Below are 120,152 nucleotides of genomic sequence, written 5' to 3' on the forward strand. Positions count from 1 at the left end.
TTTTACTGTGACTTGTGTGTTTCCTTTCTTAACCAAGGGACATTGTCAAATTTAATTTATGAAGGGTTGGAGATTAACTAACAGGAAACAGAACAATAGATAACCAACAGCTTTGGACTCAAGCCTCCCCAGAAAAAGAGAAATACATTAAAACAAGCAAGCAAGCAAACAGACAAACAAAATGGGATGGAAGGGAGAGGAAAGAGATGAAGAATGATAGAGAAACACATATGGCATTGCATTAATTAAAATTTAGAGCAGTAGAAAGAGTACAGGGGAAAAGAAACATGGTAGAGCCCAAGGAAGAAGACCATTTTCATTTCTATTTTCATTTCCAGGCAATCAGGGAGTCAAGAGGTTGCCTTCAATTCACACAATACTTGTGAACTTTTAAACAAGTGACTATGGGAGATTGCTGGTGACTCATGGTGGTGGAGAAAATAGAAAAACAGGGTTGGCAAGGGTGCAAGGAGAGGCCCTTAATGGCAGCCCCAGTAACCTTGCTGCACCCTACATTTGACCTCAGTTGGAGTTGGGATTGTGGAACAACATTGCTCAGCTTTGTACTTAGAATAATCCACACCCCTGTTTGCTTGAGACAGTGTTAAGTATGCATCTGATTTAACATTCTAGCACTCTTAAAAGTATATTGATTATGGCCAGGCATGGTGGCTCATGGCTGAGATCCCAGCATTTTGGAGGACCTTGGTGGGAGGATCTCTCTAGCCCAGGAGTTCAAGACTAGCCTGGGCAACATAGGGCGACCTGTCTCTACAAAAATTAAAAACTTAGCTGGGCATGGTGGCACACACCTGTGGTCTCAGCTATGTGGGAGGCTGAGGTGGGAGGATTGCTTGAGCCTGTGAGTTCAAACCTGCAGTGAACTGTGGTCATGCCACTCCATTCCAGCGAGTAAGAACCTGTCTCAAAAAATGATAATAATAATAAGTGTATTGATTATGGTCCCCTTGTATATTCCAATTCTGTAACACTTTTTTTTTTCTTTTTTGAGATGGAGTCTCGCTCTGTTGCCAGGCTGGAGTGCAGTAGCACCATCTCGGCTCACTGCAGCCTCCACCTCCTGGAATCAAGTGATTCTCCTGTCTCAGCCTCCCAAGTGGCTGGGACTATAGGCGCATGCCACCATACCCAGCTAATTTTTGTATTTTTAGTAGACACAGGGTTTCACCATGTAGGCCAGGATGGAACACTATTCTTAATCTTATAATTTTATGGATTGTGTCATGATTTTAAAACAATCACTCAATTAATAAATATTAACTTCAAATCATGTGTCAAGCGGTGGGTTTGAAAATGGAATCTAAAGTTAAAATGATACATTCTGTGCTTTGGGCGAACTTTCAATCTAGAGTGGAAATACACAAATGAACCTCTTGTGAGAATGTTTTACATACTGTTCAGGTTTCTGGGGTCATCTTTTTATTTTATTCTATTTTATTTTCGTGTTTTTTTTTTTTTTTTTTTTTTTTTTTTTTTTTTTTTTTTTTTTTTTTTTTTGAGACAGTTTTGCTCTTGTTACCCAGGCTGGAGTGCAATGGCGCGATCTTGGCTCACCGCAACCTCCGCCTCCTGGGTTCAGGCAATTCTCCTGCCTCAGCCTCCTGAGTAGTTGGGATTACAGGCACGTGCCACCACGCCCAGCTAATTTTTTGTATTTTTAGTAGAGACGGGGTTTCACTATGTTGACCGGGATGGTCTCGATCCATCTTTTTGATTTATACGGTTAGACTATATCCCTGTAATAGGATGTATACGGAAGAAAGTTGAAGAGCAAGAGAATGGGTGGATATTTCTCAGTATAAAGCATCTCCTGGTGACTTAGTAGATTTTCCAGTAGAAGTAAAACTTAGAAAGTTGATCAAAGAGCTAGGAAATCTTGCTTCTTTTTTGACTCTGAACTTTAAGAATTAAGACAGTTCCTGAGAGTGAGAACAGATGGTCTCTGCCAACTGTAGGCAGGCAATGGAGGAACCAAACGCTAAAGATGAGCAACATAAATCTCATAAGAAGAATGTTAGGAAAACACTCTTTTCAATAAAAGCCTCCCTTCCATTGCCAACCCCAAAGGCCAGCGATTTTGTTTTATTAGGGGAAATGACTAGTTTCCTTAATAACATATATATGAAAAACAACTAATATGAAAAAGACTAACATAATGACAAGTCAACTGGGACAGTGCCAAGATAGAGGAGAAATTCCTTTGGCCAGTGAGAGACAACTTCTCAGAAGAGATAACAGTTGATCTTAGACTTACATGTAAGCAGATTTTAATCAGACTAATAGGGGAGTGGGATTGGAAGGGTGGTGAGCTGAGTGCTTAATAGGCAGAAAGACTAGTCTGTGAAAAAGCACTGAATTTTGAGACCACATTAATTAATTCATTCATAAATTAATGAATTGCGCCCAGGAGTTCAATATGCATTGAGCACCTGCTATGTGCCAAGCATATTCCAAGGTGCTGGGTTCTAGGAGGAAAGTCTGCATTTCCAGTTGGTCCCACATGATCCTGATGCTTCTAGATAATGAATAAGTAGCAAAGCTACAAATCACTGAACTCTATTACCTCAGTCAGATATAAAGCTGGCTCAGTGGCTGATGAAAGACCTTCCGATTCTTTATTTTTCCTGTGTCAATGAAAAAAGTCAAACTCTATAAAATATTTAAAGAGGTTTACTATGAGCCAAATATGAGTGATCAAGGTCCGAGGCACAGTCTCATGAGCTCCTGAAAACATGTCCCCAAGGTGGTTGGGTTACAGCTTGATCTTATACGTTTTAGGGGAACAGAAGTTACAGGCTGATATCAATCAACACATATATGATATACATTGGTTCAGTCCAGAAAAGTGGGATAACTTGAAGGAGTGGGGCTTTTAAGTCATAGTTGGACTCAAAGACTTTCTGATTGGCAATTGGTTGAAAGAGTTGAGATATTATCTGAAGACCTGGAATCAGTAGAAACTAATGTCTGGGTTAAGATAAGTGTTGTGGAGACCAAGGGTCTTATTATGTTGATGAAGCCTCTAGATAGCAGCTTCAGAGATAATAAATGGGAAATGTCTCTTATTAGACCTTAAAAGATGCTAGCCTCTTAGTTAAATCTCTCTGGGATCAGTAAAAGTCTTGGAAAATGGAGGAGATTCTCTACAGAATGTCAGTTTTCCCAAGAGACAGCTTTGCAGGGCCATTTCAAAATATATCAAAGAAACATATTTTGGGATAATATGCCTTGGTTTCTTCCAGGGCCCTGCTATCTGTGCATTGGTATCTTACTGCTACAGAGTCTGGCTTGTCAGTCTTAAGATCTGTGTTTTAATGTCAATGCTGACATTTAGTTGTGCCTGAATTCCAAAGGGATAAGAGTATAATGAATGAGGCATGTCCGGATTCCCCAACCCATCCCCCATCCTGACTTAAACTAGGTTTTCAGGTTTACTTTGGTATTACTTTGGCTGAGAGAAGGGGTCCATTCAGTTGGTTAAGGAGCTTATAATTTTATTTTTGATTTATACCTGTTAAAATTTGCCATCAAAAATTTCACCTTACCACTCTAAATTATGTGTTTTACAGACCCTTGTAAAAACTGGCATTCTTTTAAAACAGACTGTCACAGTTTAGTTTATATGTTATTGAGAAAGAATTTTTTTTTTTAAGTTTAGCCTTTGAAAATGTGCATACACCCTTGGATGAAGGAAAATACTGCTCTTCCTGCCAGTTAAGCCCACCTCTGAGCATAAACCCTTAGATTTCACTTATCACACATAATGATCAATCTATAAAGTGTTTGTTTCTTGTAAGCAAGTGACTCTGATGTATTTGAGGTGGAATTTAGGCTCATATTAGTCTATCAGATTAAGGGGCTGGTAAATTTACAAAACTCTCAGAGAAACTAATGAGAACCTTACAGGCTTGAATATTCTCGTGGTCTTCTTCACTCTAGAATGTTGTGACTTTCTGTTGTTTCTTCATCACTAAGCACATCTCAGAAACAGCAATACAAAGCAAAGATGGGTATCCAAGAAAAGGAGAGGTACTGTCATGCTGTGAAAGGCCACTGGAACAGAAGTCAAATGGACCCAAGTCCTAGACCTGACTCTTGCCCTTCAGAACTGTGCACATGTCTTCATCAAGTTGTCAGAGGCATAAGAACCAGAACAACTCCATCTTGAATAGGAGCTGGGCAAAATGAGGCTGAAATCGAGTGGGCTGTATAAGTAAAATTTCGGTGCCACAAAAGAAATAGCACTTGAAGATAAGTCCTCTTAGCAAGGTAGTTTACTTCTACAGAAGGGTGCAGCATATGGATGGAGCAATGGTGGCCTCATGCTTGGACAAGTGGGGAAGGGGTACTTATGACTGATGGTGGTCATCCCTACCGCTGTGTCATTCCCCTATTGGCTAGAGTTAGACCGCACAAGCTAGACTAATCCCGACTGACTATTTTAAAGAGAGCAGGGGTCTGAGCTGGAGTGGCAGGGTGGGTGTTTTAGGGGGAAGGACGGTTACGGGTGGGTTAGAGCAGGTAGCCAGGGGTGACCTAGGTCAAAGAAAGTGACCAGAGCAGGTGACTGGAGCAGGTGACTGGGATGAGTCAGGTTGGAGCCGGGGCTGGACGAACAGATGTGAACTACTGATTAGAACCGGTAGAGAAGGTTGTTTATGGTAATTACAAGGAAGTTAAACTTTAAAATAGAGAATTAAAGAATAAGAGAACTGAATACACTGACATACTGATTTTTTGAAGTGAAACTTGGGGTTCACTAAAACGGATGCATTCCCAGACAGGTAAGGCATTCTAAGACACAGGATGAGATAGGAGGTTGGCACAAGATACAGGTCATAAAGGCCTTGCTGATACAAGCTGCAGTAAAGAAGGTGGCTAAATCCTACCAAAACCAAGATGGCCACAAGAGGGATCTCTGATTGTCCTTACTGCTACACTCCCACCAGAGCCATGACAGTTTATAAATGCCATGGCAACATCAGGAAGTTACCCTGTGTGGCCTAAAAAGAGGAGGCATGAATAATCCACGTGTTGTTTAGCATATCATCAAGAAATAACCACAGAAATGGGCAATCAGCAACCCTCAGGGCTGCTTTCTCTATGCAGTAGCCATTCTTTTATTCCTTTACTTTCTTAATAAACTGCTTTCACTTTGCACTGCCGACTCAATTCTTTCTTGTGCGAAATCCAAAAACCCTCTCTTGAGCTCTGGATTGGGACTCTTTCCTGTAACATATTTCTCTGTTCTCTGTCCTGTAACAAAGATCTCTTCAATAAAATGGTGGATAATACTTCTGTTTACAGCATTAAGTTATAAGTTTCAAATGTAATATTGTACATTAAAGTTTCATATAAAGCTAGGACATTGGTCTTATTTAAAACCACCTTTTTTTTTTTTTTAATTTTTTTTTTATTTTTAGACAAGTCTCGCTGTGTCACCCAGGCTGGAGTGCAATGGGGCAATCTCGGCCCACTGCAACCTCCACCTCCCAGGTTCAAGCAATTCTCTTGCCTCAGCCTCCCGAGTAGCTGGGACTACAGGCGCATGCCACAATGTCCAGCTAATTTTTGTATTTTTAGTAGAGACGGGGTTTCACCATGTTGGCTAGGTGGGTCTCAAAGTCCTGAACTAAGGTGATCCATCCCCCTTAGCCTCCAAAAGTACTGGGATTACAAGCATGAGCCACTGTGTGCCCAGCCAAAATCACCATTCTTGTTTCATATTTCCTTTTAGTTTCCATGTTTGACTAACACAAACTATTCTAATGCTAACACTGCTAATATTTAATTAACTGCTTCCTTTGTTTATCGCTCACTAATAGAGGACTGCCCCAAGTCATCCTGCCTAATGCTAATCCATTCAATCCCTGTCACCAGATGACATTATTCACAGCACATCGATTTCAGCCCTGTCTTCCTGGTTAAAATCTCTAACAGCTCCCCATTTTCAAAGGTGGTGGTCTTCAAAGAAAGAATACAAGACATCTCATTGTAATGCAGAAAGAATACTAGATCATATATTTATATTCGTTTTTAAATTAAAAAATAAGAAGATCTTGATTTATTTTCCATGATATAAGACACACCATGGAGTTAGTACAATCTCCTAATACTCTGCCAACATAACTGCCTCTGTCTTTATTTCTTTGCCTCAGGACCATAAGGACCATGTCCATAGGGAAGAGGGCTCTTGATGTCTTTATTTAAAAGTGGGAAAAGTAGGGTCATCATGGAAGGCTTTCCAAGAGAAATATTGAGATGGGCTTATGACCACACTGATTACTCCATGGGCAGCCTGCCCCCAATTTCTGGAAAAAGGCCCAAGTACCTGATAAAAGGGTGAGTATTTTAAAACATTTCTTCTTTACCCACAAAATTTTCACTGGCTCTCCATTATCTCAAGGATAAAATTCAAATCATTTAGCATTCCAAATGTCTCTTAAACTAGCCAAAGTTACCATTCCCATCCTATTTCCAGACACTGCCACAACTATTCCTCCTAAAACAATCTCTGTCTTCATCATCAAAGGTATCCCCGAAGGAACCCCATTTTACCTCCTTGGGCTTCCATTTCCTCTTGGTTTTTACCATTTCTCCTTTTTATTTTAAGCCTATCTTAAGCCCTACATCTGTGAAGTCTATTCTAACCATCTAATCTACTCTGGATACTTTTTCCTTTGAACTTTTCTATAATGTATCTGTATTTTACTACCTAATAAAAAGTTTTACAGCCAGTATGACTGTACAATTTATCATCCAAACTGGGAAGTTTCTGAGAGTAAAATGAAGCAGTTTTAATAATTTTGCCTGGACAACAGGTGTAAACTGAACTGCTCTGGATGAATAGGTTAGGTATTCCTGATTGCAATTCTTGCTACCCTCCCCAGGAAATTCTAAAGTCAGAAACATGTATCTTAATCTCTTTGAGTAGCTGGTGCTTTATATATAATAAAAGTTTAGTAAACATTAATGGATGGTTTAATTGGTGTGCGGAAATATTCAGAACCACCAGATTCGGTAACATTTATATCATCATTAACATTTATTTGCATGCAAGAAATAGATTGAAAAAAAGTAATAATAAAGCCTCTTATAAAGAAAGAACAAAACATTGAACCAAAGCATAGAAATAGCCCTTAGATGGCCGTTCGAGTCTCAAATCTTACTCCAAAGTTAGTGAAAGGATAAAAGTTGTAAAAAGCTGATCAGTGGAAACTTGAGTTTATTTTCTTTGATTACATTTTATATGGGGCTCTCTTGAACTGCCTGTATTTCCAGGAGACTATGGGGCAGCTACAGAGAACCTCATATCAGTCCAGCAGAAACAAACACATGATGCAGGGGTTCTGCACCCCTTTTCCCCTCCCACCCTCGATTAGTCAGTTTTGCCTGCAGTGAACCATCCAAGCGTGTTTTTTACTACCATTTTTCAGGCGACATTTCCCACATTCTAAACAAAGGAAGTCTGGCCTTTTCTCCATGACGTTCCTTTATTGTTATTTTATGCTGAATCACAGTGCAATGCCTTACTGTGAACCAGTGCTTCCCTTAAGGCCCCACACTCCTTGTTGGGTATTGGCAGTGCTTCCAGTGGGTACCACTAGTCCTGGCGTCTCTTATCAGGCACCACCATTTCCCACAGGGCGCAGCTCCAAGATGCCAAGGTTGTTCTGATGTAAAATGCAAACAGAAACATCTCCTGCTTCCTTTTTTAGATCACATTCTATTAGTATGAAAACTCTTTCAGATGTTTTACATATTTTTCTTTTTTTCTGCAAAGAACCCACCTTCATCCCCTCTGGTCTCTGTTATGTGTTAATTGCAGATCTGGACCAGGACAAAAAAGTGGGAAAAAGACATGTACTCTAATTACAAAAATACCTCTGTTTCATCACTGAAGTACTTATGTCAGAGTCAAGATCTTTCAAGAGGATGGATTAGTTCTGTACCAGGTAGAATGGTCAGATAAGATACAAACATATCAGTAGACATACTACAAAAGTATTTGTTGTTTATCTGAAATTCAAATTTGCTTATGTATCCTGAATTTATATTTACTAATTCTGATAAGCCTATTCCTAGGCTTCTTAGTCTCTCACAGAGATTATTTTTGCTCCATCTCTCACAAAAATTATTTTTGGAGGGAGGATCCAAGATGGCCGAACAGGAACAGCTCTGGAGTGCAGTTCCCAGAGAGAACAGCACAGAGGGTGAGTGCTCACTGCATTTCCAAACAAGTTTTCATTGCCCACAGACCAGGAGATTCCTGGGCCGAAGAGCACCATGAGTTTTCAGTGAGGTTTCAGCCAGTGCCTGGTCAGTGCACAGAAACTCACACAAGCTTGGGCGGCCATTTCGACTGGTGCCTGAAATGCCTGGGAGACAGAGCTGGCCATTCAACTGAAAGGGAGGGGGCTGAGATAGGGAGCCAGGTGATCTGGCTCAGCGGGTACCACCCCCACAAAACAAGCAATCTGAAACGCTTTGGATTGAGAATTTCACAGCAAGCCAGCTGGACCCAGTATGGTTCAGCTCACTGAGGGGAAGGGTGTCCCCACCATTACTGAGGCAGTTCACACAGCAGCAAGGCAGAACCTGTGGCAGCTCAGCAACACCTCTGCTGGCAGACTGTGACTACACTACTCCATACGGGGAAGGACATCTATGAAAAAAGGCAGCAGCATAACAGGAACTTATAAATAAAGCTGACCTTTCTAGGACAGAGCACCTGGGAAAAGAGGCAGTTATGAGTTTAGCTGCAGCAGACTTAAAAGTACCGGCTCAGCAGCTCTGCATGGAACAATGGAGTTCCCAGCACAGCACTTGAGCTCCTAAGAGGGACAGACTGTCTCCTCAATCACCTTCCCCGACACCCATATCCGCAAAGAGACACCTCATAAAGGAGAGCTCAGGCCGATATCTGGTGGGTAACCTTCTGGGATGAGGACAGCAGAGGAAGAAACCAGCGGCAATCCTTGCTGTTCTGCAGCCCCCGTGGGCAATCCACAGGTGAGTGGGATCTGGAGTGGACTTCCAGCGGTCCTGTAGCAGAGAGGCCTGACTCTTAGAAGGAAAACTAACAAGAAGAAAGAAATAGCTTTAACATCAACAAAAAGGAAATCCACTCAGAGACTTTCAACTACGAAGTTGGTGACTTTCAACTACAAAGACCACAGGTAGATAAAGTTGCTAAGATGGGAAAAAACCATCACAAAAAGGATGAAAACACCAAAAACCAGAATACCTCTCCTCTTTCCAGGGATCACAACACCTCACCAGCTAGGGATCAAAGACGGATGGAGAATGAATCTGATAAATTGACAGAAACAGGCTTCAGAAGGTGGGTAACAACAAACTTCTCAGAGCTAAAAGAACACGGGCTAACACAATGCAAAGAAACTAAGAACCTTGAAAAAAGGTTAGATGAGTTGCTAACTAGAATAAACAGATTAGAGAAGAATATAAACAACTTGATGGAGCTGAAAAACACAGCATGAGAACTTCGTGAAGCATACACAAATTTCAATAGATGAATCAACCAAGCAGAAGAAAGGATATCAGAGATTGAAGATCAACTCAATGAGATAAAATCAGAAGGCAAGAATAGAGAAAAAAAGTAAAAAAAAAAAAAAACAAAAAAAAAAAAAACAAAACAAAGCCTCCAAGAAATATGGGATTATGTGAAAAGACCTAATCTACGCTTGATAGGTGTACCTGAATGTGAAAGGGAGAATGAATCCAAGCTGGAAAACACTCTTCAGGATATTATCCAGGAGAACTTCCCCAACCTAGCAACACCATTCAAGTTCAGGAAATACAGAGAGCACCAAAAAGATACTCCTCAAGAAGAGCAACCCCAAGGCACGTAATTGTCAGATTCATCAGGGTTAAAATGAAAGAAAAAATGCTAAGGGCAGCCAGAGAGAAAGGTCAGGTTACCCACAAAGGGAAGCCCATCAGACTCACAGTGGATCTCTCCACAGAAACCCTATAAGCCAGAAGAGAGTTCTTCAACATCCTTAAAGAAAAAAACTTTCAACCTAGAATTTCATATCCAGCCAAACTAAACTTTATAAGCAAAGGAGAAATAAAATCCTTTACAAACAAGCAATTGCTGAGAGATTTCATCACCATCAGGCCTGCCTTACAAGAGCACCTGAAAGAAGCACTAAACAAGGAAAGGAACAACCAGTACCAGCCACTCCAAAAAGGTACCAAATGGTAAAGACCATTGATACAATGAAGAAACTGCGTCAACTAATGTGCAAAACATCCAGCTAGCATCAAAATGGCAGGATCAAATTCACACATAACAATATTAACCTTAAATGTAAATGGACTAAATGCCCCAATCAAAAGACACAGAGTGGTAAATTGGATAAAAAGTGAAAACCCATCAGTGTACTGTATTTAGGAAACTCATCTCACATGCAAGGATACACATAGGCTCAAAATAGAGGGATGGAGGAAGATTTATCAAGCAAATGGAGAGCAAAAAAAAAAAAAAAAAAAAAAAGCAGGAGTTGCAATCCTAGTCTCTGATAAAATGGATCTTAAACCAATAAAGATCAAAAGAGACAAGGAAGGGCATTACATAATGGTAAAAGGATCAATGCATCAAGAAGAACTAACAATCCTAAATGTATATGCACCCAGTACAGGAGCACCCAAGTACGTAAAGCAAGTTTTTAATAACCTACAAAGAGACTTAAACTCCCACACAATAATAGTGGGAGACTTTAACACTCCACTGTCAACATTACACAGATCAATGAGACACAAAATTAACAAGGATATCCAGGACTTGAACTCAGATCTGGACCAAGCAGACCTAATAGACATCTACAGAAATCTCCACCCCAAATCCACAGAATATACATTCTTCTCAGCACCATATAACACCTACTCTAAAATTGACCACATAATTGGAAGTAAATCACTCCTCAGCAAATGCAAAAGAATGGAAATTATAACAAATAGCCTCTCAGACCACAGTGTAATCAAATTAGAGCTCAGAATTAACAAAGTAACTCAGAACTGCCCAGCTTCATGGAAACTGAACAACTGGCTCCTGAATGTCGACTGGATAAACAACGAAATGAAGGCAGAAATAAAGATGTTCTTTGAAACCAACAAGAAGGAACACACAACGTACCAGAAACTCTGAGACATATTTAAAGCAGAGTCTAGAATGACATTTATAGCAATAAATGTCTACATGAGAAAAAAGAAAAGATTGAAAATTGACACCCTATCATCAAAATTGAAAGAGCTAGAGGAGAAAGATAAAAAAAACCTCAAAAGCTAGCAGAAGACAAGAAATAACTAAGATCAGAGCACAACTGAAGGAGATGGAGACACAAAAAATCCTTCAAAATATCAAAAAATCTAGGAGCTGGTTTTTTGAAAAGATCAACAAAATAGACAGACTGCTAGCCAGATTAATAAAAAAAGACAAGAGAGAAGAATCACATAGATGCAATAAAAAAATGATAAAGGGGATATCACCACTGACTCCACAGAAACACAAACTACAATCAGAGATTACTACAAACAACTCTATACATATCCAGTAAACCTGGAAGAAATGAATAAATTCCTGGATACTTGTACCCTACCAAGCCTAAACCAGGAAGAAGTTGAAACCTTGAACAGACCAATAACAAGGGCTGAAGTTGAGGCAGCAATGAATAGCCCACCAATCAAAAAAAGCCCAAGTCCAGGTGGGTTCACAGCTGAATTCTATCAGATATACAAAGCTGGTACCACTCCTGAAACTATTCCAAACAATACAAAAAGAGGGAATCCTTCCCAAATCATGTTATGAGACCAACATCATCCTGATATCAAAACCCAGCAGAGACTCAACAAAAAAAGAAAACTTTAGGCTAATATCCATGATGAACATAGATACAAAAATCTTCAATAAACTACTGGCAAATTGATTGCAACAGCACATCAAAAAGCTTACCCATCAAGATCAAGTAGGCTTCATTCCAGGGATGCAAGGTTGGTTCAACATACAAGTCTATAAATGTAATCCACCACATAAACAGAACCAAAGACAAAAAACATATGATTATCTCAATAGATGCAGAGAAGGCCTTCAACAAAATTCAACAGCCCTTTATGCTAAAAGCTCTCAATAAACTAGGTATCGAAGGAACATATCTCAAAATAATAAAAGCTATTTACGACAAACCTACAGCCAATATCATGCTGAGTGGGCAAAACTTGGAAGCATTCCCTTTGAAATCCAGCACTAGACAAAGATGCCCTCTCCCACCACTCCTATTTAACATAGTATTGGAAGTTCTAGCCAGAGCAATTACACAAGAAAAAAATGAAGAGTATTCAATTAGGAAAAGAGAAAGTCAAATTGTCTCTATTTGCAGATGACATGGTTGTATATTTAGAAGACCCTATCATCTCAGCCCAAAATCTCCTTAATCTGATAAGCAACTTCAGCGGTCTCAGGATACAAAATCAATGTGCAGAAATCACAAGCATTTCTATACACCAATAACAGGCAAACAGAAAGCCAAATCAAGAGCAAACTCATATTCACAATTGCTACAAAGAGAATAAAATACCTAGGAATACAACAAACAACAGATGTAAAGGACCTCTTCAAGGAGAACTACAAACCACTGCTCAAGGAAATAAGAGAGGACACAAACAAATGGAGAAACATTCCATGCTCATAGTTAGGAAAAATCAGTATCATGAAAATGGCCATACTGCCCAAAGTAATTTATAGATTCAACGCTATCCCCATCAAGCTACCAATGACCTTATTCACAGAACTGGAAAAAAACACCTTAAACTTCATGTGGAACCAAAAGAGAGCCCGCATAGCCAAGACAATCCTAACCAAAGAGAACAAAGCTGGAGGCATCACGCTACATGATTCAAATCACACTACAATGCTACAGTAATCAAAACAGCATGGTACTGGTACCAAAACAGAGATAATAGACCAATGGAACAGAAAAGAGGCCTTGGAGGCAATGCCACGCATCTACAAACATCTGATCTTTGACAAACCTGACAACAACAAGTAATGGAAATAGGATTCCCTGTTTAATAAACAATGTTGGGAAAACTGGCTAGCCATGTGCAGAAAACAGAAACTGGACCCCTTCCTGACACCATACACTAAAATTAACTCCATATGGATTAAAGACTAAAACATAAGACCTAACACCATAAAAACCCTAAAAGAAAACCTAGGCAAAACCATTCAGGACATAGGCATAGGCAAGGACTTCATGACTAAAACACCAAAAGCTTTGGCAACCAAAGCTAAAATAGCCAAATGGGACCTAATTAAACTTCAGAGCTTCTGTACAGCAAAAGAAACAGTCGTTAGAGTGATCCAGCAACCAACAGAATGAGAAAAAATTTTTGCAATCTATCCATCTGACAAAGGGCTAATAGCCAGAATCTACAAAGAACTAAAGCAGATTTACAACAAAAAAATAAAGAAACCCATCCAAAGGTGGGAAAAGGATATGAACAGACACTTTTCAAAAGAAGACATATATGAGGTCAACAAACATGAAAAAATGCTCATCATCACTGATTATTAGAGAAATACAAATCAAAACCACATTGAGATACCACCTCATGCTAGTCAGAATGGCGATCATTAAAAAATCTGGAGACAACAGATGCTGGAGAGGATGTGGAGAAATAGGAACACTTTTATACTGTTGGTGGGAGTGTAAATTAGTTCAACCATTGTGGAAGACAGTGTGGCGATTTCTCAAGGACCTAGAAATAGAAATACCATTTGACCCAGCAATCCCATTACTGGGTATAAACCCAAAGGATTATAAATCATTCTATATAAAGGCACATGCACAAGTATGTTCATAGCGGCACTGTTTACAATAGCAAAGACCTGGAACCAACCCAAATGCCCATTGACAAAAGACTGAACAAGGAAAATGTGGCACATATACACCCTGGAATACCATGCAGCCATAACAAACGATGAGTTCATGTCCTTTGTAGGGATATGGATGAATCTGGAAACCATCATTCTCAGCAAACTGACACAAGAACAGAAAATCAAATACTGCATGTTCTCATTCATCGGCGGGTGTTGAACAGTGAGAACACATGGACACAGGGAGGGGAGCATCACACACTGGGATCTGTTGTGGGGGTCCAAGGGAGGGACAGTGGGAGGGTGGGGTGGTTGGGGAGGGATAACATGGGGAGAAATGCCAGATGTAGGTGACAGTGGGATGGACGCAGCAAATCACATTGCCATGTGTGTGCCTATGCAACAATCCTACATGATCTGCACATGTACCCCAGAATCTAAAGTACAATTTAAAAAAAATTATTTTTGGTGGGTTCAGCTAGGAGTCAAGCCAAAAGTTCAACTATATTTGGTTATACCAGTGCAAATGTTTGTCCAGTTTCCTGGACAATAGATCAACTGAGATAAAGGGGGCAGCCAAGAAGTACAAAGAATTACACAGAACAGTCAGATTGGAAATGGAATATGCCCCATGTTGGGAACAAAATCATTTTTATCCTAGTAAAAGAACTGACCACTTAATGTCTTAAGTGATCATTTCCTGCCATTATTCATTGAATAGGAAAATGCAATATACGTTCAAACCCCTAAGGGAACCTGAGATTGGGAGAGCATATAAAAGAAGTAAACAGAAAGCCAGGCCGGTGCCCTGGAAACAGACAGAGGAACAGAAGGAGAGATTGACAGTATCAGATGCTGTAGGTTGGCTGAGTAAGATGAATGTCAGTGTATTTGACAATGTGCAGGTCAAGGGTCATATTAATACAGGGCAGTTTTATGGCCAGGCGTGGTGGCTCATCCCTGTAATCCCAGCACTTTGAGGGCCCAAGGTGGGTGGATCACTTGAGGTCAGGAGTTTAAGACCAGCCTGGACAACATGGTGAAACCTCACCTTTACTAAAAACACAAAACAGCCTGGGAGCAGTGGCTCACGCCTGTAATCCCAGCACTTTGGGAGGCCGAGGCAGGCAGATCATTTGAGGTCAGGAGTTCCAGACTAGCCTGACCAACATGGTGAAGTCCAGTCTCTATTAAAAATACAAATAAAATTATCCTGGCATGGCAGCACATGCCTGTAGTTTCAGCTACTTGGGAGGCTGAGGCAGGAGAATTGCTTGAACCCAGGAGGCAGAGGTTGCAGCGAGCCAACATTGTGCCACTGCACTCTAGCCTGGACTTGCTGTTAGAACTGCCTCAGTAATGGTGGTCTGTCTCAGTAATGGCAGACTGCCTTGGTAATGGTGGTCTGTCTCAGTAATGGCAGACTGCCTCGGTAATGGTGGTCTGTCTCAGTAATGGCAGACTGCCTCAGTAATGGCAGACCTCCTCAGTAGTGGTGGACTGCCTTGGTAATGGTGGACACCCTTCTCCCCACCGAGCTGGACTGTCCCGGGTCTAGCTGCACTTGCTGTGAAACTCTCAATCCAGAGCATTTCAGATTCTGGTCTTTGTAGGGGGTGGGACCCATTGAGTCAGATCACCTGGCTCCCTATTTCAGCCTCCTTTTTTTTTAGTTGAATGGGTGGCTCTGTATCCCAGGTGTTCTGAGCACCTGTTGAAATGGCTGCCTGGATTTGTGCGAGTTTTTTTGTGGAGACTAAAACAGCCATGCAGGAAACTAGTGGCACTTTTCAGCCTGGGAATCTCCTGGACTGTGGGCAGTAAAAACTCATTTGGAAATGCTGTGATCATTCACCCTCTGTGTTCTTCTTGCTGCAAACTGCACTCCAGAGCTGTTCCTATTTGGCCATCTTCCTGAATTGTTGATTTGTCCAGCGCCTACAAATATTTTTAAAGCTTTTGATCTATATAAATTACATGACTAACATTGATGTATAAATTTTTCTTTTCCTGAAACATTCACAGTTTAGTATTCTTACAGATTTTGGTTATTTGTGGAAAAAGGCTATTTCCTTATTTGATATTTATTTCTTTGAGAGTTTACGTCTTTGATAATGTTAAACTTTTTCACATCTATATATGAATAGTTTATTTTTTTGTTTGTTTTGAATTGCTTTTAGCAGTTTATTTTTCCTTTGGGAATATTCATTGTTTTCTTACTGTTTTGTAAAGGCTCTTTTTGTATTTATATATAAACATATGTTTGCCATAAATGCTACAATTTTTTTGTGTTTGCTTTTTAACTTTGTTCATAAAAATTCTTGATATATCAATTTTGAAAATCATTATTTCACAAACTTTTCATTTATGGTTACATGGCACATTTATGGTAAAATGTCCCATCAGCCCAGCACTTTGGGAGGCTGAGGTGCTTGAAGGCAGGGGTTCAAAATAAGCCTGGGCAACAAAGCAAGATCCCTGTCTTTACAAAAAACAAGTTGGATGTGGTGGAGCATGCCTGTAGTCCCTGCTACTAGGGGGCTGAGCTGGGAGGATCACTTAGACTCAGGAGTTTGAGGCTGCAGTGAACCATGATCATGCCATTGTACTCTAGGATAGGTGATAGAGCAAGACCCTGTCTCTGAAAAAAAAAAAAATCCCATCAAAAGACTATATAACAAACAATTTATATTTTCTTCAAGTATTTTGAGGTTTCTCTTTTTAAAAAAATTTAAATGTAATTCATCTGGAATTTAATTTAATATAAGATGAAGGCAAGAACCTAATTTTATCTTCCTCCTTTCCTTCCTCCCCTCCAGTGATTAGCTATTTGTCTTAATGCTATCTATACCAATTTCTGCTGATTTGAATTGTGTCATGTTTATCATAACTTAAATCTTCATCATAATTAAGTATAGCTCTGGTCTTTCTATGCTGTTTCATTGCTTTGCTGCCTATTGCTACACTAGTATTAAGTTATTTTCATCAATATACCTTTATAATATAATTTTGTATTTGGCAGGCAAGACTCTTCTTGATCTCTATCCTTTTCAGACCTTTTATTTGGGAGTGGTGGGATGCCATTCACTATTGATACATGCTTATTTTCCCCAGGTAAACTTTATAATTATCTGACAATTTGTAAACAACTTTTAAGGTATTTCATTTGACATTGTATTAAATATATACGTTAATTTGGTGAGAATTGGGACACTCAGAATATTAAATATTATAATCCAGTAATATGGTCTATCTCCCCATACATGTAAGTTTTTTTTTCCTTAATGCCATTATTAACATCATCTTCTAGTTTCTTCACATAGCCTACAAAATCATTAAGTTTATCCCTATGTTTCTTCTATTTTTGTTTTTACGTTGTTAAAGTGAATAGGATTTTTCCCATTATATTTTTAAACTAGTGGTTTCTAGTAAATAGAAAGCTGTTTATTCAGGACATTTCCCTTTTTTTCCTAACCATATCTTCCCTTGGTTTTATGACCCTTCCCTTTCCTGGAATGCCTCAGATCTCACCTAGGGAAGCAGTGCAGAGTAATATGAAAAGCTTTAGTTTAAAATCATGCCTTTGACTCTTGGTTCTGTATCTTAGTAATTGCATGACCTTGAACCAGTTAGTTAACTGGTTCTGAATATCAATGTTTTCTTCTGAAAAATGGAGAACATAAAACCAACCTCATGGGTTTGTTGGGAGGATTAAATGAAATAATATGTGGTACACTTACTAGGTTCTAGTCCCTAGCATGATGCGCATATAAATGCTCAATAAATGTTTGTTGAATAAATACTGTTAATAGAGAGCCACAATCTCCTAAAAGTATACCATGAGTATTTTCCCCTTGTACTTTTTAAGAGAAGAAGGTAACACATTATTAGATAAAAGGTAACTGAGCAAATTTGAATCTGCAACCTGGTGTCATGAATGAACAAACTGGGAAGTAAGAATAAGGAGGCTTCCTATGATGGAGGGGGCTACATAAGTGGAATAATTCCAGGGGACTCAGAAAACTACTAAGCATACCTGTTTCCCAGCCCTTGGCCACAGTGTCTGAAATGCAGTCGAGAGTCTGCTGTTGGGCCAGACAGCATTCTCCCCTTGGGCTCTCTTTGAAAATACAATCACATTTGGACACTAACATAAATCAGTTTATAAAATCACTTTTTTTTTTTCTGGAGAGTTGAGATCCAGGGACTATGATATCTCTGGTGCCTATGGAAAGGGAAGATACAAAAATGGAAAAGGAGGATTCCAAAGATTAATTTTGCTTTCATGACATTTTCCCCTGTGGTTGCCCTGGGCAAGGGAATTCATTTGCAGATGATGAGCTCTCATTTTCAGTTCAGGGTATTTCCTATTAGTCAGTTATCATTATGGCTTATAAATATGTCCATTGTAAGTTTGCTAATTATACATCAATTCCCCAGAGGCTAGTTAGTCCTTGGTAATTTTATGAGTTTAACAATTTCAGGAACAAGGGGTCTAGAGGTAAGGTACAACAGCCATGAGGTTGAAAGGAAAGAGCTAACACCCTGTGTCTTACCATGTTAGTCACTGAAAGCTATTGTCTGATTCCTACGGAAAGTGTCTTCTTAAGTCAAATCTCTGAGAATTGTCTTTCCACCATTGTCTAGACCAGTTAAGTATACTGGCCATTTTCTTGTTATCGACAAGAGTTTTGGAAACAGTAAATCCTAAGAACCCCAGAGAACCTTAAACTTTCTAATAGGAGCTTCAAGTTTTCTGTTTTTCTGTCCTGAATGGAAAGCAATTTTACAAGGTTATTAACTTAAACCAGTGAAGCACCAAAAATGCTTCACTAGAAACATGTCCAATAACAGTGAGCACATTTGAAAATTCTAAGTGAACAATTACATCCAATTATCTAGGGACTCTTCTAGTGTCTTACTTTCCTGTGTCACTGACATCATAGAACAAAAATCTAAACTCTTCTTTTTCCAGTGTTGTTTTATTTCTGCTACCAGCATCCTCTTCTTGGCAAATCAGAAGTCTTCCATCCATCCATTCCTTTACCCATCCATCCATTCATCCCTCTACCCATCCATCCATTCATCTATCCATCCATCCACATCCATCCATCCCTCTACTCATCCATCCATCCATTCATTTATCCATCCATCCACCCATCCATCCATCCATTCATCCATCCATCCATCCATCCATCCATCCACCCATCCATCCATCCATCCATTTATCCATTTATCCAGTCGTTCAGGTGATAAGAATTGAGAACATACATAAGAGCATACTTAAGTGCACCTTACACAGCTGTGTGCTATATTACCTTAGATCTATGCTAAGGTAATATAGTAGTACAAAAAGGAGAATAAGATACAATCCCTGATCTCAGACTATTTACATTTCCCATATAAAGACAAGACATGCTAAGACTCTGTGTCTGTTTCTTTTCACAGAAGTCTCTCAAGAATTGTCTGTATTTGAAGTTTACATGTTCTCATTCTTCATTATCTCCTCTATCTACTCTAATTGTTCTTCTGTCTCACCACCCCACTCAAAGTGCTCATCAAAAAAATCCTCAATATTTCCAAATCCAATGGTCACTCTTTTGTCCTTTTATTGTTTGCCCAGAAGTTAATTGACTGCCTCTTTGCCATCCTTCTTCTCTTGCCTTCTACGATGCTGCATCTCCTGGCTTTCCTCTCCGCCTCATTGGCTGCTCAGTGTTACCTACCTTGCCAGTTTCTATTCCTCTAATAACTATCTAAATGTACACTGGAGTCCTAGATCTTCATTCCCTTTTTACCTTCACTTACTTTGAGTATCTCATCTACTCCCTTGGCTTAAATACTGTGCATATGTCAATGATAAGATTAATTTCCTTGTCCCTACCTTTCTTATTTATTTATTGAGAAAGGGTCTCACTCTGTCACCTAAGCTGTTTTGCAGGCATGAGATCTTGGCTCACTGCAACCTTCATGTCCCATGCTCAAGTGATCCTCCCATCTTAGTCCCCCAAGTTGGACCACAGGCGTGCGCCACCATGCCCAGCTAATATTTTGCATTTTTTGTAGAGACAGGGTTTTGCTATGTTGCCAAGGCTGGTCTCGAATTCCTAAGCTCAACTGATCTGCCTGCCTTGGCCTCCCAAAGTGCTGGGATCACAGGCCTGATGTACCACACCCGACCCTGTCCCTTAACCTTTCAATGAGCTCCACTCACCTGAAATCTCCACTGGGATGTATAATAAGCCTCTCAAAATTAATTTGCAAAATGCAGGCTGTGATTCTGAATCTTCTTTATCTCAATTCACAGCACCCATTCATTCAGTTGCTCAGGTCCAAACCTAGGAACCATTATTAATATACCTCTTTTTTGTACTCATATATGATACATAAACCAATCCTATTATAGACTCTACCCTCAAAGTTGATCTTAAATATGTGCCACTTTTTATTTCCACAGCTACCATCCTAGTCTAAGCTACCATTATGTCTTGTCTTAGTTACCAAAATAACCCCTAACTTAGTTTATTGCTACCTCATTATCATTAATTCTCCAGAATTATCTTTTCTAACCATGCAAAGGTAAGTGGGCTTCCTTCCGATAGCTTTTCACTGCCCATTGCCTTGTTTCATTTTCTTCACAGTAGGTACCATTGTGTGAAATCATCTTGTTAAATGATTTGTTTATATATTTATTATCTACCTCTCCCTCTCTGGAATGTCAGTTCTATGGGATCTGGGATTTTCTGTGTCCTATTCACTGCTGTATCTTTACAGCTTAGAATGGTGTTCTGCACAGAAAGGCTCAAAATATTTGTTCAATGAGTGAATAAATGAAAGATTCTTTAGCAGCTCCTCATTACATTTAAGATAAGGTCCAAGATACTTTACAGGTTTTAGAAGTTGATCCTTGTTGCTTTCTCTGGACTTACTTTCCACCACCAGATTCCTTCTCAACTCTGCTTGGCTTTGAGTATGTACTATTACTTTTTATCATTTCGGGACTTTTGCATGTATTGTTCTTTTCCCCTGGATGAACTTCCTTCTCTGTATCCATCTTTGCCTGGATAAGTCCACCCTCTGTGGTGGTGGTGAAATCTTGCCAAGCTACTTCCCATCAGACCAGGAAGATTGGAGTCCTCATTTAGAAAGTTCAGAGGTCTTCTTGTCTTCTTGGAATTGGATATTTCCATAAATGTCAATACCAATAAAAATGTTGGTGGTTTTGACTGAGACAATGCTGTGACAATTCATAACAAAGGCTTGTTTTAAACCAGCTATCACCATAGCAATCAGAAAATAGTTGTAGTGACTAATATAGTAATAAAAATAAAAAGATTAGTTTAAACAAGGTGTTTCCTATGCAAATTAATGGCTTTTTGTTTCTCGCCCTTCTGCTCCTGGGCCTCTCACATCTTTACTGTGTTTCCTAAGAAATACTCATGTCAGCCGTGTGCAGTGGCTCAAGCCTGTAATCCCAGCACTTTGGGAGGCTGAGGCGGGTGTATCACAAGGTCAAGAGATCGAGACCATCCTGGTGAACTTGGTGAAACCCTGTCTCTACTAAAAATAAAAAAAAATTAGCTGGGCATGATGGCTCGTGCCTGTAATCCTAGCTACTCAGGAGGCTGAGGCAGGAGAATTGTCTGAACCCAGGAAGTGGAGGTTGTGGTGAGCTGAGATCGCGCCATTGCACTCCAGCCTGGGTAACAAGAGCGAAACTCCGTCTCAAAAAATAAAAGTAAAAAAGAAATACTCATGTTTGGGAAGTGGTCTCTAATCACCAAGTTTTGTGACTGTGTTTCTAGGTGAAAGCCAGACATCTGATTAAATTAAATTGGCCAAAATCCTGGCACTTGAGAATGGGGGGGGGCTTGTCATCTATGAAAGACATTCCTTTGTTCAGTTGCTTCAGAAGCCCACTTACCTTTGCATGGTTAGAAAAGATAGTTCTGGAGAGTTAATGATAATGAGGTAGCAATAAACTAAGTTAGGGGTTATTTCAGTAACTAAGACAAGACATAATGGTAGCTTAGACTAGGATGGTAGCTGTGGAAATAAAAAGTGGCACATATTTAAGATCCACTTTGAGGGTAGAGTCTGTAATAGAATTGGTTTATGTATCACATATGAGTACAAAAAAGAGGTATATTAATAATGGTTCCTAGGTTTGAACCTGAGCAACAGAATGAAAACACCGAGGAAGAAAACACCAAGCAAATATGATCATATTTATAAGTTCACTTTGATCTTCCATGCATCTCTCCTGAACTTTCAGACTCAATTACATTCCCCATGGTCTCTGCACTAATACTTCTATCACAAATTAATCACATTATAATTATTTTTCTACTTGCAGATGACCAAATAAAATTTCAAACATATCTATAATCTACATAAAATCAATAATCCTTTTCTAACTAGGCATTTAATAAATATTTGTTGAGTTTGTTGAATGAATAGATTATTGAAGAAAATTTTAAAAAAAACACACAAGATCATATGTAAGACTTATACAGTCAGAAGAACGTCCTGAATGCAGAGGAGGTAAATATCTCTGTGTACTGGAGTAGCCAGGGGAGGCTTTGTAGGAGCATGGCCTTAGAGTCAGAGCCTTTTTCCTACAGGCAAGGAGGAAACATTAAAAAAATTTTTTTTTTGAGACAGAGTCTCACTCTGTCTCCCAGCCTAGACTGCAGTGGTGCGATCTTGGTTCATTGCAACCTCCACCTCCCAGGTTCAAGCGATTTTCCTGCCTCCTGAGTAGCCTCCTGAGTAGCTGGGATTACAGGCATCTGCCACTACAACCAACTTTTTCTATTTTTAGTGGAGACGGAGTTTTACCACATTGGCCAGGCTGGTATTGAACTCCTGAACTCAGGTGATCCACCTGCCTCGGCCTTTGGGATTATAGCCACCATGCCCAGCCAAAAATGTTTAATTGTACAAATAATATGCTGTACATTCTATTTAAGGAACACTTATTTTGTCATGGAATGCAGGATGTGTTGGAAGGAGGAAGGAAGGAGCTTACGTTTAAGCAAGGGGCTTTGGAAGGAGTATTGGGATGAGAAGGACAGCAGGCAATAATTCACTAATCCTTCACTTAAAAGCATAAACATACCTGACTTCCTGGTGATTTTCATGGACTCCTCACCCTATTATTTATCATATGCCTAGAGTCTCAAACATCCTTTATCATTTTAAAGCCTAAACTTCAGAATCCTTCACATTAGGGCATTCCCTTCCTTGTTTCCTTTTTTCTTCCTTCCCCACTTTCTTCCTTCCTTTCTATTGAAGTATAATAGATATACAATCAACTGATCATTTTGTAAGTGTACAACGTGACGTTTTGACGTATGTATACACCTATGAAGCCATGCCACAGACAAGATAATGGACATATCCATCACACTTGAAGGTTTGCTGTATCCCCTTTATAATCCAGTTGTCTTTACTCATATACGCTACAATATCTGCCCCCAAATCAGTAGGCAAAGTTGTTTTGCTTTTTGTTACTATAGGTTAGTCCTTGTTTTCTAGAATTTCAATATAACTGGGATTATTCAGTACGCATTACTTTAGTCTGACTTTTTTCATTCACTCTGATTTTTTTGAGGTTCATCCTTGTTATGCATTTATTCCTTATTTATTTCTTTTTATCACTGTGTAGTATTTCACTTTTGGATACTGTACAATTTGTTTATGTATTCACTTATTGAAGGACATTTAGGTTGTTTTCAGTTTGTGGCTATTACAAATAAGGCTGCTATAACCATTCACTGTATCAATATATACATTTGCTGTATTGATATATATAAAAAGAGGTTTATTTTATTATATTAGGTCATGTCACTATAAGGCCTGGCAAATCTTTAGGCAGGCTGGCTGACTGGAAACTCAGGCAGGAGTTGAGACTGTAGTCTTGAGGCAGAATTTCCGTCTGTCTGGGAAACCTTACTTTTTGCTCTTAAGGCCTTCAACTGATTGGATGAAGCTTACCTGCACTATCAAGAGCAATCTCCTTTACTTTAAGTCAACAGATTGTAGCTGTTAACCACATCTACAAAGTACCTTCACAGAAGCACCTAGATTGGTGTTTGATTCAGTAACTGGGTATAATAGCCTAACCAAGTTGACCTACAAGACTAACCATCACCTTTAGATACAACTGTGTATGGGACACGTTCTCATTTCTCTTGTGTAAAGACTTAGGAAGAAAGTGGCTGGGCTGCATGGTGGGTCCATGTTTAACTTTCTACAAACTGGTAAAATGGTTTTCTAAGGTAGATGCTTCATTTTACATTCCTGCTAGCAGTGTATTAGAGTTCTAGTTCCTCTAAATCCTCTTTATACCTTGGCTTTGAGAAAACAGCAAGTGTGCCTGACGAAGAATGGGAAAAGAGTGGAGAGTGATTTATCAGGCAGGGGCTGGAGTGGGGATTGGTGCTAAAGCTCACTCAAGCTCCTTTAGCAATAATACATGTTAAATAATATATTTTGTTTGGAATTTGGGTTGAGTTTTAAATGAGCCTGGCTTTGGTATATCACAATGTTTTCCAACCCTCACTATAGCCTTTGTTTATCTGCTTGTTGTAGTTATGAACTAGGATTGTTTTCTGCCCACTTCTGTCTGTTGATTGGTGAAAAAATATCTGATGACTTTTGTAATAGTTCAGGTTAGGGCAAAGGCCATGTTTGCCAGCAGCCTCAGCTTATTCCAGTAAAAAGAGGGGAGTGGGGATTCTTGGTCCGGTTTGTTTGTTTCTTCTCTGCTCTCAGCTCTGTTCTTAACTCTTCCCCTAGGTTGGAGTATAATAGCACAATCGATCATAGGTCATTGCAGCCTTGAAATCCTGGGCTCAAGTAAGCCTCTCACCTCAGTTTCGTGGGTAGCTGGGATTAAAGGTGCAAGCCACAGCATGAAGTTGGTGAGTTTCTTTTTTCTCAAAAATTAATTTATCCATTTTTCTCTTTGAGAATGAACACACATTGTTATCCAAAGTTTCCTCTTAGCTAGTCCAAGAGGCTGTGTTTCTGGAAGAACAGATCTTAAAGTTGCTGATACCATGATATAGGGAAGAACCCTTCCCTGTTTTCAGTGCTGCTTGCCTTTCCTATTTGATTTCTTTTTCTCATTTCAATTAGGAAGGGGGAGGGAATTTCTCTGAGCTTATACTTACACGATTACAATTTTCAGTAGTCTTATGGCAGATATTAATAAAGCTATCCATTAAGTAAACTCATCAACTTTATGACATTAACTTTTTGATATGTAGTATATCTATTATTTTTCAAACTTTTTATTTTTAAATAATTACAGATTCACAGGAAATTTCAAAATACATACCAAATATTCTGTGTTCCCTTCACCCAGTTTCCCTCTATGGTAATATTTTGTATAACTGCAGTCTGATGGTGAAACTAGGGTATGGATGTTAGCACAATGGGCAGAGGTTCTTGACATGCCACATTTTATATGCTCTTGTGTATATGTGTGTGTAGACCCAAGCAATTTTATCACATGTAGTTTCCTGTAATCACAACCACAACCAAGATATAGAATCCTTCAACCACAAGGCACTTTTGTGCTACCCCTTTCTATTTACACCTTACCCTTTCCTTACTCCCCATCCCAAAGCACAGCACCCACTGATCTGTTCTCCATCCCTACGATTTTGCTATTTTTAAAATATTAAGTAAATAAAATTGTACAGTATTTACTATTTTGAGATGGGCTCTTTTTTTCCCCACTCATCATTAATTCCTTTGAAATTCACTTGTGTTATTGCGTGTATCAATAGTTCTTTTCTCTTTATTGGTAAGTAGCTTTCCACTGTATGGATACACCACAGCTTGCCTAAGCATTCACTCAATGAAGACGTTTTAGTTGTTTCCGGACTTTTATGAATAATGCTTCTATGAACGTTCATGTATAGGTTTTTGTGTAAAAAGATGCTTTTTTTTTTTTTTTCATTTATCTGGGACAAATGCTCAAGGGCACAATTGCTGGATTGTAAGTACATGTTTAGTTTTCTAAGAAACTGCCAAACAGTTTTCCAGAATGCCCATACCTTTTCACAGTCCCAACAGCTTTTGGTCATGCCTCTCTCCTAAGCTCTGGAATATTTGCTTCCAACTGCCTATTGGGTAAATGTACATGGATGTCTCACATCCGGGAACTCAGGTTGTTAAAACTTGAGCTCATTATTTTCCCCTAGACACCACTTATTTCTCCTTTATTTTCTGTCTTTATTAATGAAAGTGCTTACTACCTAAGCTGGACACTGAGTCCCACCATGTATTCCTCTCTCTCTCACCTATTCCCACGTTTAATTCATCATTTGGATTGGTCCATTTGATCTCCCTTTTTCTCAAATAGAGGAGAAGACAGATCATCAACCAGCAGTTGTGACTATTTACATATTCACATAAGGATTTCCCTACTTGGGGTATTTTTGTCAAATTGAGACCAGGCATTTTGGAGTTATTAAGTGTAGCAATTGCTTAAAGCATAGAGAAGTGAAACAGAATAGCTTGTCACATATAAGCAGCCCTAAATTGCCAAGTAAACTCAAATCTCTCTATGGAGTAGCAGATTGCAAAACACAGACCTATTCCAGGGAAAGTTCTGGCCTTGGGTCTGTGTAGAAAGTGCAAATGAATTCTAATGTATTTATAAAACAACCTATTTTACCAGAGCGGACACTCAATCAATCTTATATAGCAGAGTCTGCTGGCTTGGAGCCACTGTTAGTTGTACTATTTTATAGAGTAGTCCCTAAAAGTCATCTAAGGGTCAAGTTAACAATAATCGTGCCTTAGTGTCTTCATCACTAAGAAATCTTAGCTACTAGGATTTTTGAAGAAAATTTTCAAGTTCTTTGTGAGATAAGCTAGAGCATGCTTGTTCCTGGTCAGAACTTTGGTCATTCAATAGAATTTGGGGGCCATTACCCACTATTGTTACTAACTACACTTAACTAGGTATGCCAGCTTAATGACTCCAGACCCCAAACTAGGTTTTTCTGGTCAGAAGAACAAATTATCTATGAATAAAATTCTCAGAGACATGACATAATACTCATGAAATTATATTCTGAAGTAAAGGTCCTGCCAGTACTGAGAAGTAATATAAGGAAATGGGCAATCCAGAGGCAGGTGCCAATCCTTTTATTGGCTCCCTGGAGACCACTTCTTCCTGTCTTTCCTTCCAATTGGATAGCCAATTCTACTTCAAGTGGAATATCAGCCACTGGCCATTTTGCTATTAGTATAAATGTTTATTAAGTTGTTTGTGTTTAAAGAATCACTAATACCATGTCCCTAGGGACTTAGTGGTGTGACTGCTTGGCATAACTGTAGGTGAGGAAGCCAACCCAGCTTCCTAACAATAGGGAATATGTTCAGGAAATTCCCCATTTAAGCTCCTTTCCAACTGGCTTTCTTTAGCTAGTGCTGTAGGAAGTTAGAGTCCTTGGAAGTCAAAGCAATGGACACTTATTTCCTTCACTATGATCCAGGTTCCATCAGGTTACTGTGACTGTCATTGATAGCCTCCAAGAGAAAAAAACTCACAAGAATCACCTGAGACACACGGGAAAGAGATGTCGATCTCCTACCGCTTGTTTCCTCACTTGAAGCGCAACCCATTTTCAACCATCTTTTCTTTCGATCTTTGACTTTTCTATGCACACAGCTGACATATGCTGGGCCTAAGAAAGGGAAGCTGCAGTACTGGACATGCTAGTTTGCTAGAGATCCAGCTAATCTTCTGTGAAGTTTGTCCAGTGGAGACCAAATATCTGCAAAATGGTCAGGAAAGAACTCATTCTCTTTCTCTCTGTATATTCTGTCTGATTGGCTTTCCGTTGCATAAGTAATAAACTACTGCAAATTTAACGGCAAACAATAAAAATTTATTATCTTATATTTCCATAGGTCAGAAGTCTGAAACAGGTCTCACCTGGCTAAAATCAAGGCATCACAGAGCTGTGTTCCTTTCTGGAGGTTCTAGGGGAGAATCTATTACTTTGCTCATTTGAGTGGTTGGCAGAATCCAATTCCTTGTGGTTGTAGGATTGCTTTCTAGCTGGCTGTCAGACAAGGGCTTTTTTCTATTTCTTAAAGCCACCCATATTCCTTGTTTTGTGGCCTAGTTCTTCTATTTCTGAAGCCAGCAACAGTGGGCAGAGTCATTTTCATACTTTGTGTCTCTTTTCTTTTTACTCTGTTGAATCTCTCTGTAACCCAGCTGGGAAAGGTTTTCAGTTTTCAAGGTCTCATGTGATTAGACTGGCCCATGTGGTTAATTCAGGATAAATCTTACAATCTAAACATCTGAATTCTTAATCACATTAGCAAAGTCCCTTTTGATGTGAAATGTAACATATTCACAAGTTCTGGGGATCAGCATTTGAGCATCTTTGGGTATCCATGATCTGTCTACCATATTATGTATAGAAATAGTATTCATGTATGCATGTATTCAACAAGCATTTATTGAGTGCCTACTATAAACAAGACAATTTGTAAGACATTGGATGGACGTTCTGTTCTATCTCACTTGAAAACAGTGAGAGGTGATAAAGAGTTTGTGCATTGAATAAATCTACTGATTGAATTTTCTCTTGAGCCACCCAATGTCCATATGGAGAAAAGGCCTGGGAGGGAAATGACAACATAGGATTCATTTCATTTTTCACAGCTAGGGGCTGGGCACAAAATGCAAAATTAATGGTATGGAAGTGCTGCTGTAGTGGTCCTCTTAACTGAGAAAGAATCAATTCATATAACAATATATAAGGGCTTTTGACATGTGTCATGGTATTATGCTAATATATATGGTTAACATAAATATGATTATTGCTCTATAAAAGCTTGCAAATTAGCTCACGAGGTGTGGTATTTCAAATAGGTAACAATCAGAGCAACATTTTATTCCAGCACTTTGGAAGGCCGAGGCGGGTGGATCACTCAAGGTCAGGAGTGAGACCAGCCTGACCAACATGGTAAAACTGCATCTCTACTAAAAATCCAAAAAGTAGCTAGGCATGGTGGCAGGAACCTGTAATTCCAGCAACTTGGGAGGATGAGGTGGGATAATTGCTTGAACTTGAAAGGTGGAGGTTGCAGTGAGCCAAGATTGTACCACTGCACCAGCCTGGGTGACAGAGTGACAGACTCCATCTAAAAAAAAAAAAAGTCATGCTTCATACCACAGGGAGCCTGATAAGGCACAGCCAGTGTGAGCTGGGCCTTAAATGTACCAGCAGCAGGGATTTGGGAGATTGTCAGAGTTCATGTGGCAGGAAGATCAGAGTTAAAAACATCAAGTGTGGACAAGGTCCTTCATTAAATGATGGACTACAAATAAAGGACAGAACTGTCCTTGTATATCTTTTCTCCATTATCTGTCATATTATTTCCTTCAAAAAGAATACCTAGGAAAAGTTAGATCAAAATGCTATTGCTGAAAACATTGACAACACCAAATGCTGGTGAATACATGGAGCAACGGGAACTCTTTCACTGCTGGTGAGAATGCAAAACAGTACATCCACTTAGGAAGAGTGGAGCACTTTCTTACAACACTAAACATACTCTTAACATAAAATCCGGCAATTGTACACCTAGGAATGTAGCCAAAGAAGCTGAAAATATTCATTCACACAAAAACATGTACATAGATGTTTATAGCAGCTTTACTTATGATTGCCCACTCTTGGAAGCAACCAAGGTGTTCTTTGATAGGTGAATGAACAAATAAACTGTGGTGTATCTAGACAATGGAATATTATTCAATGCTATAAATATTGAGCTATGAAGCCTTGAAAAGACTTAGAAGAACATTAAATGCATATTACTAAGTGAAAGAAACCAGTTTGAAAATCCTACATACTGTATATTGAAACTGCATGACATTCAGGAAAAGGCAAAACAACAGAGACAGGAAAATTAATACTAGTTGTCAGGGATTAATGGGGAAGGAGTGATGAACAGGCAGAACACCAAGGATTTTTAGGGCAGTGAAACTATTCTTTATGATACTATAATGGTGAATACATACCACTATATATTTGTCAAAAGTCATAGAATGTACAACACTAAGAGACATCCTTAATATAAACTATGGATTTTGGATGATAACGATACATCATTGTAGATTCATCAGTTATAATAAACATACCACTCTGGTGCAGGACGCTAATACTGGGGGAGGCTATCTGTGTGTGGGAGTAGGGAGTGGTAGATGGTAACTCTCTGTACATTCTGTTCAATTTTGATTTGTACATAAAATGGGTCTAAAAAATAAAATACTGTTTCTATAATTTTTAAAATGCTGTTTTAATTTCTGCCTTCATTTCATTGTTTATCCAGTCAACATTCAAGAGCCACTTGTTCAGTTTCCATGAAGTTGTGTGGTTCTGAGTTAGTTTCTTAATCCTGAGTTCTAATTTGATTGCACTGCAGTCTGAGATACTGTTTGTTATGATTTCTGTTCTTTTGTGTTTGCTGAGGAATGATTTATTTCCAATTATGTGATCAATTTTAGAGCAGGTGTGATGTGGTGCTGAGAAGAATGTATATTCTGTGGATTTGGGGTGGAGAGTTCTGTAGATGTCTATTAGGTTTGTTTGGTCCAGATCTGAGTTCAAGTCCTGGATATCCTTGTTAATTTTGTGTCTTGTTGATCTAATTTTGACAGTGGAGTGTTAAAGTCTCTTTGTAAACAACATTTTAAAAATGCAGTTTCTATAATTTTTTGAGTAGCTATTTTGTGCCAGTCACTATGCAAGACTATGTTAGTTATCATTTGTCCTCACAGAAATCCTATAAAAGGGTGTCATTATTTTTGTTGTACAAATGGGAAACCTTTTATATGTGGAGATTAGGTGACTCTCTTAAGGCTACCTAGCTGGTATGGTATGGCTGTGTCCCCACCCAAATCTCATCTTGAATTGTAGTTCACATAATCCCCACCTGTTGGTCAGGATGGACTCGATTTCTTGACCTTGTGATCTGCCCACCTCAGACTCCCAAAGTGTTGGGATTACAGGCATGAGCCACCATGCCTGGCTGAATTTCAGTTTTCATGATCCTCATGTGTTGTGGAGAAACCTGGTAGGAGGTAATTTAAACATGAGGGTACTTAATCTCATGCTGTTCTTGGGATAGAGAGTCAGTTCTCATGAGATCATATGATTTTATAAGGGGCTTTCCCTTCTTTGCTTGGAACTTCTCCTTGCTGCCACCATGCTCGTAAGTTTCCTAAGACCTCCTCAGCCATGCTGAACTGTGATTCAATTAAACCTCTTTTTCTTATACATTACCCCATCTCCCAGTCTTGGTTATGCCTTGATTAGCAGAATGAGAAAGGAGTAATACATCAGTTAATAAGTTAGAATCTGGGATTCTAACCTTGATTATCTGGCTCTAAAGTCCAGCACTATTTACTACAACATTGTTTACTAATAAACAATATTTTCTTTTTATAAATGCAGTTGGGGATATTGTATTTAATAATATGGTGGATACTATATAACATAAGCCAAGTTAATAAAAACATATGCTTATATGAACATTTTAGGTGGTTTATTTCTATGACCTAGATGTACCATAGTTTAGATAGTTTCTGATTTTTAAAATTTTTGCTATGAAAAACAATACCATGGTGAATAACTTTTTGTCTGTATACCTACATGGGCATTTCTGAAGAAAGAAATGGAATTGCTGGGTCAACGGTAAAATTCTCATAGCTATTGACAAAAGTTCTTTCATTGTAAATAATCTTTACTCATACTAATATTTCACAACTTATCTCTTCATTTGAACAATTCACCCGTTATCACAAAACTTGCAAGATCTCCATTTTGATTTCCTCATTCACCTATGTGTTAGTACTGTTAGTGGCCAACACATGCCTAGGAAAATTCTGTCACACATGCAGTATTTGATGAAAAATGTGTATTCTTCCAACCCTCAATAAGTTTCTTCAATTTAGATGTACACGAAAAGAATATAAGTAGTTTTTGAATATATAATTTAAGCATGTGGATGTCATAGACTATACAAAGCTTACGTTTAACTATGTAAAATTTGTCATTTCCTGAGAGTTTGTTGGTGGAGGAAAGTGATGAGAAAAATAGGATTTAAGTCATATTTGAAGATAAAGCCTTTTAATTTCACACTCTCTAAACCTGGGAGTTAGATGAAACAGTTCTGTTATCATATCTCAGAATAACTTTACCAACATAATGATACTAGCAACTCACGCATGTTTAGTTTATAAAGTATACAAAAGACTTGCGACCCAAGCGGAATATAGATTAGTCTTCTCATTCTACAAATGAAGAATGTTGTCTGAGCTTCAGAGAACACAAGTGTTTTGTCCAGGGTCACTTTATAAGTGACAGAACAGGGACTTAAATTTAGGTCTACATTCTAGTTTGAACTGATAAGAAAGACAGAAGGCAGATTAAACAGCATCATGAATGACTAAGAGCAAACTTGGTTCTCTTTCTTCTGCCTCCATCCATGTAAGGATAAGCAGAGTACAGCAGAACAGGGAAACGTGGGTGGAAAGGTGTTAGCAAGAAGCTGCTTCTTACTTCGCTGCTCTTGAATTCTCAGCTCACTCTCTGCTCAGTAATTATCTCCCCCAAGATCTTCTCCCCTAGGTATTGGTGCTGCCACCTTTACGGTGGACCTCTAGGGGAGCACTGATCCCTCCCTATTTAGGGGTGAGAGAAAAAGTCCCTAATGATTTATTAATTATGTTCCATGTGCCAATTACTAGGCTAGATTCTTTAATTTTATATTGCCTCATTGAGACTGAATTTTTTTTTTTTTTTTTTTTTTTTTGAGACGGAGTTTCGCTCTTGTTACCCAGGCTGGAGTGCAATGGCGCGATCTCGGCTCACCGCAACCTCCGCCTCCTGGGTTCAAGCAATTCTCCTGCCTCAGCCTCCCTAGTAGCTGGGATTACAGGCACACACCACCATGCCCAGCTAATTTTTTGTATCTTTAGTAGAGACGGGGTTTCACCTTGTTGACCAGGATGGTCTCGATCTCTTGACCTCGTGATCCACCCGCCTCGGCCTCCCAAAGTGCTGGGATTACAGGCTTGAGCCACCGGCCTGAGACTGAAATTATTAATAGCATTCCCTTTTTACACATGAGGAAATTGCCAAAACTATACTAAGAACAGAATAATCAAACACATCTCTTTTTTCCATGAAGTGGCAAAGATGAGTGGCAAGTTCTTTTGAATTATAAAGTTAAAGTTGAAATAATGTATCAAAATGTAAAAGGAAAAAATTAAAACAGCAAAAGGAGCCATAATTCTATCAGTCTAATTTTTCTTGTACCATTTTATCCTTATATGCACATATTTTTTGTTAAGTTGCATTTGGAGTATATGTAAGCTTTGTGTTCAGGTTTTCAAATTTAGTCTCATAACTATCTTCTATATTCTCATAATCTCCACAATGAATATTTCAATGTCTGCTTTGTAAGTGATTCCCCTAATGGACATTTAGGTTGTTTCCAGTGTTCGGTTGCCCAAATCAAATTGCTATGTTTTGTGCTAATAGTGTTTTGTTCTATTAAGTTATTTCCTTAGAATAAACTCTCAAGAGTCATATTGTTAAATAAAAGATTGTAAACATTTTTATAGCCTTGCCACATGATACCACATTACTAGGCAAAAGGGCTATGTGAACCTGAGTGACATACATGAGTAACTTTTGAGTTAGACATTTTCAAAGGAAACCATGCTGTTTTCTATTTATGTCAATATAATGCATTGGAAACTCTGAATGGCCCTCCAACCTAAAGTAATCAAAATATTGAATAAAAGATAAAAATCATCTTAAGTAAATGTCTCAGCTGACAAGAAAGTAAGAAATCTTAAAATCTAAAATAAATTAAAACCAACAATTCTGATTAGTAAGTGAGAAAGCTGCCTTTACCCTGGGTCTGTTGAATGCAAAAGAATACAACATTAATGATGCTGCTTCCTTCCTGGTGCATCATATTAGGAGACAAATGACTCAGTAAGATCCATGATTGGTGATATTAAATTTGATAACCAGATTAAGATGGTTTCTGCCAGATTTCTTCATTGTAAAAGCACCATTTTCCATTTGTAATTGATAAGTTATCTTTAGGGTGACACCTTGAGACCGTATGAATGTCTTGTTCTCCAACCAGTTTCATGTAATAGTAATACCTCCATTAATAATACTTGCCTGAATTGATTATTACAGTGGTGTTCTGCACAGTGATGCTTCTCTAATCCTATCATTTCTTCTATAATTACTCTTTGATGTTCTGAAAATAAGAGTTTCCCCTCTCTTCCCCCTCTGTGGGCTATGGATTATTTCTTGTTTTAAGTTTTAGAGTCTATTATTCTTATCATTTTTTTTTTTGATGCTCAATTGTCCTAAATGTGGCCAGTGAAGATTCAAGTTGCCTTGTGTGTCTTTGTGACATGTTCCCATGTTTTTGAGCATGTTCTTATTTCTGATTCAGCAAGAAATTCCAGGCTAACTTTGTACTTGACCTAACCCAGACCTAGAATCGGTTTTTTTTTTTTCTCCAGGAAGACACTGTTCCTTTTAATGGATAATGGCATTTGGAAACTATGTTCTGAGAAAGAGGTGTCCTCGTGTCTATTAAGATATGATTGAATCTAGGCCTTTTCATGAACAGAGCTAGGACATTCATAATTTTTAAAATAATGAGTTTATCTGGTTATCTCACTGCAGGTCTTTCTTTCATTTGCCAAGTCCATACTTGTATTTCTCTACTTTCAGAATGATAATTTTAGTTCCCAATAACATCAACATATTTATTCATTCACTCAATTCCATAATACATGAAAATTAATTTCAGAATTAATACATTAATATCGCTACCAATAAAATCCTACACGCTAAAGTTCAAGATATTTTTGCAATTTTTCTTGTCCTTAGAATATATCCACTGAATGTATACAGTTAGAATACTGCGTTCCACTGGTATGTTGGATTATGTTTTTTTCTTCTGAGTTTATGTTTTCACTTTGATATATTGTTAGATTGAATTATTTGTTTGTACTAAATTTTAAAGCTTGTGTTTTCTTCTTTTTGGTTATTCCCGTTGATTTATTTATATTTTTGACTATGTCAACATAAACATAATTCAAAAGTCAAAACTATATGTAAATATATACTCAGAGAAGCCTCATTCTCATTCATTCTATTTCTACGAATACCAGGAGATAACTAGTTTTACTAGTTTCTTACTTATCCTTTTTGTACTTATTTTCACAAAAATAAACAAATGCGCACATATCTTATTTCCCATTTTTTATATTGTTTTTGTTTTTGTTTTGAGATGGAGTTTCACTCTTGTTACCCAGGCTGGAGTGCAATGGCGCGATCTCGGCTCACTGCAACCTCCGCCTCCTGGGTTCAGGCAATTCTCCTGCCTCAGCCTCCTGAGTAGCAGGGATTACAGGCACGCGCCACCATGCCCAGCTAATTTTTTGTATTTTTAGTAGAGACGGGGTTTCACCATGTTGACCAGGATGGTCTCGATCTTTTGACCTCATGATCCACCCGCCTCGGCCTCCCAAAGTGCTGGGATTACAGGCTTGAGCCACCGCGCCCGGCCCCATTTTTTATATTAAAGAGAGCATAAACATACTCTTGATTTTCGGAAAATATTAATAACATAAGTGTATCTCACTTTATTGTATAGATATACCATTTATTCAGTAATCTCCTATTTGTTGATGTAGGTTGTTTCCAATATTTCACTATTAAAAATTATACCATAACTAATAACCCTATGTATCGATATTTTTACTGTTGGGGTGTATCTTCACAACTGATTCCTAGAAGTGGGATTAATAGGTCAAAGAATAAATGCATGTGCACTGTTGCTAGATATTGCCAAATTCCCTTCTATAGGGATGGCACTATTTTACATTCGTACCAGCAATCTATAAACTGAGTGTCTTCCCTCAGCCTCATCAAAGAGTCAAGTGTCAAGCTTTCCAGGACACCCTTCCTTTTCAGTCCCCTGTTTCCATAATTTTTATATTTTGTTTTGTTTTGTTTTTTGCCTTGTCAGGACTTTCCTTGGACCTGTTAAGTTTCTAGATAGCACAGACAGGGAGTTTATTATATTTGCCTTGGAATTTTTATATTTATAACAGTTTGAGAGAAGCTGCTTATTTGTAATCAGTGTGCTCTAAGACAAGAGGGCTTTCCTTCACAGTCTTTCTTTTTATAACAACCACTTAAACCAGTGAATGTTCCATATTCTTAAAACATCTAAACCCATAACAACAGTTCTAAAAATAATTAGCCATGAAAAATTCACCCAATATAATGCTGAACTTTGCAAAAGCAAAGCCAAATTTTTTTTAGGGACCCATCATTCAGCAAAACAAATCTCAAAACAAGTTTTTCTTACCTTGAACTTTTACATGGCTATGTACAAAGAGGAAAATGAATGTCTCAGCCAGCACTAAAGATTATAAGACAGATGTAAAAATGATAATACATCTCATATTTTTGCTTATGTAGGTAAGAGACTGAATCTTCTTTCTTGCAAAAAATATTTTTGGTTTGTTTTGTTTTGTTTTTTGTATTTCTACCAATAGGACTATTTTCTTTGTAGAAGAACCAAGGCTTACAGCAACACTTGTATATACAGTGGCCTCTGGGCTTATAAGACTTAATATTTTCAGTTTTGTATATCAGATGGACATGACATTTGATACTTTGCAATTTTGCTGAAACAGGGATTTGTATTCTGCACTCAGCACAAAGAAAGGCAAGTGTATGTTGGTTAGAACATCTTTGAACTAGGGAGTGAACTATTTTCTCTAGGGTTCTGTTGGTCTTTAATATATAAACAGGTATAGCTTGTTTTATTGTACTATGTAGATAAGTGAAATTTTTATTAATTTATGGTTTGTGGCAACTCTGCCTGAAGACAGTCTAGCAGTGCCATTTTTCAAATGACATGTGCTCACTTTGTGTGTCTGTGTCACATTTTGGTAATTCTCACATTATTTCAAATTTTTTCATTATCATTACATCCGTTATGGTGATCTGTGATCAGTGATCTTTGATTTTATTATTGAACTTGTTTTGGAGCCTCATGACCTGTGCCCATGTAAGATGGTGAACTTAATTGATAAATGTTGTATGTGCTCTGACTGTTGACTGGTGGTGTTCTCCCTCCCTCTACTCATGCCTCCTTATTCCCTGAGACACCATAATATTAAAATTAGGCCAATTAATAACCATGCAATGGCCTCTAAGTGTTCAAATGGAAGGAAGAATCACACATCTCCCTTTAAATAAAAAGCGAAAATGATTAAGCTTAGTGAGAAAGGCATGTTGTAAACTGAGATAGGCCATAACACAGGCCTCTTGTATCAAACAGTGAGGCAAAGTGTGAATGGAAAGGAAAAATCCTTGAAGGAAAGGAAAGTGGTATTGCACAAATTCAAACCATCCACAGCGTTCCTTTAACCAAAGTGTAATCCAAGATCCAACATTTTTTCAATTCTGTGAAGGCTGAGAGAGATGAGGAAGCTGTACAAGAAGAATTTGAGGCTAGCAGAGGTTGGTTCATGAGGTTAAAGGAAAGGAGCCATCTCCATAACATCAAAGGGCAAGGTGAAACAGAAGTACTGATGTAGCCGCTGTGGTAAGTTATTCAGAGGATCTAGTTAAGATCACTGATGAAGGTGGCTACACTAAACGACAGATTTTTAGGATATACAAAATGGCTAAGATTTTCATAGCCAGAGAAGAGACTGATGCCTGGCTTCAAAGCTTGAAAGGACAGGAAGACTCTCTTATTAGGTGCTAACACAGCTGGCACCTTCACTTTGAAGCCAGTGCTCAATCTGCCATTCCAAAACTCCTAAGGCCCTTAGGAATTATGCGAAATCTACTCTGCCTGTGCTCTATCAGTGGAAATACAGAGCTCGGATAACAGCACATCTTACAGCACAGTTTACTGACTATTTAAGTTCACTGTGGAGAGCTATTGCCCAGAGAAGAGATTTCTTTCAAGATACTACTGCTCATTTGACAACGTCCCTGCTCACCCAAGAGCTCTGAAGGAGACGTATGAGGAGATGAATACTGTTTTCATGTCTGGTAGCACAGCATCCATTCTGCAGCCCATGGATCAGGGAGTCACTTTGACTTTCAAGTTTCACTAGTTAGGAGATACATTTTGGACTAGACACAGTGGCTAAAGCTTATAATCCCAGTGCTTTGGGAGGCCAAGGTGGGAGAATCACTTGAGCCCAGGAGTTAAGTCTTCAGTGAGTTATGATGGCACCAGTGTATTCCAGGTTGGATGATAGGATGAGACTCTATGCCCCCTCACAATAAAAAATACATTTTATAAATCTATAGCTGCCACAGACAGCAATTCATATGATGAATCTGGGCAAAGTCAATTGAAAACCTTCTGCAAAGCATTCACCATTCTAGATGCCACTAAGAATATCCATGAATCATGGGAGCAGGTCAAAATATCAACATTAACAGGAGTTTGTAAGAAGTTGATTCCAAACCTCATGAGCGAATTTAAGGATTCAAGACTTCAGTGGTGGAAGTAAGTACAAATGAGATAGAAATAGCAAGAGACTAGAATTAGAAGTAGAGCCTGAACATGTAACTGAATTGTTGCAATCTCAGGATAAAACTTTAATGGATGAGGAGTCGCTTCTTGTAGATGAGAAAGAAAGTGGTTTCTTGAGATAGAATAAACTCCTGGGGAAGAATGGTATGAACATTGTTGAAATGACAACAAGAGATTTCCAATATTCTATAAACTTAGTTGATGAAACAGCATCAGAGTTTGAAAGGATTTACTCCAATTTTGAAAGCTCTACTGTGAGTAAAATGCTATCAAACAGCATCGCAAACTGCAGAGAAAATATCTTTCCTGACAGGAAGAGTCAATTGATAAGTCAAACCTGATTGCTGTCTTACTTTATGCTGGTGGAAGGTGAGACCATCCACCACCAAAAAGATTATGATTTGCTGAAGGCTCAGATGATCATTAGCATTGTTAGCAATGAAGCATTTTTAAATTAAGGTGTTTAAATTGTTTTTTAGATAATGCCATTGTATACTTAATAGACTACAGTATAGTATAAATGTAACTTGGATGTGCACTGGGAAACCACAAAATTCATGGGACTAGTTTTATGGCAGTGGTCTAGAACCAAACCCACAATATCTCCAAGGTATGCCTGTATACAGTTTATGCAGAAAAGGTAAATGCTATGCATTTCTATTTAGAGTATTCTCAATATTTTCTATTAAAAGTTATTCCCTGATGAGGAACCTCATGCATATATATTTATTTCAGGTCATTGGAGGCCTATCAGAGAATGGTGTCGTAGGGAAAAAAGTATCCATAATCAAGTATATTGGGAAACCACTGGCTTAGCACATGTGAAGCACATTTCTGCTTTGCAGGACTTCTCAGTGTTTAACATGCTGATGTGCATTAGAGTCTTCAAGAGGTAGCTACCTCCTTGGAGTGTTTCCAAACATTTGACCACGGTACTCTTTTTTCACTGAGCATCTCTGGAAAGCAGTGTTCCATGGAAGATATGGCTATGGTGTCATTTACGATTGGAGATTCCTGAAGATCTTTGAATTCATTTCACGAGGTCAAGTGTCTTCCCTACTTCCTCTTCTAGAATTCAAGTCATCCTTTCCAGCCCCGCTAGAGAGCCTTGCTGCTTTACCATGGGTTTTACTCTTTCTTTTCCTTCACTCAGTCCAGGACCTATTTCTCAAGAAATGGGCTTCTCAATACTAGCCTAGAAATTTCCCACCCATCCAGGTTGATAGGTTTTTCTAGGCTTGGGACATCGTTGACAGTTATTTATTCATATTCTGAAGGACAGGCGCATTCTCAGTCGCCTCTGCATAAGCAGCTTTGGCGGATCATCTCCAAATGGCGAACTGTAAAATTAGTATTACTAATGGGATCTTTACATGCTGCTATATTTTGAGTGACTGTATATCCCAGGCTCTTTATTCTGATTATCTTATCCATTTTATTTTATATTTTTAAAGCTACAGCACTAGGATATGAAAATAATTTGCATTTTACAGATATACTATTTTACAGATGAAGAACCTGAAGTTCAGGGAGTTAATACCTTGCTCAAGGTCACATAGCCCCTTAACAGCAATATTCAGAATTTTTTTGTTTTGCAGATTTGCATGACAACAGCGACCAGCTTTTTTCCCTTCATTCTATGCTGCTTCCCAGAATATAGCAAAGTGGAGACCCTTAGTCTATTAGACTAAAAAACCCAGCAGAATGTACTTTTGATCTGGTTATCTGAATATTCCAGGGAGACAAGTGATTCATTCCTGACTGCTCCACAACCGCCTTATTTCTTCTGAGTATTTAGTAGCAGGGATTACAGCCCACTCATACCGGAGAAAGTGTTTCATTTCCCCAAGCCAGACAAGACTTTTTTAAATGAAGGGAAACATTCCACTTGTTAGAATCATAGAAGACTTTCCCATGCCGATTACCTTCAGCCAGACAGACTGGAGGCATCTTTCTGTGAGATAAAGCGATAAAGCGATAAAGCTGAGCTTCTTAAGAAAGTATTGTTCCTCTCTTCCTCTCTTCCTATCTATTGGAAGCAGAGATGAGGCCTTGCTGCCTTGGTGAAATTATCCTCTGTATTCCGGTAATATTCCCCGGGGAATGACCTGTGGGTTTTTTAAACTCTGTTTTCTCTCCAAAATCAACATTGTTCAACAACATAAAGGCACCACCTCTGAACATCAAAGGCCAAGTAAGCCAACATTCAGAGAGTGAGGAAGTTCTGTTTTAAAATTCAGCCTCAAATCTTCCACAGTTCCCTTTCTGGACAATGCAGGCATGGTACTCATTGTCAGGTTGATCATTTCGTCACCTTTGATGCTTTTCTTCACATTAACATCAGCTTTTCAACCTGTAACACCGGCAAACAGGTGAAAGAGATGCAGCTGACCACCTTGACTCCTTCATCACAGCTAGATGGCTATTGCCTGTGGACAAAACACTCTCATCCACTCACACAGGCCATGCTGGGGTGACTGGCTCAGTTGGGGTTTCCAGGACTCACTGGGCCCAATGCCCAGTCTTCCTTCTAGGTGGCCTCATTGGCTTCCTTCTTTTGTGCGAGCATTGTCCAGTTTGGGTATGAAGGTTATAACCTCCTAGAATTAGTCGAGAAAGCTCAATTTCCTCTTCTCTTAGAATTTTAAAATATTTTAAGCAGGGTTTGTAAATGCTGTAAGCAGAAGTGCTTGGTGGGTGCAGCGGCTAATGCCTGAACCCCAGCACATTGGGAGGCAGAGGCAGGCACATCACTTGAGGTCAGGAGTTAGAGACAAGCCTGGCCAACATGGTGAAACCGCATCTCTGCTGAAAATACAAAAATTAGCCAGGTGTGGTGGCACACACCTGTTATCCCAGATACTTGGGAGGCTACAGCAGGAGAATCACTTGAATCCAGGTGGCAGAGGTTGCAGTGAGCCAAGTTAGCACCACTGCACTCCAAGCTCGGAGATAGAACAAGACTGTCTTAAAAAAAAAAAAAAAAAAAAAAAAGGTGTGTCCTTGTAGAGTAAATCTACTACCTTTACACATAAAAATGGTTGAACTGTGTATATAATATTTAAGTCTCATTATTTCCACTGTGGAAATGTGTCTCTCAAAAGACACTTTCTGTTCTCCTAGGGTCTGACCCTCAGGACTCTTGCTATGGTGAGGATAGAGACACGGCCCACCATCCCTCGTCCTTAGCTTCTCCATATCTGTGCTCAATTTGGTATTGGGAGACACAGGGACTGGCAGCTTTTTCTGGATGCTTTTTTTTTTTATATTGTGACAAATTAATATAGCAAGAACAGTGTGCATGCTTTCCATTTAGGATGTTTACTCTCCTGAAATCCACGATTGGGACACATGAACAAATGTTTTACATGTTTCAGGTCACTCCATTTAGTCATTCAACAAATATTTTTGATCATTTACTAAAAACCAGGCTGTATTGGGGCCTGGAGATACAACAACAAATAAAATATCCTATGAGAAGAAAGCATCATCCTGACTTCCAAAATTATCCTCATTTCTCAGTAAACATTTGGGCACCAGCAACTAATTAATAGTAAAACTGGATTAGCACAAACATCAGGTATTATAATGGCTCCGCATAGTAAATAGGCCCTTCCTTACTTTGCATACGTATGTTTTTTGTGCTATGTGTGCCCTCTTCTAAACAGATTCATGAGAGATGGTAAAGTTAGTAGGGTATGAATATAGCAATAAAATCACAGGTCCCTTATAGGAGAGGCAGTGTGGTAGCCAAGAACATAGACTTTGGAGTTAGATGGACCTGAGTTTGAGTCCTAGTTTTGTCACTTACACGCTATGACATCTTAAGCAAGTTATTTAAGCTGTAACCCTTAGTGCCTTCTTTGTAAAATGGGGATAGCAACCCGTAATTCCTGACCATGTTATGATGATCAAATGACATGGTATTCTTAAGTCCTAAGTGCTGTGTCTAATGTGAAGTAAGTAGTGTCTAATGATATAGCTGATAGATTAATAATCATAATTATTGTTCAAGAAGACTGGCAAAAGAAAGTGTCTATTTCTGGGACATCAGTTCACCAACGTAGGAATAAGTGAGATACAAAAACTAATAGAGTTGGGTTATCCAAGAAAGATAAATGCCAAGGGGTCATGGATGAAGCACCCATAATATCTACTGTACTTTGTATATTTAAGTCCCACTTAAAAGTCTAGACAAACCCTGCATTCATGGATGAGTTTCACATCTAAGCAGAGAAGCTATGACAAGGACCAAGTCAGAAATCACATCACAGTGCTAATTTAGGTTAGCCATTCATGTAGTTTCTGTGTTACATCTCTGTAAGACAGCCTACTATGGTGGGCAGAATTCTAAAGATGCCCCTACTCCTGAAGATGTCTGCCCCCTGGTTATTTAACCAAACACTAATCTAGGTACTTGATATGGTTTGGCTGTGTCCCCACACAAATCTCATCTTGAATTCCTGCATGTTGTGGGAGGGACCTAGTGGGAAGTAATTGAATCATGGAGGCAAGCCTTTCTTGTGCTGTTCTTGTGATAGTTAATAAGTATTACAAGATCTGTTGGTTTTAAAAAGAGGAGTTCCCCTGTACAATCTCTCTCTCTGCCTGCTGCCATCCATGTAAGATATAACTTGCTCCTTCTTGCCTTTCACCATGATTGTGAGGCTTCTCCAGCCATGTGGAACTGTAAATCCAATGAAACCTCTTTCTTTTGTGAAATGCCCAGTCTTGGGTATGTCTATCAGTAGCATGAAAATGGACTAATTCAGTACTATTGGAAGGGGCTTTGTAGAAGGAATTAAGATTACTAATAAACTAGCCTTAAGACAGGGAGATAATCCTGGATTGAGTAAACCCAATGTAATCCCATGAGCCCGTACAAGCAGTAGCAGATGTGGTACATGGAGGAGAAATGAGGTAGAAGGCACAGTTGGAGACATTTGAGGAGAGGGACTTGATTAGCCACTGCTGGTTTGAAAGATAAAGGTGTAAGTAGGGACATGAGTGAGAATACAGGTACTCTCTAGAAGCTAAGAATGACTCCTGGCCAACAGCCAGCAAGGGAACAGACACCTTGGTCCTACAACCACAAGGAACTAGATTCTGCCATAATCTGAATAAGCTTGGAAGTGAATTCATCCCCAGGCCTCCCAAGAAGAGCCCACCTTGATATTGGCAATGTGAAATCCAGAGCAGAGAAACTAGTTAAGCTAACCTGTACTTCTGACCCACAGAAACTATGAAATAATAAATAGATGTTGTTGGTAGCCATCAAGTTTGTAGTATTCTGTTACGGTAGTGACAGAAGACTAATATGCCCACCCTGTCCCAGCAAGCATTCAGATCATGTCTGATCTAAATACAAGCATCTTGAAATTCATTCTAAAGGGCTTTTTCTGACCACAGGAATCCACTTGAAAGTACAGAGGAATTAACCAGGTCCTCCCAGGGTTAGCCCTCAACCAGTGATTAAGTTGGTGGATACTTTGGGCAAGCCTCTTGCCCCCTCCTTGGGGAGACTCTGAGGTTTCCTGTACTAGACAGAGTTCCCTAGTGCGATTGAGCCCCGTGGTTGCCCACAGTAGTAACCTGCTTATTAACACATTTTTTTGTTGAATTTCTTCCTTTCCCCATCTCACTTCCTCACTCCCCTACTAGGCTTTCTTGGGATCACCTTCCCAATAAATGACGTGCACCTACATCCTTATTTCAGGGTCTGCTTCTAAAGTGGCATCCTAAGACACTAAGCTCACGAAACTGGGGTGGGAGTAAAGGAAGCCAAGGAGGTCGCTATAACATTTTCTCATGTAAAAACTAGGGTTTACTTCCCTGCTGAGATTTAAATCTGAGCAGGCATGGAGTCAATGAAAAGGACACGGACTTTAGAATAACACAGATTGAAGCCCAACTCTACCACTTATTAACTGAAAAAACACTAGGAAGTTACAGAACCTTTCCAGGTCTCTGTTTTGTCCTCTGTAAAATGAGGTTAGTATCTACCTTTCACTTTTAAAATCTGTAAGAAGCAATGTATGTGAAGTGCTAGGCCCATCGTAAACACTCTAAATATGGTATCTTCCTATGAATTATTAGTAAAAAACTTCACAGCAGGGAAAAATAATGAAGTCTTTCATTTAAATCAGTGCCTTTTCCCATATCCCATATTTATGCCTTTGTCATATTACGTCATGGTTAGCAGAGATGGTAGTCAAGCACTCTTGGTATAAATAAGTTCTCAGGAAATTGGATGCTTAATGAGGCAAAGAAGCTTACCCCAGTCACACAGCTCATTAGTGTGAAATAGAAATCTCTTGTGTTAAATCACTGTATTTAAATATTCATTGTTATCAGGTTAATCCAATCGTTTTCAAATAGCAAAGACTTACATAATTAACCTTATCGGTTGTTGAGCTCTGAAGAGATCTAGAAAATTCTGTTTTTGATCCTACTTCTCCTAAATCACCTATTTTAGATTTGGGGAAGAAAAAAAAAAGTGAACCACTTTCTTTGCCATTTAGTGCCCTTTTAGAGCTGTCTGTAATTGTTACATTTTCTGATACATTAAAATCCAAGTTATATTTTTTAAAGTGGCCACAGCAGAATTTTTCTGACATGAGCCACCGAGAACAAAGCTAATAATAGTCCTTTAGGAAATTTCTGACTTACAAAACAAGCAGCACAAATGGCTAAGGAAAACAAACGAGGGGGCTCTTCTAAAACCCAGGGATATTTATTCTCCCATGTTAGCAACAGTCGGCAAACAGTCTGGCTATATTCAGGAAAAGTTCTCTTAATTAACCAGCCCATCCTCATTTGTTTCTTCCGCTTTGGGAATTCACCAGAGTTGGCTCATTTTGAAGAAATTCCCATTAGTTAGTTTTTAGGTCCCCAAGAAGAAAGCGGAAGCTGCAAGATAAGGGGCTGCCAAAGAGGAAGCAAAAAGCACATTAAAATTTAAGTCTCAGATCATCCTGGAAGCTCAAGGAGAATTAGTGAAATTACAAACTCCTGTGGAATCAGAAAAGAGACTAAATTAATATATACATATTTGTGTTAATTCTTTAACAGCTATTCTCTCTCTCTTTTTTTTTTTTGGTAAAAATTCTTACACATTCACTTTCATGTTTAAGAATTCAAAGGACTACTCACCTAAATTTTCCTTATATTTTCTCAACACTTTACAAATGGGGTTCTAGCCTTGCAGTTCCAAACAGAGGTGTCATAATTATAGGACAATTTTGATCAAAATTCTGATACCTATAGCTGAGCACCAACCATAGGGTCTTACTAGTGTTTTCTCCAAGTTACTTGGCCCTAGGCCAATATGTCTCAAAGTGTGATGGGATCTGGTCATCTTACATGTTCTGTATTAGAATCACCTGAGATATTCATTTAACGCCCAAATTCCTGGACTCCACCCAGACCTATTGAGTCAGATCCTCTGAGTACTGGAACTAAAGATGTGCATTTTAGGTGAGCTGTCCAGGTGATTCTTCTTCATATTAAAGTTTGAGAACCCTACGCTTCCCCTTGGGTGTGGGAGAGCAGAGTGAGACAGAGCCCGGAGCTCCTACTCAACTCAGATCTTACAAGATATCGATAAATTCCACCTGAGTAATCATGGCTTTCTGGGAAATAAACTTAGAGCCAGACACATTTTCATTAAATATATTTAGGTTTTGATCAAACAAAAAATGCCATTCTCTACTGTGGTGATATACTAATGTTTTCTTTCACAATTTTGGGAATGCAAGAAATACCATGTTTGTATTTTGCAAATAGGGTTGAATCTTTATTGGGATTTCCTCCTTCTACCTAAGACTCTACAAAGGTAACTTAGATGTTAGCAGAGTAGAACTTTTTTTTTTATGGGAGAAGGGGAACCAAGGCTTTCAAAACTAAGCATTCAGAGGTAAAATAAGCCTTCCCAGAGGTAAGGGAACAGCCAGCCTCAGGAAGGCAGGAGGACACCCCTGCCCTGCTTCCCAGTCACATTCAGCCCTGAGGAACCAAATATAAGTTTACTCCTTGACAGATGCTTTTGCCACATGTGGTTATGGCCTGTGCTACTTTCCACTAAAACTAATAACCTTCTGTCCACATGGTGGCCTTGGTTAAAATTCTAACATTTGTCTCAGGGTCCCTAATCTTGGCTTTCTCTCTGTCTCCTACTCCCTTTGCCGTAAAAGTGAAAATGAGTGGGCCTGGGCACAGAGTAAAAGTGGTAAAAAGTCTTTGACGGCTGATTAAAGGGTGTGGAGGAGAGGACAAGGGACTTCCAGGAAAAGAGACAATAAAGACAGGAAGGGTGACACCTCCGAGATGAAATAGCCCTGGTGGCAGACACTAGGGTGTGCCTGTGTTTGCACGGTCTTCTTTCCTCTTTTCATTCTCATCCATGCAGGGGATGCTTCCCCCATGTGGGAAATTGCCTACAGGGTCCCTACGAGGCCAGCCTTGAAAACTGGCAGTCCAGTAGCAGCCAGCTATGTCTTCAGAGCTTGAAAGATTCAGTGGCGATTCGAAGCACCCCTAGCAGCTTGTTTCTTGGGGGGAAATTTTGGATTATTTGAAGAAGGGGATAATATTCAACATGCCCAGTTATTCAGATCTCACCCAATTTCCTCTTCAACTGCCCGATATCCCCCCTACCCCCGCAAAGAAACAAGCAATTGCCTCGCATGAGATCCTGACAGGAAAATGCAGGTGAAGAAGCTATAGTCTGAATGTAACCCCACTCCTACCCTGAGCAGGCCACAGTCTCTCCATGAGAGGAAAGTCGGGTCTGTCTATGGCATCTTCAGCAGCCCAGGCAGCCAGAAAGGAGCCCATCAGCTCCCAGTACCCATGTACCTGATTTGCAGTCCCAACCTCAGGGGCCGGGACATAGAAAATATTGTGGGAGAATGCAGATAATTGTAAGGGTGAGTGGATTTTGAATAACATACCTCTGGTTAAAACACATATATCTATGATATATAAAAATATGTACATATTGTAAACCAGAAAGAAATTGTAGCATATCTCAATAGATTAGAGGTTTATTTTGTCAAGGCTGAATATGTACCCAGGAAAAAGAAACACGAGTCACTGTAAGATCTGTGACCTGTACTTTTTCCAGAGGGTTTTGGGAACTTCCATCTTTAGAGAGGAAAGAGCAAGCAGGAGGGGAAGAAAAAAAAAATGAAAGACGGGTTGGCAATTAGGCAAGTATTTATTGTTGCAAGGCTCTGATGAACACTCAGTGAGTCTACACTTTACATGTAAAAAGAAGGGAGTAGAGCGAAATTATCCATTCATCTCGTGCTCAGTACACAATAAAGTAAGCATGTGAAATTACTGCTTTATACGATAAAGTAATCATGTGAAATTACAGCTATTTGGGAACAAAAGGAAGAAGGGTTTTGCATGACTCACTTCTCAAGCTTAACTTTCCCTTTGGCATAGTGAATTTAGCATCTTGAGATTCTATTTTTCTTTCATAATATTATATATATATATATATATATATATATAATATATATAGTACCTACATATAAGTTACTGTTACTCACTTACCTCTTCCTCTCCTTATTTGTCTTATTCTTCCAATGTTAGATTCTCTCCCTGAAGCTTTCTCAATGTAAATTTAGAATAATCATTTTGCCCTTTTGCGGTAGAGAAAATTTGCTTTTGAATCAGAAACTTGTGGGAAGTGTGGCTTAGGGCTCAGTGTTACCTAGGCATGGCTCTGCTTGCCTTGCTTGTTTTTTCCTTTGTCCACTTTCTCCCTACACACTGGGGAGCCCGAGTCTGTTCTCACTGCATCCTCTCCCTACTGCTCGCTGCCCCTGGGGTCACTTCCAGCCCCCATGTCTCAGAACCCAGGACACAGCCCTCTCAGTGGAGAGCTGTGATGGTCAAGGAGGTCTCAGGAAGAAGGCATAAAGAGTCCAGGGAACTTGGGTAGAACAGGGAATCTCAGGGCATAACAACAGAAGAAATCATGGTTTGGAGTAGCAGTTAAGGGAGTGGGCTCTGGATGTCAACTGCCTGGGTTTCAACCCTTAGCTCTGTGCTTTTGAATGAGATAAAATCCCCAGTTGCTCAATTTCCTCATCTGTAAAATGGGGATACTAGGGGTACCTATTTCATAAGCTGTTGTAAGGATTAAATAATCAATAGATGAACATACAAAATGCTCAAACCTAGCCTGGCACATAGTAAGCACTCAATAAATGTTAGAGATTATAATTGAGGGTCTATGACATATATTTGTAAATAAAATAGAAGCTATATCACCACTGGGGATATTTTTAGATATATTTGAACTAATTTAAAAAAGAGGACGAGATAAACTGTAAGCTTAGTTATGAAAAATTTACAATCGTAAGGGTAGTTATCTAGGGATATTTATGACTAATTTCTATTTGCAAAATAATTATTAGGTACTTGATTGATATTGAAGATAAGTCGTTTTTTTAAGATTTGGCTACACTATACATTTAGCCATGCTTTTTAAAAATGACAGGTTATGTATTCACATTTTATTAAAAATAAAATACATAGGGATAATGTATTCACCCGGCTTGACATTCTTCCCTAAAATCTAAATACACATTGTATGAGTGATTACTCTCCTGAATTTATTGAAGAAACAATCACATTTCGCTAAGTAAAGTTGGATAAAGAATTGGAATAATGTCAGTATCTAGATCATATAAGAGATTAGGAAGGTGGAAGGAATAAATTCTATGCTTTTTGATAGGGGTTGAATTAAATTAGTTAATTAGGTTATTATTTTTTTTAAAATCAGTTGTGTTTTTTGGAATTTTTCTTGTTTGGTTTGGGTCTTGACATCTTTGTGAACACAGAAAGACCAGTGCCAACGAGTAAAGAGAAAAATAAGGCTTTTACCACTACTCCTTCATGTCTGCTGATAGTACATTTTTAGATCGACCTCCTGTTTTAAAAAGCTGTAGATACAGGATTGACTTGAGTTCTGAAAACCTACAGAATATGAAACTAAAATGATCCCATTTACTGTTGCTATCATTTAGATTGAATAGGATGCAGAGTTGGGGAATGTATATACAATCACCCAGAAGAAATGTCAAAATGAAAAGCAGAAATGTAAGACACCACATACATCTCCTTCTGCTGCATTTGGAGACAAGTTTTCCTTCCTTCCTTCCTTCCTTCCCTCCCTCCTTCCTTCTCTCTCTCTCTTTCTCTCTTTCTTTCTGATGGAGTCTTGCTGTCGCCCAAGCTGGAGTGCAATGGTGCAATTTCAGCTCACTGCAACCTCTACCTCCTGGGTTCAAGCGATTCTTCTGCCTCAGCCTCCCCAGTAATTGACATTACAGGCATACACCACTATGCCCTGGCTAATTTTTGTATTTTTAGTAGAGATGGGGTTTTACCATGTTGGCTAGGCTGGTCTTGAACTCCTGACCTCAGGTGATCTGCCCTCCTTGGCCTCCCAAAGTGCTGGGATTACAGGCCTGAGCCACCACACTCGACCTAAAGACAAGTTTCTTTAAATTGTATTCTTGTTACTATAAAGGTGAAAAAAAGGAAAATTGAAAAAATTAAAAAATTCTGAAAATAATAATGAAGGATATAAAAAGTATCCCAAGTCTGGCATCCAGAGATAGTCATTGTTAATATTGTGGAAGAGTTTTTATTCTTTGCACATTTACATTTAAAAAATTTTAAACAAAATTTGGACCAATTACATATGTATACATAGTTTTTTCTTTTTTTACTGAACAAACCATGAACCTTTCTCAGATATAAACATCTCTTTCCCATTTTAATTATTTTTTTTAAAATAGGGCATTATTTTAACTATTTGAGTGGTAGATATTATTTTTAGATAATATTTTAATTTAGGCATAACTGCTATGAAAAATCTGAAGATTAATATCTACCTTCTGATTTGTCCTTCTGTCAGCATGTTAAACTGGCAGGTGTAAAAGAAAGAAAAAATGAGTAGTGATTGGTTATTGACAGCTATGAATGAGAAATTGAAGGTAGTGGACTGTGGGTGACAAACATATTCTTGGTAATTATTACCACAACTACATGAGAGACACTACTAACAAGCAAAGTTTTACAACTTTTTAAAGACATAGACTTTATAAGAATTAAAAAATCATACATTTGTGTCATATTAATGAAATTGCATATGAAATATAAAGGCATGGACAAAGGTGAAGTAGCTTCAAGAGACAGAGTTCTGACATCATTGTAATTTTAAGGATCGTGGATATTCCCGGGAAAGTTTTTGGTTGCCATTGGGAATTTCCTCTTTACTGGATTTGGACAATATCCTCCTATTATTCACAGGAAGCAATCCCTCCTATAAAAGGGCCTCAGCCGTAGTAGTGTTCAGCTGTTCTTGGCTGACTTCTCATCAAAACTACTATACTGACCTGAGGCAGAGGCAGCAGTGATACCCATCTGAGAGATCCTGTGTTTGAACAACTGCTTCACAAAACGGTCAGTGCAGAACGCTTTACAAGGGCAGCCTGGGGCCATGAAACAGAAATACAAAAGGCCTTCTAATAAAAATCACATCTGTATAAGCTCTTATTGTATTGTAGCTAAAACCTGTCTTTTCTCTTTGACCTAAAAGATGAAAATCTTAAATTTTGTATTTATTTATTTAATTAAACTCTGAAACAAAGATTACAGCACTGAAATCCTTTACCCAAAATCTTAGGATGCTGCCTTAAAGATCATGGTAGAATAATGCAACTGGCTGCCCAGGATTTCCTTCTCTAATTCATTTTGCATTTTTTTCTCCCCAGGAAAGTATTTCAAGCCTAAACCTTCAGATGAAAAGAACTCTTGAAGTCATGATCGCTTCACAGTTTCTCTCCGCTCTCACTTTCGGTAAGTCAGTGTCATTAGACAAGGATTTCTCATTCTCCCACTATAGATATTTCAGACTGAAAATATCCTTCCTTGGCTGGGGCTGTCCTGTGCAGGATATAAGGCAGCATCCCTGACCTCTGCCTGCCCAGGGCTCAGGGCCATTTTCATTACCTCTTAGTGTCTCTCTTTCCTTAAGTGTAAAGTGTGGATCATAAATGACTTACTTTCCAGATGCTCTGTGAGGATTCAATAGCATGGTTCTTAGAAAGTACCTCAAACCGTGCTTTGTGGTGTATACTAAGTGCTTGATAAAAAAAATTAGTAGTTGTTTCTTCATAAATACCTCTTCCTTTTGAAAAGGCGAAAAAATTCTGGGCCATGCCACAAACATTTTGGCCCACAGTAGGCCGAAAATAAGACAATAAGAAGTACAGCTATCAGAGTTAAACCACCACGGCACCAAACCCTACCATTTCTTGTCTTTTTCTCCCCCTAGTGCTTCTCATTAAAGAGAGTGGAGCCTGGTCTTACAACACCTCCACGGAAACTATGACTTATGATGAGGCAAGTGCTTATTGTCAGCAAAGGTACACACATCTAGTTGCAATTCAAAACAAAGAAGAGATTGAGTACCTAAACTCCATATTGAGCTATTCACCAAGTTATTACTGGATTGGAATCAGAAAAGTCAACAATGTGTGGGTCTGGGTAGGAACCCAGAAACCTTTGACAGAAGCAGCCAGGAACTGGGCTCCAGGTGAACCCAACAATAAGCAAAACGATGAGGACTGCGTGGAAATCTACATCAAGAGAGACAAAGACGTGGGCATGTGGAATGATGAGAGGTGCAGCAAGAAGAAGCTGGCCCTGTGCTACACAGGTAGGGAGTTTGCAGCAGCAGTGGGAGGGCGTTTCAGTGTGCGCGCGTCTTGGCAAATTTACGGCATGCCAAAGTTGCTCTCTGTTGTGGTAATTTTATGTTCTAAAAGATTCTGTTTAACTGCTAAAGTTTCTCTCTTTCACTGCTTTGTGTGACTGTGAACAAGAATGTATATATATATATAATGTATATAAATACTGTAGGCATATGTACAGTTCTTTGCATGTAAAAATACACAGTACATATTTTAGTTACCGGTTTATTTGTGGTAGGGGACCTGTCTTCAGAGTTTGTGAAGAAGTAAATTTTCTATGGTAGGTGCCAGCCACAACTATACTCCCAACATATGTACATTAGCATCAAGGTTTAAGATCAATGGGCCTGAAACTCCGATTTGGCACTTTGTAAAACACTTCAGTTAAAATTCGTGGTACTCTGTAGCACTGCTGATGTCTCTGTTGCACACTGTTGATTCTAAATTCAAAGGCACTCAGAAAAAGCACAGTAATAGTCCTCATGATGCTTTGTGTTTTGTGCAGCTGCCTGCACCAATACATCCTGCAGTGTCCACGGCGAATGTGTAGAGACCATCAATAATTACACTTGCAAGTGTGCTCCTGGGTTCAGTGGACTCAAGTGTGAGCAAGGTAAGTCTGGTTCTCCCCTGTTCCTTCACTTGAGATGGCAGCACCATCTCACATTCTTGCTGGCTTCAGAGTTACGTCTGCATGCCTTTCTTTCTCTAGTGCAGATGGTGTCATTTGGTGATGGTGAGCTGAAACTATTAAGTCAGACGCTTCTGGGTTTGAGTCCTAGATTCACCAGTTATTTATTATGGCATCCCGACAAGATAATTTATCTCTTTAGGCCACAGTTTTCTCATTGTAAACTGAGGATAATTATAGTGCAAACTTCATAGGCTCATGGTTACATGGTGCCTGGCGCACAGGACACATTCAATGAACTGTAGTTTTGTGTCCCTGCCAGGAGCAGGTACTCACATCATCTAGGTGGTAACAAGATGTTGCAGTGGAAATGAGTGAGCTACAGAGTCCAGGGCATCTTTGATCATGCTCTGGCTCTGTAATGACTAGCTGTGTAGCATGGAGTTAGTCACTTGAATGAAATGAGGTCTCGGTTTCTAAATCTGTAAATTAAGAGAGTTAGATTAGCTTCTCTCCAAGGTCCCTTAGCCTAGTGTTGTGCAGTAGAGCTTTTTGTGATGATGGAAATGTTCCATAGCTGTGCTGTACAGTGTGTAGTGACGAGCCACATGTGGTTATTGAGTACCTGAAATGTAGCTGGTGACGCTGAGGAACTGAATTTTAAATGTCATTTAATTTCAACAAATTCAAGTTTAATTTGAGTAGCCACAAATAGATAGTGGCTAATATATTAGACAGTGCAGCATTAGGGTTTTAAAATTCGTAATGTACTCTAATACTTAAACTTGAAATATAGCTTCGTGGATGGTTCTTACCCTGGGTGGAAGCTTACTGTAGTATTTTTGGCAGTTGTGAGAAAAGTAACCAGGAATTTGTTGCAGCACCTCAATTTGCTGTTTTTGTTTGTTTATATAATTCGACCAGTTTTGAGATAAACACAATTACCCTACTCTCTCCGTATCACTGAATATTTCTTTTTTTTGTGGTTGTGGTTGTGGTTTTTTGTTGTTGTTGTTGTGGATCAATATTTTCTTAACTAAAAGAAAAAGGGTAGAATTACAGTCAATTTTACTTATTCCATTAAAAATTTTTATAAATTTTTAAACTGAAAAAAACCCCTGTCGTTGTAGTTTCCAGTGTTCTTAACTGTGTAAGGTGAGAGATGTGCAGAGCTGATTTGGGTTTCTGTTTCAGTTGTGAACTGTACAGCCCCGGAATCCCCTGAGCATGGAAGCCTGGTTTGCAGTCACCCACTGGGAAACTTCAGCTACAATTCTTCCTGCTCTGTCAGCTGTGATGGAGGCTACCAGCCAAGCAGCGTGGAGGCCACACACTGTATGTCCTCTGGAGAATGGAGTGCTCCTATTCCAGCCTGCAATGGTAAATCCCTCTCAGAATGCACGGAACATTCTCCAAGCCATCCCTTCTTGCTTCTGTTTTTAAATCCAACTTATAACATTTTCAAAACTTCAGGAAAGTTCTTTTTTTTTCTGTCTTTGTTTTTAATACAACTTATTCTCTTAGCCAATGTGTATGGATAACCTAGTACCTGCTTGGGTTGAGAGAAGTTTTTATTCTATGTTTGGAATGGGTGTTTCTGGGGCTCTGGTAATTTGTAAAGGAGACCATAAAACAGTAAAGCTCTAGAACTCTGGATGACTTTCTCATCCTGTTTCCCTGTTTAGCTTTTCCATGCTATGGGACCAACTTAAGACCGTGATCATCAAGCAGTCTCAGTATCTTTTTTTCTCTTTCAATGGTATCTTTCTGAACCAGAGGCCAAAAAAGAAAAAATCAGTTCTTCAGGTTCTGATAGGCTAAAATAAATGAATGGCCAATGTATGTCAGTACTAGTCATAACTCCCAGTCAAGAATCTTTTTTTTTTTAAAATTTTACCTCATGTAAATGATAACATAGGTTAGAGACTACTCAGCATAGACAAAGTAAAAATTAATCGGAGAAGATAGAAATAGCCATAAAAAAGGATAAAAGTTTTTATTCTGGCTGTGCATGTCCCTAAGAATTGACACAGGACTTTGGGATCTACCCTTTGAAGGCAGCTTCCTCACTCTGTTATACACCCAGCTCAAAAGGAAGTGAAAATATCATTCTTCTGTAAAATTCACGGTGCTCTTTCAAATCCCCAGTGGTGGAGTGTGATGCTTTGACAAATCCTGCCAATGGGTTTGTGGACTGTTTCCAAAGTCCTGGAAGCTTCCCATGGAACACAACCTGTACATTTGACTGTGAAGAAGGATTTGAACTAGTGGGAGCCCAGAGCCTTCGGTGCACCTCATCTGGGAATTGGGACATCGAGAAGCCAATGTGTAAAGGTAGAGTTGCTTCACATGGAGACTTAATACTATTAACATTCTTTTTCCCAATACTGGAAATGGGTAAACTAATTCTATGCCCCCTACTAAACTAATTCTATGGGCACATTTGTTACAGCTGTGACATGCAGGGCTATCCCTGAGCCTCAGAATGGCTCTGTGAAGTGCAGCCATTCCCCTGCTGGAGAGTTCACCTTCAACTCTTCCTGCAACTTCACCTGTGAGGAAGGCTTCGTGCTGCAGGGTCCAGCCCAGGTTGAATGTACCACTCAAGGGACATGGACACCGCAAATCCCAGTTTGCGAAGGTAAGCTTGAGATCCTTTGATTTATACTTTCTTAAAGAGCAATCATCTTCAAACTTGGACAGTGAAAAAAACCCAATACCCACTTTAACTATGGAAATCAGATTTGATGAGCAACACTCAAATCTTTGAGATTCATTTAAAATAACTAGTTTGGCCAGGGAAATGATCATATGTATTAAGAATGAATGCTTTGCTGCTTTTTGAACTGTGATGTGCTAATATAACTTTATAGACATTAGCATAGAGTAGACAGAATTCTTAATCTGAAGGAATCATATTAGAAAATTCAGGAAGCAGAATAATGAGAACATGATTTGAATCTAAAACTCATCACACCTTTCTTCTGAAATGGCTCACAATTAGCAGTGATGTGACTGTTTCAAGCATGGTGTCAGTTACAGCAATAGTATTGATATATATATAAGCAGTACACTTTAATTCACTTTAATGTAAGAGCAAGGATATTGAAAACAAGCAGTTTTTACCATCAGGCACTGGTTTTCTCCTAGCCAAAGCCAGCACAGAATGATTTCCAGTAGCAAAACGTTATAACACAAAAACCAAACTGCAAAGCAGATAAATTTTATAGGGGTGCTTTCTTCTCTTTCTTTCTTTTTGGCACCATCTATAAACATCCATGACCCATATGTTGTCCTCAGACTGTGTGAAATCGTTCCCTTGACCACAACTTCTTTTGCATGTTAGGTAACAGTGCCCAGGAACTAATATTCCTGTTAATTAGTCTTTTAATTAGTGCCACGATCAGTGAGGGGGTTGAAATTCAAAAACAACAACAACACCACACCCATCTTCCCATTTGTCCAGGGAATTATAAAGACTCTTCAGTTATCCAAGTGTTGCTTGAATGAACAGGGTTCACTCAACGAATGCCAAATACTCTCTAGTTCCACTGCAATATTTTCTGACCATCATTTTGATGTCTCAGCTTTCCAGTGCACAGTCTTGTCCAGCCCCAAGCGAGGCCACATGAATTGTCTTCCTGGTGCTTCTGGCAGCTTCCAGAATGGGTCCAGCTGTGAGTTCTCCTGTGAGCAGGGATTTGTGTTGAAGGGCTCCAAAAGGCTCCAGTGTGGCCCCACAGGGGAGTGGGACAATGAGAAGCCCACATGTGAAGGTATGGTCTTTGTTTTTGTTTTATTTTAAGATAAAAACTATTGAAGAGCTTAGGAACTTGGTTATCTTGGGAAACCAGAGATGCAAATAAACTTCTAAAGCGCTCTCTCATGTGTTCCAGCTGTGAGATGTGATGCAGTTTACCGGCTCCCAAGGGGCGTGGTGAGGTGTGCTCATTCCCCGCTTGGAGAATTCACCTACAAGTCCTCTTGTGCCTTCAGCTGTGAGGAGGGATTTGAATTACATGGATCAACTGGACTTGAGTGCACATCTCAGGGACAATGGACACAAGAAGTTCCTTCCTGCCAAGGTAGAATTGAGTGCAGACTTTTTTAGGGCACAAGTCAAATATCCCATAAGTTTCTGAACCTAGATTGCCCCAAGGGGTTTGATCTTAATTTCCTACATGCCAAAAACTAAGTAGTGCTTATACATTATGTTTTTTGTTGACTTTTAAGTGAGTTTTAGAAGTTTTCCAGTAGATTTTTCTGAAACTCTACCTGCGTACCTAACATTTGCAGTGGTGAAATGTTCAAGCCTGGCAGTTCCGGGAAAGATCAACATGAGCTGCAGTGGGGAGCCTGTGTTTGGCACTGTGTGCAAGTTCGCATGTTCGGAAGGATGGACGCTCAATGGCTCAGCAGCTCTGATGTGTGGTGCCACAGGACACTGGTCTGGGATGCTGCCTACCTGTGAAGGTGATGCATTGATTGATGGTGGTTGTCTGGGGGATTAAAGAGAAAAAGGGGCAGCTATCCTGTTACAGTAATCAATTATCCATTATATCCAAACCAGAAAGTTTGCCCAGGTTAACAAATTGTGAATATTAAATTTTATGAGGATAGACAGAGAAACAACAGAAGTTGCATGTTGATGGAATGGACAGAATTCTGACGACTGGAAAAAGGAGACATAGAGAGGAAAGGAGAAAGGGGACATGGAAAATAAGAGGGAGTGAGAGCAAGAGCACCAAGTGCAGTGTTTGTTAACCAAGTGCGATGTGGTACTGTGAACACGCTTGGCAAGTTAGAGCTCTGCCTGCCGGTGGTGGAAGCTATGGTGGAAATAACTTGGAAGGTGGCTTGGAGCAAATCTCAAAGGCCTCTAATGCCACATCTCTGCTTCTTGTATTAAACTAGATAGCTCTTCTGCTCCTAGTAATCAGTGTACAGAAAAAGGCCAAATGGACAGGACAGAAAGACTTTAACATCAGTTCCTTCTCATGCCATTTCTTCCTCTCTTGTTTTTTTAGCTCCCACTGAGTCCAACATTCCCTTGACAGCTGGACTTTCTGCTGCTGGAATCTCTTTCCTAACATTAGTACCATTTCTCCTCTGGCTTCGGAAATTCCTTCGGAAAGGTGAGGACATTTATGGATGCACTTCAGAAATGTTTTTTAAAATACATTTCTTTCTCGTTGATAAGTCATGGTCTTGCTTACAAATTTGAACAATAATTAGAATCTGGATAAACACTAATAAATGCAGTGTAATTAAGCAGCAGTCTTAGGAAAAGAGTTAGTAGTACAACTCAATATGAGAAGAGTTTTAGGAAATAGAAATGTTAGTTGTGACTAATATTGTGCAACTGCAGGGGGTGCTATTCATATTGAATTATATGATGCCTCCAGGAGTTGTGCAATGAGACTGCCATCATGAGCGCTTTAAGGAAAATGGATAAAATCCTTCCTAAGGAGATTTATTTGGAGTATAAGCTTAAATTTGGGAGTCTCTCTTAAGGAATATGCAAGCACATCTGACTACACTCATGGTTCGTTTGGCTTACATGTTTAAAAGTACTTAAAACATTTTTGAGTTAAGTTCTGACATTTACAAAATAGGAAATCTCACATTTAAATTCAGATTTTGGACTTCTCATGAATAATTGGGAGCTGAATCAGGCAAGATAACCCCGTAGCTATCTGCTGGCTTTAGGAAGCTGCTATGCCCTTTGGATGGGTGTGCACTTTGCATTTTACCCTAGATGCCACGGAGCCACGCTTGTGCTCTAATTATTGCAGAGGCCCTGAGGCATTGAGTTTGTAACTCTTAATGAATTAAGTCAGATTGTATCTGGACTTAACATATTCTTAAACATCATTTACTTTGAATTAATGATTTTTGTTTGTTTTTTCTTTTGCAGCCAAGAAATTTGTTCCTGCCAGGTAAGTTGCATTCTTATACAAAGCATGCCATTGAACATTCCACACATTTTTCTCTCTTCATGTCGGAAAACAGTGCTTTACCTAGTGTTCTCATGTATTCCACAGCAGCTGCCAAAGCCTTGAATCAGATGGAAGCTACCAAAAGCCTTCTTACATCCTTTAAGTTCAAAAGAATCAGGTAAGACTTGTAAATTACAAATGGTTACAAGAGAGGTGTCTTTTCTACATGCTCTGTTTCTCCTTGAACCTTCCAAACTTGCCAATGTCTCAGGGAGGGAGAGGGGGAGAAATTGTCACCTTCAGGGTATTGTTCTGGAAAGTTGTTTTATTTTTTTGTAGGAGAGGAAAGAAAGTGAGATTTCACTTTACTGTGTAATTTCATTTATGACAGATAATAATAATGAAGATAGCTGACCCTTACATAGCACTTACTATATTCTAGTAACTTTTCTAAGCTAGGAACTCGGTGAGATAGGGCTGTTACTATATTTCTTTTATCTTTTATCTTTTTTTTTTAATATTAAGATGGAATCTCACTCTGTTACCCAGGCTGGAGTGCAGTGGTGCAATCTTGGCTCACAGCAACCTCCGCCTCCTGGGTTTAAGCGATTCTCCTGCCTCAGCTTCCCGAGTAGCTAGGACTACAGGTTCCTGCCACCACATTCAGCTATTTTTTGTAGTTTTGGTAGAGACAGGGTTTTGTCATGTTGACCAGGCCGGTCTTGAACTCCTGACCTCAGTTATCTGCCCACCTTGGCCTTGCAAAGTGCTAAGATTACAGGCATAAGCCACTGGGCCCAGCCTGTTACTTTATTTTCAATCACACAGATAAAGAAAATGAGACAGAGAAAAGTTAGGTAGATTGCCTGAAATCTCAAAGCTAGTAAGTGGTATAGCCAGGATCCAAACCCAGGCAGTTGGGTTCTAGAATTTGTATTCTTAACCACTCTGACCTGCTTTGTAAGAATTTTTAGAAGGGTCAAGTCCTTCTGAATACTTTTTTAAAAATTAAAAGAACTTTGTGTGTGTGTGCAGTTTTAAGTTTACAGAAAAATTGAGCAGAAAATACAGAGCTTCAACATAGCTCCTCACCACCCACTCCAATTTTCCGTTATTAACACCTTCTATTAGTGTTACAGATGAGAGTTCAATATTGATACATTGCTATTCATTAATATCCACAAGCTACATTAGGATTCATTCTGTGTTGTATATTCTGTAGGTTTTGGCAGATGTATAATATGTATCCATCATCACTGTCCTAACTGAATAGAATTTGATGTTCCTACATGCACTATCCTAGTGAGAATGTATTCAGTGGTCTGTGTTAGAAGGTACATTTTGTTGTCAGTATCAGTATGCAGAATATTAAGTGTTCTGATGATATGCATGCTTATATTTGCAGAAACACAGGTGCATCTGGAGAACTAGAGGGATACACTGAAGACAATAGAGACAGAGAACTCTTGTCGGGTCTCTGGCCCTTCTTGCCTGCTATACCACAAGCCTTTATGGCTGAAACCGTGACACCCACCACAACTTCAATGGATCAAAGTCCAGTGGGCAAGGCCAGCCATTGACTGAATGGACTCAGTTTTCTCTTTCCTACTCTCAGGGTCAAGAAAGTGTTGGCTAATGAAAGGAAAGGACATTTTCTTCCAAGCAAAGGTGAAGAGACCACGACTGTGAAATCTCAGAATCCTTTTCTAACTCTCCCTCACTTGCTGTGAAATCTTGACATAGAAACACAACATTTTATGGCTTTGTTTCTTTCTTTTGCCCTTCACAGTTTCAAAAGCTGATTCCACAGTTGCTGTCATAAGAATGAATAATAATTATCAAGAGTTCAGAGGGAAAAAATGGCTAAAAATATTCTATTTCTAACTTGAAAAAATGACAGATTTTGAATGCATGGAGGGATGTTAATGGTGCAAATCCTACTCAACGCTCTGTGTGAGGGTTACTGTGCACAGTGTAATCACTTTCATCCCTATGGGATTCAGTGCTTCTTAAAGAGTTCTTAAAGATTGTGATCTTTTTTACTTGCATTGAATATATTATAATCTTCCATAATTCTTCATTCAATACAAGTGGTGTAGGGACTCAAAAAACTTGTAAATATGTAAATGTTGTAAACTGTTACGGGTAAAAGTTACTTATCCTAGATTACCCCCTCTTTGTTTGTTAACAAATTATGTTACATCTCTTACAAATTTATTTCAAATAGGGAAACGCCTGTTCCCTAGCAAGGCATGATGTTAATCAGTGTAAAGTTCTGAGTGTTTTTACTACAGTTGGTTTTTAAAAACATGGTGATATCTGAGAGTAAAAACTGAATGAAACATTTGTATATTGTCAGGTATATTTTTCAGAAATATGTGGTTTCCACGATGAAACACTTCCATGAGGTCAAATGTTTTGATCTAATAAAGGCATAAATGCAAATGCACGAAGGTACAATTTTATGAATGTCTTTGTTGGAAAAGAATGCAGAGGATGGATGTGCTTTGCATTCCTACAAAGATGTTTGTCAGATGTAATATGTAAACATAATCCTTGTGTATTATGGAAGATTTAAAATTCATGATAGAAACTCACCATATAAAAGAGTCATCTGGTAGACTTTTAAAGAATGAAGATGTCTAATAGTTATTCCCTATTTGTTTTCTTCTGTATGTTAGGGTGCTCTGAAAGAGAGGACAGCCTGTGTGAGCAAGCATTTATGTTTATTTATAAGCAGATTTTAAAATTCCAGAGGAACCTCCAGTTTTCAGTTGATCGCTGGCAATGAGAAATTCTTGGTTAGTAATTGTCAAAGCTGCTCTAGCCTTACGGAGTGTGAGAATCAAAACTCTCCTACACTTCCATTAACTTAGCATGTGTTGAAAAAAAAGTTTCAGAGAAGTTCTGTCTGAACACTGGCAATGACAAAGCCAGCAGTCAAAAGGGCCATGTGATAAGGATCAGATCAGCCCCTTTTTAAGGGGCAGAAAAACTCCGGGAAATAACAGAGAACAACTACTGTGATCAGGCTATGTATGGAATGAATTTTTTTCTTTGAAATTGTTTAAGTGTTGTAAATATTTATGTAAACTGCATTAGACATTAGCTCTGTGAAATACCGATGTGGTTTGTGTTTGAGTTTTATTGAGAATTTTAAATTATAACTTAAAATATTTTATAATTTTTAAAGTATGTATTTATTTAAGCTTATGTCAGACCTATTTGACATGATACTATAACAGTTGACAATAAACGTGTTTATATTTATCTCTGTGTTAAGGCTCTTTCTTAAAAATTGTATTTAGATAAAACTCACATGCCATAAAATCTACCCTTTAAAAATGTATTGTGCAACTATCACCACTGTTTGACTCCAGAAGATTTCTATCACTCTGAAAAAACATTATTTCTCGATTATCTGTGAGGGTATTTCTGAAGAGATTAGAATTTAATTGGTAGACTACAAAGACTGCCTTCACCAACATGGGTGGCCATTATCCATTCCAACCCATTGAGGACCTGTGTAGAGCAAAAAGTTAGAGGCAGAGTGAATTCACTCTCTGTTTAAGCTGGGACCCCCACATCTTCTCCTGCCCTCCAACACTGGCACTCTTGGTTCTAGAACCCTTGGACTTTGAAGTATTGCACTGCCTTTCCTGGTTCTCAGCTTGTAGACAGCAGGGCATGGGACTTCTCAGCTATCATAATTGTGTGACACAATTTCTATAAAAAATACCAGCCCCCAACGCGCGCGCGCACACACACACACACACACACACACACACACACACACTATTGATTCTGTTTCTTTGGAGAACTCCAACTAATACATGTCCCTTCATGAGAATTGGCTACTTAGACTAGGTCTCCTCTTTAACCCATATTTGTCTTCCTTCCTTTAATTGTGATAAATAATTACTTGTGTAATTGTTTGTTTAATGTCTGTCTTCCCCACTAAACTCTAAGTTTCTTAGGGGTAGGGAAAAATTACCTTGTTTGTTGCTGTATTTCCAGAACCTAGCACATTCCTGATGCAGAATGGATATCCAACAAATATTAATTGAATAAGTAAATCAATGCATGGATGAATGAATGAATGCATATTTTGGCTCATCATAAAAAGTAGAATCATTTTTCAACAAACAGAATGAGTTGCCTCAGTAGGCTAGAGTTTAAAACCCAGTTATGTATCAACTGCCCCCCTCTACTGCCAGTTTGCAATTTAATATCTCCATCTCTCAAAAGTCCAGCAATTATTTCAATCCCCAAATATAGAAATGGGACTTGTAGGAATCATTGTAAGGGCTAAAGATTAATAGAAATAGAAGGGAATTTTTTTTTTTTTTAAAAAAGGGAGGTGGAAAAATAGCACAAGAGGAAGTAATAAGAGAGAAAAAGAAAAGATACTAAAAGAAAAAATATTGAGGTACATAGAGTAAACAGTACAGATGCTACAGAAGGGAAAGATCTAGTTTTGTGTTCACTCAACCTGGGAGCTTAAAACATGCACACAAACATACATGCTCATGTGTACACAGATACACACACACAGATACATTCCTAAACCATAACCTACAGGTAAGTTACCTCGATCTTAATGAAAATTAAGCTTCAGGGTCTGCTACTTAGATGAACCTTTACATTACAAGGGCCTTGGTCTTAGAAATGTGTTTACATAGCAATACATCTTTGTAAAATCTATAAAAGCAAGACACTTTTACATTCTTTTTCTCAAAAAAACACCTCAAATTATGTAAACCTTGGGCTCTAAAAAAATCTGGAATCTGTTCCTGAACCAACCCGAAATATTCTGATTCAGTAGGATTGGGAGTGAATGTTGTGTGTATTTTTTTTTAAATGTTACCAAGTGATTTGTATGCACAACGAAGTTTGGAAATTACTGACAAAGGACTATGGATTGATTAGTTTAGTGAGTCCTTGATGTCTAGGTGGTATTTCTGGAGCTTTGCCACCACTGATTGGCTCATATACCATATAACACTGTGTAGTTTGGGAAAAGTGGACAATGTGTAACATTCACTTACACATTGCAATGATGATCACATCCACCTCTGTGTTGAATAATTAGCTATTCATCTGCATGTCCTGGCTGTAGTGATATAGTTCTTTTCAACAAGAAATAAAGGGAATTCAGACACTACATTCACAGTTGTAAATATCAAGAAAATAGAGTAAATTTGTTTAACAAAAATCCAGTTATGGAAGCAAGATGTATCTGCTAACAGGGTAACCGTCCAATGGGTTCCTTTTGCTTGCTGCCCAGATAAAGCTGATTTATCGAGATGGGAACTGCAAGAGAGAAAGAATTTAATTCATGCAGAGCAAGCTGAAGAAGAGACTGGAGTTTCATTATTACTCAAATCAGCCTCCCCCCAAATTCTAAGGCTAGGAATTTTCGGGAGAGTTTGGCAGGCATGGGAATGGGTGCTGTTGATTGGTTGGGGATGCAATCATAGGGGTGTGGAAAATGGTCCTTGTACATGCTAAGTCTTTCTGGGTGGGGCCACAGGAATCTGAAAAGACATCTCAAAAGGCCACTCAGGTTCTATGATAGTGCTGTTATCTGCAGGAGTAATTGGGGATATTGTGAATCTTGTGTCCTCTGCAATAATGGTAGTTGTTTACATCTATACCTTAGCAAAATTCAGGCTCCTCTCATCCTCCTAACCTTTCATTAGTGGTCTTTTATTACCTTTACAAAGGCAGCTTAGTTTAGGAGAAAAGCTAAACTATAAACTAAATTTCTGTCAAAGCTAGCTTGGCCCAAGCCCAGGAACAATTAAGGGCAATCTGGAAGCTAAAGGCAAGATGGGAATTGGTTAGATCAGATCTCTTTCACTATTGTAATTTTCTTTTATAATTTTCATGAAGGCAGTTTTAATGGTGCAGCATAGACTGGGAGTAAATGAGAAACCTGATGGTTAGAGATAAGGAAATGTTTAATGGCTGGGAGGTTCAATGAAGTAGAAGTAAAAAGCATTGCAATGAGATACTTGAGCAGTACACTTGCAAGAATAGGATACAGTGGTTAAAGAGTGAAGTATTTCATTGTGCAACTTTAGAGTTGGTACAGTCTTAGGTGATGTCAAAGTTGAGGCTCTGCTTAGGGAATGAGGTAGCTCAAGTTGAGTGGAGGAAAATGCCATTGGAGACCTGAGGACCTGGGCTGTGCTACGGGTTGTGCCATAGATGGTGAAGTCCCATAGGACTATGAGAAGTGCAGCCCAGCCCAGTGACTCATGCTTGTAATCCAAGCACTTTGGGAGGCCAGGGTGGATAGATCATGAGGTCAGGAGTTCAAGACCAGCCTGGCCAAGACGGTAAAACCATTCTACTAAAAATACAAAAATTAGCTGGGTGTGATGGCAGGTGCCTGTAATCCCAGTTACTTGGGAGGCTGAGGCAGGAGAATTGCTTGAACCCAGGAGGCAGAGGTTGCAGTGAGCTGAGATCACGCCACTGCACTCCAGCCTGGGTGACAGAGTGAGACTCTGTCTCAAAAAAATAAAAAATAAAAAAGACTATGAGAAGTGCTTACAGGGAGAAGATCAGGAGGTTTGAGAGGTCACTACAATGAAGACAGTGAGATGGTTTATCTCAGTGTGATGAGCTTCAAAGAAGTAGAGTTATTTTATTTTTTCTTTTCATTTTTTTACAAGAGGGCAGAGGAATAAAGATCTATAAGAGGCACTCGTTATAAAGAAGAAGACTGCCCCTGCCTTCCAACCCTGAAGTGTGTGCAGTGTGGAGAATAAATATTGTAATCTTGAGAAACCCTGCAAAGGGAAGTGATGTCCTCAGGAGGCAGTCAGGCTGATGACAAAGCAAGGAGCTAGGAGAAACATTTGAACAGGAAACTGGAAGATTGAGGGGAATTTGGTGATGGTGAAGAGAGGAATCCCAGGGATGGCAAGGAAGCATTTGGGATCAAAATCAGGGTTGGGCTAGGAGAGAGCAGTTTAGGTGAACTGTACAGGAGATAGATGACAGACAATAAAAGGGGCTTACATGCCAAAGATAAGGAAAAGAACTCCGTGAGCCATGGCGATTTGTCCTGATAGGACTGTGGAGGTAGGTGTGCAGTAAATTAATTATCTACTGTGCATTCCTTCTACCCATGAAAAACTGATAGCAACTGCAGTGAGCACAGCCTTGGTTGGCAGCAATAAGCAAGTAAACCTTGCGGTCATCTGTGATGGAGGTATAGGCTAGGGAGGGGTTGGGTAGTGGTCCTTTGACCATCCCTTGGACCCAGGGATGAAGCTTTCAATGGCATTCACTGGTACTGTCTCATGGCAGGCAAATGGTTCTTCAGTACTGGCTCCTCTCTCCAGGGTTTTGTGATGGTTTTATAATACTTACCCACCTAATCTAGTTCTACCCTTTGAGGGTCACAAAATAACCTAACAACCACTCTTTTTCTTACCACCCATCAAATGGCTGTTAATATATCTCTGGGACTTCTCCTATTCTAAATCTTGTTTTGGCTGAATGTACATTAATTTTTTTTTTTATTGAGGTGAAGTTTACATAACATAAAACAACCATCTTAAAGTACACAATCCAGTGACATTTATCGCATTGTATAACCACCATCTCTGACATGGTTTGGATCCATGTTCTCACTCAAATCTCATGTCAAATTGTAATCCCCAGTGTTGGAGGTGGCACCTGGTAGGAGGTGATTGGATAATGAGGGTGGTTTCTCATGAATAATTTAGTACCATCCTCTTGGTACTATCCACATGATAGTGAGTTCTCATGAGATCTGGCCACTTAAAAGTGTGTGACACCTCCCCACATCCCTCTCTTGCTCCTACTTTTTCCATGTGATATGGCTGCTCCCCTTTCACCTTCTGCCATGAGTGTAAGCTTCCTGAGGTCTCACCAGAAGCTGAGCAGTGTCAGCACCATGCTTCCTGTAAAGCTTGCAGAAGTGTGAGCCAATTAAACATCTTTTCTTCATAAATTACCAAGTCTCAGGTAATTCTTTATAACAATGCAAGAATGGCCTAACAAAATCTCTATCTAGCTCCAAAATATTTTTATCAGAAGAAAACTCTGTACCCTGTAAGCAGTTAGTTCCCATTCCCTTCTCAGCCCTTGGGAACCTCTAATCTACTTTCTGTCTCTATGAATTTACCTCTTCTATATGTTTCATATAAATGGAATCAGACAACATGTAAACTTTTTTATCTGGCTTCTTTCACTAGCAAAATTTGTTGACACATTGGATATGAGTTGTGAAAAAAAGAGAGGTGTCTCAGTTAATGCTAACAGTTTTGGTCTGAGTAACAAGGATGGAGTTATAATATACTGAGATGGAAAAGGCTGTGGGAAGAGCCCTACAGATTGAAGGAGAAATTCAGAAGTTCAGTTTAGGATATGTAAAATATGAGAGGCTTATTGAGCAACTAAATTTGTTTGGGGATGGAGATGTTGAGTAGGCATTTGGCTACAGGAGAATGGTTCTGGCTGGACATATAAATTTGGAAGTCATTAGCATTTAAATGATATTCGAAGTCAAGAGAGTCAGTTGGATCACCAAGTCAGTGAGTTAGACAAAGAAGAGCAAAGCAGTGATCCCTGGAGTATGGAGTACTCCATGGGTTTGGAAGTTGGAAAGATGAGGGAGAATCAACATGTGATACAGAAGAAATAGCCAGTGAAATAGGGGGAAAACCAGGAGTTGCCTGGTGAAGTAAGATGAGGATGGAGAATAGGCTGTTGGTGTTAGTGAAGTGTAGGACCTTGGTGAGAGCAGTCTCAGGGAACTGGTGTGGCTGAAAGCCTGATTAGACAAGCTTCGAGAGAGAATTACATGCTGAGCAACATGGTGAGATTCTGTCTTTACAAAAAATAAAAATAAAAAAATTAGCTGAGGGTGGGGGCATGCACCTGTAGTCCTAGCTACATGGGAGGCTGAGGCAGAAGGAGCACTAGAGCCCAGGATTACTTGAGTGCAATGATCTATGATCACACCAATGCACTCTAGCCTGACTGACAGAGCAAGATTCCTGTCTCTTAAGAGAGACGGAAAGAGAATTAGAGGAGAAGACTTAGAAAAAAGCCAGTCTAGGCATCTCTTTCAGGGTATAGTAGGAGCACTGGTGCTTTCCCAAGTCTCCCTGGCTCCAGGCTTGTCCCCATTTTACCATGTCTTCCAAGCTCCTGCCAGAAGTTGAGCTTAATGATCAAGAGCAGGGGATTTGGAACCGGTTGACCTTTGTTCAAACTCCCAACTGTGTCTCTTACTAGTTATGTGACTAAGGCAACTTTCTTACACTGTTGAGGCTTTTTAGAATGGGGATAATAATAATATCTATAGCGGAGAGCTGTTGTAAAGATTAAATAAGATAATAAAAATGGGGTGCTGAGTTTCATAGCTATTATTGTTGCTGTTACTATTTTCCTAAAAATGCAAATCTGATTTGCATTCGACTCACTGACTCACATCAGTAAGTCTTCCTTTTTATTGTCCTTCATCATATGGGTCCTAATTTCATATGCAGCCTTATCACCTTTTCATTTTATACTCCAGGAATATTAATGGTACTTGTAGGCTCCTAAACCTCTAAGGTCCAAAAGCTGGAGAGCATCGGCTCTCTTCAGGGGTTAACTTCAGAAAGCGCTGCTAACAAGGACCTCCACTAGGTGGTGAGCAAGGAAAGATGGAGGTGAAGGAACGGAAATGAGTCAAGCCCACTGCTTAGCTCTGCTAAAGTTTTGCAAACATCATAAATGTGTCTGAAATGCAGTTTTGCTTTGTAGTATTTGCTATTTCCAGGGGCCATCTACCACAGGTAGCCAAGAGTTAGCTCAGTGTTTGTGACAAAGACAGGGGAGGGTGGTGGAAGAGGAGGAGGAGGAGGAGAGAGAAAAAGGAGAAAGAGGAGAACGAGGACCAAACAAAAGCAAGAACAAGTAGCAGAGAAAGAGGAGGAAAAAGAAGAGGAAGAAGGGCAACAACAACGAGGGAAGGAGGAGGAGAAAGAGAAAAAGGAAGAAAAGGAGGAGGGGAAGGAAAGAAGGAAAGATACGTAGGAGAATGGAAGAAAGCATAGAAAGACAGGACGGGAGGAAGAGAGAATCTAGTCACACTACTTTTCTGGTCAGCAGTTCTTTTTTTTTGTCAGTGGGAGGCAACAGAGGCCAGTCTGGGAAAGGGGTGGGGAAAGAGGAAAGAGAAGAGAGGGGGAGGGAAAAGGGGAGGAGGAGGGCATGAGACCGGGTTAGAGAATTGAAAGGAAGCAAGGCTTTCTGGTGACATTCAGTGCAGTCTCCCTGCAGCACAGCACACTCCCCTTGGGCAAGAACCTGAGACCCCTTGTGCTAAGTCAAGAGGCTGAATGGGCTGCAGAAGAGCTAGAGAAGGACCAAGCAAAGCCATGGTGAGCCTTTGAGCCTAAAAGACTTCTTGATGCTCAGATAGAAACCCTTGGGGTTGTAGAGACAGGTGGCAAAGATAGCACCCCATTTCAATTCTGGTTTTAAAAAAGATAGAAATTAAAATTTTTCTCAGACCCTCAGAAAAGTGATCCTGAAATCTTTCTTCTCAGATGTGGTAATTTCCTCTTGACTTTGTCTCTGGGGAGACTCTTGAAGAGGTACTATCGAAATCAGATCTTTTGCAATAAATCCTATGTCTACATGAGAAGTGATACACTTTGGAAGATAGAATTTTAAGGTGTGCAGGAAATCTGTGACTTTGTCATTTCAGTTATTCAAAATGTATTTCTTTCTATTTAAAAAAAAAGAAATATTTTTGTTTCCTAGTGTTTGTTTGGCTAATTGTTTTAGGTATTTGAGGCACTGACCCATTATGATCAAGCGTGAGGCTGTAACATTAAATATAAGCATCAATAGTTAATTAAGCACCAACAAGACTTTAAAAATATACATACTAAATATTAAATAGTTTCATCTAATAGCTCAGCAGAAAAGCAGGTACAAAAATTACTGAACCAAAGAAACGATTCAGGGCAGTACTGATTAGCAAGTTGAAAGTAAAGCACAAAAGTAAAATAAAACTATGCATCAGTTCTGATGTAAATTTAAAGTACTTTTTCATCTACGTCTGAGAAACCTGTTACCTCAGACAGGGTTAGTACACATGTGTGTTTAATTTGAATATTAAGAAAGTTGTAAGCACCACCTCAGGGGCTGTAAATGTGTGGTTTAAGAGTATAAATCTAAATGTAATTTTATATTTCATTTGCAGATATTTCCATGGAAATGTCAGAGCATCCAGAGGGACTTATGGAACATTTTCAAGTTATGGGGGTGGACAATGCTGTGTTGTGGTATGTTATGATATTTACATATCACTAAGTCTATTTTACTTACATTTACTTTTCTTAAATATCCACAGGTTATACATAGTCTAAGGGAAAATCATTACACAGAGAGCTGTTAATTCTATTCCTTCTATGAACATCTCTTTTCTTCTTACCTTTAGATCTTCCCAGAAACTCCTGAACACTATTTTTAATCTACCAGGGCCCATGTTATAGGGTCCAAATCCCAACAACCCCACAAAATTCTTCAATTATAAAGGAATAACATTAATTAAGAAATCTCTTTAAGGCACTTACAATCTGTACCAAATATTTAGCACCTCATTTTCTATTTTTTATTAATAGTTCAGTGTACATTAATGTCATTTCTACAATGACAATATGAGCTCATTAAGGGATGGAGCTTTATCATTTTTGGTCCTCCCATTGACGTGACAATTTTTTTTTTTTTTGAGACAGAGTCTCACTCTGTCACCAGCCTGGAGTGCAGTGGTGCAATCTCAGCTCACTGCAACCTCTGCCTCCTGGGTTCAAGCAAATCTGCCTCAGCCTCCCAAGTAGCTGGAACTATAGGCGTGCGCCACCATGCCCAGCTAAGCTTTGTATTTTTAGTAGAGGCAGGGTTTCACCATATTGGCCAGGCTGATCTGGAACTCCAGACTTTGTGATCCGCCCATCTCAGCCTCCCAAAGTGCTGGGAATACAGTGAGCCACCGCTCCCAGCCTGATGTGACAAATTTTATATCTGATTCTTGAAGACTCTCCAGCAATAGCTTTGAACTTAGTTTTTCATTTCCTAGGTAAGCTAATGCCTTCTTACTCCCTAGCTTGCATTTTCAGCCCTAGCAGAGAAAATATGCTAACTCTGCCCTTCATATATTCTTTATGCCATGTCTGCATTGTGTCACATGAAAACTTAGTGCTGTCTTCCTACAACAGGCATTTTCTGAGTCCCTATAATGTGTGAAATCTATGCTAGGCACTGAGGATACAACAGTGGACACAACAGTTTTTTCCCTCTTAGAACTTGCATTCTAGTGGAATGCTCATTCAAAGCTCTGCTCAAAATGTTTATTTTATGATGCTCTTTACCATCAATCATATCTGTTTCTTTACTGTATTAAATAGTGATTCACGTAGATCATACCACGCTTAGAATGCCATAGATTACTATGAAGTTGTTGTGTCTTTATGTGTTTAATTAGGTATCTTCAAAGCCCTCATATTTGAAGAATCCATATGTTTATTAAACATCATTAGTTGAGTCTCTTTGTGTATAGAACATGATCTAATCAATTTCATAATCCTCTATCTTTTGGCTTTGTAAATTGTTCTTTTTTAAAAATTATGCAGTGAGCTATATAAGAGTTGAGTGGTATACTGGGCTTTCCCAGAAGCAGTTCTTCCTATGATAAAATAAAATGTCTTTGATACAGAAGAGATTACTTAAAAGTACAACACTGTTCTTCCTGTCCTTATTACGCTTCTCCCATGGGTACATATGTGTTGGCTTTCAAGAAATTATTCCAGGATTTAAAAGTATAGTATAAATTGTATAGTTATAAGATATTATACTGTAATTAGTTGTAAATCATTAACAGCTACCAAGAAAAAGAAATATGAGTATCTAAAATATATTGGTTAAATTTCACCTGAAATAATTTGGAGAAAAAATTAATAAGAAAATAAACCTAGAAAGCGACTAAATTTTTTAAAATTAAATTTGTTTAAACTAGAACCTTAGATAAAAGCATTTTATAGCCAGAAGGTCTAGGTTCTACTTCAAATCTTCAAACAACTATTCTGTGGTCCTGAGACGCTCACCTACACTCTTAGGTTCTGTTTCTGCATCTCTATTAAGTGTCTCGCTCAGCCTGGAGTAGTGCTAGGTTCATTTTAGCTGTAACATTTTGTAAGTCTGCATAGATCACACTGTTGTCTTGCAGATTTCCTGGCACATCATGGAACCGACTGCTGGACTTACCATTATTCTGAAAAATCCATGAACTGGCAAAGGGCTAGGAGATTCTGCCAAGAAAAGTACACAGATTTAGTTGCCATACAAAACAAGGCAGAAATTGAGTACCTGAATAAGACCCTGCCTTTCAGTCATTCTTACTACTGGATAGGAATCCGGAAGGTAGGAGGAATATGGACGTGGGTGGGAACCAACAAATCTCTCACTGAAGAAGCAGAGAACTGGGGAGCCGGGGAGCCCAACAACAAGAAGAACAAGGAGGACTGCGTGGAGATCTATATCAAAAGGGCCAAAGATGCCGGCAAATGGAATGATGATGCCTGCCACAAACTGAAGGCAGCCCTCTGTTACACAGGTAGGGAGTAACAAGACAGCTACACTACCTCAGACTCAGGAAGGACCGCAGTTAAGAGAATAATGATTAATCACATGGAAAGGTGGGGGTGATGAGAACAGCTGCTGGTTCATTCTAAAATATGTCTAGCCCTCTGCATAATCGTGCGCCTCGTCACTTCTGAGCATTTTTGGTGTGTAAGATTTGTCTCTATGCACAAAAGCTATACCCCTAAGTCAAGCTACATCAAAACGATAGGTGTATGTAGGAAGTACGGAGGAAGAACTAGACAACCAGTGCCTTTGATCATAAGGCAGGGGAGGAGAAGCTGAGAGCTGGGGCCAGTTGGGAACTTAGGCTCACATCACTTTAGTTTTCATATTGTGAAGTAGGGAGCGCGGAACTGCATGCTTCTTTCTTGGTCTAATCTTATATAATTTTAGATAAAAATGGCATCATCTTTGGTGTATAAATATTTCTGTAAATCTTTTACAATTCCAAAATAGCCAGGAATTTTCCAAGTGATGTTTTAATAGTGAACCGTAGTTAATTTGGTCTCTTGTAAATTGGACTCTACACTTTTAGCAAGTTTGGACTTTTTAACCTTTGTGATTTCTATCAAGAAAGGGATTGCCAAGAAATAATTGCCTGCAGAAATGATTGAGTTCAGGTCATCGTTTTACCTTCTTATTACATTATAAACAAGTAATTTCAAGAGTTTTGAGGTATCCCACTAAATTTCATATAAGCATTACAGAATATTAGTATTGGTAATTTCATTCCTAAAGCAAATAAATGTCTATGGCTATATACTTAGTATATTCTATAAGTAAAAATTTTAGCATATGATTTATGTTATGAATATACAAACAAACCTTTCCTGATTATTTAAATCATCTCAGACAAAAGGTTATCTATGTCCAAGTAAATGACTTTGAGTACTGAAATGTATTCACATTAATTTTTTTTTCTGACCTCCTTAAAGCTTCTTGCCAGCCCTGGTCATGCAGTGGCCATGGAGAATGTGTAGAAATCATCAATAATTACACCTGTAACTGTGATGTGGGGTACTATGGGCCCCAGTGTCAGTTTGGTAAGTCTCTTTCCTTTCTTTGCTTCTTCTTAAAATACAGTCACGGGAATCATTATAGCTTATGATGGAAGCTGGTTGAAACAAAATACTAGCCATTCTGAGAAATGGGAAGTTTTGATCAGAATGCTCTGCTTTCGCAATGTTGTTACTTTTCCGTAAAGGTTTCATAAGTCAGCATGAAGTTTCAATTCACTTCTCAACAAGTCTTTTTGAGTGCCACAAGGAGCACAGTGCTGGGATAAAAGCTGTCAGGCTACAATAAGGGATTAGCATGGTAGATTCCTGTTGTCAAGAAGCTCACAATCTAATGAGCTTGTTAGATTAATTAGAACTCTAAGGTCTGGAAGAAACTATGCCATTTATCATTAGGAGGCTGAGTTGCCAAGAAGGTAATCTTGCTTTTTCCTTCTAGTAGTCCCTTACTTCTTGCAGTTCTCCACACTTAATACATGTGCTCTGTATCTCATTGACTTTGCTCCTGGCCTTTTCTCTCATTTTGCACACGGCCAACAAACGCGTCATCTTTAAGACATAGTTCAAAGACAATTTCTTCTAGGAAGCTTTCTTAGTTCTGATAGCTCCACATATTTCTTCCTTACTTCTCCCACATATGTTGAAGTCATCTGTTCACCTGCCCATCTCCTCTGGTACTGTAAGCTTCTTGAGATCAGTAAGTGTCTTCTTTGTCGTCGCATCTTTGGGATTCACAAAATGCCTGGTGTATATCAGGCACTTGCTTGTGAGCCTTAATTGAATTGGACAATTTAATTTTTTAAAAAAGCAATGTTTGTAAAGAATAAATAATTAGGCCGGGCGTGGTGGCTCAAGCCTGTAATCCGAGAATTTTGGGAGGCCGAGGCGGGTGGATCACGAGGTCAAGAGGTCGAGACCATCCTGGTCAACACAGTGAAACCCCGTCTCTACTAAAAATCTAAAAAATTAGCTGGGCATGGTGGCGCGTGCCTGTAATCCCAGCTACTCAGGAGGCTGAGGCAGGAGAATTGCCTGAACCCAGGAGGCAGAGGTTGCGGTGAGCCGAGATCGCGCCATTGCACTCCAGCCTGGGTAACAAGAGCGAAACTCTGTCTCAAAAAAAAAAAAAAGAATAAATAATTAAAACAGAAATAAATTTAAATGTCAACCAACTGAAATGGATCTATAGATCTAACTCATTTCACTTGATCCCTGGGCCATGACTCCTTCCTAATACTCTACCCCTACCCCATTTTTGAACTTTATTTTTTAGCCCTTATATTATTGGTGTGACTATTTCACTCATTTTTAATTATTGATATACCTATTTCACTCATTTTTAATGTTTTACTTTTTTTCCCTCTTGGTTTCTGTCATCTCATTCTTTTCTTATTCTCTTTCTACCTGTGATCATTTCTCCTGGGATCCTTCATGGGCACTTACCCAGGACCATAAATTATTATGATGTCTCAGCTTTTGTCCTTTGTCTATTGCTCTTCTGACTCTAATCTACATGTCTCCTTTGGTCAAACTTACTGACATTTTTGGACTCAGAAACCTATATGATCTTTGGACTGACAAACCTATCTCCAGCTTTGAACTCAAATATGCTAAGGATGTCCTTTGGGATGTTCAATAGACTCTAAAATCAATTGTTCCCAGTCAGCTTTCCTTTCTGTACTTCTATTTCTTATCTCAGTATATGGAATCACCATTTGCATGGGCACCTTGGTATGAGACTCTCCTAACTGCCTCAACACTAATGCAGGTTAACGTTCTACCAATCTTTTCGACTTAGTGTTTTTCTAATTTGTCTTCCACTAAGACTTGTCAACTCTACTACCATTGCCCTCGTTATCTTTCTCCTAGATTCTTGTAATAGTCTACCAGATGAGTTCCACAATTTTAAATTAGCTCCCCTCAGAGATATTATTCATACTACAGGCAGACTGATCAATTAAAAGCAATTAAAACACATCACACATACATGACAATCTACTCATTAATTTCTACCTACTATTTTGCCCTACATGGTGAAATCTAAGCTCTTCAAGCCCCAGAGTAAGGCTTGATATATAATAGATACTCTTTAAATCAATGAAAAAAAGATAACATTTTCTCTTAGCTCCTATCTTTATCCCTAATGTCATCTCATATAATTCCAAATACAAAAATTCTTCTGATTCCTTGAGTCCATTCTTTACTGAAGTCTCGAGAGCAAGGTAGCAATAATGGCTGAAATTTGGGAGATGAGGAATAAGACATGAAATTTGTACTATTTACCAATGGCATGGCAGGGTCTAAAATATGAAGACTTTAATTTCCAAGTCTTAAATTTACCTTTTATACCACCAATCAGAAAAGGAAAATAGGTACAGTTTTTGGAGAGGGTTGTCAAAATCAAGAGTTAAAATTCTGGAACCAAGCTAGAATAGATGAAGACAGAATTGAGGTCAAAATGCTTCCTAAACTTTTATATTATCTCATTGCAAAGAAGACTTATTATGGAGACCTACTCTTTCTCTAAACATCCTACTCTAGTAGACTCAGGGGCTCTGATGTGATAGCTATCTCCCAACTGAGGTGGTCATTCCCAGTTACACCTATTCGAGTTTAAGCATTCTCCCTCCAGATAATGCCAAAGATAATAATATAAAGACTAGCTAATGTTTAATTAGAAACTGAAGTTGGAGAGTATAGCCTTTCTTAAAGGTACATGGTTATCAAGTGGCTGAGCTAGGATTCAAATCCAGACATCAGGTCCTCTTAACTCTTCCCCATACTGTTTCTTTGCCTATTGAAGTGATTCAGTGTGAGCCTTTGGAGGCCCCAGAGCTGGGTACCATGGCCTGTACTCACCCTTTGGGAGACTTCAGCTTCAGCTCACAGTGTGCCTTCAACTGCTCTGAGGGAACAAACTTAACTGGGATTGAAGAAACTACTTGTGGGCCGTTTGGAAACTGGTCATCTCCAGAACCAAGCTGTCAAGGTGAGTAACTTCAGACTAGAGGCTTTGTCATGGCGATCCTGGGCTTACAGTCAGAACATTCAGTAGAAGATTGCTGAGAGGTCAAACTTAGGAGCCTAATTTAACCTAACTTAGTTTAACCTACTGTGATGTTTTTCAAAGGACTCGTTCTTACTAAATTTTTTTGAAAAACCTCCCAAACAAAAAGTAAAAACGAAATACCCCGAAGTCGTCTCACAGTTTGTAGTATGATTCATAGGAATACAGCATGGTTATACTGTTTTTTATTTTTCTCATTGTCATAGCATGAATAGTGTCTTGCTGAACCTCAGTTAAATTTTGGTCCTTCTCCTCTCAATAACACCTACTTTATGTGGTGTCCTACTTAACACCAACCAATTTCCTTCTCAGGGTAGTAGAGGTCTTTCTTGGTTATTTTATTTGGCTTATTCTTAAAATCACCTTTTATTTTTCCTTGTGCATAAATTCTTAGGAGAATAACAACTGAAAAACAAAAACACAATCTCTTGATCTTTTTACGTTTGAAAAATTGTAGAATTTTTTTTTTCTTTTTTAACTGCCAACCCTATCCCCATATGGGAGAAAACCAATGGCATCTGAACTTGTGAAGTTTTGGTTAAATTTTCTACAAGTATGCTCCTGATGCATTAGTTTAAGTAGTTTAATTCTTAGAAGTGCTATCAAAATCCTTTATTGACATCACAGAACTGTCAACCCACCTACTGAATTTTATAGAAGTCGGACTTGCTTCAGTGACTAGGGATGTTTTTCAAAACTGCTTGGGTAGATATTAGAACAGGTGAAAAGGTGGAGGTTTCTGAGAATATTCCATAAGCATCCTTGATGCAGAGGCCATGTGGATTGGTACTTCCAGCAGAAGCGGAGGGTCACCTTAGCTGTGGCAGCAGTCTGGAGTAGCCACTCCTCTCCCCACCAGCTTTCAGTGCTTCCTTACCTTCATCTCTCATTCATTATCCACCATCATTCTCTAAGAAAACAAAGCCTGGAAGCTTTATCAGAAGTAATGCAGTCAGGTAGCTTTGGCTAAAAATCCTTTGCTCAAGGGAGAGTCTCTACTCAGAAATACTGTTTTGTCTTTTTTTCTTTTTAATTGAAGTGATTCAGTGTGAGCCTCTATCAGCACCAGATCTGGGGACCATGAGCTGTAGTCACCCACTGGCCAGCTTCAGCTTTACATCTGCATGTACCTTCAGCTGCTCAGAAGGAACTGAATTAATTGGGGAGAAGAAAACCGTTTGTGAATCATCTGGAATCTGGTCAAATCCTAGTCCAATATGTCAAAGTGAGTAAGTGTGTCCTCAAAAACTGGAGACTTAGACATGGAGGTGATAGATAAGCAGATGTGAGGAAAGACATAAGTAAAGGTTTACATTTTGTTTTGCTAAGTAAATGTGGCTTAAAAATAAATTTGCTTAATTCACTGAAAATCTTTGGCTGCTCTTCCCTCCTCCTTTAATGGCAACCATTTCTTTTTTTCATTCTCACCTCTTGCCATCTTAACTCTTAAGATCTGAACTCACTGATTTACTTTTTATCCATTATTCTATTCCACTACAACCTAACATCTCTTTTGGCCCATTGAAATGCCTCTAAAAGGTCACCAATGACCACCTACTTCCCAAACTAATGGATACTACTGAATTATCGCTAAGCCAATGTCCCCAAATCTGCCTGTACATGAGAAGAATCATGTCTTCTTCATCTTTGTATACCTTCCACCTGACACAGTGCTTGGCAATAGGTGCTAAAGCAAATGCATGTTAAGTTAGCATGTGAAAAGTTACCCATGTCTGCCCCTGAGACTATCTACATGGATGACAAAAGTCTTTATATGGTAGGATCCGCAGAAGCTGTCAGAAACACTGATCTGTGTGTGCTGTGTGTCCAGGGCCAGGGAGTGGAGTGGGTGAGCACAGAAAGGCAGGGAGGCCTTTAGCAGAGGGCTGTGTATTAGGCCTATCAGAGACATTTCCCTCTAAGGCCTAGCTAGTGTTGATTTCCTCCTCCTCTTCATCAAGCCAAAGATGCCCTCTGTCTGGAGCTTCTGGGAACTTGATCCTTCTCTCCATCATATATGGATGTGGGGATCAAAGCACCTTGAAAAGGTTCATCAAAGTAGTGGGGAGAACTAAGGATAGAATCAGTCTCTCTGCCAATATGTAAAAAGTAGTTTCCTTCAAATGTTGGTATCCGGAAACAGATTTTTTTTTTAAACCAGTGTTTTTAAATAGGGGCTCCCAAAATGAACTTAGTTTACACTTACAAGAGTATCTATAAATATGCCGCTTTACTTATTTGTGAAGGTAGAGGGAAGTGGTAGGACTACCTCATTTGAAAGAGATTAGTGCAGGTCCTTGGCAGGTAAACAGGTGCTGATTTTTGCACAACTGCTTTAAAGTAAAAGCATTAATGATTTTCTTTGACTGGTGAATTATCCAGTTCAGATCACTGGCTTTTATTTTTCCTGAAGTTGTGTTAGGCTTTTTAGCTCTTCTCTGTGTTTCAGAGTTCCAACCATTGAACAAGTCCATGGAGCTAAATACAATAATGACCATCATTCTTGCCAACATTTTTAGGTGCATTCCCAGGAACTCTGAACCACAAATCTGGGGATTGAGATTCTGTAGGCATTGGACTAGTGAGGTTGGTCCAGTCTTTGCCTATGCTGTAGACTTATCATAGGCCTTCCCATGCCTGTTTCCTCATCTGTCAAGTGGCATCACATGGGCTACTACCAAAAGATGTAAGAAGGAAAAAAGTCAAATATCATGAGATGGACTAAGGAAATAATGCTTGTGGTCTCATGCTATGTGCCTTACTGATTTCTCTTTCAGAATTGGACAGAAGTTTCTCAATGATTAAGAAGGGAGATTATAACCCCCTCTTCATCCCAGTGGCCGTCATGGTTACTGCGTTCTCTGGGTTGGCATTTATCATTTGGCTGGCAAGGAGATTAAAAAAAGGTATGTGCCTGACCCCAATCATCCTGTCTTTATTTTACCTTGGTCAATGATGGCAGAACTGAGGGCTGAGAACAGGATGGGTTATTACACACTGCTCCCTGGGATAAGGTGGCTATATCTAAATAATTTTAAGGACTTTGAGGCTGTAAATCACCTTAACAAGAAAACTATTTATTTCCAAATTCTGAAATCTTTTAATAAGTGTTTGTAGAATCAAAAGAATAGAATCAAAGTCACCTGTATTTAGTGAGGGGTGAGCTGGCTAAGGCTGTTTTCTAAGCAAGGGTAAAAAAATTAGTGGGTTTGTTTTTAAATTTTTTACCTTGGAGTCATTTCTGTACAAGATCTCAAACTGATAACTTGAAAACTACATACTCCTGCGGTGGGAATCAGTGTGGGGCAAACAGGAAACAGATAACGGGCAATTACGCTAGTTACAGTTATGCCAAGAAAGAAAACAGAAGCCCCCAAAATCACAGGTTTTGTAGGAAGCTCAGGGTATCTTTTTTTTTTTTTTTTTTTTTTTTTTTTTTTTTTTTGAGACAGAGTTTCGCTCTTGTTACCCAGGCTGGAGTGCAATGGCGCGATCTCGGCTCACCGCAACCTCCGCCTCCTGGGTTCAGGCAATTCTCCTGCCTCAGCCTCCTGAGTAGCTGGGATTACAGGCACGTGCCACCATGCCCAGCTAATGTTTTGCATTTTTAGTAGAGACGGGGTTTCACCATGTTGACCAGGATGGTCTCGATCTCTTGACCTCGTGATCCACCCGCCTCGGCCTCCCAAAGTGCTGGGATTACAGGCTTGAGCCACCGTGCCCGGCGCTCAGGGTATCTTTAATGTAAGATTAAATAGTCTTCATCTGTGGGCCTGGCTCCATGGCTCTAACCTGTAATCCTAGCACTTTTGGAGGCTGAGGCAGGAGGATTACTTGAGCTCAGGAGTTCAAGACCAGCCTGGGCAGCAGCATGTGAAACCACATCTCTACAAAAATACCAAAAATTAGTCAGGCATGGTAGCATGCACATCTAGTCCCACGTACCCAGGAGAGTGAGGTGGGAGATCACTTGAACCCAGGAAGTTAAGGCTGCAGTAAGCCATGATAGAAGCACTGCATTCCAGCTGGGCAACAAAGTGAGACCCTGTCTCAAAAAAAAAAAAAAAAAAAAAAAAAGTCTTCATTTGTAAAATATCTTCCAATATCACCAACTTACAAATAATTCTGCTTTCCAAAAATTTTAGTTGTAGGTTGGTCGTTTAAACATGAAGAATATTTTTCCTATAGAGACAATGGTAGAAATAATGGCTACATTCCCAGGCTAAACCTAAGAGTCTTTCTAAGACAAAATATAGTTCATGCAATTACAAGGATAAAAGTAAAAAGTCCTAAATCTGTATGTGTGTGTTTTAGGGTGTGTATGTGTGTGTGTGTGTGTGCGTCTGTGTGTGTCTGTGTGTGTGTGTGTGTGTCTGTGTGTGTGTGTGTGTGTATACACATACGCAGAGAAAGAGAGAGACAAAGAGAATTTATGGGCTTTTTTTGTTCTAATAGCTAGAAAAAGGACACAGGTAATTATTTAGAGCATGGTAGCCAACGAAGTGACCAGAGTCTTTACCCCTATTCTTCTGTCCTCAGATGAATCTTCTGACTCTAGCGCTTTGTCCCCTGCCCTAGTAGTCTTAGTTTGAGACTTTGGCTCCTTTATTTTGCGAAAGGAATAAGAAAGGGCTCCAGAAACATGTGTCCTGATCATGGACTCATCTAGACACATTCTGTGCTCCTGGCATTATCATTCTCTGATTAGTCACTACTATTGGCCTGTTTGGTAAATGAGAAAACCAAGACAATGATGTTTTAGGCCAAATCTCAAAAACCCCATATCGGCAGGCCCCAGAGTCAGAGATTAGACTCCCATCCAGATATGTCTTCAAAAACTACTGGTCTTCAGATTTGTGAACTGTTTTCTTCCTCGGTTGGAAGAATTTCCCACCTAAACCAACACTCAGGGTTAGATGAAGGCATGAAACTGAACACATGCCCCCCTAGTTCCCTTTTCTTCAAAAAGAAACTCTCTCAGTAGAAACAGGTTCTTACTCATCTGTTGCTGTTAGTTTCACTGTCCCTAAAAAAAAAAAAAAATTATGTGAAGTTAAACAAACAGAATCTACCCTGCTCAAGTGCATTTGCTCATCAGCAGGCTGAAATTTAGAAAAGATGTCAAATACTAGTCTTTCATACTGTAAAGGATTAAGACAGTAATGGAGCACTGTCTAAGTGCTAGGACCTGAACGAGATACTTCGAATGTATTTTATTTTATCAATCCAATGAGGATGATATAATTATCATGCCTCTTCAACAGATGAAGAAACTGTAGTTTAGAGAAGATAAGCAGCTGTTCAAAGACACACTACTATACACGTGGCAAGATAGGGCTTGCACCTCGGTGGGATGATTCTAGAATGCCAGTTTACAGCCACTGAAATATATTGCCTCCCAAATAATCCTTTCTGCTCACAGAGTTTTCTTTTTTAAGTTATCTACTTATTTATATTCTGCTTTTTTTCAAAAAGAATGTGAGATAGTACCAAATGCATTCAGTATAGCAAATTAAAGTTAGTTAAAAAGTAAGAAAAAGAAAGCTAAATTTAAACTGAAAATTTAAACTTGGTTCCTTAAAAGAACCAAGGTTGAAGTTATGGCACAAAATGTAAGTCGCGGAGTCCTATATGCTTGGTAGGAGAAGGTCTCAGATTTTGCTCTGAGTTTCCTTGCAGCCAGTCTAAGGAGAAACATGTGATATTCCTTGTGTCTTTAAGATAAAAAAATATTAGTTACTCAGATGAGGCTGTGTAATTCCTACCAACAAGACCAAAGTGCAATTCTCTTGTGGATTCTCATAGAGAAGATGCTGTGAGGTATAAGGGCACATAGTCTTATAGTATTAGCAGCTGTCCCTCAAGGGAAGAATCTGTAGATAGGATGAGATGGCAGATTGGGAAGGGATAAACACTTGAATGAGCATATTGGGTCTCGCAACCAGGCAATGTAGCCTACACTTCTGTCTTTTTGAGTAGCACAGAGAATGGAATAGAACCCCAAGAGGCACCTGCATCAACATGTCTGTCCTGTTTATCTACCACTGTTTATTAGAACACTAAGCCAGTTCCTCAAATCCCCTTTGAAACAGATGGGGTCCACCTAACAAATACCTAATATACTTCAAAAGTCAGTTTTGAGAGTGGGAGTCTTCCTTCTCTCCTACTTTAAAACTTTAAATTATCTGATTTTTGCTAATGTCATTTCTCTATTTTCTATTTTTAGGCAAGAAATCCCAGGAAAGGTAAGTTTTATCAGTGGCAAGGAGTTTCCATGTCTGTTGATCCCTTCTCTACTTCCTTAAGTTACTTCCTGCTCTAGCTAGACATCTTAACCCCATAGTAATTTATTTACCTGGGTTCCTCATCCAAATAACCAGATAAGATGATAAATCTACTAGCTTCCTTTTAAAGCTGTGCTTTTTGGTGCTAGCGGAGCTGAATGAATGAATGAACAAGTAATTCACTATTAGAAAAGGGCAGTTTATGCAAAGGGAGATTTTTCTGGTTGCCTCAGAATTTTCTCTGAGGCTTAAAAACACTGTGCTATGTTCTTTTTGTTCTGGCTGAACATGAGGCCCTAAATATATTATTTAAGGAAGAGTCAACTGAACAACCATTTATTGAGAAATGAATAAATGCTTGTTCAATTGAATATTTGCATTCAATTGCTCTACTGGGCATTGACCTTCAGAAATGTGGGAAAGGTAGGGAGCATGAATTCTTCCTGCAGCTTCCCCAAGGAGGCAATTATGTTTTGGTTTGGTCTTGAAGCTCAAATTTCTTCAACTGGAGAAGTAGCATAGTGGGAGGACACGCAGACACGTCAAGTGCATGGCCCATCTGGCAGAAATGAAGATGGTAAAATATTTCTCAGTTTCTGGGGTTTAGTGACTTGCTCTGGAATTTTAAGAATGAGAGTGTGACTTTGGTGACATATTCAGTATCCAGCTGGACAACTGAGCTCCCTTTAAAATGCTAGAAATGAAGTGAAGTGATTTCTGAAGGGATTAGACTGGTGTGGGCAACCATCCTACCAACCGCAAACTTAGTATGGGCCATTGCATAGAATGCAAAGGAAAAAAGTGGGGAAAGACACCAAAAGTCAGATCATAAAGTAATTTATAAGCCATGTGATATGGGCTTTATCTTGAGGTCTTTTGGGATATCACTAAAGGGGTTTAAACAGTGAGTGGCCTTGCCTCCTGCATCTTGTGAAGGTCACCCTGCAGAGCAGTATAGCGAGTGTGGGAGACAAGTGGCAAACAGACTTGTTTTGGAGGCTTTTGAAGTTATTAGGTTAAAACTGATGGTACCTGTCTAGGGAAATAGTAGTAAGAATGGGCTCATGAAATCAGAGGAGGTGATATTAACTGAATGTGTCTGTTAATTGGCTAAAAGGGAGAGAGAAGAATAAAATTATCATCTTTCTGACCTGAAAACTGGCAGATGGTAGTACTGTTTACTTCTGAGAAGGGAACATATAAGAATGAGAAGTTTTGGAGGTAAAGATTGTGGGTTCAGTTTTATACTGAGCTTTGGGTGTCTGCGCATCATCCACTGTGGTTTGCTGTGTCTATCCACAGCACAGGGCCACGTTGGGGAAGGAGATGTGGGTTTGGGTCCCTCACATTTCAGGAGGTAACTGCCATCTCAGGAATGGGTACAATCATCCAGGAAGGGTGTGAATGCTCCGAGAATGGAAAAGGAGAGAGCAGGAGAGCCAGGGGAACATCATTATCTAACAAGTCAGCCAAGGGAAAGAGAAATGAAGAGATTGCCAGGCAGGGAGAAGGAAGAGGAGGAAGAGTGTGGGGTCATGAATGCCAAAGAAAGAGAGAAAGGGGAATGGTCTCAAACATTGCTAGGAGAAGCAGTAAGTATCCCCTCAATGCAACAAGGGTGTCAGTGGGGAGACCATTTTCAGTGCAGATATCAAAACAGAGGTCATATGGCCAAGTGCTGAGCATCACTGAGGATGAGAAAGTAGAGACAGAACATGCAGTCAGCTCTTTTAAAAAGTTTGGCTGTGAAGAACTGGGGCAGGGGTGACTGGAGGAAGATGCTGGATCAGTGGAGGCTCTTTTTATTCTTTTTAATTACTCTGTCTTCTCTTTAATAGTGTAAATGGAGTCTAGTGAGGAAAAGCTTCTTTCTCTGGCCTGGTCTCCCTATGTCTGTGGCAGGAAACCCACAAACTGTGAAGATTTCTTTCACACTCCGACCTACTGAGTGAAAGTATTTTCTGGCACAATCTACCCAGAGCTGTTTTCTGGCTACAGGAACCACCTCTTTTAATTGTCACTATCAACTAGATTTTTTTTTTAAGATGTCCTTGAGACACAGGAAGAGGTATTGGCTGGAAGAATATTAGTACTAAGCTAGTTACCACGCTAAGAAAATTGCTATACTAAGTTTAATGGTTCATTGATTTTTTATAATCAGTCAATTAATAGTCGGTTATTGAACATTTTTTGTGTTGGAAAATGCTAAATTTGCTTGAGACAAGAGGAGTACAGCTTGCCCCTGATTTCAGGGAGATTATTACCTAGCTGGGGAGTTACGACAGGAATATAGAAAGGAAAAATCAGAAAAATACAAGGCAGAGTGTGGTAATGGCCAATGAGTGCTATATTTAAGAAGGAAAAAAATCACTTGGCTTGGTGATTATAGAAAAGCTTATAAAGAAGGTGGCGCCTGGGTTGCTTTTGAAGAATAGATAGGATTCAGGTTTATGGAGAAAAGCAGGAAAGGAAGGCAGTCTATAGGGAAATGGTGTCAGCAGTGGTACGGTAGTGAGACTATGAAGGCATTTCTCAGGGGCCAGTGGGCAGAACTTTCTAGAGCCCATGGCTTTTTGAGGAGTTATGGAATCAAAGTTGTAAAGGAAGGCTGGCCCCACCAACGTAAGTCTGGAATGCTTCACCAGATAGCCTAGAAGGGCCTAGCAAAGAGCAATTATTTGCCTAGTTCTCATTTATTGACCAAGGCTGTATTAATTCATAAGAATCACAGAATTTTAGGTCTGGATAGGATCTTGGTGGATATCACATTCAAACTTTTCTTTAGGCTTTGAGCAAGTGACAGAGTTAGTTACAATAATCATAAACCTTTATCAAATATTAATTCCATGTTGTACACAATTATGAATGGTTTACATGCTTTAAATCATGAAATATGCCTTGAAGTCTGTGGGAGAGGGTCTATGAACATCTTCATTACAGGTAAAGAAACAGGCACAGAGAAATAAAATAGCTAGCCTGAGGTTACAATAAATGGCAATGGTGAGATCCATACTCATCTGGATCCAGGGATCATGTTCTTAAAGCATATGCTTTTAGAACTCAAGACTCTTGACTACCAGCTTAGAGTGGTAAGTCCCAGATAACTCTCCTTTTCCAGTAATGTGATTTTTTTTTTTTTTTCACACTGAAACCATTGTGTGATGGCATTGAGGAAGGGTGGGGTAGAAGAAGTAGGGTGTGTTTTCTGAACAAGTCAGAGGTAAAATGAATACTATCACACTAAACACTGTGTGTTGTTTTTAAGTTCTTGGGCTAATTTTCATAGTAGTTTGTATTCATTTCCATTAGTTTTTGAATGGCGAATGAATGACTCCTTGGGCATTTGTGGTTTCATTTCTTGCTGGGTTATTTTGACTCTTCTGCAAACTGGCTCTGTTTATCACCTCATTTGGTTTCTACTGTCTAAATTCTGGCAGGGTAGAAGCTACACCCAAGATACACAGGAAGATATGATGCCAACCTCAGAGGAGGGCATATGTGAAATTTTGTTTTCAGAAACATTTCTTGTCTCTATTTTGGCAAGCACTTTTGCAGCTGCTGAACTGTGGTTTACCCTGACAGTTCATCATGAGAACAGCACCTCAGAATCTAGTTCTCCCCTTGAAAGGTGATATTAAGACATACCACATTTTGTTCTCCCGTGTCCTTTCCAAGAATAAGACAGCTGTGTCGCACAAAAAAGTGTCATTTATTTCCTTAAACTAAATGTGTTACCATCTCATTAAATTATATCCCAGGATATAATTTATCAGGAGTTTATAATTACCATCATTTCGTGAGTTTTAATTTTCTCCAATTTCATTTTGCATTTAAGCATGCCTTCTAATTTCTTGACTTTCCACTGCTCAAAATCAATCTGCACTGTCCTTCAAACTCATTAGATCTGGAGACAAAGACCGTACCACAAAAATTTCTCCAAGTGTGGTCTGTGGGCCAGTGGCATAAGCATCACTAGAGAGCTTGTTGCAGAATCTCAGACTCCACTCAGACCTACTGAATCAGAGTCTGCATTTTAACACCATCTCTGAGTGGTAAGCACATGAAAGTCTGAGAAGTGCTGCTACAGGGTTTGCTCACCATTCATTCATGTTCAAATGTTCCTGAAGGCTGGCACCTTGCCTGAGATTTTCAGCTGAAAGCATTTCCTTGCTCCTCTTCTCATCTCGTAAATATTTACCTTTACTACTAACACTCCAAGTTTTGCAAGTGTTAAACTCTTGAGTTTACTATCTTTTGTTTTTCTTTCAGTATGGATGACCCATATTAAATTGTCCTCAGTAAAAGAAAATTCTTGGAATACTAAAAATCACTGGATCCTTTCAATTCTCCCATGGAACCTTTTGCATGGTGGCACCTCCTACAACAAAGATGAAGATGTTTCCTTTACCACATCTGGAAAGATTTCTACCTGACCAACAGCTCCTTCTGCTTCCATTTAGCCCCTCATTTATCCCTCAATCCCCAGCCCACAGATGTTTATACAGCTCAGCTTTTTGTCTTTTCTGAGGAGAAACAAATAAGATCATAGGGGAAAAGATTAAGGTGGAAAATGAAGGTGGCTGACTCTGCTCTTTCTTGACTCTTGTTTCCAGTTTCAATTCACTGCTGTACCTGATGACAGACACTTCTAAATGCAGTGAAAATTTCACACGTCTATGACTAGGGACTTAGTTTTCTTGCTGATCAAATTTCACATCCTGTCTTTTGTATACTGTGGAGCTACACTCTTAGAAAAAGTTCATAAAGTCTACGCTGTCCTTGCTGTCTAACTCCAGTGAAGTGACGGGGTCCTGCTCAAGTTGAAAGAGTCCTGTTGCACTGTGGCCTCACTATCTGTGAATGGAGGCCATCCTATTTAACTTTCTTCAGGCTCCTCACCTTCTTTGGCTGCCTTTCTTTTTCAGTTGGCTGACTTCCATATGTAGTGTCTCATGATTGCCAAGTAAAAGAAGCGAAGAGAGAAACAGCCTGCATCTTTTTTTTTCTTTTTTCTTTTAGTTTGGGGATTTTTTGGTTTCTTTTTATGAGATCCATTCCTATTTCTTATAGTCAATGCTTCTTTTATCACTATAATTAATAAGAAAACATCACTGAAGTGCTAGTTGCAAGTGACATCTCTTTGATGTTATGTAGAAGAATTCAAACAGGTAGAGAAATTCCTTGGAAGAGTTAAAACAGGTAGAGGATGCTCTCCTTTCCTCTGCCCTCCAAACTTCTTATCCACTTACCTAGATTCTACATATTCTTTACATTTCATCTCAGGCCTCCCTCACCCCCACCGCTTCTTTTATAACTAGTCCTTAACTAGTCCAACTCACGAAGATCTCCTCTTCCTGGCTTCTTACTGAAAGTTAGCCTGTAACATGCAATTTTGCATTTGAATACAGCCTGCTTTTTAAGTGTTACCTAGTTTGTCTAGTTTGTTATTTTGAATTATCACATCATATGATAATATGTTTTCTCCCCAGTAAAATTATATGCTCCTTTAGGGCAGAGATTGTGCCAGATCCCTGGAGTGTCAATAAATGAATGTTCAAATAAAGCAGAAAGAGCATACATTTTGTTTTGTTTTTGTTTTTTTAAATGGCGAGAATTTGCACATCACTGATGATATAAGTTTCGGCAAACCCTCTTTCTCTGTGGCATCTGATGACCTGGGAAGATATCACCTAATGTCAAGAGCTGAGTTTTTATGAGAGAACAGGACCCTGTCAGCAGCTAGCTGGAAATACCTCCTTGTCCCATGGCCAGTACAGATTTCATACAAATTTGCACACATTATGAGAATAATTTTTCGGTAATGATTACATTTCTCATTCTCAAAGACATCTCAGATTCTGTATTACAGCAAGAGCTGTTGCGAAAGAGTCTCCCTTTGGATATGCAAGCCACATTCGTGTAGTTTAGGGTACATCCCCTGGAGTTGTGCAGTGCACACCTGCACAGACTCACATGGCAACCCTGATTGAAAATGTTTGTTCAACTAAAACATCAGGGCCAAGGAACCCAAATGGACACTATTCCTTGTAACTACGATGTATATAGATTTAAAAATAAGTTCTATATTCACATTCTAGGATTCCTATATGATCTTAGGAATTACATAATAGTATATCCCATAAATAAAGATTCATAATATAAATTTCTCTGAAAACCTTGGTCATAACCTCCCTGAGACTTACTTCTCATATCCATAAAGTAAGAATGAAATTTGCCTTGCTTACCTCACAGGGTTATTGTGATGTTCATTAAGTATGAAATCGCTTTGTGAACTGAACCTTAAACATGAACTTTTTTTTTTTTCCTCACCCAAATTTCATCTTTCATGCTTTCTTGGTATACGATTCTGGCTCTTATCCTAAGGCTCTAACAGATGGAGCTCTGAGTCCTTATCCTGAGATTAGGAACCAGGAAGTCTTTTATTTGTGTTTCATTAGGAACCCAGCCCTCAGATTTTAACTGCAGAGGGTCAGCTCTGCCACCCGCACTTCTGCTTGAGGGAGGTGGAAGGGCCTGGGACAGGGAGTCAGCGGCATCAGTGGAAACCCTGCCTCCGTCTCTGTGATGTGACCCGGGCCAGTTGTTATTCTCCGAACTTCCAATTTACTTATGAAATGAGGATCCCATGAACTTTCTCACATGGCTGTGTGAACTCCTCTCTCCCTTTATTCAGAGTACCAAGTTCATGAAATCAACAGAGTCCCAGGAACACAGAATTATTCATTCCTTCTGATTTGTTCACCCAAAATCAATGTGCCTAGCCTATATGATTATAGTTTCCTACAGAAATAGTTCACCAAATTAAAATCTGATTTTTGCAAAACCAGCTGGGCATGGGAGCACACACCTGTACTCCTAGTTACTCAGGAAGCTGAGGCAGAAGGATGGCTTGAGCTCTAATGATTTACTGAGAATAGAATGAGGCAAAAGAGAGGTTTCTTGTCCACTTGCACTGTGGAAAATGAATAAATGTACTCATTAGACATCTATGTTCTTTCTCTTAAGCTTCCTCCTAGCTGCCAGCTAACTTCTGTTCTTCCCCTTAAACTTCCTCCTAGCTGCTAGCTGGCTTTTCTCTAGAGTTCTTTTCTCCAGAGTTCAAGTTCTTTTCCAGTTTCCCTCTTTTGACTTCAGCAATTTGACTCTTCCCTTCTGTTCACATGTGCTATTCAGGAAAGAAAATCTGCCATCACCAAAACAGCCTACCCGCCATCTACAACAAGGGACAGGGAAATGAGGGAGCAGCAATGAGATCTTCCCTTCACTTTGGCCTTTGTGGCCTTGTCAGATCCAGTGGGCCCTGACATTTTATGAGATACATACAGCCTTCCCTGTGGGACTCTGAAAGGGTTTTAGTTGGAAGTAACATAATCATATTTACTTGACATCTTGGTATAAAGCTTGATCTGGTAGTGATGTTTTCAATACCAATTGTTTTAGTAGCAGTAGTAACCATAATGATGATACTAGTAAGTAATGCGGTTTCTTTTAAAAGTTTTTAACTCTTGGTGGGGCGCGGAGGCTCATGCCTGTAATTCCAAAAATTAAGGAGGTTAAGGCAGGAGGATTGCTTGAAACCAGAAGTTTGAGACCAGCCTGGGCAATACAACAAGACCACATCCCTATTTTTTTAAAAATTAGCTGGGCATGATAACACATGCCTGTAGTCCTAGCTACTAAGGAGGCTGAGGCAGGAGGATTGCTTGCACTCAGGACTTTGAAGCTCCAGCGAGCTATGATTGCACCACTGCACAGCAGTCTGGGTGATAGAATAAGACCCTGTCTCTAATAACAATAACAATAACAATAATAATAATAATAATAATAATAAAGTTTGTTAGATTAAACTTATCTTGGCATACAGTTATCTTAGTAAGCATCCGAATCCCTTTTCAGGAGAAAGCTACCTTTTCTTGATAAGCCTCTAATGTAGCAGGTGAGACCCTACAGCTGTAGTGTTGACAGGAACTCAAACAATAGTAATATGTAATTAAGGCATTCTGTAGAAGAACACTTAGAGGAGTTAGTTTTCTTTGCTCCTGTGAGCACATGAGAATAAAACAAAAGAGAAGGTAATGCAAGCAGAGAGAGAAGAACTAGAAATGTGAGAAGCTGAAGAACTTTGGGGCAGGGGGTGGGGGCCAGCCTGGCCTCTGGTGACTTGTATGGATTTAAACACTGTGACTCCCCTGCATCACACTAACCTTCCCTTCTGTAACATCCTACAAGGAATGCAACCCAGACCTGTATTTAGGCTGCTTTGAAGGAGTTTAAGGTGGAGGAGTTGGTTCTTTAATTTGGGAAAGTAGATATGAAGTAATAGCCACAAAATGAAAGGTTGGGACAAAATATTTTGTTAGAAACAAAATATTTAGAAGAAAATCAGTGCTCTGACGAGCATGAGAATTCTCTGAGAATTTTGGGAACTCTTAGAAGGTTTGGGACCAATATTTTAAGTTCATTTTATCTGGATTTTAGCGGGTAGAGAGATGGTACCTGACATCTGGTTTACATTCCTCAGAGCATTTAATCCCTGGCCATAGACGGTATTACCCCCATTTTAAATTGTAAGAAACTGAAGCTCAGAGATATTAGTTTGACTAAGTTCATATAGCTAGACAGTGTCTATAGAGTTATTGAGTGTCTGTTTAATAGGTAAGGAAAGGTAGTGTAAAAAGAGCTGTGTGTCTAATGCCATAGAGAAAAGGAAATAAAAAATTATTTAGAATAGATTGAGTTTCAGACACTCTTGCTGAAGTGGGTAGTCCAAAAGTATGCAGCCATTTCTCAATTCACAACAAAATGACTCTTGAAAGCCATTTTGAGACAATAGGCTATGTCTCTTGATCTCAGCATCTTCAGAACTGGCCCCTTTATCAGGAAGAAAATAGTTCAAAATGGGTTGTTCAATGACAAAGGACACAGGCATGTTTAGCAAAAAGAGAGGCTTAAGGCATATGACAGTGGTCTTCAATTACCCGATTAAACATTTACTGAAAACGTACGACTGCAGGAAATATTACCAGGGTCTGTGGGCACGTAAGGGTGGAGTTCCTGTCCCTGGGATACAGCATCTGGAAGGGGAGGGAAGGGAAACATGCTGAACTGCAAGCTGAGGCTGTGTGTGCCATGCCCATGCCAAGTGTGCAAGCTCAGAGATGCTGTGGCTCAGAGGAGGAAGAGACCTCCTGGCAAAGGGCAGCAGAATTCAGAGACAAACTTACATCCTAGATTGGGTTTAGTTAGAAACCAGAGGGAAAGTCTAGGATCTTAGACAAAGGCATTGAAGTTAGAGATGTCAGACAGGTTATACTGTCCTGGCAGAGAACTGGGGATGAAAAACACATAGAGTGATTTTAAACTCTAGGGTACAACTTACAGTTTGTATTCTAGTTTCTGGGAAAACTTGAGCAAGAGTGGGACAGGATCACAGTGGTATTCTGGGAAAATTAAGGTGTCAGAAGGTTTAAGAGTGGAAGTAAATGGAAGCCGGGGAGACCAGTCAGTGAATGTTATTATTCGGGCGTGATGAAGAGGGTGGGGCCAGGAAGGTTCCAGTGTAAAACACTGTGAAGGCTTTGGTCTCTGACTAGCTGGGGTCAGGGTGAGGTGGGCTGACTAGGAGGGGTGTAACAAATATTCAGAAAGGAAAAACATAAAACAACAATTCTGGCTAAATATGGCTTATGCAAATGTTCCATTTTCAAAGATCTTGTAGGAAAGTCCCTCCTTTGTTATATTTCCTCTGCATGAACTTAGCTTTTTAATTCTTAATATAGGAGTGAGTTAAGGATGTGGCCAAATTGCCCGTGGATTCACAAAGACCAATAGAGGGGACTGGGAATAGGAAAAGTCCCACATCTAAGGCTCTTAAAAATGTGGATTTGAATCAGTTCTGACCCCTTCAAAGAAAACAGAGTTTAGTTTTAGAAATGTGGTTTTGACCAAGATCCTAATGCAGACTGGCTGACCCTGTCTCAATGTGCCAGGAAGTCTCCTAAAATGCCTCTTCATTGGGCTTACTTTGACTGTATAATCAGTTTCATGTGGATTTGGAGTAAACAGGCAGAATGTATAGTTGATGATGCACAGACTTGCACAATTGTAGTTACTTCTGGAGCATTATATGAACATTTTAGAGAAATTATTATCTCTTTAGAAAGCATAAACCCATAGCATTGGTATCCAAACTTTTCTATTATGAGGAACACTCATTAAAGTTAAAAAATGTTACAGGAGAAAAGTTATATTTCACTACCCAATAATTGAGAAAAATAGAGATGTGCATATAGATTAAAACCAAAAAAATTCATTGTTCTGAGAAAAGTTAAAGCCCAGAGATTTAAATCCACTCTTTGTTTCTATACCCAGCAGTATCTTTAAAGATCTTTTATCTTCAGTAGAATGTATATTCACTTGCAATTCACATGCAAAAATACCTAGAAGTAACTCAGGGCCTTCTTCTCTTGTACTACAATGGGAGGAGGCAGACTAAATAACATCTAGGACTTTTTCTAGCTCTAATTATTATTAATTTTTTTGAGATGGAATCTTGCTCTGTTGCCCAGGCTGGAGTGCAGTGGTGCGATCTTGGCTCACTACAGCCTCTGCCTCCTGGGTTCAAGCAATTCTCCTGTTTCAGCCTCCCAAGTAGCTGGGATTACAGGTGTATGCCACCATGCTGGGCTAATTTTTGTGCTTTTCTTAGTAGAGATGGGGCTTCACCATGTTGGCCAGGCTGGTCTAGAACTCTTGACCTTGTGATTCACCTGCCTTGGGCTCCCAAAGTGCTGGGATTACAGGTATGAGCCACCACACCGGCCTTCTAGCTCTAATTCTTAATGACTCTATGACTTAAGTGTCCTTCCCATCCCTTTGAAGTTTAAGAGCAAATTGAGTAACACTGTGGCTTCACTATGCTCTGTGACTTGGACAAGTTACTTAAACATTTTGTGCAAGTTTTCTCATCAGTAAAATGGTGACAGTGAGGGTACATTCCTCATATAGCAGTTGTAATGAGCTAAATAGGTTAATCATGTAAAGAATTTAGAACAGTGACTGTCAAATAGTAAGCACTTAATAAATGACAGCTACTGGTATAATAATGGTAATATTATTATTATTAATTTCAGAAGACCTATGCTTGTATTTGGGTTCTGGTACCTAGTAGTAGTGTGATCTAAAGCACATTAGTTGGCTATTCTAGTACCCTTCTTAGATTTGGGCAAGAGTGACCCCTGCTTAAAACCTTATGCTTTAGAAGTCCTCACTCTGACCCTCCTCCAGCACCCTTTCTATAGTGTGAGAAATTCATGGAATTAAGAAAATGTGTCTTCTGAGCCAATATCATATTGAATGGGCAAAAACTGGAAGCATTCCCTTTAAAAATTGGCACAAGACAAGGATGCCTTCTCTCACCACTCCTATTCAACAAAGTATTGGAATTTCTGGCCAGGGCAATCAGGCAAGAAAAATACATAAAGAGTATTCAATAAGGAAAAGAGGAAGTCAAATTGTCTCTATTTGCAAACGACATGATTTTATATTTAGAAGACCCCATTGTCTCAGCCCCAAATCTTTTTAAGCTGATAAGCAACTTCTGCAAAGTCTCAGAAGACAAAATAAATGTGGAAAGATTCACAAGCATTCCTATGCATCAATAACAGACAAGCAAAGAGCCAAATCACAAGTGAACTCCCATTCACAATTGCCACAAAAAGAATCAAATACTTAGGAATACAACTAACAAGGGACGTGAAGGACCTCTTCAAGGAGAACTACAAACCACTGCTCAAGGAAGTAAGAGAGGACATAAACAAATGGAGAAAAGTTCTATGCTCATGGATAGGAAGAATCAATATTGTGAAAATGGCCATACTGCCCGAAGTATTTTATAGATTCAATGCTATTGTCATCAAGCTACCATTGACTTCCTTCACAGAATTGGAAAAAACCACCTTAAACTTCACATGGAACCAAAAGAGAGCCCGCATAGCCAACACAATTCTAAGAAAAAGAACAAAGATGGAGGCATCATACTACCTGACTTCAAACTATGCTACAAGGCAACAGTAACCAAAACAGCATGGTACTGGTACCAAAACAGAGACATTGACCAATGGAACAGAACAGAGGCCTCAGAGGCAATGCCACACATCTACAACCATCTGATCTTTAACAAACCTGACAAAAACAATCAATGGGGAAAGGATTCCCTGTTTAATAAATGGTGTTGGAAAAACTGGCTAGCCATGAGCAGAAGTGGAAACTGGATCCCTTCATTACACCTTGTGCAAAAATTAACTCCAGAAGAATTGAAGATTTAAACATTAAGACCTAATACTATAAAAACCCAAGAAGAAAACCTAGGCAATACCATTTAGGACATAGGCATAGGCAAGGACTTTATGACTAAAACACCAAAAGCAATGGAAACAAAAGCCATAATAGACAAATGGGATCTAATTAAACTTAAATGCTTCCGCACAGCCAAATAAACTATCATTAGAGTGAACTGGCAACCAACAGAATGGGAAAACATTTCTGCAATCTACCCATTTGACAAAAGGCTAATAACCAGAATCTACAAATAACTTAAACAAATTTACAAGAAAAAAACAACCCCATCAAAAAGTGGGCAAAGTATAAGAACAATACTTCTCAAAAGAAGACATTTATGTAGCCAAAAAACACATGAAAAAAAGCTCATCATCACTGGTCATTAGAGAAATGCAAATCAAAACCACAACGAGATAACATCTTATGCCAGTTAGAAAGGCAATCATTAAAAAGTCAGGAAACAACAGATGCGGGAGAGGATGTGGAGAAATAGGAACACTTTTACACTGTTGGTGGGAGTGTAAGTTAGTTCAACCATTGTGGAAGACCGTGTGGTGATTCCTCAAGGATTTAGAACCAGAAATACCATTTGACCCAACAATCCCATTACTGGGCATATATCCAAAGAATTATAAAACATTCAATTATAAAGACACATGCACACATATGTTTATTGTGGCCCTGTTCACAATAGCAAAGACTTGGAACCAACCCAAATGCCCATCAATGATAGACTGGATAAAGAAAATGAGGTACATATACACTGTGGAATACTATGCAGCCATAAAAAGGATGAGTTCATGTCCTTTGCAGGGACATGGAGGAAGCTGGAAACCATCATTCTCAGCAAACTGACACAAGAGCACCACATGTTCTCACTCATAAGTAGGTGTTGAACAATAAGAACACATGGACACAGGGAGCGGAACATCCCACACCGGGGCCTGTCGGGGGGTGGGAGGGCTAAGGGAGGGATAGCAGGGGGTGGGGGGATTAGGGATTAATAACAGGAGAAATACCTAATGTAGATGATAGGGGGATGGATGCAGCAAAAGAACATGGCACATGTATACCTGTGTAACAAACCTGCATGATCTGCACTGCACATGTACCCCAGAACTTAAAGTATAATAAAAAAGAAAAGGCAAATCTGAAGCCTCCCCTATAGACCACATTACTGAAACTGTCCCAAGCTTGCTCCCAGGGACTTCTCCAGGTTTTCCTGAGGATGGGCTGTGTCTCAGTGTATACACAAGTGTGTCCCATTTTGTTTAGGGTTTGGACTTGTAGGCTGGGGTTTCATACATATGTGTGAAAAGTGCTTTGGTAAATAGAAAGTGGGTGAACTGAAGGCTGGGAACCAACTCACCATGTGCCTCCACATTTCAGTGTGGGACTGTGAAGCATGGAAGATTCGTAAATTTAAACCAGTCCTCTCAGCTCCTTATGAAGGTATGTCTGTCAATGTAGACATAGAAGTACATTTTCCTTAGCAGTTTTAAAGCTTGAATTAAAATGCTTAAATGTGTAGTTACAGGATATGTGTGCCTTCATTTGTATTTTTGCTTCATTCTTTACAAATAGTAGATCCAGGTTTGTTTTTAACCCTCAGGTTCCTCACGTGTAAAGTGGCATTAATTATGGCTGCCTCATATGATTGTGGTGAGGATTAAACATGACAACATATAATGGCACCTAGAACAATATATTCAGTAAATTTCTCTTTTTCTCTGAATTACACTTGATTTCATAAACATATGTGCACTTTACTCAAGTATTAGCCAATTCTACCACAGATGTAGAATGAACAAAAGTAGAACATATAATAGACTATAAAGCAAATGTCAGTAAATTTCAATGAACCAGAATCATACAGGTCCATATTTGTTCTACTTGTTATAAGTTAATAATAAGAAGATAAATTGCTTGAAATACCAGTATGCTTAATAATTTAAAAATATTTACATAACTCATAAGTTAAAAAGTCACATAGATCTCACCATGAAAAATGATAAATATGTGAGATAATGCATATGTTAATTAGCTAAATGTAGCCATTCCACAATGTATACATATTTCAAAACCATATGTTGTACACAATAAACATATACAATTTTTATTTGTCATTTAAAAATTAATTTTTCAAAATCAAAAAGAAACTTTAAAGTATTCTAATCGAATAAAAATACTGTACATATCAATAATTTGGGGTGCAGCAAAAGAATGACAAGGAGAATTTATAGTTTTAATGCTTATGCTAGAAAAGCAACGCAGGCTAGAAACTAAACACCCAACTTAAGAAGTTAGAGAACAAGTGAAAGACTAAACCATAAGGAAGTAGAAAAAAAGAAAATGAACTTCAGAACAGAAGTTAATACACAGAAACAAAGAATAAGAGAATATCAAAGAAAATAAAAAACAGATGAACATCTATGAGACTCATCAAGGAAAAAAGAAAAAGGGCATAAATAAAATCTGGAATACATAAAGAATATCTCTAATGATAGGTAATTTTTTAAATGAAGAAAACATTAATAACAACTTAATTAAAATATATTGGGTAATGCTCAAAACAGTCAAAACAAATTTGCCAAGAAAATTGCTTGCCAAGGCTTGTTTGCCAAATATTCCATGAGTCTAAAATATCCTTAGTTAAAAAACCAGATAAAGATTGGCAAGAAAGAAAAATAGTCCAATCTCATTCATAAATATATGTGAACAAATATTAAACATAATATCGTATAGCAACCAAATATAGAAGCAAAAAATATATAATCTAACATTCACTTTAGGTTTATTTCTGGAATATAAGAGTAAAATTTACATTAGAAGATTTCTAACCATAAACCACCATCTTAACAGATTAGAGAAGAGAAACCACATAACAAACTCAATATTGCAAAAAACAAATTCATGATTTTTAAAATGGAAAGAAAAAATTTTAGGAAGCCTTACTAAAAAGGTGCATCTACCAAACATTCCAAGAAACATCATATTTAATGGGGAATTGTTTGCAGCTGTGTCTCTATAATCAGGAGTAATTCAACGATGCTGACTGACAATGGTGGTCATGAAAATGCACCACTGGCATCTCCTGTAAGGGAGCAGAGTTGACTGACAGCCAAGCCCCAGTTGCTACCCCTCTGGATCTACCATGACTTTTAATGCTGAGGCTGCACACCCCCTCATGTTGCTCATAGCCAGTGACTGAGCACGGTTGCAATACTAGTGTATGTTCATTATACTGGTGTGGAACTCCTGCAATGGAGAACTTTGACTCAAAGATTCTCATTGATCTGTTTGAAACTGTCTGGGACTGTGCTGCAGTCTGAAGTGCTTCCTGGTTCCTCTCTTACCCTTTTTCAGTTGACAGGTGTTATGCTTGCATTCCATTCTAAAGGCTGCTCCTGCTTTGTTCCCTTTATCCTTTAGAGGCGTTTCTCCCAACACATCTCTCGAATGCCCACCCAGCTTAGCTCCTGTTTTGTGAAGAACTTGCACGAACACACCATCACTGCTCCTATTCAACGTTGCACTGTGTACGAGAGGAGCTGGCCGGTGCATTACCCACTAGTCTCTGATTCCTGATGGTAAAGTCTAGGCACACTGGAATAGTTGCCTCTCCTTGAGGCTGTCATGTACTTTTTTGTTTCCGAATCTCAACTTGGGCTGCTGTCTCTACTTTCCCCAGTCTCCATTAATCTAAGTCTAGCCCAGCCTAGGAGACCCAGCTTAGGACTCATTTTCCTCACAAAAATCTCCTAAATCCTCCAATTGGGGTAACCCTTTCCTCTATTAAAATTCTACAGCTCTATGTGATTATAACAATGATCACAACCTGTCACATAGATCTTACTATTGTGATGACCCTTCTACTAGATGATTAACTCCTGAAAAATTAGTCACAGCCAGATACTTAACTCCTGAAAACTGCTCACAGCTTGTGCACAATACATGTTAGAATTAAATTAAGATCCAAACCTATTTATGCCTTGCAAATAAGTGTAAAAACATACTAATGTAAGACATTTTACTTATTCCATTAGCTTTCATTACAGGGATAATAGAATGAGTATCAGTGTGCATCTAAAACCCTGCGATTTCAGTGAGCTGCAAGATCATTTTAGCTCTCTATTTTCTTCAGAAAGGACCCCACACAATTCTTCCCTGAGCAAATAGTTCCAACATGTAATCAGCCTAGCATTACAGGCTAAAGGAAGTTCTTCTTTACATCTAGCTTAAATTCAACTTGCTGCAACATCAGTGTATTTTACATCATTTCTTCAGGGGAAATGATGTAAACAAATGTGATTAGCTGACTCTGCCACAGAGCAAGAGCCCAATATTCTAGTTGTAGTTAACCCAAGATCATTTATTTCTGCCAATACTTGAGTGTTATTAAAAAATTTTTAAAAAGCTCGTGGTGGTACTGAACTATTACCACTGGCATAGAGTCTGCTTCTCTGGTTAGGGTTTGCATTTCTCTCATGTGTGGTGCTGTTCTAGGCTGTGCCACTTCCTGAGAGCAGTACAGAGAGTGGGGTGAACCATCTGGCAAAATTCCCCGAGGTTACAGGCCACCACTTCCCCTTCCTGCTCTATTGAAATGGAATGACTGAGTCAAGCTCTAGCCACCCCCCAGGTTGGCCCTTTTGTATACCAACCTGTGACTACTGACCAGACACTTTAAGATGATGTCCATAAGAAAGTTCTGGGAAAACGTTTGTACTTGGGTCCTGATTCATGCATCAGGCATCAACAATAGAAGCAAACACACAGAGTGTTTGCACAACAGGGTATGCTAATGTAAGTCAGGATAAATGTAGCCTTTAGCTTTGTAATGCTGATAAAGAACATGCCAAGAAACTCATTTGTCCTCTAAGGCAACTAGTTATTGCCAAATATCCTGGTCATCTGACTGGACATTGGTTCCTCTATTGTTCATCAATATGTATTTAGTACAACTACTGACAGTAACTTGTTTATTTAGAGGCCTTTATTTCCTTTCTCCCCCTCTCACTGGGTATTTGTTGTGTTTTAGAAAATAGTGAACTTGGCATTTAAAATGTTTGAATCCATGCCCCAAGTTTATACCTATGTACCATGGCTTTAAAATGAGAATATCACTGCAGATGGTTTCTGCAGCTACTGTTAACCCTAAATTGCTCTTATGGACCTCAGATATATCCAAACTTGAGAGACTCTGATAAAGGGATAATCTGTAATTCATGAACTATAAAGTGTACTGTAGGTACCCTTAGAGTTTCCATGCTGCACTGCTCCAGGGGACACCATTTATGTCATATTCCACATGAATGGTGTCCCCTTTGGGTTTTGCAAAGCAGTGGCCTGGATATTATATGTAATACTTATACAAAAATAGCTACTATTTATTGATAAACTTACACAGTTGTCTCAAATCCATACATTGCAAGAATGAATTATTATCTCTATTTTATAGATGGGAAGCTGGAAATTCAGAAAAGTTCAGTAGGTTGTCTCCCACCCACACGCCCCCAAAAAAGTCAATAATTGAGGATGAGGGAATAAGATTTTAAAATCTGTTTGACTCCAAAATTTGAGTTTTTCCCTTTATGCCATCAATATTAAATACACTTGCAGTAAATGGATATTTCTTCATTCATTTAACAGATATTTATTAAATGCCACTAGTAATAATAGTCAACGAGTATTGAACACACACTGTATCTCAGGTTGGGGGTACAATGTGGAACAAAACCAACGTGGTCCCTGTATGCATGCAGATTAGCGGTAGGAAAAACATTAGCCAAATAAGACAGCAGCCAGTATATTTGTGTTCAGTACGTGAAGGCATTGTTGGAACTGTCCCACACACATACCCTCATTTAATGCTCACACCAATCCTATGAGGTGGATATTATATTTATCTCTATTTTACAGTTGAAGAAACTAAGGAACAAGAGCAATTTACCTAGGATTGCATAGCTGGTCAATGACAGATCTGGGATTAAAATCCAGGGAGGCTAGCTCCAGAGTTCAAGCACTTAACTATTAACTTACTAACAATGATCATGTGAATTATTATCTCATGACTGCTGTGATAAGTGTTATAACAAAGGCATGATGTTAAAGCATACACATTGTATTTATTTTCATTCAAAGGGCATTGATCTCCTAGTTTTTATTAAAATATTTATATACATTTATGCAAAGAAGCTTAGGATGATATATATGCATATGTGTGTGTGTTTATACATAAAATCTTTAAGCACTATTATCTCTGGATGGTAGAATTTCAAGTAATATCTGAAAACATATTTTTAATGATTTTTATATCAAAATTCAAAAAAATATTAATTTTATATAAAATGAACATATTGTTTTCATTTGGGAAAAATGTCCCCACTTGCTATAAAAACAAGGTTCTTATTTTAAAAATTACCTTGCCAGTGGGGCTGAGAAAAAGAAAAAGCTGATGTCCAAAGGAGGGAAAAAAAAATCACAATGAATCTTTCCATAAGACTTGCCTTTGCAGTGAAACTACATAAAAATTGAGAACTACATCCATAAGATTTCTTCACTAAGCATTGAATAAGAATTATTTGGCTTCAGAAGATCTCATACTACACTCAAATTTTTGAGTAAAAACAGCAGATCTCAAATATTTAAATAAATATTTGCTTAACTTAAACCAAACAAGACAAACACCAGAAAGGACCAGTTCTTCATGGCAGGCCATGCTGTAATGTGGAAAAAGCAAAGCCTACCGAACTATTCACAACTGAGTTTAAATCCTAACGCTTCCAGTTTCTAGTCAAATGGCATGCCCCATTTATTTATCTCTCCAAGGCTCAATTTCCAAATATGTACATACAACTGAGGGTTGTTAGGAGATTAAAGATGATTGTGAGATTAAACATCATGTGTGTAAGGTACCTGGCTCTTTGCTTCATAAATGTCAATTACTCTTATGAGGTAAATACTTTAATATTAACGCTCAGATTTATACCACAAAGCATCTTAACCCACCCCCCATTAATTTTTAGGTTCAGGGGCACATGCACAGGTTTGCTATACAGGTAAATTGTGTGTCACAGGGTTTTGGTATGCAAATTATTTCATCACCCAAGTAATAAGTATAGTATCCTATAGCTATTTTTGATTCTCACCCTCCTTCCCCGCTCCCATTCTCAAGTAGGCCCCATGTCTATTGTTCCTTTCTTTGTGTCCATGTGTACTCAATGTTTAACTCCCACTTATAAATGAGAACATATGGTATTTGGTTTTCTGTTCCTGTGTTAGTTTGCTTAGGATAATGGCTTCCAGCTACATCCATGTTGCTGCAAAGGACATGATCTTGTTCTTTTTTATGGCTGCATAATATTCTATCATATATATGTACCATATATTTTTAATCCAGTCTACCATTGATGGGCATTTAGATTGAGTCCATGTCTTTGCTATTGTAAATAGTACTGTAATGAACATATGCATGCATGTGCCTTTATGGTTAAACAATTTATATTCCTTTGGGTATACACCCAATAATGGGATTGCTGGGTTGAAAGGTAGTTCTGTTTTACATTCTTTGAGGAATCATCACACTGTCTTCCACAAAGGCTGAACTAGTTTACATTCCCACCAGCAGTGCATAAGCGTTCCCTTTTCTCTAACTTTCTCTCCGAAGGGAAAGTTACAGTATAAAATCCAGAATGAAGGTTTACTGGGTAAGAGACTCTGCGTTTTCCAAAGCATGTTTATTTCTTAATTCCAGCTCTGAAGGAGTCTCAGCACTGTGTCTTTCTCATGTGTCTTAGAAGAAGATAGCATCTGCTTCTAACACCTGATACACTGTATTTACCAGCACTTGGCAAACAGAAAAGCAACACATTTTTCCTATAGGAGAAATTTGGTGCCTGTTTTCTACCAGATACAATAGAAAGTATAAAACTTGCCAGGCGGGCAATAGTTTGAAAATAAATAAATTGATGCATTAGTAAATTTATGTGTTCTCTGGTTTGATTTCTTTCACTCAGCATTTTGTGAGATTCATCCATATCATTGTAGACTTCACCAGCATGTTATTTTTTGACTTTTTAATAGTAGTCATTCCTACTGGTATTAGATGGTATCTTATTATTGTTTTGATTTGCATTCCTCTAATAATTAGTGATGTTGAGCATCTTTTCATATCCTTGTTGGCTTTGTGACTGCCTTATTTTGAAGTGTCTATTCATGTCCTTTGGTCACCTTTCAATGGGTCGTTTTTTGCTTATAAATTTGTTTAAGTTCCTTATAGATTATGGATATTAGACCTTTGTCAGATATATAGTTTGCAAACATTTTTTCCCATTCTGTAGGTTGTCTGTGTACTCTGTTGATCGTTTCTTTGGTTGTACAGAAGCTCTTTAGTTTAATTAGGTACCACTGTCAACTTTTTTTTTATTACAATTGTTTTTCGTGTCTTGTCATGAAGTCTTTGCCAGGTCCTACGTCCAGAATAATATTTCCCAGATTATCTTTTAGGGTTTTTATAGTTTTTGGTTTTAGATTTAAGAATTTAATCCATCTTGAGTTAATTTTTGTATATGATGTAAGGAAGGGGTCCAGGTTAAACCTTCTGCATATAGCTGAGATGACTGTCTCGGCATCATTACGGAATAGGGAGTTATTTCTTCATTGCTTGTCTTTGTGGATTTTTTCAAATATCAGATGGCTGTCAATGTTCAGCATTGTTTCTGGCCTCTGTATTCTCTTCTATTGTTTAACTCCTCTTTTGAGTGAAATGTATTATAAGCAGCAGTCAGTGGTTATTAAGGTGACTTCCCTTTGTACATCTTTGCAAAGCCTTCCCTGGTTTTGATCTGCACTTCTCAGGGCTGGCTCTGCAGATGAGGAATGAAGAAACAGTAGCAGACAGAAAAGTCTTTAGGGGCTCAGGGAGCAGATCTTGGGGGAAAAAGAAAGAATCCTGCAATGTCCATTCTATAGCATCAATTTATTTATTTTCAGACTATTGCCCGCCCCCGGCAAGTTTTAAATACTTTCTCTTGTATCTGGTAGAAAACAGGCACCAAATTTCTCCTATAGGAAAAGTATGTTGCTTTTCTGTTTGCCAAGTGCTGGTAAATACAGTGTATCAGGTGTTAGAAGCAGATGCTATCTTCTTCTAAGATACATGAGAAAGACACAGTGCTGAGACTCCTCCAGAGCTGGAATCAAGAAATAAACATGCTTTGGAAAACGCAGAGTCTCTTACCCAGTAAACCTTCATTATGGATTTTATACTGTAACTTTCCCTTTGAATTTTCCCACTCTTAAAATAACTGATGGCATTTTTTTTCTGGAAAGGTAAAACCACATTAAACCAGAGGCTTGCTGGGGCTAACTGAGCTACACTACTGTGATGTAAGAAATTATGAACTGAAATTCTTTGAAATATTATATACAAAAGGGAAAAGGTACACACACACACACACACACACACACACACACACACACACACACACAGCTTAATGCATTTTTACAAACTGAACATGTCCTGTTGCAGCATCCAGATCATTATCACTCCCCAGAGGCTTCCTTCTTTACCTCTTCTGGGCATTAACTGTCCCCTCCCAACAAAGGTAGCCCCTCCTCTGATTTCTAACAGCACCATAAATTGGCCCAACCTATTTTTGAACTTTATATATAGAGAATCTTTCCATATGTGTTCTCTAGTATGAGTTCTTTCACTCAGCATAAGATTCATCCATGTCATTGCATGTAGACTGTTCACCGTCATTCCTGTGTTTGTGTGTGCATTTATTTACTTATATATCAAATTTATTAATAGGTAAAAAATTTTGATCAGATATGCTTTTTCAACACATAGAAGTTAAAAACAGCTATGCACTAATGTTAAGCTTTTCTTTTTCCAATTTTCTAACCTCCCAAAAAGAAGTTTCCTAAATGAGTTAGGTGAGGAAAATTTTTGTTATGAAAAGGAAGATGTTGGATTCCTGTTAATTCTATTTTGTTTAGATTTTCCACAATGGGAGATGTTAACAGGGGAAGAAGTATAACGCTGCCTGGGAAAGGCTGCTGCTGTTTATCATCCAAGTATGTCAGGTCAGTGTAACTGATTTCCTGTGCTTGAAGACAGGAAAAGACGTTGCTGCTGGACTGCTCCTGTCCTGAGTTCCAAATCAAAGCTGGGGTCAGGCCGAATTGTGAAGTGGTTTAAATTGGTCTCTAGTGCCACCCCATTCTTCTTTCTATACCACAAGCTACCATTTCCTATTGCTCACTAAGGAGCTTGTGATTATAGCCCTCTTCTTCATCAGTAGATACTACCTAAAAGTGATTAAAAAAAAATACTTTACTTTCTGGGATACATGTGCAGAACGTGCAGGTTTGTCACATAGGTATGCATGTGCCATAGTGGTTTGCTCTACCCATCAACCTGTCAACTACTTTAGTTATTTCTCCTGATGCTATCCCTCCCGTAGCACCCCATCCCCCAACAGGCCCCAGGATGTATTGTTCCCCACCCTGTGTCCATGTGTTATCATTGTCCAGCTCCTGCTTATGAGTGAGAACATGTGGTGTTTGGTTTTCTGTTCTTGTGTTAGTTTGCTGAGAATGATGGTTTCCAGCTTCCTCCATGTCCCTGCAAAGGGCATGAACTCATCCTTTTTTATGGCTGCATAGTTTTCCACAGTGTATATGTGACACATTTTCTTTATCCAGTCTATCACTGATGGACATTTGGGTTGGTTCCAAGTCTTTGCTATTGTGAACAGTGCTGCAATAAACATATGTGTACATGTATCTTCATAGTAGAATGATTTATAAGCCTTTGGATATAAACCCAGTAATGGGATTGCTGGGTCAAATGGTATTTCTGGTTCTAGATTCTTGAGGAATCAACACACTGTCTTCCACAATGGTTGAACTAATTTACACTCCCACCAGCAGTGTAGAAGTGTTCCTATTTCTCCACATCCTCTCCAGCATCTGTTGTTTCCTGACTTTTTAATGATTGTCATTCTAACTGGCATGAGATGATTTCTCATTGTGGTTTTGCTTTGCATTTCTCTAATGACCAGTGATGATAAGCTTATTTTCATATGTTTGTTGGCTGCATAAATGTCTTCTTTTGAGAAGTATCTGTTCATATACTTGGCCCACTCTTTGATTTTTTTTTTAATCTTGTAAATTTGTTTAAGTTCCTTATAGATTCTGGATATTAGCCCTTTGTCAGATGGATAGATTGCAAAAATTTTCTTCCATTCTGTAGGTTGCCTGTTCACTCTGATGATAGTTCTTTTGCTCTTTAGGAACTCTTAAGTTTAATTAGATCCCATTTGTCTATTTTGGCTTTTGTTTCCATTGCTTTTGGTATTTTAGTTATGAAGCCCTTGCCCATGCCTATGTCCTGAATGGTATTGCCTAAGTTTTCTTCTAGGGTTCTTATGGTGTTAGGTCTTACATTTAAATCTTTAATCCATCATGAGTTAATTTTTGTATAAGGTGTAAGGAAGGGATCTAGTTTCAGCTTTCTGTTTATGGCTAGCCAGTTTTCCCAACACCACTTATTAAACAGGGAATCCTTTCCCCATTGCTTGTTTTTGTCAGGTTTGTCAAAGATCAGACAGTTGTAGATGTGCGTTGTTACTTCCGAGGCCTCTGTTCTGTTCCATTGGTCTATATCTCTGTTTTGGTACCAGTATCATGCTGTTTTGTTTCCTATAGCCTTGCAGTATAGTTTCAAGTCAGGTAGTGTGATGACTACAGCTTTGTTCTTTTTGCTTAGGATTGTCTTGGCTATGCAGGCTCTTTTTTGGTTCCGTATGAAGTTTAAGGTGGTTTTTTTCCAGTTCTGTGAAAAAAGTCAGTAGTAGCTTGATGGCAATAGCATTGAATCTATAAATTACTTTGACAGTATGGCCATTTTCATGATATTGATTCTTTCTATCCAAAAGCATAGAATGTTTTTCCATTTGTTTGTGTCTTCTTAATAAAATTTTATAATTTTTCTCTAAAGATATTATACATCTTTTTTTCATATAATTTTGTAAGATTTATTCCTAGAAATCTGAAATTTTTATAGTACTATAAAAATCTTTTTATAAAAATAGTATGTTTAAAAAATTTTTGTGTTGATGCTTAGAACTACAACTTAAAGGTATATATTGTTTTTAAAGGAGCCACATTTTTAACTTTTCTTACTATTATAGTAATTTTTCTGTAGATTCATTGAAGTTTCCTACCCAGTGATATCATTTGCAAATAAAGAGAATTTTATTTCTTACTCTCCAATCCTTATCTTTTGTTTTCTTTTTTTCCTTATTATCTTATGTAGGACATCTAGTACAATATTGCGTAGAGATAGAAATAGTGAGATCCTGCCTCATTACTGATCTCACTGGGAATAGTTACAGTGTTTCACCATTAAGTATAATGCCTGCTATAGGTTTTCTCTGTAGATACTATTTGCATATTATAGCAGTTCCCTATCATTATAATTTTTAAATAAATAAATGTTAGTTTATTGAACTTCTTTGCGTATTGAAAGTATTACATTTTAAATTATCTTTAGTCTGTTAAATGTAGATAATTGTATTACCAATAATGTTGAATACATTTTGCATCCCTGGGGTAAATCCAAATTGTTTATGGTGCACTATGCAATCTCTTTATTGTTTACATAGGTCACATAGGGAAAATTAAACTCAGAGAAGTTGAGCTACTTTCCCAAGGCCACAATGCCTAAGTATTTGTAAAAAGAGATGACTGAGGGCCAGACACCGTGGCTTATGCCTGTAATCCCAGCACTTTGGGAGGATGAAGCAGGGGGATAACTTGAGTCCAGGAATTTGAGACCAGCCTGGCCCACACGGCAAAATGCCATCTAGACAAAAAATATAAATATTAGCCAGGTATAGTTGTGCATGCCTGTAGTCCCAGCTACTTGGGAGGCTAAGGCAGGAGGATCATTTGAGTCTGGGATGTGGAGTTTGCAGTGAGCTGAGATTGTGCCATTGCACTCCAGCCTGGGTGACAGAGGGAGACACTGTGTCAAAAAAAAGAAAAAAAGAAAAAAAAAAAAAAAGCAGATGACTGAAACCTTGAGGTTCTGAGTAATATAGCCTGGATGAAGTGGATATATCATAAAACGCATTTAGGTAGTGCCAGCTGACCATTTCATTCAGAAAGAAAGAACCATCTCCCCCTTGGATAACATCACTTAAAACTAAACTGTCATGCAGTACTGCCCTCTGGGATCCCAACGTTTCATTTAGGGTCATTGCAGGATCCCCATTATCTCTTAAGTAAATCCTCAGGGAAGCTATTAAACCTCTGAGTAAGACAATTCTCTCTTGTCAGAAGCCAGGATCATATAATTACTTGAGGATTAAAAAATTGAACGTCATTGATTTTTCTAGCTTACTAACTTTAGACAGTTGCTATTTCCATGTATTTATTATATTATAATTTATTGTTTAATATCAACGCTGGAGTATATATGTATTTCAATCAATGTCCCATTTTGGTAACCAAGATATTTGATTGTTAAAGTGTTACTCCAAAGTACATATTAAGTTTTAAATTATTATTATTCAAACTCACATTTACCAGACCAGAATTCCTTTTTTTCAATTTAGCATACTTCTAGCAGTGCAATCTCTGGCACACAGGGTTATGAAAAGACCCTAATTTTCTAAACAAGCCAACTGACCAGTCCTGTGGATAGAAGGCAGATAGAAGGTGAACAAGTACAAAAGCACTAGCCATTAAACCCAGGGAACAGTCAATATTTGTGTCTTAGGAACCTATATTTTCATTTATTTAAATAGATTTTATTTTTAGAGCAGTTTTGAGTTCACAACAAAATTAAGCGGAAAGTACAGACATTTCCCATATATTCCCTGCCCCTACTTATCCATAGCCTCCCCGATGATCAATATCCCCTACCAGAGTGGTACATTTGTTACAATTGATCAACCTACATTGACACATCATTATCATTCAGAGTCCATAGCTGACATTAGGGTTCACTCTTGGTGTTGTATATTTTACGGGTTTGGACGAATGTACAATGACGTGTATCCTCCATTATGTTACCATACTGCCCCAGAAATCCTCTGTGCTACACCTGTTCATTCCTCCATTCACTATAACTTGGCAACCATTAGTATTTTTACTGTCTCCATAGTTTTGCCTTTCCCAGAATGCCATATAGCTGGAATTGTATAGCATGTAGTCTTTTCAGATTGGCTTCTTTAATTTTCAGTAATAGGAATTTAAGTTTCCTCCACATCTTTTCGTAGCTTGATTGCTCACTTCTTTTTAGTACTGAGTCACATTCCATTGTCAGGATGTACCAGTTTATCCATTCACCCACATAAGGAAATTTTGATTGCTTCCAAGTTTTGGCAATTATGCATAAAGCTGCTATAAACATTCATGTACACGTTTTTGTGAAACCAAGAAGTGTGATTTCTGGAAAAAATGATAACACTATGTTTAGTTTTGTAAAAAACTGCCAAACTGTCTTCCAAAGTGGGTGTACTATTTTGCATGCCTGCTAGCAGTGAATGAAAGTTCCTGTTGTTCTACATCCTTGTCAGCATTTGGTGTTGTCAGTGTTTCAGATTTTGGCCATTCTGATAGCTGTATAGTGTTATTTTATTGTTCCTTTAATTTGTATTTCCCTAATGATGCATGATGCAGAGCATCTTTTCCTGTGATTATTTGTAATCTGCACACATTCTTTGGTGAGGTGTCTTGTAAGATCTTTGACCAACTCTTTAACTGGGTGGTTTGTTTCTCAATGTTAAATTTTAAATATCTTTGAATATTTTGGATAACAGTGCTTTATCACATGTGTCTTCAGAAAGTATTTTCTCCCAACTTGTGGCTTCTCTTTTCATTTCCTTGACATTGTCTTTCACAAAGCAGAAGTTTTTTTTACAGCTAATGAAATCCATCCTAATCAATGATTCATTTCATGTATTGTGTCTTTGGTGTAGTATCTACAAAGCCATTGTTCTACCCAAGGTCATCTAGGTTTTTTCCTGTTATCTTCTAGGAGTTTTATAGTTTGGCATTAAATTTTCCATTTTGAGTTAAAATTTGTGAAGTGTGTGAAGTCTATGTCCAGATCTTTTATGCATGTGGATGTTCAAGTATTCCAGCTTCGTTTGTGGAAAAGACTAGCTTTGTTCCATTGTATTGCCTTTGTTCCTTTATCAGAGATCAGTTGACTTTACGTTGGCCTATTTCTGGGCTCTCTATTCCATTGATCTATTTGTGCATTTTTTCACCAATACTGCACTTCCGTGATTACTATAGCTTTATAGTAACTTTTGAAGTCGGGTAGTATTGGTACTTCAACGTTTTTCTTTTTCGATATTGTATTGGCAATATTGTATTAGTACACTTGGGCTGCTATCACAAAATGCCTTACACTGAGTGGCTTATAAATTTATACCTTATGGTTCTTGAAGCTGAGAAATTTAAGATCAAAGCATAAGTAGACTTAGTGTCTGTGCTCTGGTTCATAGGTGGTGATATCTAGTTGTGTGGTCACATGGTAGAAGGGGTGAGCTAGCTCTCTGGGGTTTCTTTTATATGGGCACTAATTCCCTCATGGCATAATCACCTCTCAATGGCCCCACATTACCCTGGGAGTTTCAACATATGAATTTGGGGGACATACAAACATTTAGACCATAGTAGCAAATAAACTTTAGAATCTGTTTTTTGATATATCTAAAGATCAAGTTGGGAGGAGCTGACATCTTAACAACATTGAGTCTTCCTACTCATAAACATGAAGATCTTTCAATTTATTAAGTTCTTTGATATCTCTCATCTGAGTTTTATAGTTTTCTTCATTTTTCTTCTCTATAAAGAACATTTTAAGGTATGTTTGCGAGGCAGGTCTACTGCCAAGAAATTTTCTCAACTTTGTCTAAGAAAGCATTTCTCCCTTGCTTTTCAAGGATTATTTCACAGGGTACAGAATCCTAACCTGGTTATTGGTTTTTCTCCCTTGATTCTAAATATTCACTGTATTCTCCTCTTACTTGAAAGGTTCTTAAGATAAGTAGAATGTAATTCTTGTCTTTTTTTCCTCTTTAAGTGCTATGGTCTGGATATGGCTTATTTGTCCCCATCAAATCCTGTGTTGAAATTTGATCTCCATTGTGGTGGTGGTGGGAGGTGAGGCCTAGTGGGAGGTGTTTCAGTCATGATGGTGGATCTGGTACAAATGGTTTGGTACCATTCTTGTGGTAGTGAGTGGGTTCTCACTTTGGCAAGATTGGCTTAGTTTTCACTGTAATGGATTAGTTCCTTCTAAGGGTGAATTGCTGCAAAGCCAGGATGCCCCTTGAATCTGGTTCCTCTTCACATGTGCCCGCTTTCCCTTTGACCTTCTCCACCGTGTTTTTTGACACAGCACAAAAGCCCCACCAGAAGAGAAGCAGATGCTGGCATCATGCTTTTTACTTTTTTTTTTTTTTTTTAAAGATGGGGTTTGACCGTGTTGGCCAGGCTGGCCTTGAACTCCTGACCTCAGGTGATCCATGCACCTTGGCCTCCCAAAGTGCTAGGATTACAGGCATGAGCCACCACGCCCAGTCTGGCATCATGCTTCTTATACAGTCTACAGAATGGTGAACCAAATAACTCTCTTTTCTTTATAAATTACCCATCCTCAGGCTTTTTTAAATAGCAATACAAAATGGACTAAGACACTATGTAAGGTGTTTTTCCCCTCTGCCTTCTTTTGGGATTTTGTTCTTTATCTTCGATTTCCTGTAGTCTGACAGTGATAGACCTAGGGGTATTTTGTAGGGGGATTTATCCTGTTGAGTGTTCTCTCAGATTTTTATATCAGTGGCTTGATGTCTGGCATTAATTTTGGGGAAATTCTTAGCTGTTATTGTTTCAGATAATTCTTCTAGTCCTTTGTCTTTTTCTTCTCCTTCTGGTATTTCCATTATGCACATAATATATCCTTTGTAGCTGTATCACAGTCTGTACTTTTTTTTTCAGTCTTTGTACTCTTTTTTTCAGAGTTGAAGCTTTCTGTTAAGATATCCTCAACCTCAGGGATTCTTCCCTGAGTTGTCTCCAGTCTACTAGTAAGCCCATTGAAGGCATTCTTCCTATTACAGTGATTTTTATCTCTATCATTTCTTTTTTGGTTCTTTCCTCTATCTCTCTGCTTACGTTGCCCATATATTCATGTATACTCCCTACTTTATGCATTAGAGCTTGTAGCATATAAATCATAGTTGTTTTAAATTATTGATCTGATAATTTCAATATCCCTGCCATATCTGAGTCTGGTTTTGATGCTTGCTCTGTCTCTTATGAATATATTTTTGGCTTTTTCTATGTCTTATAATTTTTTATTAATAGCCAGGCATGATGTACTCTGTACTGTTTCCCATAGAGATTATTACTTCAGTAAGTGTCATTTTCTCTATTCTCCTGCTAGTCTTTTCAATTTGGCGGGGGTTGGGGGATGGAGGGCAGCAGTTTGCCCTGTGACTTTGTGTCTCTTGCCTCTCTTATGGATCTAAGAAAAGCTTCTGATTTTTCAGTTTGTTCAGCTTTTTACTTATTGTTAGATGGAGTGACAACCATCAATATTCTTATATGCTAGACTGGAAAGCAGAAGTCCTTCATTTATTTTTCACCTTTATTGAGCCTGCCACCTTTCATGATTCACTGCTACGTACTGCACCAAAGTCCTCAAGCTGTAAAGTGGCAAGAGGTGACATCCAAGGACATCTTTATGCAATATCCTATGTCTTTTGTGTTACTCCCCAAACATTATATATTGGGTAAGCTCCATAGTAATTAAAGCTAGAAAAATGAGATTTGTTGTTGTTCTCTACCAGGTTGGCCAGGTTTTTTTTTTTTTTTTTTTTTTTTTTGCATTTTAGGTTTTGGGGTACATGTGAAGAACATGCAAGATTGTTGCATAGGTACACACATGGCAGTGTGGTTTGCTGCCTTCTGTCCCCTCACCTGTATCTGTCATTTCTCCCCATGCTATGTCTTCCCACCTCCCCACCCCCCATCCCTCCCCCATTTCCCCCCAACGGACCCCAGTGTGTAGTGCTCCCCTCCCTGTGTCCATGTGTTCTCATTGTTCAACACCCACCTATGAGTGAGAATATGCAGTGTTTGATTTTCTGCTCTTGTGTCAGTTTGCTGAGAATGATGGTTTCCAGGTTCATCCATGTCCCTACAAAGGACGTGAACTCATCGTTTTTGATGGCTGCGTAATATTCCATGGTGTATATGTACCACATTTTCCCTATCCAGTCTATCATCGTTGGGCATTCGGGTTGGTTCCAGGTCTTTGCTATTGTAAACAGTGCTGCAATGAACATTCGTGTTGCTAGAAAGAGAATAAAATACCTAGGAATACAACTAACAAGGAATGTAAAGGACCTCTTCAAGGAGAACTACAAGCCATTGCTCAACGAAATAAGAGAGGACACAAACAGATGGAGAAACATTCCATGTTCATGGTTAGGAAGAATCAACATCGTGAAAATGGCTATACTGCCCAAAGTAATTTACAGATTCAACACTATTCCCATCAAGCTACCAATGACCTTCTTCACAGAACTGGAAAAAAACACCTTAAACTTCATATGGAACCAAAAGAGAGTCTGCATAGCCAAGTCAATTCTAAGCAAAAAGAACAAAGCAGGAGGCACCACACTACTGGACTTCAAACTATACTACAAGGTTACAGTAATCAAAACAGCATGGTACTGGTACCAAAACAGAGATATAGACCAATGGAACAGAACAGAGGCCTCAGAGGAAATACAACATACCCACAACCATCTGATCTTCAACTAACCTGACAAAAACAGGCAATGGGGAAAGGATTCCCTGTTTAATAAATGGTGTTGGGAAAACTGGCTAGCCATGTGCAGAAAGCAGAAACAGGACCCCGTCCTGACACCTTACACCAAAATTAACTCCAGATAGATTAAAGACTTAAACATCAGACCTAACACTATAAAAACCCTAGAAGAAAATCTAGGCAAAACCATTCAGGACATAGGCGTAGACAAGGACTTCATGACCAAAATGCCAAAAACAATGGCAACAAAGGCCAGGTTTCTTAAAGTGGACAAAGCTGAATGTTGGACTAGGAGTAAGGGAATGATCACCAACATACACTGTTGGCAAGAGTTTAAATTTATGCTTTTGTTTGAAGGATCATTAAATAATATCTGTCAACATTTCAGGTGCACATATACTTTGGTCTAGTAAATTCACTTCTAATAATTTTCCAAGAGAAATTATGGGACAAATGTAGGCAAAGACATATATTCTAGAATGTTTTGCAGTTTGTGTATGATAGCAAGAATTTATGCATAGAAAGATTTTCATCCATATGAGATATTTTGAATATATTATGGTGCATTATACAATGAAATGTTATGTAGCCTCTACAAAGAATGATATAAACATCTTTATTAACATAAAATATGTCTTTAATACATGACTTAAACTAAAATATAAAAGTAAAGCTTAAACCAATATTTGTTAAAAATTACCTGTGAATATATGAATTTAAAAATTTAAAAAGCATACCAACAGGTTAATAGTGGTTGTTTTGGATGATTGTTTTCTTCTTTATGTCTTTCTGGTCTGAGTCTTTTATAAGAGAAATACTACTTTTGTATTTCTATTTTAGAAAAAGACTATTTTTTGTGAAAACTTGTTTTTATGAATGACATTGACAGATGAGTTACAAAATTTAAGTTTTACTTTAATAACAAAAAGAAAAACAACAAGCTCTAGAGAATACTTATTAAGCCAAGTTTAAGTACAAACAAGTCTCCTAAATTCAAATCCCCAATGACACCTTTTCCTCCCGCTTCATTGTTGAAAGGAAAGCAAATCCCTGGGAGGCCATTATGCCTTTAGTAAGACAATTCCCTCTTATCAGGAGCCAGGATCACAGAATTATTTGAAGATTAAAAAAAAGAAAGGACTTGATTTGATTACTTCCAGCTAAATGACTTTATACAGTGGTTATTTTTCCGTTTCTTTATTTTATTATAATCCATTGTTTAATGGTACAGTTGGAGTTTATATATATTTCAATAAATTACCCATTTTGATAACCAAGATATTTGTAAGGAATGAATACAATTTTTAAGCAGATGTGTCAATTTTGAAACATTGTTCAAAACTACTTTTTCACTTGCAGGACTCATTCAGGGGCACTGTGGCCAGTGGTAGACTCAATTAAAGGTGCCTGAATTCTATTCATACCTGGAGAATACGGATTCTCTCTTTAAGAACCCACTGGGTCAACTGTACAGGGAAATTTGTCTTAGTCCCAAATTCAGAGCAGAGATACTGCTCAGGAAGTCATTTCCAAAAATAAATCTCCAAATTTAACTGAAAGAAACTCTAGTATTTCTTAAGTTCTATTATATTTTTGTTATTAAATGAAAAAATATGAATGGATAACATCCATGCCTTGCATGTGATGGGAAGAAAACATGAGTTTATGGCTCTTGAATGTGAAGACATTTTATGAACTCTGGGCTAAATGCCAGTCCCACTAAGACAATGGAGAAGAAGTGGTTGTTTTTTTTATTTTTTTTGAGACAGAGTTTAGCTCTTGTTGCCCAGGCTGGAGTGCAATGGTGCTATCTCAGCTCACTGTAACCTCCACCTCCTCGTTTTAAGCGATTCTTTTGCCTCAGCCTCCAAAGTAGCTGGGACTACAGGTGCCCACCACCATGCCCGGCTAATTTTTGTATTTTTAGTAGAGACAGGGTTTCACCATGTTGGCCAGGCTGGCCTCAAACTCCTGACCTCAGGAGATCCACTTGCCTCGCCTCCTAAAGGGCTGGGATTACAGGCCTGAGCTACTGCACCTGGCCAGTGGTGGTTGTTATAGGCAGATAACATCACTGCACTGCTATGTTTTACAGAAGGAGAGAATATCTCAGATATGATTCTGATATAACTTGAATTGACTGTTATTAATAACCAGAGAAATAAAAATAACACATAGTAACTGCAGTTCATAAACTTGCCATACATAGAGGGAGACTGCTGTTCATGCCCAACGTGGCAGGGGAAACTGTGGGCACTCGGGGTACTTGTCGCTCAGACAAAAGGCCACCAGCCTTGGTGCCTTTACATGCACTTATGCCTATGCATCTGTCTCTACTTGGGCACCACAGAAAATATAATTCCTAGGAAGCTATGATAGGGGCAAATATTAAAGAAAAAACAACAAATCCATACTCACAAACTTCATAAGAAACTCATTATACTTTCTTTCTTATATATTCTCTTTCAGATATATATATATATATATTTTGAGACAGAGTTTCGCTCTTGTTACCCAGGCTGGAGTGCAATGGCGCAATCTTGGCTCACTGCAACCTCCGCCTCCTGGGTTCATGCAATTCTCCTGCCTCAGCCTCCCGAGTAGCTGGGACTACAGGCATGCGCCACCATGCCCAGCTAATTTTTGTGGTTTTTTTTTTAGTAGAGACAGAGTTTCACCATGTTGACCGGGATGGTCTCGATCTCTTGACCTCGTGATCCACCGCCTCGGCCTCCCAAAGTGCTGGGATTACAGGCATGAGCCACCGCGCCCGGCCCCATATATATGTTTTAAAGTGGATGTGTAGCATATGTGTGTGGTGGGAGGAAGTATAGAATACATTCCTCCCCTGCATTTCCTTTATACCTAATATGAAGTTGTTCAATTCCTAAAGCCTAACAAATATTAGCATTTTGAGAAATAATAGAATTGAGGCTGGGTGCAGTGGCTCATGCCTGTAATCCCAACACTTTGGGAGGTTAAGGCACGTGGGTCACATGAGCCCAGGAGTTCAAGATCAGCCTGGGCAACATAGTGAGACCTCGTCATTACAAAAAAATACAAAAATAAGCCAGGCATGGTGGCACATGCCTGTAGTCCTAGCTATTCGGGAGGCTGAGGTTGGAGGATTACTAGAGCATGGGAGGTCAAGGTTGCAGTGAGCTATGATTGCACTCACTACTGTATTCCAGCCTGGGTGACAGAGTGAGACCTTGCCAATATACATATATATATATATATATATATATATGTATATGAAAAGAAAGGAAGGAAGGAAAGAAGGAAGGGAGGAAGGGAGGGAGGGAGGGAGAGAGGGAGGAATGGTGTAACTGGCTGTCTAGGAAAATCCACAGCTTTATGGGAGGCAGTGGGAAGCTGACTTCACCTAGATTTGTGGGATTGAAGAAGAAAGCCTAAGATGTACCTCGTGTCCTTTATTCTCTGTGCTTGGGTATTTCACTCTTCCTCTGAACTCTGGCGGCTCTCACCTGTGTGGGCATGCATTGTCTCATAGAGTTATGCCTCCTTTCTTTGTGTTTGGCCTGTATCTCCGACTAGATCAAAAGCTCCTAGAGGCAGTTTTTAATGCAGACTCAGCAAACTGAGTCTCATTTTTGTGAAGTCCCAAGCCCTAGAACAATGGCCTTTGAAAAAGAAAGAATAAATGGTTGTTGATGTTGCTGTTACATTGATGGTTGCTGGTTTGAGAGGTCTTATTTCATTAATTGTTTAATCCTGAATTAAACAAAAGTTTCTCTACAAGGACTGGCTTTTCTCTACACACTTGCTAACACTTGTTGGCTCTTGTCTTTTTGATAATAGTCATCTGTGATATCTTATAGTGGTTTTGATTTGCATTCTCCTGACGATTAGTGATGCTGAGCACATTTTCATATACCTGTTGGCCTTTTTTTTTTTTTTTTTTTTGAAACAGAGTCTTGCTCTTTCACCCAGGCTGGAGTACAATGGCATGATCTTGGCTCACTGCAACCTCTGCCTCCCTGTTCAAGTGATTCTCGCACCTCAGCCTCCTCCGTAGCTGAGACTATAGGAGCACACCACCACATCTGGTTAATTTTTGTACTTTCAGTAGAGACAGGGTTTCACCATGTTGGCGGGACTATTCTCAAACTCCTGGCCTCAAGTGATCCGCCCACCTTGGCCTCCCAAAGTGTTGGGATTATAGGTATGAGCCATCACCCCCAACCCCATTTTTATGTCTTCTTTGGACAAATCTCTATTCAGGTCCTTTGCCCATTTTAAAATTAGGTTATTTCCTTTTCTGCTATTGAGTTGCATTTTGAATATTAACCCCTTATCAGATAACTGATTTTCAAATATTTTCTCCCAATCTGTTAGCTGTTTTTCCATTTTGTTGATTGCTTCTTTTGCTGTCCAGAAACCTTTTAGTTTGATGTTATTCCATTTATTCATTTTTGCTTTTGCAGCCTCAACTTTTGGGGTCATATCCAAAAAACCATTACCAAGTCCAATGTTTATGAGCTTTCCAGCTTTCCTCCTATGTTTTCTTCTAAAAGCTATGGTTTTGGGTCTTATGTTTAGGTCTTTTATTCATTATGAGTATTTTTAAGCAAAAAGTTTAACTGGAGAAACACTTTTATGAGCCATGGGATATGCCTCTGAATGTTTACTTAGTATTTTTAAAGTTTAATAAATGTTTCAATGAAAAATTTTCATACATGTTTTTATGAATTTAATATTTATTTGTAATAGAGATGTATCTCTAAAGAATGAATGATTGCAGAGACCTGGCATAATTATTATTGGGGTAATATTCCCCTGAATGCATCAAAAGGAAACAAATATTATTAGCTATTTAATCTTTTATTGCCTTTGATCATGGGAACGAGTAGGGCAAGTTAATCAGGAAGGTTTCAGGAAGCTCTGAACCCCAAAATGTTTAATTCAGTTATGGAGTGGGGACTCAGAAATTAGCCAGTTCTACGTCCCATTCAACCTAGGCTTTTCTTCTTATGAATTGAAGCATTTTCATGTTTGTCTCACATTTCTAGATCAAAAATACGTTCCCCACCTATAGTCACAGATACTGAGGAGGTTGAAGCATAAGAATCGTTTGAACCCAGGAGGTGGAGGTTGCAGTGAGCCAAGATCTAGCCATTGCATTCCAGCCTGGCTGGCAGAGTGAGACTTTGTCCCCATCCAAAAAAAATATACTGCCCAGAAAACTGACCAAATCTTCCCTGTGTGAACAAGGTGATTTTGACTCAAGCAGACTTAATCTGATTTATGTGTCTTGACACAGATACAAGAAGTGGCTTGATATAGTCTTGCTTTTAATTCATCGTTAATTACTAGAGATTTCTAGTATAGAGCTCACCAGAAAACTAAGGGAAGGGGGTCTGAAGAGACTCTTCTCTTAACAAAAAGAGTAGTTTTAAATGAGTTTAATGAAAAATCTCATATTTTAATATAGTATTATTTGGGGTACATTTAAATTTGAATCTCATTTCTTTCACTTACCATCTGTTCCATCGTGAGCCAAACAGTTAATGCTCCAACCTTTTAAGTAAAATGGACACAAAATACTGTCTAAGCAGATGGACCAGTTGTACAGATAGGACCTACCTCATGATGTTGTTGTATTAAATGAGATACAGCTTTTTAAATGCTTAGCCAGGGACTGGCCCAAGAATAATGGTAGCTCATAAATATAACAGTATCTCTGCTTCCTTTTCGCAGTGACTTTTAAATAATCGATCATGGTGTTCATTTATAAATAGATCACCCATGTAACTATGTTTCTAGTATTCTAGCATGGGTGATAACCTTTCTGTGGTTATCACAGCCTTTTGGTGATCAGAGGGCCCAGACATAGTATGCTTTTGGAAGGGTAAAATTTTGTTAATGAGAAAAACCACTTCCTAATTTGTCTGTTGATTTTAGAGCATTTTCCTTGTGTG

At 38.8% G+C, this 120,152-nt stretch overlaps 2 protein-coding genes across 3 annotated transcripts; both read left to right on the forward strand.

Annotated features, from left to right (window-relative positions):
• The first annotated feature begins 24,691 nt into the window (after nucleotides 1–24,691).
• SELE (selectin E) lies at nucleotides 24,692–62,199 on the forward strand. 2 transcript variants are annotated; one of them, XM_074389806.1, is made up of 14 exons: nucleotides 24,692–24,846; nucleotides 51,379–51,463; nucleotides 51,942–52,325; nucleotides 52,865–52,972; nucleotides 54,185–54,370; nucleotides 55,139–55,324; nucleotides 55,443–55,631; nucleotides 56,578–56,766; nucleotides 56,887–57,075; nucleotides 57,287–57,463; nucleotides 58,018–58,125; nucleotides 58,908–58,929; nucleotides 59,035–59,107; nucleotides 60,335–62,183. In XM_074389806.1, the coding sequence occupies exons 1-13, from the start codon at nucleotides 24,838–24,840 to the stop codon at nucleotides 59,090–59,092; spliced, it is 1,890 nt and encodes a 629-aa protein (XP_074245907.1). In that variant the 5' UTR covers nucleotides 24,692–24,837; the 3' UTR covers nucleotides 59,093–59,107; nucleotides 60,335–62,183. The 2 variants fall into 2 exon arrangements, with proteins under 2 accessions (XP_074245907.1, XP_003925441.1); XM_003925392.4 differs by lacking the exon at nucleotides 24,692–24,846 and adding an exon at nucleotides 50,959–51,067 and having other exon boundaries at nucleotides 60,335–62,199.
• Nucleotides 62,200–69,186: 6,987 nt separating this feature from the next.
• Nucleotides 69,187–88,760, forward strand: SELL (selectin L). Its single transcript, XM_003925393.4, has 9 exons — nucleotides 69,187–69,344; nucleotides 70,175–70,256; nucleotides 72,197–72,583; nucleotides 73,548–73,655; nucleotides 76,432–76,617; nucleotides 77,735–77,920; nucleotides 79,473–79,601; nucleotides 82,922–82,940; nucleotides 87,249–88,760. The coding sequence occupies exons 1-9, from the start codon at nucleotides 69,303–69,305 to the stop codon at nucleotides 87,265–87,267; spliced, it is 1,158 nt and encodes a 385-aa protein (XP_003925442.1). The 5' UTR covers nucleotides 69,187–69,302; the 3' UTR covers nucleotides 87,268–88,760.
• The last annotated feature ends 31,392 nt before the right edge of the window (nucleotides 88,761–120,152 follow it).

The sequence above is a fragment of the Saimiri boliviensis genome, chromosome 19 (genome assembly GCF_048565385.1).
Source record: "Saimiri boliviensis isolate mSaiBol1 chromosome 19, mSaiBol1.pri, whole genome shotgun sequence".
NCBI lineage: Eukaryota > Metazoa > Chordata > Mammalia > Primates > Cebidae > Saimiri > Saimiri boliviensis.

Bases quoted from the DNA above. Each gene is read 5' to 3' on its own strand.
- SELE (XM_074389806.1), top strand. The intron at 54,371-55,138 runs GTAAATCCCTCT...TCAAATCCCCAG, and splicing joins TCCTATTCCAGCCTGCAATG to TGGTGGAGTGTGATGCTTTG. The intron at 57,464-58,017 runs GTGATGCATTGA...TTGTTTTTTTAG, and splicing joins GATGCTGCCTACCTGTGAAG to CTCCCACTGAGTCCAACATT.
- SELL (XM_003925393.4), top strand. From the start codon at position 69,303: ATGGGCTGCAGAAGAGCTAGAGAAGGACCAAGCAAAGCCATG. The intron at 70,257-72,196 runs GTATGTTATGAT...GTTGTCTTGCAG, and splicing joins GTGGACAATGCTGTGTTGTG to ATTTCCTGGCACATCATGGA. The intron at 73,656-76,431 runs GTAAGTCTCTTT...TGCCTATTGAAG, and splicing joins TGGGCCCCAGTGTCAGTTTG to TGATTCAGTGTGAGCCTTTG.